A 144179-nucleotide genomic window follows, 5' to 3' on the forward strand; every position below is an offset into this window, starting at 1 on the left:
ACAGGCTTCTTGCATTGTGCAAGTGCTATGTTTACTGAGTTGCGTAAAGTTAATGGACATAAATTTTCTATTTTGCTGTTAGAAAGGCTTAAGCCTAAAGAAAAGCACTTTCACTTCAGTGTATTGTATCCTATTAAAGCTCTCTCACAAAATACCTTGTATAGAATCAAACTAGATACTAGACAATCCGGTGGCAATTCCTGCTTATCTGCTCGGGCTAAAACATTTTAAGTCCAAACTCAGTGATTCCGATCCACTTTCATTTAATCAACACTGAACAGATATTAAAGCCGAAAAACGGATATAGAAGAAAATGCGATTAAAGTAAGCGTTTGAGAATTTGTTATCGTGAGTGCTATCTGTCAGGTACGTGAGTGATAATTTAAAATCGCCTTGAACTGGGCTTCTCACGATATCATAAATGAAGAACCACCAGATTGATTTGAGGCTTAATTTTGGCATAAAAGAGAAATGGATTGAATGGCGCTTTGGCATGTTTTGTTGAGAATTATTCTTAAACTTAAAGACTGACACTCATTGCATTGGTAGAAAGAAGCCTGGGTTTTGGGCTTTGAAAGACACTATTTGACCAAAAGACCTTTGAGATAGAAAGTCACGGACGAAGTTTAATTTTATCGCATATCGAAATTTTAATTTGTTTACAAATGGATCCTTTTACACAATGAGTTATCGTATGTAATCTCCCGATATGAAACCTAATCTTTTGAGCTTTTACAGCGAAATACTTTATTTTGACTCATTTTGAAGGGAAAAAATCTGCACAAGCCCCGAGGCTACATGTAATAGCAACTACAAAAGAAAAACAATTTTCAGAACGTGGCCTGACTGTCAAAATCAAACACATATGCTCCTCCACAGTAACCCGCAGGCAAGCCCAACCAACCAATTATTGGTATCACACAAAATATTTCACCAATAAACTTTAGATCACACATCAGAAGGACAGGAGTCCTTTCTTCAATCCTCCTTGGTTAAATTATACGAAAGATGCTTTAATTTGCGTAACATAGGCATTCAGTGAGACTCGCATCCGCCCGTAAAAATTAAACGAGTCAGTCATGTTTCCTTTTTCTTTGAAGTTTACACACAGCCGGCTGTAAAATGTGAAAAACCTTTTTAACACGGAAACGGAGAAAGGTATCAGGTGGCCGTCCACATCGTTGATAGATATCAGGTGGTCCACATCATTGATTTATGCTAAAATTCAACCAGCCAACTACGTAATAAAACCGACAGATCAAGCAGAAGTTACCCAAGTACCCTGTACATCACATCACAGGACTACCCAGACAACTAATCTAGTCCTACTTTACATCTTTACTTCGAATAAATGAAGAATTCTACATTGCGTGAAATTATCTTCCATACCTGATTTCCGTGTGCCTTCAAAGCACTTTGTATTAGTTTATCGACAGGTGAAGAAATTACTCTAATTTGGGTTCTTATCTTAAGCGTAATGTCACGCAGCTATTTCAAGCTTGATCCTTTTGTTACTCACGTTGAATTTTACGTGTAGTTTGCCTATATTAAAAGACATTCCGGAATATACATCTCGAAACAACAAAAATTGTGAAAATACAGAGAGACCACTTTGTGAAACTACTGAAAGCCCTTTAATTGAAATTTACTTATTTGATCCCTCTGACGGAAGCTATCCTTTTTTGTCGGAAACATTGCAACACTGCAAGCAACTCTTAGACTCAAGGCCAAGGTTCCTCTAACAAGTCTTATACCAAAAATCTCTGCAGCGCACGCTCTGTTTGGATTAATATTTTTACTATTTTCACCAATCATACAACTCAAGAGGAATTGTGAGTCGGGTAAACCAGCTTGAGCTCATCTAAGAAGCAAAAAGGATGAAAACACTGCGTTCACTTTCCATAGAAACAGTCTACAAATGATTGGGAATTCGCCAAGAGAGTACTGAAACTAGTGTGGAACAATTTAAGTACAAATGCTCACAGTGACTAATAGAAACTCTGCTCCTGCAATTTATCCAGAATTTGTTGTACCTTAGCAGTTCCAGTTTTTAACCGGCTCTCACTCATGCTAAATGACGCGCAGAAGTTTCCTTTGGAACTTCTTATAAACAATATCTTTATATGATTTCAGACGGAGTGTAAAAACAAGAAAACACCATTCACCATTTCTCAAGAAGGAAGAACGAGAACAAAGTTTGTATTGTATGACAACTTTGGCTTACAAACTAAATAAACTGCGAAGCCGTGAACGAAGAGCATCCTTGATTGAACATTGGATCTGACAGGAGATCTAATCAACCAAACTTGAAAAGTAAAACGATGAGAATTCAAAGACTACTGTAGGACTGTCACAACATGGTATATTTAAAACAATATTTCTGCTGGCCGCAAACCAGCCTTCTTCAGGTTTTGATGTGTTAAGTTATAAAAATGAAAACAAAAACCTGGTCAAAACTTAGTTCACAAAACAGAAGAGATCAGAATTTGGTAGAGTATGAACCTTCTAAGAGAGTTTGCTAAAGCGACATCTCGTTTCCCTTCCGTTTTGCTTTGTTTCGCTTTTCTTCGTATTTCCCTTTGTTTATTTCTCTTTTCAGACTAGTTTTTAGAGCAAAACCTGATTACATCTAAGCATACAAAACAGTGCAGATCAGAATTTGATAGAGAGTGTCTCAATGGGGTGAGTCGTTAGGCGTAAAACGAACCAAACAATTCGCTTTTAGGTGTAACTATTTGTTTGATAATTTCAATTCCCATTGCCATTGGCATGATTTGGTCTATTGAACTGATTTTCGATGCACAGCGGGAATCAGGCTTGTCACGAATGAAAGACTGTTTGCAGTTTATACTTTAAAAGGAAATTGTCACTGTTTCAGTAATTCATGGTTAAAATAGTTTCAGACCATCCACAAGTGACAGCCTTACGTCTATTCAAGATTATTCTGAAAAGTTCATGGCAGGGAGCCAATCAAATCATTCGTTTGTTTGATCGATTGATGCAATGACTTTTAATAATTCTTAATTGGAAAATGTAAGCAATGAATAATAAAATAAAATTTAAACAAAAGAAAATATCTTTACCTGTGCGAAAAAGATTAAGAAATAGGAAAGATGAGGTCACTTATTAGTTTTAGTTGCCGCGGCAACCAAAATTGACAGCGTTTACAAAATCCACTTTGCATGTATTTCCTTATTTCAAATCTAGGTATGATTTATCTCCAAGCAAAATGCTTCTAATATTTCCGTAGTCGTAGCGTGGTTTACTACCTTGACTAGTGTTTCTATCAGTGATGTTGAACAAGAAAGAATAAAATTAATCAACAATGACCACATCAAAATACGATTGCTTACTACCAATGGTTCTAGCAAATTCCTAACAGAAGTTATTGCAATTTGGTGTTCGAATTGATAGTCTTATGTTTCCGTCACACTAGCTATTTTTACTCCCGAGCCTCACTTCTGGAACGGCAAATTTTATTAATTTTTTTTTTTTTTTTATCATGAAAGAATTCAAAGATGAAAAGAATACCCACATCGAAACAATACAGGTAAAGGCAAAATAATTATTCCGCTGTAAACGATGCCTGGAGGTAAATTTTTAGAAACTGATCGAAACGTGCAAAAGGCCTATTTCATCAGTCCAGCATCAAGAATGAATTTTCGGTTACTACAAGAGTGTTCACAACTTAACGGCTACCACAACAGTGTTCACAACTCAACTACGTTTCACTCTTCACATAAAAATATAATTAAAAAGCAATAAAAGTTCCTTTATTAGTATATATCCACACATATGTTCAGGTAAATTGTACCTCGATCAGGATAATGAGTATTTTTCTTTACACAGTTTTCTCCGCAGTTATAGCAATAAGACTCACTTTCAGACAAGATAAATCCAAACTGCGGGTTTAAATTATTTGTATTCTATTCTGACATAAAGACGCAGCCATGACCCAAAATTATTTCAAAGAATGATAGAACGGACGATAAACTTGCATACTGAGACAGTTTGCAGACTTCAATATTAAGCATTTAATGAAAATGTACCATTGCTCTGGGCATGTCTTGGTGTCTACCTGATAATAGGCTTCTGAATGCAAACTTTGTAAACAGATATCCCAGAAACCAAGGCCGCCGGTAGCAACAAATTGAATCGAATTGCAACATTGTTTAGTTCAATAATTTCCATAAGGATTCCTACGTCAAATCTACAAATGTAGTTATTTTAAGACGCGTAGGTGGAGGTTTTATCACAGCGTCAGAAAAGCAAACAAACTGGTCTTAAAATCAAATGAAGGCAAAAAAAGTAGCTAAACCAAAAATAAATACGGGATAATTTTAGTTCAGAATGTTCTAGTTCTGATTATCTGGTTGAGATGTGTTATAAACACTTTATATATTGATTACTATCCGTGAGATTGACCAAAATATTAAAAAACAAAACAGTGGAAAGGTAGTCTATCACGCTTAAATATTTTGGTTATTAAGTTTACTATAAAATTGACATTTTTCTATTTTACTTGAATTTAGCATATTTTTATTTGGAGCTTGTACACAACTAAACAAACCAGGCAATAATGACGAAATATTTCGTTAAAAATGTAGTACTGTTACTTCAGAAGTTTCTAGTAAAAGTAAAAACGATATGTTTAATTTATAAATCAATCTCGGGAAATGCGGTTACCGTGGGAAAAAATAATTGATTGGAACTTCTAAAGATACCTTTTATTTTTCCGCTAAAACATTATGGACAAACAGTCGTAGATTTTGGGGAAAATTTGCTGAAATTTTGCTTATCTTTGTTGTGATTCCAAATCAAAACACAAAAAATCTAATTCTAAGAATCGAAAAAGTAATAGAGAGCAAATGAACTCCTTTTACGAGGCAACTAACCCTAAATTGAATAGCCAAAGATTTCATCATTTTGTATGATGATAAAATCAAGTGAAACTAAATATACATTTCATGGTACATACGTTAAACTGTAAGTCTACCAGGTTTCTTACGCTCTTTGTATATCAATTACGTACTCTCGGTTAACTGAAGTACTTTTAAAACGATACAGAACAGCCAGACGCATAATTCAATTCAATTCTACGTTACAGATAAAACGACAAAGATGTCTATATTAATTGTAAAACTGTCCACAGATTATCGATGGCCGTCACCGGAAAATTTATATACAATGAAATACTGGTTCAACTATGGCCTCCTGCAGATTTTACATAAGGTGTGCATCGATCAGGATGTCACTTCTCCATATAAATCTGCGTCTCGCTGTTTAGCCATTCACTCGGTGTGGAAAGCAGTGAATGTGTAGCAAGAAAACAGAAATTTATCTCAAAGCGAGGAATTTAAAAGGTTTCTATAAAAGCGGAATTTCGTCTGATATTAAATGTTCCGAACTGATTCGTGCTATCGAACGAGGCTGCTGCTTTACATTTCAAATTTATTGTTATTGTTTTCAATTTTCCGATGTTGTTTTGTGTCGGGACTTGCGCAATGCCCTCAAAATAGAACAGGTATGAAAGAAAATATGACCGTTCTAACCAGCTGAATCAAAACAAATGGAGAGTAAAACGGCCGCAAGCGGGAATTTCACTATTCCTTTTCCTAAAAACTTTGAACTAATTTCATTAAATCCAGAATCAAAATCAATTTGCAATAAAAGCTACTGGAACAGCTTGAGAAGCATTTTAATTGGCACTTATTGCCGCACTCGATCTACTTATCAGTTTCGATACAAAATGTCTACTCGTCGTTTAACATGTGGTTTGCTTTTCACGAACTCCACTTTTGTCATCACAGCTGTTACAGAAAACGACGGTCCTAAAAGAGCACTTATGAGTTTTTGTGGCCCCTTGTATCAAGTTCTTTTTGTGGCGTGTGAGCATTCGCTACCTTTAAGGGTAGATTTACAAATGTCTGTAAGTAGAGACAAATCAACTTTAACAGCAAAAACACAACCAAACCTTTCGGAGACATTTCGTGCTGCGAGCTCCTCACCACGAGAAGGACAAGCCAAAGAAGCCAAATAAGATGCATGGTTACTTCCTCTCGTAACCCGCAATTAAGGGTGCGTTCTCACCCATGTCTCTTTGACAGGCTCCGCACATCTCACACAAAGACATAGTCGGGTAACTGAATCCGGTTGATTTTAGTGGGTTGGAACTAACACGCAAAGACGAAGCGCCCTGGAGAGCGATACCTAACGACTTTTGCAACTTCTGCGATCGTGTTGTACAAATTTATAGATACACTTATGCTAATCCTTTTCCAGCATATTAAATGGTCACTATCATGCTGTGACGAAAGCAGACAAATCAATGAGCTTACTGTTGTGAACAGTCATCAACAGTGTTAATCATTGGCCCATGAAATACAACAATAACTTTTTAAAATAAATTATTAGGGATGTTGTATCGTTGTATCAAAATCGTAATAGAACAAGAATCGATTCCGTAAACCTTAATCTGAATCAACAATAAGACTTCAAAAACTGATCCAAATCAAATAATTTTATCGCATGCGGGCTTTCTTAAGGACAAGTTGAGGGAAAATGTTAAATTTTAATGTCTTTGTTTAGAGGAATGATTGAAACGACAAAATATTTATCGCTCCTGATGTGTACCTAATTCCTGTTCGTACAAAAAGTGGAATATTCCAGTGTGCCAAGGCATAGTTAACTGACTGGACCCTTCAATTCTCCAACTTTCGGGCTAAGTATTTTTAATTGCATTTGCGTCAAAACTCTTTTCTTCTAACTTTTTTCTTCTAGGTTATTACGTCGGTGTTTTCTGTAATTAAATTTGAATTGATTAGCCTAGGAAAAGGTTTCGACGAACAGGAAAACAAGAGAAGTTTGGGAATTGTGAGTTAAACTCATTTGTGTTGTTGCAGTTGCTGAAAGAAAGAAAAACTTAAACTAGGTGCAAGTTTTGATCCAACACAGTTTAAGATCCCTGCTGTTTCGTCGATACGCACTGCTAAATATTTGATTTGCTCCTTAATAGAAATCATATTATTTTTATTCTCAACTTGGGCGATAGACTTCTTGTAGTCAATTCCGCATAGATTTTATCTGGGAAAACTAAGAGATCAACGGTGTCCTTACTGTCGACAAGATACATAATATATCAAAAACATATCATTCCCTTCCCTAAAGCGACGAGGTAGATATCATCTCTAGGAAAAAAAAAACAATATTCACAACTGAATGGATTGAGGAACGTTTAATTAGCTACAGTTATTAATTTATTACTTGAATAGATAATGACGGAAAACCACACGCAGCCGGAAAAAAATAGTATTCAGCCAAGTGGAGGCCAGATGTAACCTACAATCTTGATTCGTAAACCAAATATAAAAACAGATCGAATACCTCTACAATCTGAGAGAGAAACCGCAAACAGTCACTGGTATTTTTTTGGGATCGCCAGGGTAAATTCCAACACGAGACACAAACACAGTGAAACCTACAACAGCACAAAACGTAAACTCACAAACGACGACATCGTTACTGCAAACATCTGAAAGGGACCTGCCAATTTCCAATAACAACGCGCTAATGTCAGCAAAGGCTTCCCACCAATGTGTCCCGGGTTCGATTCCCGGACCCGGCGACATATGTGGGTTGAGTTTGTTGTTGCTTCTCTACTCTTCTCCGAGAAGTTTTTCTCCGGGGACTCCGGTTTTCCCCTCTCCTCAAAAACCAACAGTTCCAATTCGATCCTGGAATGCACGGGCATTTCCGAACGAGTTCTTGTGAACATTGGTGCTCCGTGGGTAAACAAATTACATACTACACACATATTTACATACTGAATAAGGACGCCCAATTTTCACCAAAAAATCCGATTTTGCAACGTGACCTCCTATTTATGTCAGGGATCGAAGGGTGACACCCAAAACAGTTTGACAAGCCATGCAGAATCCACGCTGACAGACCGTCGTTTCCTATTACTTTTTCCTTTGGCCAGCATTTATAATTTATTGTTATTGTGACTTCACTCTAGCGTATGAAGAATGTGACTCGCTGGTATCATTCTTAAACACTTAATGCACAGTGTTACAATTAAAAAAAAGGAAAATGACTCAAGTTTGTGTTTCAAGGCAAGAATATTATGACATAGGATAGTATAGAATGTGAAGTACAATCAGAGCATACCTGGCACACGCAGCTTTCTATTAGGGGAACTTTTACTGCCGATTGAATAACAGCAACTATCAACTGCCATTATTATTATTCTAAAACATCCCATTCGCTTTTCTTCGGATCAAAAGGTAATATAAACACTTCCCCCAAAAGAAACAGAAGGAAGTTAAGACTCTGAGAACAAGGTCGATCCTTTGTTTGAAATCCTACAGGGTGAATTTCAAAAAGGAAAAAAAACCATTGATAAGTTCTTTACTTTGACCCAGGAGGAAATATTCGTGTTACTTTGATGGTTTATATAAATAAAATTGTAATCTGTATAGTCGTGGTCTACCAACAAAGATAGGTCTTCATTCTGAAACTATAATAAAGCTTCCCGCTGAAACGCTCAAACTCATATGGAGCAGCTTTGTCATGATCCATGAGAAAGTACACATGTTGATTCTCGTGGGAATTCTCAAAACAGAGCGATTCTAAAGCTAGTATACAAATATATCACCGGCATTTTGAGACATGTTCCTGAAAAGGAGCCTCACCTAAATATTTAATCAATCCTGAGTATAAGAAATGAGCTTTTTTTCCTGAAAGTGTAGTCAATTTTATCAGCAACAAGAATTCTACTGACTGTATAATTTTAGACCAACGGCAAAACAAGAAATAATAAGACAATGCAAACAATATTTGAAAACAAAGTTGTTTCGTTCCCTAAGTTGTTATGTCTACCATTTGTTCAATAGTTTTCAGTTGGTTTAGTAGTGTTCCAATGTTAAAGAAAGCTACAATGGGGTATAAAAATTCCTCCAAATAATGCTTATAAAGCCAACCACCTACCGAAAGCACAATTTTGTCGTAGTTCAAGGCGGGTTTTTTTTTACCTTCAGTTTCATCTTAAATTAAGAGTGTTGTATTTAGGAACAAAAATAGCACACAAATTGAATGATGGTTTTTTCAATCAATTTCAACCTTGTCTAATTCACTAAATCCGCCCTCATATACATCTTCTTAGCTATTTCCTTTCCATTTTCCAGCAATTATTTTGCGGTTTAACTCCATCTAAAGCCGCCTTTCACGCGGTTAAATTTCTGCCTTCGGGGCGCAGGAGCTCTGCTTTTAATGCAAGATCACTCGGATCCTGGTGTAGTCTGAATTTCAGCCGCCTCCTCCGCTCGCTAAGTCACTCGGGGAGAGAGACGTCTGAAAGCACTGGGTCATAATGCTGTCCGGTGTCATTTGCACCCTTCGTGTCAGCTGCCGCAGAGCATTAGAGATTAGTTCTGTTTGGGAGGAATGTTACTCTGATGTAATGTTGTTGATATAGAAAGGACAGCTACGAAATACAAAAAAGGCAGATAATGGACGTACCATGACCATTGTACTGGTCATTAAGCTTTTTGTTCGGCGCGCTTCTCGTTGCCGTTGCCGCCGTGCGTTTGCCTACGCTCCCTAATGAGACCACACGTTCTCTGTGAAATGTTGACTTTGTACAACTGCATCACCCATAAAGTTTAAAATACAATCTATATCAGGGAAAAATTTCTTTCAAATTTTATCATACCATGTCATTTAAACATTCGCGGTTGGCATTTTCCATCAGAGAATAATCTGTGGCGCTCATGCTAATGGGCCAATTATTGTAGAAAAAGAATCGTCTGTTTCTCTTCTCCGGGGGATATGCTCTGCTCCTTCATCGCAAATTAGCCCTAGCACTTCAATTTTTACCGGGTGGTATTGACAAATCACCGGTACAAGTAAAGTAGCCTCATGCCAGAGTGCTTCGTCCCAGAAAACAGCGCCTAGTCATACAAAGTTGTCAAATAAAGCTACGATACATGATAAAGCCAGTATTTATGGACGCACCAAGCAGAAGATACGAATTTCATTGGCAAAAGGAATCAAAAATCACCTTCCAGCTGTTTACCTAATTTTCCAAGAGTGTGCCAAAATGCAATTCCACCACCTTTCAATATCAATAAGCAATAATAAATACAAAAATAAAACACTTAAGAAACACTAATTTTGTTGCTGTATTAAGCAAACAAGCAACACCAAGTAAAGTGTTTTACACCTATAAATGTGTTTTACTTCTTCTCAAGATTAGTTATGAGAAGAGTTAGACGAACATTTAGGGCGCTGAGTGTGCTAAAAATATTACGCAATGAATTTGTCATGTTTACTTACTTAGACGACATTTAATAACAATAAACTGGCACGGAAGATAATAGCTTCACGCAGGTGGTCGATACACCTGGAGGTAAGTAATAATATCCCACTTTGTCTCAGCCATTTTTAAGCTTCCCTTTAACATTGTCACCAGGTAATAGCAACGTGACCGGAAACCTAGTTAAACACACTAACGATTGTGCACCACCTGTTCGAGTCCCTGACCGATCGAGAGCCACATCAGTCTTCCTGCGGTCCCCTTGTGTTTCGAAATTCCCATTTCAACTGATTATGCATTTCTCTGATGAATGAGGCCAGCAAGAAATGTTAATGAGTGACAGGAAACTTCAAACATGTCACAAGGAGACTCTAATATTCCACAACAACCCCTTATTACCAAGATCCTAAATTAATACATTTGTATTGTTTTTGTACTTCTCCTTTTCTTTTCACAAACCAAGCTACAAATATGGTATTCACAAAATGTAAATTTTTGTAAACCAAAGTCAAGGTGCGTAGACGAAAAAAAATATCTTCAACGTAAGAATGGAGTGGGATAATTCCAAACACTAATTGGACGTTTTTCCCTTCGAAAAAAAAAACTATAATAAACAGAAAGCACACTACTGCCAATTACGAATGAGGAAAAATTAGTTAAATACGTCGGTGACTTATCGTTAGAAGGAAAGAAAACAAGAGCGTCCTGTTACACAACAAAAGGTAAGTAGGAACTGTGCCCATGTTTTAAAGCAATTATACCTCTTTCCACTAGTATTACATGTAATTCAAAAGGAAAGCTTAAAAAAATAGGCAGCATATTTTCATTCGTGTATTTGCGAGCATTGGCTGCGATGGTGAAAGGTCGACAGCGCTGCGATAAAGAGCAAGCCATTTCAGTGACGCAAGGTACACAGATCTTTGGCTTGTTGTTGCTGGGTATGGCCGTTTGTATTGCCGTTGGACCCACTACCAACAAACGTGTTAACCTACTTCAGGACTGAAGCCATTGATCAACAAGCGGATGCGCTGATTAATTACTCGTACATGAAATCGTTTTAAACTCAATTGGAAACTAGTCCTAGTTCCTTAGTTCGGTATTGAGAAATTTTCTAAATGAGAATTCATTTTGTGTTTGATTCCAGTCCATGATGGACAGCCGTTCTTTTTTTTACACACACAGGAGACAATTGGTAACGTTTGAATTATCCTAAACTGATCTACCATTGCAAAGTTGCCACCAGGACTGAGTCTGACGGAGCTGTAAAATCAACTTGTCAGAGTTTCTAAAATGCCAGATCGACTTCTTCTTGTAAGATCAAATGTATCAATTGAAATGTAGGTAACATACGGTGTTGCGAAAGCGCGAGCGTTCTACAGACCAAAACAGTACCAATTCTACTATGGCTTAACGACTTTTAAGACTGTCGTTGATAACTTTTCTCTGATATTTTGTGAAAAAATGGAATGGAGCCCTAATGAGGTAACTTTAGTTGGAAACTCAGTTTTGAGCCATTAATTTGTTTTATGGTACGAAATATAACATGACGAAGGTGAAAACGGAATTTTAGGAGACATTTACTTATTATTTGACATTTAATAAGGAATGAGGAATTAAAAAAATGCATCTGCTCTCTGCTTGGCAGGAATTCTCATTATTTATGGCCGAAATGTCATAACATGTCCACAAACATCAGATGAAGTGACGATGTTAATTTGACGCAACTGATCAACATCGCATTACATGCACTTCACGCTCTAAATAAGAAAACAAAATGCTTCTTAGAAAATATAAGACGTCCCAATCCGAGCGAGGTTTACAAAAGTCTCTCAGGTGGAATAGGACGGAGAAGCGCAAACAAAGCGTGCAAAAAAAGAAGCGAAGGAAAAACGGGAGCGAAAACTTTCATAGTGTGCTATAGAAGCCGCAAAATGAATACGAGAGAGATTATTTATTACTCCCATACCGAAAGCAGCTTGGCCATGGTTTGCGCAATCCATTTCAAAACACTCATTGGGAAAGTGCTTGTGCTTAAGCAGGTTTCACTCGTGAGAATTGATTTGGAGTCCTTTGATCGGTTGAAGAGTCATTGACGGGAGACGTGAAATATCAGGATATAAATTGACGCTTTCTATTTGGATATTACTCTTGGGATTTTTGAAGTAACAGTGTCGTAATGCAGTGTGAAAAAATTTCTAGTTCTGCAAATAAAACTAGTTTTACCATTTGCATTCTAGCCGAACGTGAAATTTTCTGGAAAATCACAAGTTCTAAAACTTGCACAAAGGAGGGAAACGGAGAGGTTTGGCCCTACAAATGTATTTGTGAAGAAATCAACATTCTTTAACTTATGCCAAAGTTTGATTAAGATTCAGCCATAACATTAGCAGGCAAGAATGAAGCGTATGTTCAACAAAAATCTTCTCAACTCTTCAACCTCTCAACCCTGTTTCCAACGGAAAAGAAAATATCCCGCAAAAAATGTTATGGTTCTATTTTGCCCTTGGTAAAAATGCGGTATTTTCGTTTGTTTTATTTTCATTATCATATTAAAACTACCACATTGTATCAAGAGTAGAAGTGAGCCACAACTTAGACAATAAAAACAGTCAAAAATAGATACATACATGTATGGTCTTTCACAGTCTCCTCAGAGGTGTCTGTTCCTCTTTATAGCCTAGGGGACTTTGGCACGAGAAAAAGGTGGTTCAGGCGACATGATTTGATTGGATAGTCTATTTCTCTACTTATTCAACGCTGCTTTCATTCCCAAAAAAAATCCACTGGTTGATTCCTTACCAAAACCGTTCGATTACAGCATCTACAGACCTTAAAAGGAGGGGGATTGCACTGCCTTTAGGAGAGAAAATTCAGTAAATATCTGCCCTAGCGAAACGTATGAATGCTACGAAAAGCCAGAATCTTGCCTCTGTTTTCTAAATGTGTTGCAGCCCAAGGCTACTGGATTTTAACCTCCGGCTGGTGGATATTATCCTTTATTTTTGAACTTATTAGACAAGTTGGAAGATGAACTTATCCACATACACTCCAAAGGCACTAGAGCGTACACAAAACAGTTTCAACATCTGGGAAATCTATTTTCTTGATGAATAAATGAGACCAGCAAAAAATGTTCATGAGTGACATGAAACTTCAAACATGTCACAAGGATATTCTTATATTTTCCACAGCAACTCCTTATTACTAAAGTCATAAATTAATATATTTGCATTGCTTTTGTACTTTTCTTTTTTTTTTTTTTTCTTTTGACAAACCAAGCCGTAAATATGGTATTCATAAGCTGTAAATTGTTCGTAAACCAAAGACAAGGTGTGCAGACGAGAAAAAAAACCTTAACGTAAGAATGGATGGGGTTAAGTCAAAACACTAATTGGAATGTTTTTGGCTAAGGAGAAAAAAATAAGATAGCCAAAAATATTGCGCATGTCAATTAAAAAGGAATAATTAGTTACATACGTCAGAGGCTTATCGTTAAAAGACAAAGAAATCAAGAGCTTTCTGTTGCACAGCAAAAGGTAAGTGGAAACCGTCTATGTTTATTAAATCAAGATTATACCAGCACGAGCTAGATAGCCAAATAATCTTCTTGGTTTCAACTCTGTTTCCAATTTTAAAAAAAATTTCCGCAAAAAAGTTGTGGTTCTATTTTATCCTTTGTACAATCTGGTGTTTTCCTTTCTGGAAATATTCGAATCTCTTTATGACATCTTTGAAGTTTTCTATTGTTCAAGTTTTAGTTTTTGTAGTATATTTGTTGAGGGGACCCTCTGTCGCATGAACCAGGTATCCTCAATATACATTTCTTCTAATTTCATGCTGTTTAACATTCATTAGCATACTTTACCATAGACCGAAACATAACATTGTATCACAACATAAACAGTTAAAACAGCCAAGAAAGGACAGATGCGGTCGTTCATTATCTCTCCAGAGTTATCTGACCCTCTTAGCCTCGGGGACTTTGGCACGACATGATTTGATTGGGTAGTTGATTTCTCAACTAATTCAACGATTATTTTCATTCCCGAAAATATCCACTGATTGATTTGTAACTAAAACCGTTGGATTACAGCATCTGCAGACCTTCAGGAGGGAGGGAGGGGGGAGGGTAACACTGGTTTGCGGAGAGAATTTTTCTATAACTAAACATATATGAATGCTACTTAAAGCACTCATTTAGAATCTCGAAATCTCGGCTAGTGAAGATAATATTTCATTTTATTAAACAAGTTGGAAGACGAACTTATGCCAACATACTACAAAGACACTCGAGCATAAATACAATATCTTCAATATCTGGAAAACCTATTTTCCTGTACGCTGTTTATGGATTTGTCTGACGTGTTAAATCGATGAAAAACGCATATTTCGAATATTTCAGTTTTATGTATCGTTGGGATGTTCTGCTAGTTCCGCAAATCGATTTTTAGGACAGTCTGAATGACAAACACTAATAATAAAGCAATAAAAGTCTTACAATTATTGAGTAAAAACAATTTTACTCACTATGAAGATCTTTTTTGGTGAAAAATTTATGCTTCTCAAAATCCTTCCTGGAGAACGCGGCGACAGTCAAAATCAAAATGTGGTACATAGCTAAACTAAACTAAATAAGGCCTTTAATGGTAACAATTGCTTTATGACGACGAAGATCTGTTGCTTTAATTGGAGGACTGGGTGTTTCGTGAAATCGTCTCGCAGCATGAAGTCTGGGTTTTGCCGAAAACACCCTTTCTAACTGTAAGAAATTAAAAGCAAACTTCGTTTCATCGTGGTCCTCATAATGATTAGGAACGTTATGGGAAAATAACTGAAGGACTCTTACGACAAAGTTTTTCTCAATTATATTTAAGGAGGACCTTCGTTTGTGATCGAAAAGCATCGAAGGACCGGCGGAAATTGTCGTTAACTACCGTAAACGTTCATGAATAGTCGGAAACGCAAAACAATCCATAGTAAGAATTCGGTAGACCCTCAAGAAATCATCCATTCTATGAGCTCTTTACACAGTTTGAAGCAGAAAACGCGTATTAAGCTTCAATATGCTCTTAGAAGTCGCTGTGCGATATGGACAATCAACGGCATGGCACCTGCCACAAATTGTTTTTCTTGTTATCTTTTTTTATAATTACTAAAAAAGCCTGGAGGATGAATCATTTCGCACTTAAAAATTCTACTTCTGTGAAGAAGTCTTAATGTTGTCTTAAATATACTTTTTCCTGCTAATTAAAGAAAATAACATCGTTTTCTATTAATCATGTGACCAGAAATGTTGATAAATTTTCAGTAATGGCAAAATGAAACATTTGACAAAATCAGTTTTCTCTCATTAATTAATAAGACTAACAACATTACTTGCATTTATTAGATGATTGACGCCACAAGCGGGTAAGATAAATCAAATCCCCCATGTAGTGATTGGCTATCCGAGCACGCAAGATGCTCGGGATGGCCCGCTGTATCCCGCATGTTAAGAAAGACCGGAAATCGCATTGTTGTGTGAGGCTATACCGTTCATAATCTACGCTTCCGGTGCTTCCTTCCAGTTTTGTCGTTGAAATGTAAACGTTCCCACGAAATCCAACGAAAAAGAAAAAGATGGTAAGTATACCCTACGATTTACCCAAGGTATTTCTGCAGTCTATCAGTCTAATCTATGACAGAATGCACAAATGTTCAAGTAGATTCACGTAAACGTTTGCCATGGCCTGACAAGCGCTGCAGTTGATAGGCTCTTACTTAGAAAGAACACTTGTAAAACCAACAGAGATTATATGACTGGTTGGCCAAAAAAGTCTGATTGGTTGGTATTAAACTATGTATACCAGTAGGATTTCAAACTGTATAGGAATACCTGTCAGCAGAAAACAGACAGGAGATTTCGTTTGCAACTTTTGATAATTGAACCTGTTAAATACTTTGGGATGCAGACGTTATTAGGAGAAAATTGTCGCCAGAGCAGACAGATCTTGCTATTTTACCTCCTTACCACTCCGAGTGCCAAATCATGTCAAATACAGAAAGTTTACTACTTTGGTAGGTGTTATTCTCCGCTCGCTCTCTATTTTACGATTTATGGAAATGAAAATCCATAAAGAGTAACGCTTTTTACAACGCACGCCACTAGCCTGCTATGGGAGTTTCGGGTACAATGTAAGCAGGGTCTTTTGTTTGAATTTTCATAGAAAACATTTTGCGCAATGGCTTTTAACGTATCTTGATTTTTTTTTTTTTTTCTTTTGTGCAACATTGCATTATCATCGACCCTTGGTCAGATGTTGTCATCCGAATGGTTTGGCCGACTAGAGTCAGGCATTAATGAGGTATATTGTAATGTTACAAGAGGTTCAGGTCTGTGTCAGTCCTAGGCAGTTAGAGCCAGAAGGAACATCACTGCCAATGCTTGAGTCAGGTTTCTGTAGCATGAAGTGACTAGGGGTACTGCTAAGTATTCCCCCTGCAGCAATTTATCGCGTCCCTCAAGGTTGGAAGAAAACTTAGTTGAATGTGAAGAAAGTGATTACGTCATATTTTCGCTGAGATTCGAGGTATTTGAAAAAACGAGGACACATTGTGTGTGCAAAGTAAAACTAAGACGAAAGCAGTGACAGAACATCTTAAAATATCTACTTTTATCAAATCAGACATGTAACCACCGTCACGGTTATAATTTCTTTAGTTTAAGATTACATCATTAACGAGTAAAAAAAATGTTTAGAATGATTTTCAAGGCAATGACATCTCCTGCCTGATTCAAGTTTGCGTGGACACACCACTAATCAACGCCACGCACCATATACTTTAATCGGTAACATACACTGCTTTGAAAGCTTTTTACGTATTCCCAGAAGAGGTTTGTTTAATGTCGACTTCCTCTAAAAGGTCCTAAAAGCATGGCCTGAAATGTCAGTCATCTTATTCACGCCGTCAAATATTTGTCACTCTCGTTAACTCGTGTAATTGGTATATAAGCATTTGGCTAGCTTTTCAGCTTTTAGTTATTTGTAATGTTTGCACATTAGCATCAATTTTGAGCCACAGACCTGTCTATCCTTCTATGTAATCAATGACAAGACAATTAAATTGTGTTTCATTGAATATATTTATACAATATTATAGATATTGTATTTTAAATTTGGTTTCAACCAATAATGGAGGGATTTTATGACCTCCATCGAATGTGTGGTGCACTTAATTTCAGTTAGAAAATAACCCAGTGTGTTCGAGGTTAACAAAACACTATCTTACATTCTGACACAGCAAACACTTCAGTAACTCAAAAACGTTCGACACGATTCCAACGTTTCGGAATTCTCGTTTATACAGATATATATTTTGAAACTATGATAAGCCAACCAGTTATGCCCACTTGGGAATATCGCCTACTCGAGGCCAAGGTATTACTGTCATACTGTGCTACACGTGAGAGTAGAGTTACCGCAACTAGCATTTGTTTTATCTTCCTGAACTGGTATATTAGACACGCAGGGAAAATCCTTCAACCGAATCATCACAGAAGAGGAAAAATTTCCTAAATTGCGTATAAAGAAAAAACGGGATTGAAATAGCGTGAGATCCGGAATGCAATCTAAAAGAGAAAATTGACGTTATTCATTAAAAGACTCACGGAATTGCTCGTGATGTATGGGTCTTTTTGTTTACTTTCAATTTTTGTAGGCTGCATGATTTGTCACCGAAAGGTAGCTTGCCAACTGAAGTCAGTTTTTACCTTGCAGTTTTCAAAACCTAAGCACAGACAAGAAATAGAAGAGTTTGACTGGAACTGACAAATTATCCAAAAATATGCGAGGTAAGGACCAGTGATCATATCTTTTTTTGTTATCTACGCAAGTATTGACTGAATCAGGTTCGTAACCAAAAGTGTTTTTAACGCTTCCTCAACATGAGGAATTAAAAAACCCGTAAACGCAAAGGTAAATAAGCTAGAATGTGTTGGGACCTGTAGTCGCAACTAAGCCAATATCTAAAACGACTTTAAATTGGCTCTGTACCTTCCTAGCAGTAAGGTGAGCATCAAGACAAATAACACTCTGCTTTCATGAAATGGTTCTAGGAAACACGAAACCCGAGAAAAAATGCTGTTACAACCTGAAAAGCATATTTAATCTGATGCTTGTCTGTGACATGATAATTTTATATTTTTAATTTATTTTTTCTTTTTAAAACTGTAGTTACTAATTTAGTTTCACTCTTTGCTTCGGCTGGTGAAAAACAATTATTTCAAATTAAATACTACATACATATACAAATAAAATTCATTCACAACAACCATTTTAACTAAACGTATTTACGGCAGGTATATATTCCACTAATTACCGTAGAGGTGTTTCCGCCACATATTTAATCGCGTTGGGCCCCATTTCAAACAGGTGGCTACCTTGCTCACGCATTTTTAAATGAACTCCTTCAGCCTCCATGCATGAACATTTATATCCTAGTGATTCACCTAAGCGTCTTCCCGTGTATTATATTTTCACATTGACACAACGCTCGTAAGCGATACAGTGCTATACCATTCGCTTTATCTCGACATTACCATAGAGCTGAGCGATTGTCATGTGGCCAAGAAAACCACTGGTGGAAATTACAAAGATATATATGCTAATTTACGAGATCTTTCAAAAATACTGCAAAGCATAATTACTGAGCCCAAATAGCAAGACAATAGCGAGTTTTTCGACAAAAGCTGGTCTTTAAAAATACTGTTTAAAAACTTGTGATCTTTATAAAAAATAATTGCAACGGGGTGCGACAGCAAAAGTTACTCTGGAGTCCACGTTCCGACGCGGTTTAATCTCATTCGTACTTCTGGCCCTGACGAACGACATCAAACTGGTGCAAATTGCTTCCATGCCGACAGAGAAGAAAATATACGTTCCCAAACAAAGACAAATCGATCTGGTTTTATTAAAATGATTATTTTTAAGATCGTCACGACATGTTTCAGATAAAACTGCATCCATCTTCAGTTCAAGAACCAGAACCCGCTAATGTATGTGATGTAAATACAAGGATACAGTAGGGTATAAAACGAAGTTAATTACAAAGTGACAAGAAATGTAGAACATATGGCTAATTACAACGTAACCAAAAAAAACTCTAAGGAAATATACCAATTACGGGGTGACGATAAAAGTAATTTAAACTGAGTGAAAACTTAATAGTCAGTGAAAGATTGACTTAAGTACGAATGTGAATATGAAGCACCACCGGATTTTAAGCTTGAAGGGCGTGAAAGCGTGTTTAGATGAAAAACAATGTTGAAAACATAAAGATCGACTGCTTTCCCAGCTTTTAACATGATGACAACTATGGGAGTTTTTGTCAGTGGAAATTGGTGTTCCCAGATTAGTTTAGAGAGATGCCGGTTAGTCTCGACGACATAGTGGCATCACACCCTGCACAAGAAAACACGAGCTCGCAGTGACTCAGGTATACTGTGATTTCCTTATCTGCTATGCCGACGAGAATAATCGGCATCTCACAACACAAATCTTACATTTTAATGCTATAATAAGATAAGTGCAAAACTAGATTTTTAGTTAATAATTGATAAATAGACACGAAAATCGACTACCCCCAACCTGAAGAGCTTTTCGTGCTTGAGTTAGTCTACGTTTTTCCTTTTTTTCTTACCCATTTTTATTCCTCGTTTAACTTTCATCCAGTTTCTTACAAACGTAGCCAGACTCCTGGTTCCTACGATCGTCTCAGGCTCCTACGATAGTCATAATTGACACAGACCTACATGTATCCACTCACCGGGCCTTACATCACTACCACAGTCCAACAAAGTGAACGAAAGGAGTATTGCGTTTTTCAACTTCACCTATTGAACATAATTTGACCCCATGGAACCTGAATGATGCTACTGCTTAATGATTTGCTGGTGAAAAACTTAATGAATACGTCATTACTGAGGGACACCGGTCACATCTGCTTTACCCCGGATCCCCAAATTGGACTTGGGGTCGGAACATAACAAAGTACAGACACCAGGGTACTTTTTGCCGAGTGAGGTCCCTTCGTGTGAGCTATCCATTTAAGTCAAAACATCTTCCCTTCGAGACAAAAAAAATTGGTCCTTGAAACAAACGGGCTTAATTGGAGGTAACTACAACTTCAAAACGAAAAAAAATGTTCCATCTGGAGTTGTGTAATGTTTTCGTTTTAAAAATTCGTTCCATTGTATTGTGATCGTCTTGCAGCCTGTTCATGGCAATTTTGATAAAACCCTTATGTGCAATTTTTGTGGATAAAAACATTTTTTTTTAAGTTGAAGTACTGAACACCGAGGTTTTATAAATACCGCAAATTGACACTTGTCTCTTCTATTTGGACTTATTCTGGGAAATATTCCAGACAAATCAACAGCAAGCCGCTAAGGCTTATGAAAAACTAGTGATTTGCATGTTGGAAAAGATAACAACTGCAATAAAATAATTAGTCGATATTCGCTGAGAAAGCGTATCTTTTTTATGCTGAGTGTCAAATTTCAGTCAGTTTTGAACTTACAGCTTTCAAGACCTGTAAACGAGCAAGCCCAGAGTTAGTGGTCTTAACTGGAATTTACACTTTCTCCAAAGCTAAAACAAGTAAGGATTGCGTTTATAATTTTTCTCATTATCTTGACTATGAGTAATCTGCAAACGTTCCTTGTGTGTCTACACAGGGTGCCATCCACTTCAAGCCTGTAATTCTTAAGAAAAATGTCTTTTAGAGTATTTAACAATATGAATGAAAAACACGGCATCTCACGACAGTATATTGACAAGCACAATCCAGTATATTTCCGAAAGTGCCTTGGAAAACAAAATAAAATTAAGAATTACCAAGTTCACCTCCACGACAGAAAATCGCTTCCAAAAAACCAGTACGTGCGTACCACTTTCTACGATTCGTATATTTAAGAGGAAATTCCCATTGTGAACGTGTTAACTGGTCAATAATGAATATAAGTCTATAGATTACAGTTATATAAAACTAAGTATTTTTTGAAGGCGAGAAACGACTTTGCTTAAACACTGTATTGCGCCAGAGTTAAAACAGCTGGCTGATTGAAGGCAGTTTTGCATTCGAAAATTAACACTTCTTTCAGCCTTGTGGCAGAACCTAAAGTGAGGAGCACGTACTCCCAAAAAGCATTTAACCAGTCTCGAGCAGTATTACGAAGCGTTTGTTCTCTTATCACCCATATGATATGGAAACTTCGGTGAATTAAGAGTTTTCTTGCACCTAATATCTGTCTGAATTGATATCGATTTCACGGAAGCAGACACTATCGAATTTATAACTGAAAATCTCTATTGAAGTTCACCGCAAAGCCGGATTCAATATATCTACTAATATAATATTATTATTATTAGTCTTTTTCAGTCAGCTTTTCCGGTGATATTTGAAAGTATGCACTAGATAACGTGACATACAGATATAAAGTCTTGCTGATCGTTTTAATATCTTTCTTTGGAGCGGATTTAATAAACTTTACTCTCCGTACAGATGTGGTATGCAATAAAACGCTTTGTGTATGGTAAATGAATGAAATGATATTAACCATCTTGAAGTATAAAACAAAAAAGCAACATAAATAAGGAATAAGCCTTTTCATAAGCTTTCGCAACTTGTCTTTGCCAAAACTACAAATCCCGTGAAATGTTACCTTCAAACATGATTCATGCAGTCTGTCGCAAGTAAATTACTTCTGTATCAACATACACCAGACTATTTTCGATTTTTTGGAATGGGACTGGAATTTAATCAAATGGAGCTCTGTGCGCGATGAGTCTTCATAGTCAAACTACCCAACTTAATTCCGAAATATTTTTAGCACGCTGGTAGAAAGTATCCTTAACATATGTTTATTTTTCAAGGGTCCTTGACAACAAGTAGGTAGATACTTATAACACTACCAGTCGCCTTGAAAGCTGGCCAACAACACAAAGTAATAACCCTTGCAAAACAAGCTCGACCGTGTCTTAAGTCAATATAAGTAATATAAACTTCAGGCTCATTTCCAATATACTGTTATTAAATTTCCTCGCATAATTATGCATCTGTATTCAACTGAAACGTTGCTAAAATGACTGCCAGGCGCCAGGCCTGTTTTAAACAAAGTTTTCCCAGCGAGTCACTCTCGCATAGTGCTTTTTTCAGACTGAAAAGGGATTACTTGGTCTATCACTGACGCATGCAACATGCAATAAATGCAGGTGAGAACGTTTGAAGGACTCATTTGAGCACAATCAAGTGCAGAATGAAAAAGCTATTTTTTCCACTTAGCAATCAACATTTGGCCACTAGAAGGGCTTGCGCTTTTTTCCGCAATTTTGAAGAGTGCAAACATTTCGCGAATACACTGTTCTTTTCTGTCCACACTAAAACGCAAAGCCGGCGTTTTCAAATTCCTCCGGTTTGAAGAACGTTTTTGAAAAGCTCTGCCGTTTTCGTGACGGATTAGTGTGGGCCTAACTATAGAAATAAAGCTACGTTTTCAAATTTATCAGGCGTAGTGTGGACGCGGCCGAAGTCTAGGAAAACACATGTTGGGCTTTACACGTGCACACCATGTCACGTTTATTGAAACGAGTTGGCATCAAATGCTCAAGCAAATACTTTATTCAGTGTTGTTTTTGGACGAGATGTAGTTCTTTATAACTGTAAATTAATAATAAACAGTAAGCCATACAGGGAGTGGTGAGACGTTCCTGTGATTAACTTACACGAATCAGAAAAATCAATCGCTAAAATCACTAAACAGCTCGTTTTCTACTATCAAGAAAAGCGATTTTCATTAAAATGAGATTATAGCCCAGCACAGTCTTACCTAACTAAAAAATACTTCAAAGCAGCACGTAAAAATTACAACAAAAGACAATTCTTTATGACAAGTGCACTCTCTTATTATTAAAAAGTTGCAATAAACTTGCACTGTATTAGCATAAGTTATACATTTTTAGTAGAAATTGATAAAAAAAATAAAAGTGGTATGATGAAAAACAAAGTCATTAAAGTCCGGATGTGAGTTCCCGGATGTACTTGATTAACAGTTGTTGAATTATAACAAGATAGAAGAATAAATTACTTGTTAAGTTTCTAAGTTTTTACAGGCGAGCAAAGTTGCAATAAGAATGACTGAAATTAAAAATTGGATTTTTTTTTTAATTGTTGTTGTCAAGAAAAAATTGGTTTCTACCAGTCCTGCAGGAAACCCTTTTTTGCACGGACTTTTTACACAGACGAACTAGCAAAGAGGTTGATTGCAAGCCGCGGTAAACGCATACTTTGTTCAAATACACAATTATATTAAATGTAATATAAAGAACGTTGGTAATATATGCCTGTACATAAGTCTGTACACCTTAATATTATTGATTGAATCAAATTGTGCATACGAACCCTCACATGTTTCTAAAAATAGTGAAAAATTCGTTTTTACCCGATTGCAGAAAACACAAATTGTAAGACTTGAAAAATGACTTCATCTTAGTTGTTAACTCTTTACTGAGTATTGACTATGACGAGATCGTGCTGGATATAACAGCACATTATTAATTAGGTTATAGACTTACAGGGAAATAAGAGGGCAGGCAGTAGATAACGTTATTTAAATGTTAAAATTCGAATTACCACGCATGTGGATATGTAAATCAGAATCCAGAAAAGTCTAGAATCACTTAATTACAGGAAAGTTGGATCAATTTGAGAGAAGTGCAACTTTCTAATTAAAACAAACTTCATTTCAGAGAGACACTCCTCTACAGTTATTGTAAATCCAATTTAGTGGCTTTTTCAAGCTTTTCGGCTTGAATTAGCCGAATCTTTGTTACCACTATCAATTTTCCTTCGCCGATGATAATGAGTGTTGTCCGTATTGTTAATACCAGTGAACTGTAACGCGGAAATGAATAAAGTCTTGCCAATTGTTGATCATGATTATGCCCACATCTGCCCGGAACAAACAAGGAGCCCGAAATTAAAGACTACTTTTCGCCGATAGGAAATACATCTTCATTAGACAGACTAGCTTCGACAAGGTTAATTGAACGAAGCTAGCAAGATCGCAAATTATGTTCCTCGCGATCACGTTTGAATAAAAAGGTCCGTAGCTATAGCTTTTTTAATAATCCACCCAACTGGAGCATTTGACTCGGCTCCCATGACTTTGCTGACGATAATCCCACAGATTGCAAGTCGTCTGACGGTCATCAAATAAGGTATGAAATACAACTTAAGAAAACGAATAACACAAAAAAATCTAATGGTAACTTGAAGCAAGCGTTTAACACGATTTTCGTGCAAAAAGTTTAATATATTTTAGAGTGAGATCATTTTTCGCGCAAACGTGGCGCGTTTTTTGTGAGTTTCAGCATCTTCATTACTGCTGTAAATTAAGGGTGTTTTGTTGGTATGCTTTCGTATGTTTGATATCGGACTCACAAGTTAGACATCCAGAGTGTATGTCTGGAACTAAATTGTAAAATCTCATGATCACATTGGACACAACCCTCGGGCAAATTTGTAGTCAGTGGTGTGTTGCTCGTATATCAGAGCATCGCAAATTAAGACAATTTCTGTTTCGCTTAAGAACAAAATACGCAAATATCACTTGCCTATATTATCACTTGCCTAAATTGTAAATCGATGCAAGGCGAGTACCAAAGAAAAATTCAACTCGCATGTCCCCATATGCCAAAGGAGAAACGAGTTTGTTTGTCTAAAAACACGCACAATTTTAACGGATGCTTATAAGTCTGTCACCTTTTCTCAAGGACCCTTATTTAAAGTAAAATATCGCAACTAAACTGAATAATTAATCTTAAGAGACGGTCGCGTCGGAGCGTAGAACTAGCTTGGACCTCCTATTGTGTCCATCTCCACGTGTAAATCGAGGGATTCTGGGTTCAACAAGAGTGACCGTTCTTAATTTTCAACAACTACAAAGCACTTAAACCATCTCCACAAGAGAGTTATAACATCAACTCGTAAGAGAAGTTTTTCATCCAATCAGCGTTCACGTAATGGGAATGTGCGTGTAATCGCAGCATTAGCTGTAACATTATAAGCTGTCACCGTGTCCACTCACATCAAAATTGCTTGAAATAGCTTAAGATGGCGAGATAAATGTATACGGCACTCACCATTTGGCACAAAGGCTAATTCATTTGAATGATGTGAGTCTTCACCATCGAGAGCCTCGTCGTCTTTGTTGTTTGTGAATTACGGCCAGTAGTAAGTATTGATATGTCCTAATTAGAGCACTTTTTGTAGTTCATGCGAGGTGAAGAACGTTCTGCCTCTCACGAGACAAGAATTATTAAAGCCTCTCTTTACTAGGATCATACGTTTTTCACAAAATTTTTGATCAGTAGGTTTAATTTTCCAAAAACAAAATTTCTTCTCGAGCGCCAGGTTAAGAGGCGATGTTCGTATTCGAAAAGGGTGTCGAATTAAGCAGGTGTCCAGCATTTAAATGTTAATCTCAGGTTGCTAACCATAGGCGCTCCTTGAATAAGTATCGTTTGTGCTGTAGGCTAGCTCCAAATAGCGAAGGTTCCCGAATACACTGCATCCTTAAAATCCATGTTTGCGGTAAGTGTATTACCTCTGTAAAAATGTATTACTATTAATTTCCAGTTTTTTTTTTGTTGTTGTTGTTTTTTTTCGTTCATTGTTGAGTTTGTGGTTTAAAACACTCGCCATTCTAGTCAAAAAATACGTTTTTGTCATTGAAATAAAATTAACTTTGTACTAACACTAAAATGTAAATTATAATTCGTCCGGGTGAAGATCGAACTAATTTTCTCTTTTAGAATGCCTGTGTACATGCATTTACTATATTTTTAGTTGGTTGTTAAGTAGAAGAAAAACGGAAAAGAAAGGAGAGAAGAAATGAAAAAGAAGCCAATTTTTTTCTCGCTGCTTTTAATCAATATGCTGTGTTGTTAACAGGGCAATGGCACTATTTTATTCCAACCATGTTTCATAGACAAATATTCATGGCCAAATATTAGTCATTCTACTTAAAAGTTGGCGAGTAATTCAGCTGGCCACGAAAGTATATTCCGAATATTCTGGATATCATTATGCTGTTTTTATCCAACAGTTAAAATCGACTTAGAAAGCCGAACTCTATTAAAAAAAACCGCAAGCCAAAAATAAGCATATCAGCTTACGTCAGAACACGTGAAGTGTACGCTACACGTTTTTAAGTCTTATGGATCTGAGGATAAGTATACTGCCCATAAACCATATTACCAGTATGTATTACTAGAAATTTCTTATTCTGTAATTGATTGTTTGAAAACAAGATGATTTTAATCGATTTAATCAACGCATGTACAGTTATATAAATATATCCGTAAACATGGGATAACCATTTATACGCTGGCTTCCATCCTGACCACTTAACTCCGTTATAAGCTGTCATTTTACCCTTACAAATGTACGATGAAAGACTACTTCGCAAAAAGCAAGCAGAAAAGTAAGTACCTGACTTGCCAAGTGATACTAAATAATATCACAAGTAAACGTTAAAAAGTTATACTTTTTGATACAAATTGAACGACTATGGCAGATTTCTCAGTAGCGAAACAGAGCTAAGGCAGAAATATTGTGTTGAATAAATAAGAAGCTGAAAACTAAAAAAACACAAAGAAAGGTAAGAGGGCATAGAGCGCTACTGATTATAGGATTATAATAATTAAAATTTCAAAAAGGTTTTTGCTAGTGAATGAAAGAAAATTGAAGGATTTGGACCCTAACAGATGTAAAATTGGCGAAGAATTCACAAAAAAAAATTATTAAGTTGAAATACAAAAGGGAGACATAAACAAAGTGATGACATCTCTTCTAATAACACATATTTCGGCCTTCAAGCAACAGCAATGCAACAGTAAATTCCGGAAAAAAATTTCCAATGAGAACTTAATAAAGAAATAATAACAACACCCAATAAATTCGAAATGAAACAGATAACAACGCTAAAAGGGAGACCTTTGCTATTCGCAAGCTTTAAAAACCCAAAAACAAAATTGTTAGGCATTCAAGCCGCAGACGATACAAGAATGCTACAGATTCAAAAGACCTCAACAAACTTCTTACGCATATACAGTAGTAAAAATACTATATGTTTACCAGCAAAAGCTTTATTTTTTAAAATATCGTTGAAATTAAGGTCTTCAGGTGTTTTACATCAAAGAAGAGAGTAAAAAATAGAGTAGAGATCTAATAACTAACCCTAGATAGCATAAAAGACTTTCATAAGACAACTAGAACCAAACCTGACATAAAACTTCTTCAATATTTTAACATTTTTTAACTAAATTTTTTATATATATATATATACATATATAGCCCACAATGTAAACTACTGGGTTACCAATAATTGTGTCAGCTATTAAAGTGTTTTATTTATTTATTAAAACCTTATTCTAATCCTCACAAAATTATATGAGGGCTTGTTAACATCGCCAAAATATTCCTACTTTTTAAAAAGAAAATATAGCCTATAGGTCTAAGAATATTAAAAAGAACAAGAAGTTCCGAAATTAATTGGATTTTTTTCAGTGCAGCATACACGAATAAAACCATTAAAATGCCGAAATGTAAATCTACTACGTGCTTAATGAAATAAACGTAGATTTCAGAAAAAAAAAAAACAAGATGATAACACAAGACACAATTGTGCGACTAATTGCCCAGGGCTAATTGCGTTTCCCTTCGGGCTGGTAAGTAGGTATGGTATACTTAAACTTCAGCAGCCCATTAAGAAACAACATGCCACGACTCTTGTTCTAATCTGGTGTTAGTGACAACTGGAACAGCGAACGTGACTAAAAATTTGCTTGACTTTTTGTTTTCCCTGTTTGATTTTCTGCAAGCAAAGAAGGCATCTTGGTTTCGCAATTTCATCATATTTCCCGAAGGGCAGGCCCAACATTTCGATTTTTAGACGCAAATTGCTTACAGTTGAGCACCTTAACAAAAGACAAAAACATATTAGGAAACATCTTTGCTTTATGATACCACTTCATCAATACCGTTCAGCTTCACAGGGAAACATCAGAGGCTGATTGCACGTGAAGATAATAAACATTTATTATAAACAAAACAAGCACCTCGGCTTGCATTTACCCCGATCATGACCCAATTTAATTATTTAAGAGTTGACATAACTCTTTTGCTCGTAGAAAACTAAACTTAAAAGTTTGCAGTGCTCTTAAGAATCGTTGGTGTCGTGATCTACCTGATCTCAAACGATTTCTCATTGAAATAACTGCACGCAAAACTACGAGTAACAAAAGATCCTGGGCTCACTGAGGGAATATCGTCATGCAAAAATAGTGCATCAAGCATTAAAAGTTTATAAAGAAACAGTCATAAAACACAAAACAGTTCAGTAACAATAATTTTCAAAAAGGAAATAACAGTTTCACATTTACAAAGTGTGTTTCGACAACTGAAGATAACATATGAACGTCGAGACACGTTTTGCATAGTAAAAAAATGCTGATTCCTTTTTGAAAATGATAGAGAAATAAAATTAGTTGCCTGACCTTCAAATATGACAATGATCAATTCTGCCATAGAAATGATCACTTGAAAAACAGAAACAGATGACGAAAGATTTGAGCCTTTTCAACTATTTTCTTTCTAAATATGCTACCAGAAGATATTACAAGATACTCAGCGGATTACTTAACGAAAACACCAATGTACAAACTTATCTAAGGAAGCAATTCAAAGGTGCACGACACGAGATTCCTCCAATTAATTTTCATGTTCTGTTGCACACCCAAGCGGCAACCTTTCAAAAGGGTATATTTCTAAATTAAACCTGCGACTAGGAAAAAAGCGGCTGCATTGCTGGAAAAGGAGGTTTAATATTTTTTTGCGATTTCCAGCTCCTCATTTTAAATTAACTCGTTGCTAAAAAGACACCTGCTCAAGATTTTAGTAAATTGTTCCCTCTGATTATCCATCACTGACCACGATGCCACAATCAACAAAATTTTCTGTGCAATAGTAAAACTGGAAAATGGGAGGCATACTTGAGGGTAGTTTTTATGTACTCTGTTCGACAAAATGATCTTTCATCAGACTTAACAATTTGATTTTCACTTTAAAGATGAATGAGGACGTAGCACAAATTCTAATAAGTAATAAGTTAGTATATTTTCTACCCGCGTTATTAATTCACATAGTCTTAACTCAACGTTTTAATGGACACATAACTTTGACACTTCCATACCTTTTCAACGTAAAAGAAATTACACATTCAACCAAGGTAATGTGAGAAAAAATCCCTCAGACTGTTCAGGGCCTTTGTTTCACAAAATAAAATATTGATTGAAAACACTTTCTTTGTGCATACGAAATTACAAGGTGCTCTTTTTGTCGAAACTACGGAAATGTGGAAACGAGGAATGCTTTAACCAATACTTCAGTTTGTAGTATCGTATAAAAAAAAACATAAGGGTTGGTACGTGACCTTCGTACAAGCGCTTCCTAATTACATGAGGACATGACGGTTACAAATTTGCCTTCGACGAAAGGCACCTAAGATTACACTACGTCCCACGAAGCGAATACTAAATCGTTTTCCAGACAAAAAATGAGCTAAAATTGACTATTTCCTCTCCTTAAAATGTGAAAATTAAATGATGTCGAGATAATATTTTCTACAACAAATTTTTGGAATGGACGGAAAAATGACCTTTCTGGTAAACCTCAAGCTGATAGAGTGTGTTTCATTTTGCCGCTTGTTTCTAAATAAGAACTAAAAAACGACATTTCAGTAATAATGTCGTTTGAACTCTTAAAATATTCATTAAATACGAAGACAACTCTACGTGACCTCAAAGGATTTCCCATCGAAATAACTGCACGCAAAACTTTGCGTAACAAAAGATCCTGGGCTCGTGGAGGGAAATCATTGAATCTTCTCTAATATGAATCGAATTCTCTCGCAGGAATCGTCTTGGGGAGCGCACGGTTTCGAAAATGCTCGATGCTTACGCCGGCGGATTGATAACAGATTTCATTCAGTTGTTGACATCACGGAAAACAAACAATTTATTCATCCTTATCAGAATAAATATCTGCCCTCGAATCTATTAAAACGGGCGACGTAGGCAGGTGTCGCTGGCAAAGTGACCATAAATTACTTTTTCAAAACGGCATAATGGTAAACTGCGGAACATTGCAAGCAACGCCTGATAACATTCACACTCAAGTGGAAACAACGAGCGAGCAAGACGGAGTATCGATAAAGGTATGGAAATTTATGTACACGCGTGAAGTGCAAACCTAACCCTTAACAAAACCGAGCCAAAGAGGAAGGATTTATAACTCCGGTAAGCCTTGGCCTTAATTATAACAATAATTTCGCTATCTGTAACAACAAAGCACATTGCTCCCGGCTAGCCGCCCTCGTTGAAGGTTAAACTCAGAAACGAATCTAAGCAAGCAATCTTTTTTTTTCGTTTATTAGCGTTTTGCGAAATCGTTCTGGGCGTGTTTCATAAACAAGGGACATTTAACTCACCCGATGTTGAACATAGGGCTGTTTCTGGGCGAGAAGAACCCAGAGGCAAAATCATTTGACGTTGGATTGACCGCTTTCGCAACAGAAGCGCGATCAGAATCAAGTGACTTAGGCAATACTTGTAAGAGAAACTATCTTGCACTTTCAAAAAGAACTACTATAAGCAAGCTAAATCACTGCCTCGCACATCAGAGCATATCATGATCTTCCTTAGTGGATAATACTCAAATTATCAACGGGGAGTCCTGAAAACCAAGAACAAGAATCTTTCCGCGGAAATCTTTAGATTCCCACATAGATTTCGTCTCCTGCAACGTTTTGCAACAATACGTTTGAAAATTTAATACGTTTTAGTAGTTTTGTTGCTGACGAGGACAATGTGATCATATACACTGACGAGTAATGAAATATCACCCGGCTTTACTTCCTTGGAAATAACGCGCACGCAAGGTAAAAAACGCACAAATTAGGTTTTGAATATCAGGATTGGCGTTTGCAAAAATTGCATTTTACAGCGAATGCTGAATCATTCAATTTGTAATGAATAAGTACCGGCTAAGGATTTCCACTCGACCCCGACTCTCACAAGAAAAACACAAAACCAAATCTGTGTTCGGAAAATCAAGATTGTTTCTATAAATGCTCTCTATGAAAAATTATGTGAGTGGGCAAAAGACATACTCCAATTATGCAGAGCTCTGTTTACCACTGGTCAAGTCATTCTTGTCATGGTATACAGCCTTAAAAGCATGGCAGGGTAAGAACTGTTGATCAATGCTAGTTGGCGGCACACATAGAAAAACACTGAGCGAAAAAAAAGAATTGTTTTGTAAGAAAAGGCAACACCCCTCAATACGCGAAAAAATGTTTTCACTAATGCAATAAAACAAGTCTGTTTCGTTCTTTTAGTTTTGACAGCAAGGTAAGGCTGAGTACTTTTGATCAATGATGATAAAAAAGAATTGCTCTGTGAGAAAAGCTAACACGTTTAATTTGCAAAATACAGTGTCTGACGTAAACGAATACACACAAACTTTGACAATGAATTTTCTACTCATTTTCAAAACGCTTTGTGTAATATCGTGTGTTTGATTCGACAAGTGCATGGAAAAAACATTTTACTCTGTAAGTGTTTTCAAACATTAGGTGCAGTTAAAAAAAAAAAAGGAAATATTTTTAAAAAGCAAAATAATTTCAACCAGGTAGTCATTTGACCGACAATTGGTTCGCAGAAGATCGATCATCGCCGGCTTGGGTCGAAAATCGTCATTTTTGTCACAGATAAGTGCTGAATAAGTGCTGAATAAGTGAGGAAGACATATCTACCGGTAGGTAATTTCCGTAAAAAGAGATAATGAAAATAAGATCGTTGTCATTAGAGTTGCATTTTTTAATATCGTGTAGTGTCGTTTTGGAATAAAGAAAAAGAAGTGAACATCTTTGGCGTCATGTCCAACTGAAAGAAATCTAATTTGATTTTTAACCAGCTAATAATTATGAGCTTTCATACTGCTAGTTGTCTACGAAATAATAACCCAGTTTGAGTTGACCCTTGTCAAAAACACTGCAAGCACCAAGCTATGTTATGTCTTCCGGTCCTGTCAGAGTTTTACATTGGTGAAATCTAAAACCAGCAGGAAAATCAAAAAGCAATCTGAATTTGAAGTGGGAACGCTTAATAGTGGCAAATACCGAGTAATATCACGTTTTGCAGTGAACCGGTTAACAGTTCTTCTTAATCGCCTTGGCTTTATTTGTTTAGCTGAGGGTTGCTTTTCATTTGAGTACTGGTAACCGCTTACTATCCTTTGAGTAAATGCCCTGATATTTGTGTTCATGTATGAAATGTCTCTGTTCTTATGAGAACAGTTGTTTTCGAGAGTGAAGCCTGAGGAAAACTGAGGTTATAGGAAGAGTTAATGCACAAAGAAAATATCCGAACATAGTTTCCAAGTTAAACGAGAATTATCGTCTTTATTGTCCTTCAAATACTTTTTTCCATATGGCCACATTGTTTGAGAAATCTCGGCCACGCTATGAAACGTCAAAGTATTTTAGCTCGCGTTCAAAGAAATCTTAACTTAGAGGATATCCCAGAGTATACCTCTCTCTAAGTGTGTTTTCATGCTACGTCTTAATAACTTAATGCCTCTTAGGTTTTCCGTGGGCTGAAGACAACCTTGTTAAGCGTAAACAGAATGACCCCAAATAACAGAATTGACTTGTCTGGTACATCTATTGCATTTCTACTTCCTTTTTGGTTCATGCATGAAATACGTTTGCCAGCCCTTACTAAATATGGTAAATGGACGATAGGCGTATTTACAATATGATTATAGCAGTCAATATTACTTGAGACGACTGAAAGCATTGAATATTTTAGCACCTTCCTGTCAAAACGAACAAAACGCCATAATTAACTAAGTAATATATTAAGTTAAATGAATCATTAAATGGAAGCTGCGTCACAACATGAAAAAAACTGAATTAGCACAAATTAATGACACGAAACGATTTACCAAAAATTTTGAAAACTGACTCAATTTCGCCCGGAAAATGGAAATCTATTTTCAAAATAAATCATTCAGGCCGACTTTATTCAGTAAGACGTGTTACTTTATATTTAGTGGACGCTTGTCCTTTCAATAGAGGATTGAAGCTGTTAAATCAGAAAAATGAATCTTTGAGAAGCCAACACTCAAAATTTCGCGACAGGGTTGTCAAAAATCACCTTTATCAGTGAAGTTCTCTTTACGGAGCACTTTCTTTCTCTGCGTCCGCGTAGCTATGACCTACCACTTCCGTGAACTTGCGATCAGATCTAATTTGGGATTCATCATCTGGTCCATTTAGAAAAAAGTGATGAGGTAATACCATAGTAAGATAATGAGAAATTTAATGAAATAATTATTCCATTCCCAAGGCTTGGTAAATGGGACGTGATTATAACCAACTCGCCACTACGCGCTGGGCTTGTTATTTCTAATCGCTTATACAACGCGCGACATGGTGGCTATGTATATCATTAATGTTTAAAAGCCGCCATTTATCATGACTTTGTAACAAAAAAGATAGATAAATTCTGAGTTTTGCCTTAAGAAATAGAATGAGATTTTGGATTGTACGTGTCTTTGTACGAGAAATGTAATTCAAAGTATTAGAATTGTGTGGCAAATTACAACGATCAAATGAGATATTTCATTAATTTTTTACGTCACAGCCGCTGGAGCGGCTGAATTACGAATTACTTTACAATAAAAAAAGAATTATATTATACAAGGAAAAATATGCAAACTATTTGTGATTAAAAATATGGCTCATAATAAAAGTGTTCCTAAACCTATGTGTCTTACAAATCGGTAATTAGAGAGAGAGAGTGAGATAAGAATGGGAGTTTTAAGAAAGTTCGTCACCAGACGAACTTTCACTAGGCAGGTAAGCGGATGATAAAGTAAATCAGTAAGATCGAAAGGTCAGTAAGCTGCTTCAAGCTTCGTAACATTCCCTATTAATATTGTAAATTTTAGAGGTGAAAGCTTTAAAACAAAATTGCACAGAATCTTTCGATAGGGAGATATCTGCGGAGTCAACGAAACGACTGATATTCGTTGTACGAATGCCATTTGACAAGCTTCGAGATACTAGAAGAAAATCCGTGATCAGTTGATTTTGATTCAAAAGAAAAAGCATTTAAACTAGCGTATCCGGAATCACAGGGAGAAAACGTTGTACAGCTTGCTGTGTATTAATGTTAAAACCACCATGGGGTAAAATGGACCCGGGAGATGTGCAAAATAGAGTAATTACCCTTGAAGCAATTATCATATATAAAGCATCACAATCTGCACAATTTCTTCGAATCTTTGAGGGCAACGCACCTATCTGCCGACTGGACATACCATACCCTTTAATCTTTACAACGTTGCGGAGATGTTGTTTGGGCGAATATCGTGTCAAAACCGAAGCAAAGATTCTAGACAGACAAAATTGGTTCAGAACTTGTAAACGTCTGCAACATTTGAACTCATTATGCATTAGTGAGTGTGGCAATGCAAACGCTCGTGCTTATACTGGTAAAAAAAAACACACACACACACACACACCAGCAGGACGCTGAAGAATTCTAGCACGTACGTCGCTTGAATTGAAGAGAAATTTTAAAAACAATTAGCCTCAGATGTATATCTGCCAAGGGTGCAAATCGGATTCAGATGGAGGTGTTTGACACAGACCTGTGAACTTGGCCCTTACTTCAAAATTAAATCGAGGATGCATAATCGACTGCAATCAATGAACGAACTAAAGCAAAACGAGAGGAGGTATCGTCTTTTGTCTTTCCTCAAATAAAACTAAGACACGAGGTTTAGTAGATGAGCTCTTGAGCTTAGACTTGTGGATTTCAGCACGATAATCTCAATTAATAACGGACTTATACTTGGGGTCATGCCGTTATGTTATGGAGGCATGCCACAGAGTCATGCCACGAAGACATAAAAATAAGCGTATTTGTTTATTCTTCTTCGTTGCATTACACAGAACTTGAGAGTCTCCTCTAATTATAAAAGTTCTCGAGTAGTCGTAAAGAGCGGCGGTGTCCTGAAACACATATCGGGTCATAATTAACAAATAACGATCGGTGCAGTTAAAGAAAACTGTGGGTGATCGGTTAAAATAGAACCATTTTACAAAAGAACCAAGCTTGCTTTAAAAGGTTCATCTCGATATCCTGCCGTCAGCTCAAGACCATTGAGAGAGCCGGTATGTAGCCAGTCATAGCTTCGTATTTTATGAGTAAATTCTAGCAATTATGATCAACTTTTTGTGCAATGCTGAAACTTATTTTAAGTAGCTTGTGCTACCCTGGACTCTTTGACCCGCAGCCAACCACATTTCTAACCATCTACCCGAGTCACGGCGAGTCTTTTCTTTCGATATTACATCGAGTTACTTTAGCACGTTTCAAAAGAAGTAAAGGTGTAATTGTTTGTAGGTGAACCAAATATAAATAACAAGTTAAGGGCATGTAATTCACCTCAAACTCGGGGTGCTGCCGTTTCGAACTTTCTTTTTCACTTTGTAGTTCGAGTCCACAGTAACTCGAAATCTACTGAAGCTGGAAGCGTCCAATGCTGGACAAAGTGAATAAATTTTCTTAGTCCACAAGGTGGTAATGAATTTGTAGACCAAAATTTAAAATCTTAATTAATTACCATCTAAATACTGAAACTGAAATTAAACGAGGTACGACTCAAAGAGAAGCCGACCTAGGAAGAACAATTCAGGTCGGACGCGAAAGAGATTATCGGCATGCTATATTTAGCAGTAATTTTAACAGGTATTGATGGACAGTGATCTTGTCAACGCAGTGTTTTCTTTACATAGCAATGTTTTAACATGGAGCGAAAGTGAAATTTGAAGCCAAAATATCTCGTTCAGTCCTGAATGTGACGTTTTCACCTAGGCATTTTCACAGATGTTTAATACTAACAAACTGAAAGAGCGAAATTCAAACTTAGAAGGCACTGAGCGTTTTAGAGAAAAGAAAACACTGACACACAAAACACATGATCAACGTAGCATTCAGTTTCTCTTAGAACCAAATTTTTAGGTTGCACTTCATCTAACAAAACAATACTGACAAACAGGAGAAAGCCACACTCCTATTTCTAAATACTGTTGCGTTCATGTGGAGGACAGTTTACATAAAAAGAACTTTTAACAATGAAATTTAAAACGAAGCGGATGTACAATATTTATTTGTAATCCCAAGGTATTTTTATTCTAATTTCAATTTGCAACTTTGCAATTACAGAAAACCATTTTGCGAAGCTATTAAAGGAAAAAAGCAAAGAATGAATTAGAATACAATTGAAAACACTGTATTTTGAACTGGTCAGCTGGCAATGGCTTTATATTTTGTTCGATCAATTCTAGTCTATAGAAACTTCAAAAGGGTACTTGTGGATCTAGCAATCCACGGCGGCGAAAGGTTTCTGAGGAACTGATATAGAGTTACTATTCCATGTCGCCAATGTGCTCTTCAGTTAAGAAATAGCCTGCGGCTCGTGTTCCCACATCATTTCTCGTTCTCCCAAACTTTCACTCGTGTTTCTATGACTCGATAGAAGCACGGTACATGTTTTCTATTTCTTTTAGAAAATAACGCGACGAAAAAAAGGAAAACATCTTGTTAACTTTGATTGTCAGAGTGCAAATTCTCTTTGCTCGCGCCATCATTACGTCAACAGCTCGTCCTAGTTCTGTGTTTCCCTCGAATTATAGAAACACGATTTTTAGTTTCTTAGGACTGTTTTCTAACATATTTTAACATAAATTTCTTACTGGGCATTTCAACGTGAAAGATCCTATTTCTATATGACAGATAAAAAAAGAAAAACAGGAAAAAAATTAAATTGAAGTGTCTCCTACAATTCCCACCTTTTTACAAATGAAGGTTTGGTTTGCACGAAGATGTCTTTTCGATTAGGATTTGCTTTCGTCATAAAATTGTCTAATTAATTTTCTAGAGGTACAAACAGCATCTTTAGAATAACATATTATAATTACCTTTGTCCTAAAGGAGTGTATTCCATATTTTTGCAAAAAAAAATTAGAAGTAGCTCGAGTAGCTATTTAAGTACTGGTATTTCAAAAGAGCGAGGTTATTAACCGCGTCCGTTTGCTTTACTTGAAAAATTCTAGTCGAGAATCACAGAACGTTTGGTCTTGTTATGGGACACCACAAACAAAATATGAGACGTGCTCATAATTGGCAAAGCCATTGACTTCATTTACATAAACATAGGTTGAAGTAAGAACAGCAGAAATTTCCCAAAAAAAGGCATTTCATTTCAGGAAACATGTTTATCTTCGCACTTACTGATTTTGTTAAGTGAGGATTTAGTCGGGTTATTTTTCTCGATTGTTTGCTACAGTGTTGAGTTACAGGGACCAAACCTTAAATATATGAATATATTTATCAAACATCTCATATTCATAACAAAATGGAGGATTTAAGAACAATATAGAGTACCTTCTCGATGAAAAAAAAATGATTTAAGCTTTAATCTGTTCCGCAAAAGGCTCTCTGTTTCCCCACAACTTACTTTTAGTCCAACTAAATGTTAAAGCAAATTGTAACTATTATTTTGGAGGGAGGAGGGGGCGGGGGCGGGAAAAGGCAGCTAGCTTGTGTTATGCCAAATTTTTGCATTTTCTCTACTTCTACTACGGCCACTTCTTCGAGACATCATTTTTCATGGCGTATCGATTTTTTTAGTTGATTGCTCTGCTTTCAAACTAACATGAAATCTTTCATCTAGGTTTTGTCTTAAAATCAAGAGTATTTTCTATGTGAACGAGTTGTCAAAACGTGATCTGTCGCCATCTCATATCAAACCACTTTTTACACGTCTTCCTAATACACGGCCAACAATCCATCACTTCTGTCATCGCGGCTAAAAAATAATAAGAAAACAACTGATATTCGGTTTAATTAGACTGAGTACACCCGATGTGGAGTTACCACGATACCTCAGGTCTTATAAAGGTATGCTGTCAATTTTCACCAGTAAGTTGTTTTACATACATCGTCTTCTGTAAAGGCTAAAAAAACTCACTTCCTAAAGCTCATAAGCATATGCCAATGTTTCAGTGTTGCCTTGAAAACAGACTTCAAAACATGTACACTCTTAAAGGCACTTTCACTGCACTCCAACGAAGTTGACATAAAGCAATGTTTGGATATGTGCCGGGGATTTTTGGATGTTCAAGGCTGAGTACATTCAATGACACTCGGTTACTTCAATATCCACTCGCAGGGAGGTCTGATAATGAAAATTTCGTTTTGGTCCATAGATAAGAGAGTATTGATGTAGGCTGGAAAGATCTCCATTCTATCACGTAGTGGCAATACACTTTCATGAAGGTAAGTAGACAAGGCTTCCTCATTGCATGTATTACCAACAAATTATTTTTGTTATTCCACGCTATAGGCCACTTGCAGACCATCCAACATTTTAAACACTAGTTCATTTGTTCATGTTTTTAAAGTGGTCGCCATGTTAAATTAAACGTCAGATACTCAAGCAAGGCTTATACTAGGCCTATGACTTCAGTTACAAGGCTGGAATCGCCAGTTTTGGGACATATGATTCTGAGTTTGTCCAACGTAAAAGTGAAAAAGAGCAACTTGCAAAATGTAAGCTACTTAAAATTCAACAAAGCCAGACGTTGACAAAAACGAATTGGCTTTACTCAAAATATAAGAACAGAAATATAGAAAAATGAAAACAGAATCTGGTTATTCTCAAAAAAAAAAATATGTCCTGAAAATAACGTATATTGTAGCTTTGCGTCAATAAAAGGTAAAAATTGTGCTTCTTTGCATTTATCTCGACAAGTTTAATTAAAATAAAAACAGCCCCTGGTTGTTTGCACAACTTTTCTTTTATTAAATTTGAAACCTTTCAACCCAAACTCAACATATTTCAGTCTCGTAATTAATTACCTTTCACTCCGTTTAGTTTTAGCTCAGTTTCGAGCAATTTGCTAGAACGTGCATCAAAAAATATACAGAGTTGATGATTTGATTCATTTTAAGCGGTTGTCTCTCTGACAACGTGTTTCATTACTTAAAGAAACTAACCGTCATTTATGTTGGGAAATAATGGATAAGAAAAAAAAGAAGACACAAATTACTTGAACGAATCCTTAAGCATGTTCTGGAAAAGTCTTGAAAATATATTTTATAATTCGTCTATAATTCACCATTACAATAAGCTCTTCTCCGTACGACAATTAAGTCCGTTAACACCAGCAGCTGGCAGTGCAAGGCACGTGCAATTCTTGAGTAATTTTCATTCGGTAGTTTCGATAACTGTGACTAGTATTTCGCAATGTCATTCAAACTGCTGCCAACAAAGCACAGGAGAGTGACACACATCAATTTCGGCTCTACAGTTAACACCTGACCAACGACATGTACGTACAAAGAGCGCATGAAAAGTACGTCGGTTCCACATGAAATGCTTCATTCGAAATGTAAATTGGCACTGGCACATCCACGGCCGAGTGGCTTCGTCCACTGTTTCCAAATCGGATTAAAACTTTCCAATTCCTTACTGTGTTGTCCATTAGCTCGAAACAAGCTTATGTTTTACATACATTGATCTACTTGCATGTAAATCAGATACCACAAGCTTTAAGAAATAGCCAATTTTTTTAGTCTTTAGACGTGAAAATAACAATTGTGTGCGCATCGATATGTATATGGGTCATCTTGGAAAGTAAGATGTGATTGCAAATTTTGAACTCGAAAGCTGGGCATTCTGACCAATTAATAAATTCCTCCCATGCATAAGATACGTCAATCAGTCAAATTTGTTCAAATGTTGACGACATAAGCGTTGATATTTTAGGCGGCAGGATTTTAACCACTTAGATGACAATACTAAATTTATGCCAAGACCACTCTACAGTTGAACAAGGGACATACAATTGTTTAAAGTATTGAAAAATGTCTCATTTGAGTACAATTCTTTTACTCCGTTTTCACGTTGACGAAGAGCTTCAAGCACATTCAGCGTGGCTTCACTCGAGTGTGTTGATTCGTGGGCTGAAATTTAATGACCCTACTAAAACGAAGAGATAGGATTAAATTGCGCAACAGATAAATCAATAAATTCCCTATCAACCATTTTGTTAGCACTTTTTCGAACAAGGGCAAAATTAGGCGATTTACTCGGCACAAACATTTTGACATGTTTTGATTTTTCCCCTATAAATTAAGGAACTTGTTCAATGCAAAAGATGGTATAAAGCCAGTACACCCAGGTCACTGCCATCTCGTGTACTAAGCATACAAGTTTTCTTGCGCAGGAAGTGATGGCTGTTATATCCAACAGCACCTTTCCACTGACAAAAATTCTCACATTCTTTATCATCTCAAAAGCCCAAAAGCTTCGAGCTTCTTGTTCTGAAGATTGTTTTCCCATCCTACAATTAGACACCTCCTCCCACCCTCTCTCAATTCCAGCTAAAAATCAAGGGGGTGCTTTATATTCATAAGGAAAAACCCTCACTCAATTAGCAAATTCTGATATCAATCACTAACTATTTAGTCTTAAAGACTGATGCGCAGCCAGGATGAGACATAATCAAATTAAGATAAAACGTTCGCTGCCTAAAAAATTTCAAAAAAGAGCATGAGCTTTCGGCACACCTCTGCTACCAAGCATGTTGACAATAATTGTAAGCCGATTCCAAATCAGTATAGTATCCTTTTTAAACAATAGTCACCTAATTTACACATTTTTACTTCGCTTTTGTTCTTCTTCTTATTTTTATCTCGCCTTTTCTTGTATATATTTTATCATTTTGCATTCCATTTTTTATCCGTCGAAGGCTGCAGATTGACAGCCGAAAGCTCATGTTCTTTTTTGAAAGTTTTTAGCCAGCGAACGTTTTCATCTTAATTTTGATTGTTTAGTCTTGTTTGTCAATCAGTAAAAAAATTATCGTCACCCCTTAATGAGATATATTTTCCATTTTTCTTTTTACTTTGTCGTTAAATATATTTTAGTCAGATTCTACATATATTGTCACGTTGTAATTAACTACACTATTGCATCCTTCTTGCGACTATCTTGAAAATCATCTCCTGCCTTCTGGTTATACGGAAAGTTTTATTTGTATTTTATTAGTACAGCGCAAGGAAAGACAACACCCTGGATATCATGGCGTTCTCCCTCATTATTGTTTCTGTAAGCCTAGCATTCACCGTCGCTGTATCACCGAAGGCAACCACAAAATCTGGTGAAACACCGTCCGAAGGTAGGCTCTTTAGAAAACCAACGGTCTAGTCAGACGTTCAGTCATTAGAGCCGGCGCTTCTCACTTTTAATTCGATGGCGAAACACCTGCATGCGACTATCAAAGAGGAAAGTTTACTCCACGTATGTGGCACCGTTTATTATACCGCACAAGGTGGTTGTAACTTTCACATTATTGAATAAAACTCTAGAGTGCAGCCATTGAAAAGAAGCCACTGAGCAGTACTTACATGCAGTACTCTTTATTAAGGTGGTTCTAACTTGCAAGTCTTGCGGATGAAAACCTAGTGTGCGCCTCAAATGAAAGCTATTGAGCAGTGTTTTCATACGGTATGTTTATCACGCTGCACAGGGTGGTTCTAACTTTTGTGTCTGTGAATAAAACCCTGATGTGTGATTATTCAAATGAAAGCTGTTGAGCAGTGCTTTCATGTGGTGCTGTTTATTATACTGTACCAGGTGGTTCTAACTTTTACGTCTGTGAATGAAACCCTGGTGTGATTCACCTGACCATTCAAATGAAAGCTACAGAGCAGTACTTTCATGTGTTATTGACTATTTTACTGTGCAACGTGGTTCGAAATTCCCATTTTCTGACTATTAGTCTCTCTGATAGAATCAAATCCTTACATACTTTGGGCAATAATGACGCTGATTTAACCCAATTTTCCCAATAAAGCTTTATAGAATGCATTTAACTAACAGTAAGGAAAAATAGTAATGAATTTGGATGTGCTTGAATTGCAGCTAAATGTAACCTGCCTCTTGGGATTTCATCGGGAAAGTTCACCAGGGACATCTTTACGCTCTCGGTGCATAGTCCAGACACTCATCCCAGCAAGGCAAAACTGAACAGCTCTGGCGGCTACAGGGCTAAAACAGAAGACCCTATCAGGTTCAAGTTTGTGTGGCTAGAATTCGACAATGAGACAATAGTAACAGGGATCGCAACCCAAGGATTTGGCGATCCGGAGATCAAAGAGTGGGTCACTGAGTACTCGATCAAATTCACTCGCCAAAAGAGCGGAGACGAAGAGGCTGAGGATTTCATCTTTGGCAGAGATGGATCGCCTAAGGTAATTTTTTTGCAATAGCAAAGTGAAGGAATAACACGGCTGAAATTCCCAGTTACTGAAATCCTCTCAGAAACAGTATCTTTGATCGGGAATGGACATACGTAGTTTTATAAACAGCACCTTTCAGGAACGTTCAGGAAAACAAGAAAAGAAACCGGAGACAACATTCCCATCTTGAAAAGTTTAGCCCAAATTTTTCAAGTTCGTAGTTTGTGATCCGTGTTAATCTCCTCCATCCTTAACCATCCTTGTTTGTATATGGTTTTCTATTCCCTCGCGAGTGTTTCTCTATCTTACTAAACTATTATCTAATTTAAAGGTAACTTTGTAAGTGGCTAAAATAACTCAAAATACTGACTGAGCTCCTTCAAGTGTAAGTGAACAAGAAAAAAGTATTGCTTAATCCCACAAAAATACTACTTTCATAGTAATGACAAATTCGAATATGACAGCGTCTCCTGCGCCAACATACCAGTAGCTCTTTAAGGCCCGTCCACGCTACGCCGGAGAAATTTGAAAATTAAACGGCGTTTTCGCTTTGAAAACGCATCAAATGTTTTTCGTACACACTACGCCGGATAAATTTTTAAAACGCAAAAATCACCGGTCATTTTGGATTTGTGTTTGAGGAAAATCGGGCAGGGAAATCAAATGATTATCGTGACGTCATCGGTTTGAAAAAGTTCTGTTTTCAAACTGCTTTCCGTCCACACCAAAGCACAAAGCCGGCGCTTTCAAATTCCTCCGGTTTGAAGAGCGTTTTCGAAAAGCTCCGTTGTCGAGACGGATTGGTGTGGACGGTCGGTCTAGCCATAGAAATAAAGCTGCCTTTTCAAATTTCTCCGGCGTGGTGTGGCTGGGGCCTAAGTGAAATTCATAACTGTTGCATCTCACGCTTTGAATCTCTAGCGGTTTCAAGGGAACACCGACTCGAATACAATTGTCAGACACAACTTTGAAGCTGAAAACGTGAAGATGGTCTACATAATGCCGCAAGCATACCACAACAACGTCGCCTTCAGATTTGAACTGTATGGATGCACAATGAGTAAGTTGAATTAAACTCAGAGAGTGACCAATGTCGTATTCAATGACAAAACGAGAATAATAGCAAAGCCCTTGACTGGAGTGCGGAGTAAAACGGTTTTCAATTGGGTGTCGTAAAACCAGACCCAAAGTAGTCACTCTGGCCAATCAGAAAGAACACGGAAACTACACTGAACCAATCAAAGCTCGAAGCAAATACATGCAGCTGACGCGAAGCGCTGGAAAACCCGTGGAGCAAGTCACGATTGGTTTTGGTTTTACTTCTGATTAATTAACTTAAAGGCGCGAATTTTTTGAGTCAATCTGTTTACATGTACTTAGTAATGCAGAACCAAACGCTCCATTTTTATTGATGCACCGCTAAATCCTCTCATAAAAAGAAACCTATGGGCATCAATTCCGTGGTCTCAGTTCATCGGGCTCCTTCATAAGGGTTAACCGATCTACTTATAGTTGAGAAATGGGCTGAGATTTTAACTGATGGCTAAGAAATTGTCGAAAAATCTAACCGATAACCTAGACAGCACATCATCAAGACCCTTTTTCATCGTGCTAGCACACACGAGACAGTGCACGAAAGGTAAAAAAAGGGTTAGAACTACTGGAGGAAAAGTGTTAAAACTCTCAGAAAGTCAGCAGCCTGAGCGGGAGTAGTCTTCAGTCAAGTCATGTTTAAGTGTTCGTCAGTCGCTGGTGTTATAAGTTTGATCACTGAAGCTGATTGGTCAGTGTTGACTCTTAGACTTATCACACCATAGACTGACAAACACTTTCCACTTGACTCTGAAGACTACTTCCACTCAGGTTGTCGAAACGTCACCGAGTCACTAACAACAGTTCTCTTCAGAACTACCCTCATCCAGACGCGTGCGATAATTCTATAGGAACTACTGATAATCCTAGGTTCAAACCATTTACTATGTTATCTTATGCTTGTTTGTTTGCTTGTTTGTTTGTTTGTTCATCCATAGAAAGGTCCGTGGTGTTACACTTCCGGTGGACAAATCAAAGCTGCACGTTGGATATGCTGATCGACAAAAAATCCGAAGGGTTTAAAAACATTGAAGCGAAACTTGCGAACGAGGTAGAACCGTAGTTTTTGTCACTCCACCTCTTCGACTATCTTACTATATGCACTTTCTCACAGGGTATTTTGTAATTGCTTATTATTCCAAAGAGCTTAAAGGAGCGCTTCTTCACTTAACAAACTATTTGCAGTTCATGATTTCACGTACGTCCTTCACCCTGCTTCACTTGTTCGGCTTGGTACATAGTAGCAGTAGTACCTGATCAGACTAAAGTTGGTAACTGGCAAAGTAAACATGTCTTAGCAGGCGAACAAATTGCCGGATGAACGAAATAATAAAATGGTTGCTCAGCTACCGCCCAAATGATTGTTATGAACACAAAAGGAAATAGCCCAATTTCGATATATTGGTTGTTTACCATTCACTCGGCAAAAATTCCGGAAATGTTGGTCAGAATGTGAATGGTAAGACGATTCTGGCTCGACCGACTGGCAAATTAATTTCCGAAGTATGCGGACTTGAAAGTTAAGGTAGTCCAAAACTTCCAACCGAAATATCCGAATTGAAAATATGCTTCCCACTGGCAATTCTTCACCGCTATCTTGCAATTATGATCAGCTCACTTACCATCGGGAAGTTTTGCTTACCGTTTGCACAACCATTGACGAGCCGGTTTCTTTGCGTAAATGGTGAAGAACCATTATTTCGTGCCTCAGGCTGAAACCATCTGCTCGTTAAATGCTTTGGTGTTAATATTTTGAAATTTCTTGCAGGCACAACAAATAAGCAAGCTTCCTGGAGTGCAAGTTGTTAAACTTGAGCAACTGAGGTATTGATCAATAATTTCAAACTGTTTCATTGATTTTTAAAAGCTTCATGTTGCTGCGCCACGCCGAAGCCCGTTTTGGTGTTGCACAAATCCAAATCAAAGTAAGCATCAAAATACTATGAAAAAAGATGCTTATTATTTAATATTATTAATGACTCTGACAGCATTCTATCACGAATGCCGTTCTCTTATTGGCTATGCTAACCACTATCTATTAATGCAGACACTGAGAACCCAGCAGTGTACGGTTGTTAACAAAATGGCGGATGCTTCTTTGCGTTTTCGAAGGCCCTGGTGAAGAGTATTTAGATAAAGTTTTGAAACGCTATTAGATTTATACTAAAACAATTAAATTATCAGGTCTCCAATTCTAGGCGTGATAGTTGACACGGGGAGCGCCTTCGTCAACAATTACGCGATAGAAATCTCAAGCTCATAATCTAATGATTTATTCCCTATCATCATAGGCCTGCAGTGCATGCATAGCTCTTTATTATCTAACTTTCTGCATGCATTGCAGGCCTATAATGATTGAGAATATCATTGTTAAAGTTTGAGACCCTACTAGATCGATGAGACCTGTCCGTGCAACCATTCAAGTGAAAGCTACTGAGACTAGTAGACTAGACTAGTACTCTACAAAATGAAATGATTTGGGAAAATGGAGACAGGAAAGTTCATGTATGCTGTCTCCTCATTTTGTGGAGGCAGCGTGGCGCCAGATTGGAAACCCGTAGGTCCCGGGTTCAAATCCCGTTCTGACTGTTAGCTGATGTTGTTCTCGTTAGCCCCGAGTTTAACTTCTCGGCTACGTTTGTAAATAGCCAACTGGTCTGCCTCTCGTCAGTTGGGATTCTTAACCTAGCTATGTTTATTTGAATATTTATTTATCATTGTTTGATTACATTGTCCTGAAAAGCCTGAATGGGGAGTGGCCAATCAAAGAATTTTTTTTATGTTTTATGCAAGGTAGGGTAGCATCTCAAGATCCTCATTTGTACCTGTTTTTATTTAGACCTGGAAGTCTGATTGTTGAGTTCAAAGTTGGAGTGCAAGATTCACAAGCCAAGCTGATGATTGCAAAGGCCAAAAAACTGCTCAAAACCTCCACTAAATTTGACCATAGCTACTTTGCGGCAAAAGATCCTCAAGGTTTGCTTTGTTCACTTCTTCAGTCCCCAAAATAATCTCCAAAACACCATATTCAAATAAATATTCAGATTTGTGTTATTTAACTATTGTTTCCTAAAAAATGTGAGTAAAATGAGTTCATTAAACAGTATTGGCAGGGGAAGAAATTGTGATCAGATTTGGCCTATGGCACCAGGAAAACAATATAAGTTTTTGAGCAAGAAGCACAAATATAAAGAAAGGCACTGAGAAAAAATGGTTGGTTAAAATTTTTGGCAGCCCCTTTGCTCCTGCCCAAACTCCAAATCAGCCTGTGTGATATTTCCTGTAAACAATGGCCAAGTTCTAACCCAATGGAATAAAAGTGACATGTACAGGTAGCCTCCTAAACAGATATGCAATATACTTTACTAATGTAATTGCAAATATTAAAAAAAAACAAGTCTTAATTAATCAAATCCAGTTAATGACACTAACATTTGAACTAAGTAAATGGCCTAGATCATTGAGTCTCTTCGTAGCTCAATAGTTAGAGTGCCCTACTGGTATATGAAATGTCATGGGCTCGAATTCCACTGGGGCTGAATTTTTTCTGTCCCACACTCAACACATACAGCACATTTATCCTTTACAGTTGCATTTGTGTTGTCAAGTAATAGTAAAGGAATTTGTTTAAACTGCCTGTCAAATCAACCATTTAGGTCATTTTTACAAGTGGTAAATTATAACCAAGGACTCCAGTTAGAGAGAGGGCTTTCATCAAGTTTTGATTCATGCACCATCATGCATGCTCAGCCATAACAGGTGCGACAGGTTACAGCCCTTATTGATAGCCCTGAGAGATGTGTCCATGTATTAGACAAGGTTGTTTATAATGGTTTTAAAACTGATTACCTTTCTCTACTCAACAGGCAAATCATGCAAAATACCAAACATTTCATTGGGAAGCCTTTCTCGCAACCCCACGTCTACTCAAACAATCCACCGTTCATCTTCCTACACAGTAAAAGCAAATATTAGCAGTCAGATTGAAGGAAAGGCCCACATTACATGGAAAATGGCAAAATTACGCAACTCAAACAAGGGAGAATTGGGCAGAAAAAGTACATTCAAATCTACAAGAATTGCCAAGGAAGATGTTTATCTCATAAATACAACAGTTATACAGAAAGAAATTTTAAATCACACCCTTGAGTATGGTGTCTACTATATAGAATTGATGGCAGTAATGAAAAATGCAATAGATTGTATAAACTACGATTATGGATTTCTGCGAATCAAGGAGTCACCTCTTCAAGCATTCATATCTACAGACCCTCCTCTGGATAGTATTCTTAAAGGGTACCACAGAGATCTTCAGCTGGATGCCTCAAGCTCTTTTGACCCAGATGTTCCAAAGGCTAACAAGAGTGGCATGAGTTATACATGGCTCTGTGCAAGAAAGGGTGAGCGCTTTGGAAACATTGCGTTGCTCCCAATTGTCACGCCACAAGTAGATAGCAAAGATTCGGATGGGAGAGGCGGGTGTTATGGTACAGGCCCTGGAAAGCTGAAATATACAGGGCCCAATGCAGTGTTGTCCCTGGATCAAATGGAGCCCAAAAGTTATCTGATCAAACTGATTTTGGGAAAAGACGAGCGAGAGGAAAATGTTTCATTCGAGTTTGAACTGAAATCTTCAAATGGCTTTGTTCTAGACATAAGGTAAGTTTAAGTTGATCACTACATATTTCGCACTTCAATTAGCTGTGTATTCACCAACAGCCTATGTCAATTCGGTTATCTGATGATCATTTTGAGTTATGTCATTTAAGCCTAAATAGAAAGCAGCCAGCCCCTCCTTGTTTAGCTAGTCAAATGCAAAAGCTCGAGAAACCTTGTAAGAAAACATACGTTAATATCTTAACCTGTATTGAACTTTTTATGATAATAAGTTCAAATTCGACCTATTAGTACCAGAAAATTTCCCCATTCGGTTAAAAAACACGAACCATGGAAAGAGTTCGATTCGCTTTAGAGAATGGAAACCTACCTGTTCAGATTTTCGAAACATACTGATGCATCGATTTATAAAATCCTTTTCTAGAATATTACCCTATTGAGCCTACCTTGTGATGATGCTAGTGAAATAATTGATGATGATACAATTGAAGTAATTATGATTATGCTACTAAAATAACCGGTAGGAAAAGGAAAGTGACAGTGAGATGTCTAAAATGGCGTTGTTTACGTTAAGTCCGCCATGTTGTGGGTCCCATGTGTAGGCCCCACCCAGCCCTCCCCCAGCCTCCAAACATTGCTCGCTTTGTGTAAAATACTTAGAGTGTCATCACTCACCTTTTTCCCTACAGATGCAAAAGAAATTGCAAACAGAAAGTAAATCCCTCCGAAAAAATGGTTTTCGAAGGTACCTGTAACGGTGAGGCCTGTAAGCAAGTCAAAACAAAATTTCGTTGGTTGCTTTATCGAAAGAGGGATGATGGAACATTCCAGTCAGTCGATATAAGAAAAAACGAAGACCTGGCTCATCTGGAAATCCATGGAAATGAGTTAGCAGAAGGCGCTTCGTATATACTAGAACTTCACGGAAATTTAACTGAAAAAATCAAAAGTGCTCAAACTCACAGTTTCATCACAAATGAGTCTCCCAGTGGAGGAAATTGTACCGTTGATAAATCTGAAGGGATAGTTTTGGCGACGAATTTTACATTTTCGTGTTCTGGTTGGCTAGACAAAGACAAGGACCTCATTTATCAGTTTGGCTACAAGTCCAGTAGCGGGGCTTATGAAATTCTTCAGCAGAGCTCCAAGAGATTTTTGAAGACCAATAAACTTCCACTCGGTGACTCGAAAAAGGAAAATATCGTTCAAGTGGACATTTACGTCAAGGATAAATGGGGAGGATTTGGTGTCCAAAGTGTTGAAGTCAAGGTGAGCTTGGTTTCTTGTGGCGGCAACCGTTTCAAAGACGTCACGCAAGACCCCTCGTAGGTGTTACGTGACGGCTGTACGTCAAGCAATACCTCTCCTAGGTGTTACGTGACGACTGTACAGGAAATCCCAACACGTTGCTAGGGTTTTACACATTACGCCGGCATTATCTTGAGCATAATATTGAGGCAAAAGAATCGAGAATTATGCCGGAACAAGAGTGATGCCGGGCCTTAGGCGGTTTTTTTTTTCCATCTACTTCAAAAGCCAGTTCGTAATAGTCAAGCCAGAGCAATGGAGATTGACAATGAGGCATCGCTCGCGCTTCATGCAATATTATCTGTTTTTATGCGAGAATAATAGAGCATAATAGTGACTCCTTTTGAGCTTAATAGCGAGACTCTTTGAGCATCGAGCATTACCATAATAGTGGAAAATTTGAGCATAATGTGAAAACCCTACAGGTTGCAACGTATTTGGAACAGGTGGGATCGATAGATAGCGCAAAATATTAGCCAACACCTCAAGCGGCGGAAGGCATGTATCAGATGACAAGGGAATGCATGTAACAGGTGGAAACTGCGAGGGAAGGCAAACATGCTATCTGATAGGCTGCTCATCAGGGGCCTTCTCTACAGAAGTCACCGGGACCTCGTCGATCTCTGAAAAGTTTCCAAATCCGCCTTTATGTAAATTTTGTTTAATAGCAATATTATTCGTCTCTTGTGTCATGGTGTGTATTTGTCTATTAGATTGCTCAGTGGCTAAAGCAGTTGTGATCGCTACGGTTTCTATCGACTTTGGCTGTAAGCTCGGGGTTTCGCTCCCCGGCGAAGGGGGGGACTCCCATGTGAAAACGTCGGGAGTGGAAATCATGGATTTTAGTCTCATTTAGGGTGTTCAGAAAACAAAGACACTACTTTTAGCCGTCGAGATACCTTTTAAAATTGCACTCGAAGAAGCAATTAAAATTGCTGTCATTTCCCTTTAAAGCGACATCTTTTAAGCCTGGTTCACACTTGTGGGATAGGCATAACACTAGTGAAATAAGTAGGTTCCCACTTGTGAGATAAACGTAACACTAGTGAAATGAGCACAAGCATAAGCACAAAAAAAAAGAAAAAAGTTCTTTTTTCTTGTGCTCGCGCTTATGCTTATTTCACTAGTCCTAAGCGTATCTCACAAGTGGGAACCAGACTTTAGGAGTCAAATAAAGCCCGGGCTACTTACAGATTGGTCTCCTTCAAGGGTTGAATTCAAATTTTTGTCATCTTTTCACATGGAGTACCCCCGGGGAGGCTTCGCCCCCCGAACTCGCAGTGTAACTGTCACCCAATAAACGGCAAACGAGGGAAATCATTTAACCACTGACAAGGAAGTGAAAAAGTGTGATGAACCAAATCGTAGCGTCGCACCTCATACTGCAAACTGCAAAAGAAAAATGAACAAAAATCTGAAAGCCGTTTCAGAAAAGAAAAGTTCTCTGAAAACGTGCTCTGTTTCTTCCAAAGGTTCTCCCGAGCCACACAATAAACGCGACCACTCTGTACCAATACACGGTGGGAAATGAAAGCGAGATTGCCAAGCTGTTAAAAAATAAAGATGGAGGCAAGAACGCCATGCGATTAGCAAACACTTTGTTATCTGTGATGTCTGAAACTTCAGAGGAGGAACTGAAAACCGAGGAAAAAATGAAGGTAAAAATTGTAGGATTTCTACAACGAGCAATTATCTACCGAAGGTATAGTCTGCCATTGTTTCCGACTTCTTGAGACACCTTAAGTGGCCAGATTCGGTAAGCGACGGCTGTGTTTGCAAGATAAGACATATATAAGACATAGTTTAAACCTTAGTTACATAAGCCGTTTTAAATTTTTGTATTTAAGCACAATTTATGCTTTTTGTAGATCTTTGTTTTAGTTTTTTAGCTTCTTTTTATGTAAAGTACTTTTGAATATTTCATAGTATTAGCGCTATACAAATGTATAATTATTATTGGTCGCACACTTACTATGGTAACGGAGCGTCCCATAGACTTGTTAAGCAGAGTCTTCATTACGCACCATCTAGTTTACAGGTGCGCCAAGAAAACAAAATAACAAAGTAAAAATGTACATTTGGGGAAAAAAATACTAAACTGAACTTAGATTACATAACTACTGTACAATATCTAAAAATGTATACGGATCATAAAATGGCGTTTTTTTGCGTGTTTTCCTCTTAACTAAGTTCATGCTGTAAATAAAAGGACTATTGCTTGAAGCGCAGAGAGGGAAAAAACAAGGTGTAACGAGAGGACTGCGTTGTTTGTTTTTTATTTATTTGTCTGTTTATTTGCTTGTTTGTTTGTTTCGCGACGGTAACTGTACCCCTGCGTCTTGTTTAGTTCAAGGACGAGATGATCAAACATTCATCAAAGGTTAAAGTTGATGACCTTCAGGGACTGATTCTCGTGACCTCTGTAGTGGCCAGTGCGACTGATAAAAGCGAAGAGCTCTCAGAAGAATCCCAGGTAAATGAGATGAGATGAGACTTTATTGAACACTCCCCTGAAGGGCTTTTCCGTGATCAATACCTGCTAAACGAATAAAGTAACCTCGTTCCTTTGGACACGGAACGACGTAAAAAATTCACTGCGACAATAGCAATAAGTGCTTTGAGGTACTGAAAAGCCGGGACATCTTGCCTAAAAATGGTTTGCCGTGTTAATGGATCTCAAAAGATACTCAGTGAATTGATTGCGCTTTGATTGATCAGTGTGAGACCGGGGGCGGGGGGCGACTCCCATACAAAAATGCAAGGCGAGAGTGCTCGTCGGAAATACCTCTAGGAGGTACCAAGATCCTGTTTTGTGAGCGTAGCTTGAAATTGTTTCACCCCTGAGAGGCACCAATTCTAAATCAACACTTAAACTGACGCCGACTTTCTTCGGCTCAGTACCCTAAACGATACCACAAAAGCTGCCGCCGTGGAACTTTTGAGGCTAAACACCCTAAAGAGATAAAACTGCTTTTAACTCCTAAAAGGTACGACGGTGTGGGAGTTCTCATCGGGATGCGAGAAGGAATCCGTATGCACTTGTCTAGTGTTCTGAAAAAGTTTCAGGTTCTTTCTTAACCCAACAATTCACTCGGTCCAGTCAACCATTCCCTGAAAGGACGGGTAGTTTGATTATCCACCGAAAAATCTGAACTAGCATCAACATAGCACTTGGCAATCAGTAGGGAGAATTAATTGTTTAACCATGAAACTGAACAGATACTTGTATGAATTCCCCTTCCACAGTGGACCTCCGTCGACGTTCTGGAAAACATGGCAAACAAGTTTCAAAACCTCACCGACAAGACAAGCGAAAAAGATCCAAATGGTATGAAAAAGGCGGGAAATAATTTACTACTTGGAATTGGGAATGTGCTCGATGCGTCTTTTGCAAAACCTGAGACTCCAGAACTGGGTAAAACTGAGCAAGAGAAAACGGTGGAAGAAGAAAAAGTTAACGTGACAAAGGTTTGTAGCTTTTGTTAGTATTCTTTCATTTTTTAGATAGATATGAATAAAGGGTTTATTTGCTAAGATGCGTTTCAATAGGGCGTAGAGGATTCAAATTCACCGTACAGGGCCAGTTTTCACCGACACCGGCAAAATCAATCTTGTGGGAATGAAAAATGAACACAGCAGGACCGTCAATGAGCTAAGCATCATTTCATGTTATTTAACTGTCCTAAGAGATTCAATTACCGCGACAGCGCGTGCAGACGCAGATAACAATGGCCCAGTATTAGTCTAGGTCTGCTCACGTGTTCATTTATTTTGCATTGTTCTTGTTTCTTTTTGTTTGGTAATTTTACAGTTATGCCATCTTTACAAAAAATAGATCTTTTAGAAGGCTTCTCTGGGGGCAAAATTGACATACAATAAAGTAGCCGGTAGCTACTGACCAATCCGAGCGCCCAGAGCCTCTTAACATAGTTGGTGTTTGTTTTTGAATTCAACAGACAAAAGTCCTGGCCCAAAAAGCATGGACCCTGATCAGCAAGGTCGGGGACAGCATGTTATCGTCGCAAGAGGTTGGTGACGAGCCTCTTGAAATGGAGACCAAGGCAATATCCATGAGGTTAGACAGACAGCTTCCAAGTGCAATCAGCGACAAACCCGCCAAAATAAATGGCAGCAAAGTGACATTCCCACCCCCTGAGAAGTTGTTGGGCTCAAAGGCAATGGGCATGGCGCACGTGGACACACAGGTAGCAATAAGACAGTAGTAATTTGTGAAGTATGATCGTCTGAGTAAGGTTGTCCTGAAATTATGTCTGTCGCTGGTTCGTACAACATTCCTTTCAGTACCACTGTCGAACAGAATGTTTAGGGAAGATGAAAACGTAAAGACGGACAGACAGACAGACAGACAGACTGACTGACTGACAGACACACAGACAGACAGTAAGACAGACAGACAGACAAACAGACTGAGGGAGTGACTGGCTGACTGACAAACAGACAGACAGACAGACAGACAGACAAAAACTGATAGATGGACAAACAGACAACGTGACAATATTTTTACTCGGGGTCAGAGGAGTCATCTGTTACGTGACGTAAAGAGGATGCAATCTCAACCTTAAATTTAGGAATTGTAAACGTGTGTAAGTCTCGTTAAGAAAAAGGTTTAAGAAAAAAGAAACAATGCAAAGCCGAATTAAATGTGAGAAGCTGCAGCGAGTCTGCTTTAAACAGTATTCAATGATTAGCTTCGTTCAGGATCGATGAGGTGAGCAAAGACTCTGGGAACGATTTTATAATTGTTGAACCACAAAGCCGCAATGTACTAAGAGATTTAATATTTCCTAGATGCTTTCTATGAAACATAACCCCTTCTCGTGGGACAAAAGCGCCAGTCGTGTGAAGTCAGCCGTAATCAGCATTGACTTGAAGGACGAGAAAGGAGAGCTATTAGACGTGTCGGGTCTGTCTCAAGAGATCGAGCTTAACATCAAATCCGACCGACCACAGGACGACCAAAGTCCCGTGAGCTCGTTCGTAAAACCGAGTATCAATGGCAGCATGACATATCACCGAGTAGTGATTTCCTCAGACGAAATGACGCTAAGCGTGAAAATTGTTCCGTCCAATGGAACAAGGCAACAAGTATACTTTCGCCATCTTAAGCGGCCAACGATTGAGACCTACGATTTCATGGCTGAAGTCCCGGATTTTTCGTCTTGCAAAAAGCGCGCGAAAAAATTTGAAGATGCTTCGCACACCGCAATGTATGATGGATACTTCAACTGCACCAAGGATCCACATTTGTTAACGCTTTCTAGTGACGTCACGGGCCATATTGGCTTGCATTATATCGGAATTCGATTGCCTGGCTCGAGCAAGGATTCCGGGAAAAAGACACGAAGACGAAGATCCTGCTCAGAAAACGGAAGACAGAAAAGGTCTGAAATATGCGTGGAATTTAAGGATCCCCCAACCACCCCTCCCCCAACACCAAGGATGGATATCCCTGTTTTTGATCCCAGCACTGATGTGAACTACACTTTGTCCATCTCCATGGGAGCCTGTTTGTATTGGTCAGAGAGTAAAGAGAAATGGACATCTGAGGGTTGTAGGGTAAGTGACCTTATCGTTGGGACTACGCTTTGTGGTTGGTTGGAAAAATACTACTACCATCTGGTTTAACAAATAAGAGCAACCACGTTGTTTTCTTAGCCAATCAGATGCCAAAACTTACTTTGCGTTGTTTTCTTGATTTAAGGTTGGCCCAGATTCAGCCAATGGCTCTATCCAGTGCCTCTGCACCCATCTCTCCGCGTTTGGAGGCGACTTCTTAGTCGCTCCGAATCCCATCGACTTTGATCAAGTGTGGGACGCCTTCAGTAACATCTTGGAGACCAAGAACTTTGTGGTCCTTGCCACTGTGTGTGCGATGCTCGGTTTATACATAATCGCGGTGGTTTTTGCTCGAAGAGCGGACAGAAGTGACAAGCAAAAGGTTAGTAATTATTATTATTAGTGGTAGTAATTTTAGGATAAACGAGTCTGTTGGGTTCCGACCTAGGAGTGGATGGCACGGTGAGCTAACGTCTAGAGAAGAGGTGACAATTCTCTTAAGAAAATCAGAGGGGATTAAAGGCCTTCCGAACAGATAATTTACCGAACGGGCATGCCGATCCACGATATCAACTGACTTTTTCGATCCCTGACTTGGGATTGAGAGGACGAAGCCTTTGATCTGTTGGCGATCCAAAAATAGCGCTGTGTATGTTGATGACTGCAATTCAATCGATGAAGCTTTGACTCCTCTACATACGCCCAAAATTTCAAGTCGAAGTGAAATCACCTTTACTGCCGACTTATCCTAACATCTCTTTAAGCCGGTCCAAGAATAATTACAATGTGATGTTTATCAACTTGAAGGTGGTAAAGGTAAATTAATCGCTGTGACGAATTTGGGCAAAGCCTAAGTCGAATCTATATTCATGGGGGGACATGGGTGCTCATCATACCTTTTAGGAGTTAAAAACGCGGTTTTGGTACATCTTAATGCGTTTAGCCTCAAAAGGTCCACAGCAGAGGCTTTCGCGGTACCTTTTAGGGTATTGAGCCGAAAAAATATGACAGGAGATAATGTCTTGTTTTAGAATCGGCACCTCTTAGGGGTGAAAAACATTTCAAGCCACGCCCACAAAACAGGATCTTGGTACCTCTTAGGGGGTTCTTTTCAAACTTTCCTACGAGCACCCATGTTCTTTTTATATGGGAGTTCCCCCGGGCCTATGTTTCGCGTGTTCGCCCTTCGTCGGGGCAAGATCAACCAATGCCAAAGAACTATCACCCTTGCGTTGAGGTCGACTGACGTTGTAGGGTGGAATAAGACCAAGTGAAAGTTCGTAGTTGAGGGAAGAGAGGCTTTTCTTAAATGAAACTTAAGTCAATAATTAACTTCGATATTAATTCATTGTGTTATTAAATTTTAGGTGACACAAGTGATTCCGTTGGGAGATGCGAACACCAGTAACCATTGCTACGAGCTGTCGATCTACACTGGCTTGTGGCGACGATGCGGTACGTCGGCTAATGTCGCCATAGTGATTTACGGAGATGATCGAGACACTGACGTCATTCCTCTGAACTGCAGCACCATGTGCAACAAGAAGCTCTTTGCTCGAGGAAGCGTCAACACCTTCATTTTGTCGCTAAAGGAGTCGTTGGGCGACCTATCGCACATCAAAATCTGGCATGACAATTCTGGCGACAACCCCCAATGGTTCATCAGCAAAATCGTCATACGGGATCCCAAGACCGACACCACGTGGTACTTTGTGTGCAACCGCTGGCTGGCAGCCGAGAGGGAGGATGGTAAGATCGAGCGCGTCCTATATGTGTCGTCACACGCAGAAATCAACAGTTTTAGAAACAAGTTTTACAGCAGAGCGTCCACGGGGCTTGGTGACGGGCATATCTGGCTTTCAGTGGTTACTAGACCTCCAACGAGTCCGTTCACGCGCGTCCAACGTGTGTCGTGTTGCTTGTCCGTATTGATGTCAGTAATGGTCACTAACGCGATGTTTTATCAATTCGGTGCCGAGGACACCAGTGGCTCTTTTCAGCTCGGTCCTCTGGTGCTGAGCTGGCAACAGATCATTATCGGTATGCAAAGTGCTGTGCTAGTGGTTCCGGTAAACGTGTTGATCGTGTTCATATTCCGTAACAGCAGATCCAAACGCGAGGTCACGCAAGCTTATAACACAAACAGTGACAGCCTCACGCAAGAGCAAGAAGTGTCACGCAAATCAGGCTACGTTCTGCCTCGGTTCTTTGTGTATGTTGGCTGGGCTCTGTGTATTTTGACCTCGCTGACTTCAGCTGCCTTCACCGTTTTCTACAGCATGATGTGGGGCACTGAAGTGTCCAATAAATGGCTCACCTCCATTCTGGTCTCCTTCACTCAAGACGTGTTATTTATTCAGCCAATCAAAGTGGTAATCGTGGCTTCACTGTTAGCGTTTATCATCAAAAAGGCGCCAGAGGATGACAGTGTTAAAGGCCAACTCAAGTCTGTGGCGCATTCTAAAGTAAAGGTAAGTAAGAGTCATTGCACTGTTTTTTTCCTGTACTTCAGACGCCCCCGGAATGGGTATTTTGAGCTCAAGAATCACTCCGTTTAATGCGCGACATACCGTTTCTCAATAGTTTCGAAAGCCCTCAAATGTTTCTCGCTTAAGTTTGACGCGTCGTCGCAGCTGATTTCCGTTTTGTAAACGGTCGATGCCATCATTGGTAACCAAGCCTTTCAGAATGGACGATGCCATATCTGCTTTAGTTTAGGCCTGGACAAGATAGAAACTGGTTATAATTTGTTGATAGAGCAAAACGCACTCGGTTTGCCTGCGGTTAGCTTTTATTTGATGGTTGGGGCAACTCTATCATTAATATTTAAGAAAGTCACGTTTTATTAAATTTTGTGGAGATTTGGCGGTACAACCAGGTAGTGTAGTGATGTAAGAGGAATGTTAGGAAAAAGGTTCCAGGTTCGATACTGTGTGGTTACTTACAAATTTTTTTTTCTTTAATTTAGTAGAGAAAAATTCGTTGACAGTTGAAAAAATTTCTAAGTGTCACGAAAACGGCATCGACCGTTTACGAAACGGACAACTACGTCGTCGCAGCACTTATTGTTTCCCGCCATGACACGCCGCATTTGTCACAGGTTGCAAACGTTTCCAGCCAAAATCTTTCTCGTATCTTACTGATTCTTCCCTGTATTCACTCTCGTCTGAAGCGTACAACAGCTTTGTTACGTTGCTTTTTATATATGTTAGGGTGAATCTCACAAGCCACTCAAACCAGACAAACAACAACTGGAGCGTTTTAGAGAGTATCGCTTGAGAGTCCTGATCATGGCACGAATACTCGTCGAGCTCGCATTCTACCTTCTCTTTGCCTGGGCACTAATGGTTATATGCTACGGCAGGAGAGATACCGGGCACTACTGGATGACAAATGGCATTGACGAACTGTTGCCCAAATTTCACAAGGTAACAGTGTAAAATTGGAAATTTCCACATCACTAGTTCCACAGAAAAGTGGCCAGAAGCCTGGGTATTTAAACCTATTGAAGAAGCTCCTATTAGTATTTTCTTACTTATTTTTTCCTTACCTAACTACCTACCTACCTAACAACCTACAAACCTACAAACCTACTCACTTGCTTACCAATCTAACTCCCTGCTTACTTACTAAGTTAATGAGTCAGTCAATTGATAGATTGGCGAGCTGGTACAAGAAATCTAGAACAACTTCTTACTAGCTATTTTCTATCAGATTCACAACGCTGATACATTCTGGGCCTGGACAAAGAGATACCTGGTTCCTGCCATGTATGAAGTTAAGTGGTACAATGGACAAGCATTTGAGTATAAAGATGGATTCATATCGGACTTGTCGGGCTACCTGGTCGGCATGCCTCGCCTCAGACAACTCAGAGTTAAAGCAGGTGAAAATAATTGACTTAAATAAGCCATAAAACACACCGTAGATGACATAACGTCAAAAACGTTTGACTCCTACTTTTTTACTCTTTTAAATATGTCCTTTAAGCCTTGTAAAAATTAGTTGTTTACGTTCTTGTTCTGGAATTCCTCTCTTTCGTGTAATTTTCATTCATTTTTTTTCTCCAGGTCCATGCCCAATTGCACCTCGATTTCCTGAGTTTAGAACAACATTGCGCCCCTGCCTTCCGCCTTACAGCATGACTGACGAAGACCAGACACGCTATAGCATGCCGAAATGGCGCCAAATTCCAGCCAACGAAACGGCGCTATTGTCAGAATTCGCGCTGCGCGAGATGTGCCCGAGACCTTGGCGTTATAAGAAGTCGGACGAGCTTCACAACCTTCCTCAACAGGGCTTGAGGGGGCTCTATGGCGGAGGAGGCTTCGTGGCTGATCTAGGCTACACAAAGTCATCAGCATTAAGGGTCATACACAACCTGCAGAACAACTCCTGGATTGACGAGAGAACGCGGGCCGTGTTTGTCGAGTTTATGATTTTTGACTCGTCGACAGATCTCTTTAGCGCTGCATCGTACATCTTTGAGGCTCTGCCCCTGGGCGGGGCTACCACATTCAAGAGAATCAACACGATGTCATTGTACGGAGCCAGGTCAACTGGGACGCGTTCTATAAGCGCGGTTTGCGAGCTGATAGTCCTACTAATGGTCTTCTACTTCATTGTAGCCGAAGCAATTAAAATCTGGAAGGAAAAGTGTAAATACTTCAAGTCTGCGTGGGCCTATGTGGAAATGGCGCAAATTCTAGCGGCAACAGCCACAGTCGTGTTATCGATCTTTCGAAGGTATCACACAACAAAGCTAGTGAACAGAATTCACAAAAACCCCTTTGAAACATCAAGCTTTCACTACGCAGTGCTGTGGTCAGATCTTGAAAACGCGCTTATGGCCATTCTGGTGTTTATTTTAACCGTAAAAGTCCTTAAGATCCTCAAGTTCAACGAACACATTTCTAGCTTAGCAGCAAGCATGGCACGTTGCCGAACAAAAATCATCTCTTACTCGGCGGTTTTCATGGTGGCATTCTTGGCTTTCATGCAGATTGCGCTTCTCGTCTTCGGAAGCACCACGAAGGCGTACTCGAGCGTCTCCGAAGTCTTCCGAACACAGTTCGGAATGTTCATCGGGGGAGATACGAACTATCACGAGCTTAAGGACGCCAATCGGATTATTGGACCCATCTACTTCCTTCTGTTTATGACAACCATGGCATGCATATTAATAAATATGTTTCTGGCCATCTTGAACGAGTCTTACAGAGAGGTGAGAATTTATCCAGATCGTGACACAGAGGAGTACAAAATGTTGGAAGTGTTTGTCGATTACGCCAAGAATGCAATGGGTAAAAGGCTAGACTCGTGGAGAAACGCCAAATTCTTTCCTAAGAGAAACAGCTACAGCGTTGAGACTCAACAAGAAAAATCCAAAACAGAACTTGAAGAAACCCACAAGTACACAGCAGTGTCGTGGAGTACCTACGATTTAATCTGCCAGAAACATCTGGACAACAACGACGCAGCTATCGAGACGTCGTTTTTCAAAGACATTCGAAGGCACTTAAGAAATATCAGCAACGAACTGAGGGAAATTTCTGTCGTGCATCGCTCGGGGAAATACAAAGTCCACGATGTGCAGAAGAATTTTGAAAACGAGGCAGAAAGAGCCTGCACCGACTTACGGACACCTTGTAAAGGACTCGGCTTGGAGAAAATCTCCAGCAAATGTAGTTTATTTAGTTTGAGCGAAAGCACGATGTACCTAGACAGACGGAAGGGCCGAGATTCCATCAGAAGGTTGCTCAACAACGATGACAACTCAGACGAGGAAGATGGCGATTGGGATGACCAGACATCTTATGCGGAGTCCATGGGAACTTTTTTCGGGAACTCTCGATCTGGGAACGTTTATGACCCAGAAAGAGAACCTTTCAATGAGTCAGACGATTGGTCTTTGGATCGAGAAAGCTATATCTAGAGTTGAAAGGGCGAGAGATCGATTGTACATACATACAGCATACATTAGTTCATAGGACACTTCCTCCAAGCGGACAGAAGATCGCGATCGACTCTGTTGATAGTTAATTAATTATATTTGATTGTATTTCAATAGAACCCTACTATTCGAACCAAACTGCAGTGCTGCTGTTTAGGGGTGAACGGTCGTTAATTTCATTCAAGCACTAAAATTATTGTCAGCCAACGTGAGAAGAGATACCGACATGACTGGTTCGGTGTTTCGGCGAATCATAAATTTTCACAAGTATTTTTGGAGAAAGTTTGACGAGGAATATTTTTGAGAGGATCTATGGTTAGGTTGGAGAGGGGGAGGGAGGGAGGAAGATTTGTGAGCACGGCTATTTAAAGAGGGGGATGTTGACTGTTGGTTCGATTTAAACTTCTCGGTCTCTTTTGTTCTCACGCACCTTTCGCTCCCCCCTCCCCCCTGTGGGAGGGGTGGAGCGGAAAGAAGCCACTTTTGCCCTTGCACGAGGGACTCCTCAACTATTCTCCGCCATAAAACGCCAACATTTATGCAAATCATACTCGAACATTCGCAAGTCGTGTATACAATAAAACTTAACATTCACAGCTATTCCAGCTTGTCACTCATAAGCAGCCCAAAGGGCTATGAGAAAGCGCGCTCTGATTGGTTCCCTGTTAATAGGCTATCGACTCATATCCTATGGATAAAAACTTGGCGAGAAAAAAATAATCAACACAGCGTTTCTCATAATCCACGGGCTGCCTGTGTGATAACACAATTATTCCCTTCTATCCTTTTTCATATAATTGGTTATTACGTACTCTAGTTTTGTGCAATAACTGCCGAGTATTCTTGAACATGTTAATATTTTTGTATATTTTTCTTTGACGCTACCAACTTTTTAAAAGAATATATCGATTCTGCTTTTCTTCACTGAAAACGAAAACAGTGAGAAAAGATTAATAGTTTTCGATGTTTGTTTTGTAATAGTGCCCTGAAAATGTGCTGAACGTCATAGAAATTTGATTTATATACAGTTGAATAGTTAATTATTTCACAGGGGAAACAGAAACACGGTAAAATACCAAACTAGTGAATGGCCGTTTTCGCGGGTTTTGACTGGATTATAAAAGTGAGCTAGTTTACTTTACAGAATTGAATACCGTAAACTGCCGCTTATAAGCGCCTCCCCCCCCCCCCCACCCCCCGATATAAGACCCCTCTCTAACTTTCCTTGTTTTAACTTCATTTTAATATTATGTGTTAAATCTTAATTGCTAAAGCTCCTTTTCAAATGCTCTTTTCATTCCGGTTATTAGCCCCCTCAAATATAAGCCTCTCCGTTTATAAGCCCATTTAAAAACCCTTACGAAGTTGTATAAGCCCAGAGCTTATAAGCGGCAGTATAAAGAGAGTGTTCAATTGACTTTTTGGATATGTTATAAAACGATTTTCCTGAAATAGTCTCGGTTGACGGTAAGATTTGACGATATAAACCTCTAAAGAACAGGAAGGTCAGCAAGCCAAGATAAAGTTGAAAGCATGAGGCCAAGATATTTTAGAGATTTGTAAACACACAATAAAGGACTGTACATTGAAAAAAAAAAGATATTTTGTATCCTCCACACAACTCATTGCAGAATTTAATCTGAGCCAAAAACAGAAATCACTTGCTGCACACCAGTCATTCGCGAGTTCGTTCATCTGAGCTGAATAATTACTCGAGAAACCATGCAAATATTGCATCTCGATTCATATTTGGTTCTCTTTTCATGATCCTCCGGCACTTAAATACCGGTATGCCCATAACAAAGGAGAAAGCTGACAAAACCGTGTATAAACACGTTGGGGGGGGGGGGGTACTCATTAACTCTTTGGGTGGGGGTGTGCCTATAGTACACTGAAACCCTTCCCCTGTACTAGACCATTATCAGTTTGATTTTGAAACCCTATTCAAGACTAGGCACCAAAAACTCCTACCCCAACCCAGGTGTCCAGAAAAGTACGTCAAGGCTACCTTAACGGTTTCATTGAATTTAAAGCACGAAGTAAAGTTCCTTCGTAGCATGTGTGCGTACTAACGAGAGTCCATCATGTGCAAAGAGGTCGGTCTCTCTCCGTCTCCCCCCATTCCTTCCAAGAGATAGTTAGGCCTGTGGTACCCATCTTGCCTAGTCGAGAAGGGAATTGTTTTGAGCAAAAGCAGGGCAGTCTTCGCTCCCTCGTGTTCCACCCACATTAGATTCCAATCCCCGTCTACCAGCTGCTTTCATTACCAGTGAGTACCAGAATTTCCTTCTCCAAGCATCAACAAGACAATTAACTTTCCGTTAAACTTTACAAACACGTTCATGCGCACAACATCAGTCAAATAGAAAGCATATTTATTTTATAAGGTTTATTGTAACCTCAATGGCAAGTTGTTGTCTTTTTTCTTACTCACAGTATGACCATTTCTCTTCGCCACTTAAATAAAATACATCAAAAGACACCTTAGTTCGCTATCAATATGTTATCACCTTTGTGCGGAGATGCGCCTAAATGAATTAACTATGTCTAGTTATTTGAGCGAACAGAGTAATTTTTACGCTTTCGTGCGCGCTTGAGGTAAGCACGGCACGCGCGATCACAGGTGATCGCGTGCGAAAACGCGCGATTTGGAGAAGTGCGAGTCAGCCAAAACCCATACTTCACAAGCGCGCGAAAACTCATCGAAAAAAAATTAACTTTGTTGCTCAGACTATTCTGATTTTATCTTTGTAACTTGAATTCTGAGCCGCGCTTTGCTCAACATTTCTTTCTTGTTTTCTTAAATTCGATAAAAAGAGAAAACAACCGGGACCAGGGTACTCGTTCAGAGCTTCCTAAATTCAATAAATAACGGTTAATATAGACTTTTAAAGAATTTCCTCGCATGTCAGAGAGACAGAGGTACTGACAACAGATCTACTCTTTTCCTGTTAACAGCCAGGGCTCCAAAAACTGCTTCTTGCCAAATCTCCGAAGACGTGTTCGCAGTTTCCGGATTTTTGTTGTCAAATCCGAAAACAGCACGAACACTCAAGGCCGCGACAGCTGTTACGTCAACTTCCAATACGCCGCTGATGAACAACGCGGGCCCAATAATTCTCGTAGGAGTCATTTCAAATACAATATTCTCGCTCTCCCGTCTGTCAACGTTACAAGGACATTCGTTTCACTTTTTCAGGGGACTCTTCCACGAATTGTATTATTCCATTACTTTTCCTTGTCCAATCCAATGATTTTAACGAATCCTATTACGCGTAATCATATACATTTCCAAACGAAGACGCTGCAAGAGAAAAGCAACAGAAAAATGTTAAGGAAGTTGTGTGCACTAGGGTGTGTAACGGCCAGTTAGGGGAAAAAAATTTGCCTTACTTACCAGCAATCATCTCCGCCCGCGCTGATCAGATAGCGGTCATCGCACGTAAATCGCACGTTAGTCACGTGAGCAGAGTGGCCTACGTATCGCTTGAAGGGAGCCTGGAGACAAAACGAAACATGCCGGACATGTCGTATTTCGTATCGATACTAGCAATAAAAAGAGCTTAACTCGTAAATTAAACATCTACAGAATAATAACCTAGAATTGGTTCATTTGATAGGAGGCCTTCATTAGACCATATTCGTATTCCCGGTATTAGACTGGAACTAGCTTGCTATAGAGGCTCATGCGGGGAATATCACTAAAAAGAAATTAATGTCATTTGCATTTGAAAAGACTCCTCGCATTAGCCTCAGTTGCAAGCTAGTTCCAGTCCAATACCGAGAATACGAACATGGTCTATTCGAAAGAAAGGTGCTAAATCAAATCATCAATGAATCTTACGTTTCAAGAATTTTACCTACGTATTACAGTGGACAAGAGTCGAGAATAAACTTACAAACTTCTCCGTGACCGGGAACTCGAACAACTTTACAAAACCAAAGTCATCACCAGTAGCGAGCGAGAGACCGCTGGACGAAAGATTGGCGCAGTTGACATCTGCTTTGTCAGCGTTTCGCGGCCACACGCCAATCACTTCATTACCTAGAACACTGAAATGTCCGCAACAAATTAAAAGTGATTAAAAGTAATATTCCCCTTGAAAGACACTGAAAATAAAAGAAAAGAAGAAAGCATTGATGAAACCTTTTGGACAGGCACTCTTGGACTCGTCACGCAATCTTTCCGGAGAGGACATTGCGTGACGAGTCCAAAGAGTGTCCAAAGCTAGAGAATAAAACCACTTACCTAGTCCAAGACGCCCACGTGATTCTGTTGATTTCTTTCCTGTTTTTCAAAGGGTTTCCACCAGGAACAGTAAACACCAGCCGGTCATAAGCACCCGTGGACACCTTAACAAATAAAGAAAAGTTCATAATATCGCTTTAAAAAAGACGAATTGAGTTTCCTGTGCTTTAACAATAGCTAACACAAACTATGGCTCCTGGAGGTTTTGCTTACTTGAATGAATCTGCCATCCGCAGAGAAATCCATCTGAGTGACAAATGAAGGGATTCCTTTGCAGTAACCAACACGTGTTAGCGGGCGTCCATCGCGGAGCTCATAGAAATCGACACAGTTATCGTCTGATCCAACGGCTAAGTACTTACCATCTGGACTGAATCTGAAACATTTACAAAAACTACGTTTGCCGATTTTGAAGCAGGCGCAAAAAGATGATGAGCGGAAGTCGAGGAATTGAATGGTAGATTTTTGCAGAGAACACATAACGTCCTAACGACGGTTTGCAAACAGGCTTTAGAACCCACTGTCCTCTGTTTCCAAAGTTGAAACTAACGAGGACGCTAGTGTGAAATCAAATCGTGTCTAGATTATTAGGCGCATTCTCGCATTTTCGGTGAGCCCAGATTATTTAGGGCGCAGAGCTTAAAATCTGGAAGTCCTTGGTTCAAGTTCCTCACTCTGCCACTAGCTGACTTGTTCTCGGTAGTCAAGAGTTAAACTCCACGGCCTTGCGTATTAAATAGCTAACTGGCCAAGCTACCATAAGTCGTCTAAGTTGAGATTCATAACTAGTATACTGCTCAACTTTTAATCTTTGATCGTTGATTTACAACGTCCGCAAGAAGTATCAAGTGCTAAATTCACCAACAGTTAAAGGAAGTGTTATCTTGATACAGCGACTTGCTCACCTGACATCCTGGATAGCTTGGTGTCGATCACGCTTCTGCGCCACCATCTTCAGGTCAGCGGTTTTAAGAACAACAAAGGCGCCATTTTTGAGACCGACAGCAAGCAGTTCACCATCTGGAGAGAAGGCAGCTGACCGAGCGGCCACGCCAAGAGGGGCCATCTTAACCATTGTCTACAAAAAAAGAGAGAGAAGGAATCGAAATGGAGATCCGCATTTGGCTTAAGATGCAACCCGTAAACCGACAACTTGGTAGCCTCCCACGCAGACGATTTTAGGGCTCGTCACGCAATCTTCCTTCTACCATCATTGCGTGGGGGAGGAAGATTGCGTAACGAGCCCTAGAAAGCTAACAGCTTGTGAAAAAGACGCATTCAGTCACGACAAGTACACACGCTAGAACACATCACCGGCCAATCGTGTTTATCATAACAAAAATCGTGTTTACCTTACTAGCCACGTCCCACAGTCTGACAGTCTGGTCATCACTAGCTGTCACAAACACTTCTCTCTCTGGGTGACAGTCTAAACCCCAGATCTCGCCCTCACCATGGCCACGGACGATGGTCTGGAACCAAAAGAGAGACGAAACAACTTAAGTGACGAGGGCTGGGCGACAATTTTGCCTAAATTCTCATCATCGGCTATCATTAGCGCGCGCTCAAACGCAAATTGTTAATTTTCAGTCATCTGCCTTTGAAACGAGAGCAAACCTCCCACAACTCATGAAAGTTTGTCTAGATTCAAACACGGTCAAAACACAAAGCAGAAGAACTGACAACAGAAATAAATGAAAACTCTTACCTGAGACGAGGCAGTCTTTTCAGTGATCTCAATTATTTCACTGTCCTTGGTACCTACAAGGATTTTACCCTAAAATGAAAAAAAATTACCGTCATTCTCCAACATTGGAGATTTTCGTGTAGTGCACAACCCAAACAAGAGCACAACGTCGTAATATACGCGCGATAAAATTCTTGTCCCGTGTGAGGGAAGTCTGAGATTCGACGGACAGAAAATTTCCATTTACGATAATTCAAACCTTCCCTTCTCGTTTCAAGAAATCACATTTACAGCTGTTTAACATTTAAAAGGCGACGGTTGAGTCTACCATCACCATAAAGTTTGAAACGAAGATTGATCCTCTTGTTTAGGTTTCCAGTATTTGCATGACCTCGTATACTTTCGCTTTTGCTCCGATCGTTAGCATATAGAATGCTATAGACTGCTCGACTAACCTTGCCTCTACAAACTGATCGCACAACACTGGGGCCTGGCCCCAAACTTAAAGAACGGCAACGCTTCATCTCTTGGTCCCAGAGTTTGATAGCCACACCCTCCTTGGTATTACTGAAAAGACAGAAATATTAACATTAGAACCTTTTCCTCGACAGACGTCAACAAAGTTAAATAATCCCAATAATAACTATTTGAGAGGAACGTTTATGAGACGAACGCATCAGGATTCTAGTGTAGTTAGCGATGGCCAGTATTCAAGTGGGACCGAGGTGATCGCTTTTACGTTTGGCGTAGATTCCTCTGATAGGTTGCAAGAATCCCACGTCAACTAGAAATTCCTTCGCAACGTTTCACCTTTTCTATTGCACTTCACGAGTTAAAATTCATTGCCTCTCATTCAATCTTTCACTTAAAAGACATACTCTAAAATAACTGGAAAACCTGAAGTTTCACTAACAAACCCAACGAAACAGTTCAGTGCTATAGATTTAAGTAATATAACAAACCTTAAAGAGGATGTTTGACCACATTTCCAAACACCGAGAGGAGAGTTAAAAATACGACGCGCAGCGGAGTATTTTTAACGAACTTCGGGGTGTTAGGAAATGTGGTCAAACACTGTCTTGAGTGTTTGATATATCTTCTCAATCGAAACTAAAACTAAGGAGACAATTGAGAATTAAAATCGTAAAAATCTATGCTCATTAGGATCAGATATCCAAACACCGTCACGGTCATGATTTCCTTTGTTAAAACTTGATGAATTATTAATGAGTTTAAGAAGTTCACATTACTAACGCTTTTTCCTTTCCTCCTGTGACAATGAGTCCATCCCTGAGAGTTGTGTGCATGGTGAACACTGGCCCACTGTGCGCCCGGCTCACTACCCGCACTAACTTGTGACTTGACCACACAAACACATCGCCATTCATGGCTCCAGTAAATGTCAGATTATCCTGCCGAGATAGAGAAGAAATAGGAAAAATGACTTCATTTCTCGGTCACTGGTGAATAAGTTGTTCAGCAAATGAAACTGTGAATGATTATTTAACCACATAACACGCACAAGCTCTCAAGGAAACGTTATTAAAAACACGTGCGTCCAAATCGAATTGGAATTTGGTGGAAAAGTCAGGATATAACTGCGGACCTTTTCGTTTAGTACCTCGCAATAATCTATACCAGTTCAGTTCGGTCTTTTGAAAGTGTATCACAAAACTGTCCATAATGAGGAAATGTAACATTTCTCAGTCTCAGTACTATGGCCTTTTGTCGGCAATGCCATGTCAGTGGAAGACTACAAGTAATTATCATTATGTAATCAAAAACAAGAAATGTTGTTGTTACTAAACTTCACGTATTTGTATAGGTAATCACACGGTTTCGAGTTCAATTTAGAATTAATTTGCACGAGTGTGTTTTTCAAAAGGCTGAAATTGAACGGGCCGCTTCGGCGCGTGCAATTTCACCTTTTTGAAAAACTCACAAGTGCAAATTAATACCAAATTGAACGAGAAAAACTGTATGAAGATCTTTCTTGAAGCCATATTTTCTCATTCATTCATTCACTTTTTTCAAAGTTTCCGCACAAAATTTTCTTCATCATTCCACGTGACATCATTGGCTTAGAAAATTTGCTGTTGTCTTTCAGCCAATCATAATCCAGAATTAGGATGTGTAATTTGCACTGGTGTTACACTTTTTCCACTGATGTTACACTTAAACTGCACTGCTCTCAGCCAATCAGAATCGAGTAATTTTTTCATGTATATTATTATACTTGTAATTGGCGAAATCAAGTGCAAAACACTAATTACACAGTTATACTAACTTATGGTCAAAATGTTTCTGCTACTACCTAAGAGAAAAGACTATGAGTGCGGTATGGCAAACAAGAAGGTCAAAAAGTAGATTTCCTTCGATTTCAAGTTGGGCAAAATGATCTTTTACAGCTCAATACCTCAAAGCTCTCCTCTATAAAACGGCTAAGATGGCATTTTTGTCCCGATTATGTACTGATCCATACATTTAACTTTTACAGCAAGCCTTTTAAAATGGTCTTACTACAACGGCCTGTCCGTTGCAGAGAAGTTTAACCGTATTTTCTTACCGCTCCAAACGCCACCGATAGCATTGTCTGCATGCGGAGCTGGGAGTCGTCGCCCTCCCCCTGTAGGGCTGCCGTTATCACCCCCCGTTTTCCAACCAGTTGTCCTCCAGCCAAACTCCAAAACTTGACGTGTTTTACTCCACATGTGACAAACTGGCTGTCAGAGTCTGGTCTGAAGTCCGCTACAAAAATCCTCTCTGTGTGACCATGAGAACTGGCAAGTTTGCTGCCTAAAATACGTAAAAAGAGATGTATACAATTAGACAACATTTTTAAAAATTCATGCAAAAAGAAAAAAAAAACAGAAACAAAAAACAAAGTAAAAGTGTAAAATTTTAAACGAATTAAGCGTCACGCCGGCTGGCAGAAATTGATTTCAGTCCAACAATTCCCAGTACAAGAAGTAACTTGTCGACTGATTTCCGACTTCCTTCAAAATGAATAACCGATTTTTGCATTGAATTGTTTCAATTATGGCCAGCTCAAGATAGAATGTATGCGGTTAAAGATTCAGTTGCAGGATTTTCGGGAAGTTAACATTACGTAATTTAAAAACATTTGGATAAACACTTTTTCTAGCTTTTGAGTTTCCGAGAAGTAAGTCGTTAGAAAATTAACATCATAATTTCCTGACATGTGTACCTACCGAGAAAATGGTGTCCAAGATCCTTACATGGTTGATTTAGTAGTGCTCATGCATTTTTTTGAACTATTCAAGTTTCTCTAGAAAGTTTTACCGATACTGCACTCGTTTCCCCAGCAAATCGAGTGTCTAAACGATTTGATTTTATTGGTCAATGTGTGATGAATGCGCTATTTACCTTCAGCCCATTTCCACACCGCAATGCTATGTGCAGCGTCAATGCCTACAGTTACAAGAAGCTTGCCATTACAGCTAAAGTTCACGGCACACACGCCTTTGGTGTGGAATCCTTGTATGACGGATAACGTCTCCTTGGACATGGCATCCCACACGTGAACACAAGGCTCTGTACCGATCTGACCAGTAGCTACAATGTTCTGCAGAACACAAAACAACTGAATGAAGAGGAAATCTGACTCCAACCCTTTCTGAACTTTATTACTATGAGAGAATCTTTGTTTACAATATTTGCCTAATTATCAAAAGCGATACAGTTTCTGATGGAGCTACAAAAACATCATTTCTGAAAATTAAAAGGGCACAGCACGATAAACAGTCCTAAGGAATTTGAGCCCGATGTAAAGAATACTTTTTGTGCGACGCGGGAAATTTTGCAGTTTTTTAAAACTAATTTCTCCTCGAATATTACACCCAAAGAGCCAAAACGTTCACCAATTACTAAGTTTCACAAGTTCTTTAAATTGCTGAAGTCAATTCGTGTCTGGCGTGATGCCTTCTCTGCGCAAAGTAGTATGTCAATGAAGAAAAATGTAAACAAAGACGTCACCAAAAATTCTCCTTTATGGCCAAGCTTCTGTGGAGACAAAGTGATCGTACTTGAAGTCTCTGGTCCACAGTAATAAAAAGAAATGTTAAAGAATTGACGCACCTTAAACTTAGGGTGTTGGTTGACAGCCAAGCATATGATATCGTCGGTGTGTTCAAGATAGAATGACTGTACTCCATTAGCTGTGCTCAGAACAATTCCCGCCCCGGCAGCGTGGTACACAATGTCTCCCTCAGGGAGGTAGTGTAAGTTGTTCCTGGTGTCAAATCCTCGATAGCCGTGAATGAATTCCAAACTGAGTTCCTGTGGATTGGAAATAAAACGATTTGCATTAGAACAATAGTTAGAGCTAATATGGGACTGACTGGTTACAATATTTGCCTCATCAACATCAGCGCTTTAGTTTGTGGTTGAGCTACAACTATACCAGGTCTGAATAAAAACTGAAATTCTAAAAAGAATTCGCGCTTTTGCCACCCAGAAGTTAGCCAGTTTCTGAAAGCTAACATCTAATTCAATATTACACCAAAAGGACTCGCACTTTCATCAATACTAAGTTTAAAACACTCGTATGTGGCAAGATCTAGAAGTTTTCTCTATGCAATTTGTACTTTCTCGAATTTTTTTTCCCTAAAATGACTAAGTGAAGCTGGGAATATAATTTTGTTGTCAATAAATCAATTTGTATAACCTGGATTTGTTGATTTCTTCTTTTCTTTCCCGAGTCCCTCTGCCGATCAAGCTGTCTGACTTTAGGAGGAGCTTTAGAGCCACGACTAACAGCAGGTCTATCACCAAAAAAAAAAAAAAGAAAACATAATATTATTATTAAGAATCAAAAGAAATATGCAGTAATCTTGGCGAAAATGAGTCCAGCGTTAAACGAGAGTACTCAAACTGGTAAATCACTTGTCAAGTCAAAATAAAATTAAACTTAACCGTGGAGGTGTTTGAAAACGTGTTCTCAGAGCATTGGTTTTTGAGATTTTATTTCTGCGTCAGTTTTCGTCTTCGTTTAAGTTTTGATTGAGACGATACCTGAACCACTCCAGCCAGTGTTCTACTGTCACATTCCAAATAAATTCCTCGAATTAGATTACGCTGTGCATCGTAATTTCAACTCTTTTCTTGACGTTTGGAAATGTGACGAGATACTGTCTCTCGTGTTTCACATTTTACTTCAAGCTCGACGAGGGTTTTCTCTCGTTTGTGAGGCAGATGATGTAAACTCTCGCGTACTCTCAACTTTGCGCTGACAAGTAAAACAGGTCCTACAAAACAGTTGACTACAATGCAAAGTATGACAACCAACCTATGTTCCTCGTCATCTTGCTTCTCTCTAAGATGTGGTTTTACGCCTTTTGTAGTTCGAATCGGATTTGCATAAATCTTATCCTCGTATGTCAGATTCTTTTCTTTCTGCACGTCACTGTCGTAGCCTCCCTCTTCCTCCGAGTCTGTGTCCGAATCATCACTGTCGCCACCAGTGTCTTCTCTTTCACGGCCCCGAGCATGTGACCACACCATGACTGACGTGTCGGCTCCTCCCACTGAAATCAAGCGGCTGTCGTCATTTGTCCAGCGGACATTTGTGACATGCGCAGAATGGCCGACATATTTCTTAAACTTGGCATTCTTGCCCTGGACAAGAAATTTAAATTGAGGCATTCTGTGATAACAATTAATTTAAGTGTCATCCTGATGAAAGAACACTCGTGTTCACATTAAAAGGAAGTACTGAAATGAAAATTGAAGGTCACTGGTGCCTAACAACTGGTTATCCAACTTGTGTTTTCTGAATGCCGAAAACTTCCTGCTTATAAGCCCCCCGATTATAGACCCATCTGCCTGTAAACAAAACATTTATTAATACTTCCGATTATAAGCCCCTCAGGATATATCCCCTCTAGTTTAAAATGAAGTGAATTCGATTTACTATGATGCTTTAACGCTTAGTTAAAAACCAGCAAACGTAAGACGTACTTCGATCAACACTGCTGTAGCTCTCATTTCGAAAAAGGCTTTCTCAGTTCGCTTATAAGCCACCCCCCTCCCCCCATCCCCCAGATATAAGCCCTTCCGTTTATAAGCCAATTCAAAACCCACTACGAAGTTGTATAAGCCCAGGACTTATAAGCGGCAGTTTACGGGGTATGTTTGAAACGCCTGCTATGCCACTTACCTGGACTGGGTACTCAAACATCTTCACAAATCCAAAGTCATCTCCGGTGGCTAGGATCTTCTTATCCTTGGTCAAATCAACCGCGTTCACATCAGTAATGTCTGAGTGTGGCGGCCAGATTCCCGTGCAGTCTTCACCAAGAACACCGGTCCATGTGAACCAGTCAATCTCTTTAGCTTTATTGGTGGCTATTGTTTGACGCGTACCGCGGGGCGCTTCAAAGAACAGCCGCTCCTTCGCTCCAGAGTTGGTTTGAAGAAGCTTTCCTGCAGTAAACGGTATGAAACACATATGTGAAGACTAAAGACCCGACCACACTTACCCGTTTTCGTATGAAAACGCACACGTTTTGATGTGTTCTCGCCTTTCGTCCAGACCAAAACGCTCGAAAACGCTAATGAAAACGGAGGCTTTCGAAAACCGTTACAAAAGTGAAGCCTTTTGAAAACACATCGTTTTGAAAACGCTCCGTTCCTAGTGTGGAGTAGGTGAAAACAAGGGCTTTTGAAAACGATGCCGAAAAAAGTGTCATATACTGTTAATCTGATCAGCGTTTTCGGTCGTTTTAGTGCAGACGATAAGAGACGAAATCGCATTAGCCTGGTAACGGCCTAAACCATCCGGTATCCCAGAAAAGCGTGTCTAGAATATCAATTACGATCACTCACTACACATAGTGTGTGACCGTTCAGCAAATTCAACTAAAAGCTACTGAGCTGTACTTTCATGTGGCGCAGTATGCCGTGCAAGGTGGTTCTAACTTTTAAGTCTGTGGATGAAACCCTAGTGTGTGACCATTCAAATGAAAGTTATTGAGCATTGCTTTCATGTCGTACTATACGTTTTTCCATTTCTTAAAGGGAAAATACTTAATTTACAAATTTTTATGCTCTCGATAGATCTAGGGTAAGATATCTAACAAAGTGAAGCACAGGGATTTCAAATTTAAAATCGAGATACTGACAATCTATACCAGCATGGCCGCATTTCAAATGTTTATAAGGGGAAATCTCTTTGCACCCTGATCGCGGGACTACTTTAGTTGAACACACACACTTCTTCCGCTCACTTGTAGATGAATAATTAACAAACGAGTGTCACAGGCGTAAAGAGAAATAATAAATTAATCAGTAACTTACCTTTGGAGTCCCAGTCCACATGTGTGATGTAACTCGAACTTCCTTTACAGATTCCCACTCGTTTGCTACTCAGTACATTGTAAATGTCCACAAAATTATCATGTGAAGCAACAGCCAGATATTTTCCTTGACCTGTTAGGAGAAATGATTAACAACTTACAAGGAAGTCGAGCAAAATCATAAGCCAGACTGCATGACATTACCACTTTCTTCTTTTCCGTAAAATCTTTTCTTTTGCTTTACTGTAATTTACTTCCACGATCAACTACAAACGGCACGAAACAACCCAAACAACCGTGAACGATTTCGTCCCATCTCTGTAAACAGCTTTTAAAATGCGTTTATAAATTAGTGCTTACCAGGTGAAAACTTGATGTCTGATATTTCCTCTTTCCTGTGATGAAAGCCAACAATGTCGTCCAGCGTTGTAGAATCAACAACTTGAAAACTACCTGTGAGGCAAGACAAGAACATATGCCAGTGTTTGAAAATCCCCTCTTGGCCTCACAACCCAAGAACATACAGCCTCCTGTTTGGTATCCATATGGTATCTATATGGATTGCTGGTGCTACCTCTTCTTCCAGCAACAAGCCAGGAGCAACAAGAATAGGGGTGATACTCTATTTGCCTCAAAGATTATTTCCAGTCCGTACTGCGCAGTCTCATCACCCTAATGTTTGTAAGTCTCACTCGATGGAATGCTAATCCATGTTATTCTTTACCAACCGCTTACCTTAACTTTCTGGTATTTTCATTTCTCTTGTCTATAAACAGTTTCTTTGATTCTAGTAATTCAGACAGAACAAAGCATAAACCTTCGCATCCACGAAACTTGAAATTTTCTTCATATAACATGCTGCGAAATGTTACCTTTTGAGACCTCAAACCCTCGAGGGTGCACACTGCGGGCTGTAAAACATCTTTTCTTGCTCATGTAATAAAACGTTATTCTATTACAGAAGCTTTAAGGGCAACAATTTTCTTTACAGTTTAGTCCACAGTCACTCTCACCATCTTTAAAACCAATAGCCAGCGCCCTTCCATCAGGTGAGTATGTCACACTCCGCGCAGATTTCGCCATTTTACGAACATTCTTCATTCGGTGGGTCGCTAGATCCCAGACCCTCACAGTCATGTCATCGCTGACAGTCGCACAGATCTGTTCCGTCGGGTGGGAGGCCAGGCCCCACAGTTCACCTTCCAGGTGACCCTGAAAACGAAACATGAACATTTAATAGACCGCTAAATTGACATCTGTAAGGTAACAAGTAAGATATCCATAATGTAAGGCCCCATCCACACTACACTGGAGAAATTTTAAAACGGTGTTTCACTCCGAAAACGCATCAAATGTTTTCCGTCCACATTACGCCGGAGGAATTTGAAAATACAACAATCACCGGTCAATTTGGATTTATGTCTGAGGAAAACTCGGGTAAGGAAATCACATTATTATCGTGATGTCACGGTTCTCGAAAAGCACCGTTTTTCAAAATGTTTTCCGTTCAAACTAATACGTAAACTAAAGCCGGCGTTTTTAAAATTTCTCTGGTTTGAAGAGCGCATTCGAAAAGCTCCGCTTTCGGTCGGAATTAGTGTGGACGGTAGGCCTAACCGTAAAAATAAAGCTGCGTTTCTCCGGCGTGGTGTGGACGCTTCCTAAGATAAAATTAAAAAGTTCATGCTAATCTGAATAAAGAACATCAGGTACATACAGTCATTGAAGTACCTGGATTAGAACAGTGATGGGTCCACTCTTATCTATTTCCATGATCTGAAATTCAATTTAACAACAAAAAAAATGATTTAGCATTACATAATCTAACTTTCAAAACTAGTCACCCAACAGCGTTTTATCCACAGAAAGTTAGAACCAGCTGCCTACAGAAAGGACGTTCTTAAAACACAAAACTGTGCTACTCGGTGACAAGACCATGTTGTAATGTCCAAATGGAGCAATTTTAGTCTAATTTTCAACCAAGTATCATAAAACCAAAATTCCACGCAAACACATGTAGCTGACGAGAAGCGCGGTAAAACGTGTGCGAATGTGTCACGATTGGTTTTGGTTTTACTTCTGATTGGATGAAAAAGTGGCGCGAGTTGTTTAAGCCAATCGCGGAGCGTAGAAGTGCAAAACCAACGAAAATGCGAATTACTTTGGATGCTCAAGTGAAAATCGCTATAAAAAGGCCTCACATTACTTCTTTTACCAAAAATAAGCTTAAGTGTATACCTCGCCATGTTTAGTGCCAACTAAAATTTTGCCCTGTCCCAGTGTTATTGCGCGGATCGGAGGAGCATCTTCCAACAGAATTGAGGACGGTGGACCAGGGCTCAGGGTAGTCCGGGCGACCCTGTAATTCTTTAGACAGCGAGAAAAATTCTCATCCCAAAGAGCAACTATTCCATCTTTACCACCAGTCACAAAACCCTGACAATAGAAATAAATCATGGGGTGAACAGTGAGATAAGCTGTGTGACATCAAAAGAACGACTATGATGTAAAGAAACATTTGTCTGCATAATATTGAACATTTTACAAAGGGTGTGGTAACTGTGCATAAGGCCAGGACAAGTAAGTAGTATTGCCTGGTAAAAGTTTCAATGGTACCAGAAAGTCTCCATACTTGAACCGTTCTTCATCACTAGTGATTCACTTGGTTTTAATACCAGTCTCTCTACAGTTCATTTTCTTGTGGAATTATTTAATGAGCCCTAAGGCCATAAGGGAATGTAACTAATGCATTAATTTATTTGTGCCTGTAAATTAACGATGCTTAACCTCATATGTTGTTCAATCATTTTTGTTGTTGTTGTTGTTTCGTCTTTTTTCTTTACTCTCCCTCTCTCACTGAGGGTTCCTGTAGAAACCTTCAGACCTCTCTTGCCACGTAATAAAGAGCTGACTCTTATCTAGCTGCACCATGCGAATGATGTCAGGAGTTAATTCAGCAATCAACATGGTCTGTGTTGCATCGGTTTCATGTACTAAACACCTACGTTTTCAGTGCTACATGTTGCTTGTTACCTTTTCAAGGACTTGCATAGCAAATACAGGCCCTTCATGTGCTTGTACTGCATTCTTCAGAGTGTTTCCTTGCCAGATGTACACTTTTCCACTGGCTCCTCCTGAGAACACCAGATCAGGGCCCTTCCCATAGGTCACACACATCATTGTCTCTGCCTTTCCCGCACTACCGAATGTTCCTCGCTTGGATGTGAAGCCTCCACCTGTCTGTGTCCAGAATTTGATGTGTTTCATTCCTGCCGTCACGAGAAGGTCAGGGTTCTGAGGATTCCATTTTATAACAAATATCTTGTCCTTGTGACCCCTATGGTGAAAGTTAAAGGGACACAGTCAACTGGCGCACATGCGCATTAGATACCATTTCATAGCTAATTTGCATATCACAGAGACACGATCCATACTGTTTTTAATCAAATATGCTAAAAATAACGTCATAGGATGAGCAAAGGCACACTCAAAAACAGGTTTTTCAGTTTATGATTGCAAATCAAGCAAAACACTGCAAACATTAAAGCCGATTTCTAAATGTACTTTGATTTCAGGTTGAGGTGAACTTTTTTCAAAGTGAGAAAACTAGTGTCCGAGTCAGCGCGGTCCAAAAGCTGACTGTGTCACTTAAAGGTAAGATAAAGTCAATGTCAACACAGTGGCCCACACAGCCAAAGTCTATCCTGGTTTCTGTAGCATTAAGTGACCAGTAGTATTTCAATCCCCCCCTGGATGGGATACAAGTCCACCACAAGGTTACCTTTGCCAGTTAAATCATTCATACACCTGGGTGGACAGAGGCACTGTGAGAGTTAAGTGTCTTGTTCAAGAACACAATACAATGACCTTGTTTAGGACTTGAACTGGGATTGCAGTGCAGTGCGCAAAACATTAGTCCACTGCACCTCCACACAAAATGTAGCTGGAATTTGCAAAAACTGAAAACAGCTCCTGTCATTTATAATAGGTACAATTATGGTAAGTGCTGACAAGATAGGAACACGTCAAGTAATAATGAAGTAACTGGCAGTTAAATTCTGTTACCTAGTGGTCGCAAGCTTTTCTCCTTTCCTCCAGTCCCACACCACAATGACATGGTTATCATCAAGCCCAACACTGGCAAGCTTCTTTCCATCACCTTACAAAGAAATTACACAGTAGAGCCCCAATAAATTGTGTCCTTTCCCAGTAAATGCTGATTGACGTTTTAACAGATGTAAGTTCCTGTTAACCAATTACAGTTTTGTTCTATACATAGGGTGGTTTTCAATTACGTGTCGTAAGACCAAACCAATTACTTACCAATTAGACTACTCAGCCGATCTCAAACCTTAGTAAAACCAAAACCAAAGTAACTGCCTGATTACTGTCGACACTCAATTACAAACCGCTCTAGTAAGAGAGAAAAATTAATAGTGACTCTATCACCTTGAAGAGGGCGGTGGCTTCGACACATGTTTCAATGTGCGGCTTGTTTACGGTATTTTTCTTAATCTGACCATCATTGGATTATTCCCATCCTTTTAGCGTATCAAACCAGAAGAAAAATTGATTGTGGTTTTAAAACAAATTCTTCGAAAAGTGGTACCTCTTTAAAGGAGCTATGTCATGGGTTTTGCATCTTGAAAAGTTTAGCTTAATTTTTCAAGTTCGACGTTTGCAATCCGTGTTAATCTTCTCCATCCTTAACCATCCTTCATGGATCTATTTGTTATCTCGTTGTTTTTCTATGTCAGGTTTCCCTCAATTTAAAGGTAATTTTGTAGGTGTCCCACATAGTTCGCAATGCCATCACCGAACTCCTTTAAGCTGAAAATGAATTCAAATCAAGCCCACAACAATAAGAATTTGGTAATTTTTGGAATTAAGCTTCTTTCAAAATGTTCATGATCATTCAAATCAATTTAAAGCTAGTGCCACTGGGAGTTATTCTACACCACTCTATCCAGGTCTGCAACAATGGCAGAAAATAAGGTACCTGAAAAATCTACAGCACAAACACCCCTCTCATGTTGCCCCTTGAGGATAGCTAAGGTCTCCATCTTCACTGCATCCCATACATGAACAGCAGGATCCCGTCCCACCTGTCAGAAGGAAAGGTACAATCTTAGCCTCTTTTGAAGCAGACTTTCTTGTTCCAAAATATTAATGAGGTTTCAGTATTTCTTTATCATATTAAGATCATCAATTGTTTTGTACGAACACGAAGTTATATAAGTCCTTGCGGGTTTATGTAAGGTCCTTAGGGACACATACCTCTATAAAAGGGATCACGCGGTTCGAATCTCGCAGAGGGAACGTTATTTCATTAAGAGACGCTAAGTTGGTACAGAGAAAGAGTCATAACTTAAACGCATGGTTTACGGACGGGAAAGGATTACAAGAATTGGATGCAGAATTATAACATATTTTCAGTTTGTATTAGTTCAAGGTCAGTTACGATAATTACGGCACAGAGCCTCAAAGTAATTGTAATTTGTTTCTTTCAGTTTGACTATATACTTCTAGACAGAAGTAGTGTAAAAATAAATCCTAATAATTCCCAGCTGTTGAGGTCTGATTCAAGTGCAAACCATCAATCATCTTCAAAAAAAACTTCAATCCCAAGTTTGAAACAATTATTGTCCTGAGCTAAAAATTACTTGTAAGTCAGAAGGTCTGTTCTACCTGCCCTGTGGCAACAACATCTCTGACTGGGTGAATACACAAACAAAGGATGTCATCTGTGTGCGCATTGTAAAACCTCTGCTTGTGATGCTCACGATTGTACACAATGCCTACAGCAGCCACATGGTACACAATCTCACCACCCTGAGTGTAAAAGAGATTGTTCCGACAGTCGTACCCACGGTAGCTGATGAGAAGAAAGAAAGACAGAAAGAAAAATGTTATTTTATGGGCCAGGTAGAAAACCAAGGGAAGCTGTGAGGGCCAACAAATTATGCCTATAGCAAAATTCCTTGATTAGTACTCTGGACATTTCTCATAACACCCTTGCAGTTGATACCTGAGAGTGATCAGGTTTAACCAATTTCTCCTTACAAAATAAAAATACTATTGAGTAGACAGGTGACGAGAATAAAGATCTGCATCAGTTGGTAAGGTAAATGTCAGTGAGGTAGATTCTGCATATTTGGGCCAAATGGTGTTGCATCACAAGTTCCAGCTGAGGATAAAATACCCATCACCATGTATTCCAGGTTGGATAGCATCAAGCAACTCCTCCCTAGATGGTATGTCAGTCCATCCCATCTATAGTAATCCACCTCCCCAGCATTAATTTCACCATTATATCTATTTATACACCACAACGGAGAGAGAGACTGTGAGACTAAAGTGCTTTTCCCAAGAACAAAACTCAATGACCCCAGGTAAAATGACAAAAAAAGAAACTTCTGACAATTGCAGGACAAATTAGTGAGAAATTAATATTCTGGCAGCATGATAAAGAGGCTCATGGGGTGCCATGGGAATTCTGGGACTATTCAGGTTTTGGCAGGAGATTTAGGTCATTCTAAGTTGGTCAGTCTTCATGTTATCCCACTTTGTTTAATTAAGCTTTTGTTTTAATGAACAGCTTGTATGACTAATCATTGCAAAATGCTGTTGACGAGCTTACTGATTTTGTACCCTTTCCTCGAGGTCTCGTGCTGCTTCATTAGATGAGGAATACGTTTCCACATATTTTCTCGACACATCTAAAGGGTGGTTTTTTAGTAGCTTTCCAGTCTGGCATACCACAGGTTCTAATTTTTAGAACCAATAGTTGTGATTTGCAAGGATACAGATTATGTTATTACACCTGTGGATGGAATAGATCTGCATCAGATGACTGACTGACTTATCCTCAATAAACTTTTCACACTGAATATCTTGTGTCAGTGTAGTCAGAATAGTGCATCGCCAGCCTGTTCTTGTTAAAGTAGTAACACACGCAAACACCTTACCCAAACACAAACTCTAATCTCAAGCCCTCACTGGGAGGTTTTTGACGTGGAACATTGTCTTCCTTCTCTTGTTCATCTTTTGATAGTTTCATTCTCTCCTTCAGTGCTGGTAAATCTTCACGATACAATGTCCTTCCATAATCAATTTGACGTTCCTAGAGAAGCAACATTCTGACACATTAGAACTGGCATAAGACCAGCTTAAATAATTAAATCCCATTAAACAATTATTGCAGGCCAAAGTCGAAATTCAAGGATGAATTTACTGCAAAATTTGTGCTATTACCCACAATTAAAATCTTAACAATTTCATAGGAAAATGGCAAAGTTGAATGTGTGTTTATTTTTCAGTCACTTTTCATTCATTGCCAAGGAATTGAAATTTTCATATCAAATTTCCAAATTTAAGGATTTTCAAGGACTTTATCTGCAAGTCAGGGTGTGCACAAACTGTGATGTCAGCGAGCTAAACTTTTCACAATGTCAAAGAAGGGCATAAAATAGGAGTCGTCTACAATGCCTTTGGGCTATACCAACAAGTTGATTCTCTTTGAAGCGAGTTTGGATGACCAAATTTGAAAAACCCATCACTGGTACACACTTACATTCTCAATATCACTATCAAGTTCATCGGCATCTGATGCTTCAGAGTCACTGTCGTCACTGTTGGACTCCAGGTATGCTCCACCATCAACATCATCATCATCGTCACGGGAACCATCAGGCAAGTAACGCCACTGAAAGATTGCGTGATCACCTCCACCAACACTAATCACTCTCATCATGTCATGAGAAAATCTGACATTTGTGACATGTGCTGAGTGTCCAACATACTTTCTGAATTTAGCACCTGTAAGAGAATTGAATGGACACTACGAATTATTTACATCAATGCAGCAGCCCTGATCTAGGCCCAGTATTTCCCTTGTAGGGAAAAGAACATGATGATCGATGAACCCTGGTCAATGTACTGAAAACGCCAACTGATCAAGACTGATTTTAATCCACCTTGAAATACAACATGCTTCGACACATCCACTATAGCCAAGAAGCATAAAGGTAGTAACACTGAAATATGGATTAGCTTCATGAACATCATTGATCAAGGGCTGAATATTTAGACAGCATTAAGAGTTGTAATGCATGAAGTTTGATAAAGTAGATCCAGGTTCAACAGTGCCGATGCATGACTCCACTTTCTGTAGCAAAAGGCAACTTCAATTGTAGAAGTACAGATATTTTTCTGATTGCAATGCTAATCCTTTGTTTGTCTTTTAGCCCAGGCCTTCTAAAGATCAACTGTCTGGATACCACTAACAACAGATTTCAGTTCAAGAGTCATCATTTAGAGATAAGGTCAAGTTGCCTCAAAATTAAAAATTAAAAACCTTCTAATCAGGGGTTTTATTAAGGGCCCGGCACCAAGCAAATTGACCGGCTGTGAGGACAATTTTGCCCGCCTGGTTTCACCATCTGGTGAAAATTTTTTTTTTTTGCAAAGAAGTTCAGTTATAATAGTTTTGCCCGCCTGTGAAAACCAGTTACAATTGCCACCCTGCTGAAAACATTAATGAAACCTCTGCTTCTAATTCATGGAGAAGAAAAAACACTGACAGTGAGAGTTACTTGCCAAAATGTCAGAAATGGAGAAACTGTTAATAATGATACAATTTAGCACCCTCCTTTCAATAAGTGCCCCCTTCCAATAAGCAAATCCCTGGAGCTACCAAAAGTAAATTAGCACTCTGGGCACTAAATCGAATCATTACTAACAGTACAATAATGTATTAATAATTATGAATTGCTCCAGCTCGGGCTTCACTGATCCTTCACTTCTCACCAGTATCCCAGCATGTTAATAAGAAGATAAAAAAAATTATCACGAATTGCCCAACCCAGACTTCACAAGTACTCCACTTCACAACTCACCTTTTCTGAGACAAGGAAATCTAAAGAGCTTCACAAGGCCAAAGTCATCGCCAGTAACTAAAACTTCATTCTGGAAGCTTGCATCACAAGCATTGACGTCATTTGTATCTGTGTACTTCTCCCAGATTCCATTCACCTCCACACCCAGGACACCGGTCCATGTGGCCCAATGGATTGCCTTGACCTCTTCTTTGTTTGCAATGCGCTTTCCACCTAACAAAATAAATACAACATAACACAATCTACGTAATCAAAAAGAGCACTTCATCAACAAAAAATCACCTTGCTTAAGTGACCACAAAGATATCTCTTGACTTGTAAATTTTTGGAATCGTGTGTACTACGGGCATCCATGGTCGATTGTCAATCGGTACCCTCCATCGACTCTTGATTAAAACTCCATCAACACCTCAAACAATCAATCAATCAGTTGACAGTCAGTTGAGTGTCTAAGTACTAATTTTTGCAGACATTCTATCGAGTGAAAGTGAAGAATGATCATCACAGTAAATTTTCCAATTTAAGCAATTGGAAAGAAGAAGCCTGAAAAAAATCAGGGCTTCAACAGGATTCGAACCCATGACCTCCGCGATACCGGTGTGATGCTCTACCAACTGAGCTATGAAGCCAAACATTGGGAGCGAGGCCACTTAATTGAGTTCATATCTTCCCGTGAGGAGTGAAATGATGTGAAGTTTATATGAAATAATTCATATATGAACTGCGGTTGTAGATGAAAGTGAAGAATGATCATCACAGTAAATTTTCTAATTTAAGCAATTGGAAAGAAGAAGCCTGAAAAAAAAATCAGGGCTTCAACGGGATTCTTCACTTTCATCTACAACTGTAGTTCATATATGAATTATTTCATATAAACTTCACATTCTATCGAGTGTCAATCAATACATACGAGTCTGTTGACTCTCTACCAACTATTAACCAACTGTTAATGGAGTGTCTATCAAAATGTCAGTTGAGTGCCAATCAAGTTTCAGTCAGATGTTGATCGAGATGTTGATGCAGGGTTGATTGAGGGAATCGATTGACACTTGACAGCACATGCATATAGGACACATAGTCCAATTTTTGTATTTGTCTTTCAGACAAAACAGGGTCCAAAAATTAACTTTTTTCGGCAGGCGCAACCTGGAGACTGAAATTTTGTTTTTTCAGTCGCCATATGGAAAAATGTGGTCGCCAAAAAGTGTCAATAAAATTTTTCCTTCACAGCAAAACACAAACTAAAATTTTTGGCCACCACGGGCTTGCCAGCAAAATATTTGCAATCGATGGAATCAGGAATCAAGCCAGTGCTGAAATGATCTTTTTGACCACTTTGGCAGATCTACATTTCCACCTTTTGACGCCCAGAGAATATCTAAATCTTCATCTAATTTCTTTGCTGATGTTCCGTCTCCACTTTGTAATAAATTACAGAAAGATTTCAGAACATCTTTGGACATAAATTCATGGCGAAAGAATGCATGGGGCCTCTTGCGCCCGGAATATGTATGTTATGGGAAATCGCTGAAAAAACATGGCGGCAAAGTTTCGCACTTATCATAGCTGTAAAACGTTGTGGTAGATTTATAATAACAGGAAAATCGGTTTTATACTTCAAAAGCAGCGATAAGGTAAAAAGGAAGTGACCAATTGGTGGGCAGCTTTGAATTTTATTTTAATCGATTTGGCTGAAAATCAAAGTTATTGTTTGTGTAATTACCGTGGCATGAAATAGTTAATCGCCCACTGGCGATCAGTTGTGAAATTCTGGTCGCCAGTGCAAAATTTTTAGTCACATTGGCAACCAGGAAAGCGCAATTTTGGACCCTGCAAAAGGAATTCTAGGAGTGGACATCATGTGAATACAAATCAAAATCAATCTCTTTGTTCAAATATTAAATATGTGCATCAAAATACAGGCTGTGGTAAAAGAATTGGCTTATTAAAGTAGCATCAGATTTAAGCTTTTCATAGTCTCAGTTACCTTGATGAGCTATGAGGAAGGACTGAAAGGATTAAAACTTTACCAGCCTTGTTTTGAATGATCTCTAGTTGGCTCATTGTGAACTATCTGGTTGTCATTAAACTTATACAACTCCCCAAACAACCGCGTAAGCAGCATGTCAGATGATCACAGAATTCCAACATGATGCACCAGTACTTACTTGGCATCTTGAAGAACAATCTCTCACTCGCACCAGAGTTTGTTTGTAAATATTTACTATCCATAGACCAATCTAAATGAGTGATAAAACTAGAGCTGCCCTTGCATTCTCCAACTTTCTTGTAACGTTGCGTCACAGAATATATGTCCACAAAGTTGTCATTGGATCCAACTGCAAGATGTTGTCCATCTGGTGAGAACTTTAATTCATGGATTACCTCTTTGCGGTCTTTTATGTGGGTAACTTCAGATAGATCCCTTAAGAATGAAAAGAAAACAATTACATGTACATCATTAACTATCATCACTAGAGGCTTGGAGACCTGGGAAGGGTCAAAGAGTCTAAAGGGAGGGAAGAGGTACAGACATTATTTTGCACTTCCCCACTCCCTTGGCCCCTCTCATTACTGCTGCAGTCCTTCTAGCATCACCACCCTGGTCCCTACACACCCCATTGGTCTCCTACTCAACTCAACCTAACTGGCCAGTTTACAGTACTTTTTTCACTATACAAGGAAATCTGATGTTCATAATTTCAGTAAAAATTGATCTTAAGAATGTTCAGCCCATAAAACAGCACTACATGAGGCATTAGCTTGTACTCAAGATCTCATTTGTTAACAACAACATTTGTTTATACCAAAAAAAGGAAAGAAGAATACAATAATTTCAAGCTACGCTTATAAGCCTAATAAAATGAATTTATTTGCCGCCAAATAAAAGTGTTTATGACTCCTACCCACTTTTATTAATTATTAAATGTAACTATCACAGTTTAACAACTAAGGTAAGCTAGGGAGGAATGGCAGTGAGCAGGGTTCAACCGGAGGGGGATGGAGTGTAATTTGTGCAACGTAACAAAAGGATTGAGTAATAGTCACGAGAATATCTGATGACCTAACTAACAATAGATTGATTATTTGGCAATAGTCACGAGTTGAGACGGAAAAGTACATAGCCTCGTTTCCATTGAGACCTATAAGATGATGCGTGTTCCTCGAGTTCGTCCTCTTTGTCTCCAGACCTAACACTCTGCGAGTTCAACCCTCCTCCTCCCTTCCTCCACCTCGTATATTTTTTATTTCTTTGTATTGGGTATTTTATTGTGGGCCTGCCGTTTTTCTCGTGCCCTCACCTTTGCTAGAGCTTTACGAACGAAATAATCGTTCCTAATTAGTTTTATTTAACTATGTATAATTTAATCAATAAAGCGGCCACCTCGTGTGGCCAAAATTTATCCCAACACTGGATCTGGATTACATTTTGGGGGGGCGCTCTTTGCAAACAAAGCTCGGCTGTTGACCAAATAATTGACTATAGTTTTTTCATCAAGTTGTATTTAATTGCATCTGGGAAAGGAGACATAAATGTTATTAGCTGCCTACAACAAACATAAGGCTGATAAAAATTAGGCAGCTATCTGTGGGATACAATTAGGCAAGGATAGATAGCTCTGTCCACTGTGTACAAACCACAACCCTCAGAGACATAATTATAATAATGTATGACCACACAATGTGTTAGCTTAAAACTAATCATGTTAACCACTGACAAGCCATTTATCCTACAGATAACATTGTCCACCTTTTGACCAACCTGAGCATTGTGTCTCTGTTGCTAATTAAACAGCACACGTCATGTAGGCAGCCAGATCTTCAGCAAGTTAAGTTTTTTATAGATTAAACTTCCAAAGCAGACATTGTCAATTTAGCTACAGTATACCTGGCTTTTAAAACCATGAAGGATCCATCTCCAAGTCCCACTGCCAAATGACTACCATCAGCACTGAAACCCAAAGAACGGGCCTTCTGATCCAGGTCAGTTCTTGCTAGGAGCGTCATATCTGACATACTCCATAACCTGCAAAATTGAATTTATTGGCCAAACAATCAGTCTTCTTGATATCAATGGAAATTAGCCAATGATGAATCAACAGGAACTTGAATACCTGACACTTCTGTCATCACTGCCTGTGGCAAACATTGCCTTCTTTGGGTGCACAGCCAACGCCCAGAGTTCCCCTTCAGCATGGCCCTTCCAAAGTAAGACAACGTCAGTAACAGAGCCTTAATTCTACAGCTTTAAAGATGGCAGATGTAATTCCCCAAGACTGGAGTACAGTTTTACTGCAGCTCAGCCTTACCCTGTTCTTCCCATTGTAAGGTGCTGCTTCAGATACATCCTCTCACAAATTTCACGAGAAAAAACAAATTCATTCCCTATCAACTTGTCTGCAATATGCCTAACATTCTTACGAGTCGTTTCTCAGGTATCTCTTGCGTATATTTCTAGCCAAGGACAGCCAACAGAAAAACTGTACTAATAATTATTCTTGCTCTGCATTTAATTTAAAGAGATTTACTTCTTGAGACAAACTATTTTCTCCTGAAAAAGAAACCCAACTTACAATACAAATGTAAATGAGTAAATTATATAATTTCTGTTACATACATACCTGAACAATGGTTTTAGGTTTGTCCTTGTCTGTTGCTAAGACCTCAAATACCTCACCAGCATTTGTACCAACCAGGATTTTCTCACCCATCCAGAATGCACTTCGCACAGACAGACCTGCAAAGTAACACAAACTTCAATATTTTAATTACTTTTTATAATTAGAATTCCATGAAGGCTGCACCTACCTTAAGCAAGATTAATGAGCTGCTTTTGGTATATTTACAGCTGGGAACAGATTGAGGTCCACAATCAATATAATTTGACATTCATTTGTAGATGTAAGAGAGTTCAACACTACATAATTGTGTATTGTTCTCTGTTGTTAGAATTGATGTATAAAGACTGACCTCACATTAGATTACCTTCATAACCAACTGGAGTGTTAATCATATCCAGTTTGGTGATAGGTTTAAAACCATTGTCCCAAAGAATAACTGTTCCATCTTTGGATCCTGTGGCGTACCCGTCATTGTTACCATGCATTGTGAATATTGCTCCCTGCAATGACAGCAATTAATAATCATGGAGATCAACATAAAAATTCTCAATACTAGTTTCATACAATTCACATAGCAGCAACTGAGAGAATCTGGTAATTCAGTATACAGTGGAACCCAATTTTACGATCGTTGATTTAACAATATTCTCGATTTATCAATCAACATTCTGTGTCCCGGCAAAAGTTACTGAACAGTAGATTGTATGAAGCAGAATCCTGATTTAACAATATTTGGTTCAACCATATTCCTGGTATAGAGATGGAAATCTAGCAACCCAAGCATAAAGTTTTTCCCGTCACAATGATATACCATAAATCCTTGAGTTAGCGCACCCCCCCCCTCCTCAAATAAGCGCCCCTTTGAATAAGCGCCCCTCCTATCAGCCCAAATTTAAAATAAGCACCCCCCTTGAATAAGTTCCCCCTCCCTCCCCCCCATTATGTGGACGAGTAATGAGACAACAAAGGATGTATAGTTTTCCTCGTGTAGCATTAGATTTGTACTAACGGTACCACAATTGAAACTTTAGGATCAGCTTTTTATGTCGATAAACAGCTTATATGGTTGCTCATGCACAGATGATGTATTTAAAAAAATGATCATGTCAGGTCATGATTTGGGAAAAATTAAATAAGCATCCACCCCCCCCCCCCCCCAAAAAAAAAAATAGGCGCTCCCCATCTTCTCCTAAATTTGAAATAAGCGCCCTGGGCACTAATTCGTCAATTTACGGTATACCTCTATATAAATTATATTAAAAAAAAATTTACACCCAACATTTTCAAAACTTATATACACGGCAAAAACTGTGGATGCATTGACATGACGTTAAGATTCGGTTGTTGCATTTATGATTCATTTGCCCATTGCAATTACTGTAAATAAAATATATACTATGCACGTATCATGTTGCAGAAACTTATTGATATTAATAACTGCACAATAGAACAATTTCGATATATTAAAATTCAGCCTAAAACAATAGACCTCAGCACGAAGCTCTGGGGAATAAATACAGAGTTTGTGGGGTTTATTCCCCAGAGCCTCGTGTAGAAGTCTATTGTGTTAGGCTGAATTTTAACATATCGAAATTGGTCTATTATTGACCATATCCCAATATAATATTATTAGTTGCTTTGCCAAATCAAGAGTTCGTTTACAATGATATCGCGATTAAACAATACAATTTTTCTGTCCCCTTGCCATTAATCGTAGAATTGGGTTCCACTGTAAATCGCAATCAAATAAACTTCTGGAAGAAATTAAAGGACTTGCGCAATATAAGCATTAATTTAACCAGCTTACAGTGTGTGCATTTGGAATTGTTCCTGACAGGTTGTGCCCTTTCCATTTGTAAATTTCTCCACTCAGGGTTCCAGAGTATGTCACATCATTGGGACCAAAGGCTAAGCACAGATTGGTTTGAATTTCTCCAGCTTTACCAAAAACTCCTGTAAAGTAAACATTTTTGATACATTTTAGATTAATTGATCCACCAGGGAACCAACTTTAAAATGGCACAGCATTGAATACATGTATATATATTTAATATTTATTCTAACGACCTTTCTTAGGATTGAGTGCATTCCCGCGCAAGGTCCAAAACTTGATATGTTTCACTCCACAGCTAACCAGCAAATTCTCTTGATGAGGATTGAACTGAATGTCAAAGATCTGTAAATAGACAGCAATTAAAGAAATAGACAGCAACTACAGAAATCACACAGATTGAGACAGAAAATCGATGGAACTCTTCCTATGACAAACAAAGTTTTTTTCTCACACAAACTACCATACATTAATATTCATTTTATTGCATTATGATAATTTTTTAACTAACTCGATCAGTATGTCCTCTCACTGTGGCCAGCACACGTCCCTTCCTCCAGTCCCACACGGCTATAAGATGATAGTCCTCCAAACCAACTGAGACAAGAAGCTGTACAAACAACATGAGAAGACATAATACTAGAATTAATAAATGGTAAAACATCAGCAACGAAATCTCCATACATCTACATGCGCACCCCACTCCTTTCCGGTTTATATGTAACAAAAATGTTTGACATGCAGCAAGCAGTGCAGTCATATGTAGAAATTTTCTCTTGGTGGTTTAAGAAAATACTAAGATGGCTCACTGTCAAGCCTTTCCAGCTGATCTGGCCTGGGCAGCTCCAAAGTTACCCCAAAGTTTTTATTTCAAATTTCAGCCAGATTTCAGCCAGTGGAATTAATTGGCAGCCGGCCCTTAGTGAAATCCCTGAGGGAGGTAGACTCTTTAGACTTTTAACATGCACTGTTGCAAATAAAATTTTCTGTGCTGTTTGAAGGGTGATATTTGGCAACACTTAATTTCCATGAGTTTAGAAAATTTGTCTTTCATTATACACATGTCAGGGACTTTCTCTATAGTATTCATAAAATCAATTTTTGCAATTTTAAAAACATTGTGCAAGGGAAAAGTTTGATTTTGCAGAACTTTTGTGTAATAAACTAATCTACTAATTTTGGAACCAGAGAAAAAACATAGTGGAAAATTTTAAAATAGCTCTTTTGGTACTTTCATGAAAAAATGGTGAATTAGTTAAGCCATTCGCATAACACTTAAAAAATTTACAAATATATGAACAACTGAGGTGCCCTCTGCTATAAGCCTGCTGGTGGTTTTTGGAGGTCTCCTCGCTGTTATTATCATCATCATCATCATCATCATTATTATTATTATTATTACTATTATTATTAGTTTGTTATTATTTTTATTACTATTTACAGAGTGGCAAATAAAAAAATGATGATGATGTTTCACATACCGTGCCAGTATTGTTGAATGCTAAGCAGGTCACTCCCCTCTGGTGGGTGTCCTTCAAAATGGACACTGTCTGACATGCTTTTGTGTCCCAGACGCAGATGTATGGATCCTTTCCAACTTGCCCAGTGGCCACTAATTGTCTCTCTGGGTGTAATGTTAAACTGTTAACAAGAGAAAAAACATTATACATTACAGGTCCTATTCAAAAGCCAACACCATCAGTCACAAAAGCAAACATTGTCACCATCTGGGAGAAAACATTTAAGTGTTTTGTTGCACATCTACACGTAACCCTACTGACGGGATATCAGAACAACTCAAAGTTCAGTCCCCTGGAAGATTTTTAGAGACCACTGGACCATTCAGAATGAAAATCCTGAGTGTTCCACTGTGCATCATTTGCACCAGTTTCAAGCCTTTCAGCTTTCAAGACCCAGTGCCCCAACCTCAATGGTGATGGCATATTCTTTGGGGAAACTTCAAATGGAGCACATTCTTGCTGAACAGAAATTCAGGTGAAATTGCCTGTTGTTTGTAGAATTCACCCACAAAATAACAAGTTTGCTACAGGGTGTGGAGAACAAGGCTACAAGTGACTCGAAACTTAATGACAGCCCCACTTATCTCTTAGGTTTCAGGTAGGTTGTTTGCAATGCTGTGCCAACAGGACTCGGAGTTTAGTAGCCATCGATCCCCTTGCCCAGGCTTCTTTGAGTTGATCTTTTGCTTAGCAATGCCTACCCACTCTCCTTTTAGATCAAAATATCTCAAGGGCCGGGAGATAAATGAGTGCATAAAGTAAAAAAAAATTGCTATTAATTCATTATCAATGGATATCAGCAAATTTAATGCTAAGGGTAACCCTGGGATAGACTAGCATCCCATCCAGGAACCGATGGCGTCATGAAACTAAGATAAGCTCCAGTGAATAGACGCAGACTTTATCTTTCCCTTACATTACTATTTGCTATGACTTAAATGGATTATCACTATCAAAATTCAGGATTATGTGTACGAACTGCATCCATGATCGACTGTCGATCGATACCCTCGGTCAATACCCTAGGTTGATATATTGATCGGAACTCAATCAACGTCCCAATCAATACTTGAGCCACACTCAATTGACAGTTGATCAACAATCCATGGATAATTGGCCAAGTGTTGACCGAACCATATGCATTGATCAAAAATTAGTCAACGTTGACTGACTGTTGACCAAGATGTCGATCGAGAGTCAACCGAGGTGTCAATTGAGGGTCGATCAGGGGTATTGATCGAGGGTATCAGTCGACACTCCACCATGGATGCCATTAGTACACATGATCCAAAATTTATAGATTATTAATCTGTAAATTATGACATAACAGGAAATAACATGGTAGGAACATACCTCATTGAGCAGCAATTACTAATTACTTGTTGCTCAATGAGGTCTGTTCCTACCATGTTATTTCCTGTTATGTCATAATTTAACAACTGGTAAGAGCCCTATAGACAAGGTATCAAACATCACTGCTTCAAAGTGATCAGTGATTTTCTTTCTTTTTTTAATTGAACTCTCTGGGCTCTGGCTGCTACATATTACACAAAAATACCTAAAAATAAGTAGATATGCATGGAATTTATAACATTTGCATGTTTTTGAATCAATAGTCAAAACAAATCTAGGTTCCTTAACAGCCTGGTTACTGAGTATTCTCACAGCATTACACGGTGCAAAGAAAACAATTTTCAGGCTCGCCCTACAGGCAAGCTCTAACTATGACGTATCAGCCAAAAAAATCATTCTCACTATCTCCCAAAACGTTCATCTCTTACAGTACTGCAAGCTGTAATTTGAATTTCCTCAAAAAATTTTTCCAAGAAACTTTATTTGCCCATTGAGCAAGTGACAGACAGAATACACTAGCCAGACTGGAAAGGCTATAAGACAAGAATTTTTAGAGCCTGTACAGTGTATTCATTATTTTTTAAAAACCTTAAAAAAAGTAAAAGATGTGCCTACACTTTAAAGACTTCCTCTAAAACTCAATAATTATTTATTTACCATCTAGCATTATTTTCAAATGTGACTGATTGATCTCAAATCTTTTCATGATAAATTTATTTTCTTACTAAGTAAGAAACAATATGGAATAACATTCTCCCTCACTGCCTAAATTATTTAAGCTTATGTTCGCCAATCCATTAAAGAAAATCTAGACATACGCATGATTGGATGATGAACATTTCAACTGACAAAATGTATGCGTAATGAAAGTCAGATGAGAGCAAGTCCTAGATTTACATAAACGTTTTGAATTATAAAATAATTTGTCTGGCGAATGAAAGTTAAATATTGAAGTTTTATTGATTTTTGTAGATAATCAAAATAAAATGGGTGTGACTGATAGCTCGTCAGGAAAGTTTGCATATGTAAGCGTAAGTTTTCACAGAAATTGGTTGCCGAAGGCTGAATAATAGCGGAGCACAGCTGAATGTAAGCTTACAACAAAGTCTATTCAAAACAAGTACAATCGTACGCAACATGCAAATTTTAAAAATCAAACCGGGAATAATTCGCTTCTTCGCTCCATCAGTCAAGCAAAACACGAGTGTAAGCCAAAGAGCTTTCTAAGCTTCTGTCAAATTAACAAGTACCTCCTTTTTCAAAGAAACCAAGACCTAAATTTCTGCTCAACCTACCAGCTGACAAAGGGAGGTGTGAAATGACAAGAATCTTGTACAATTCTTCGATCTCGACATTTTAGAAAGCAAACTTCGATCTATTCAATGGGTTCGCGCGGCAACAACAGTCAACACATCGACACACAAATATATTGACCGATTTTCGATGTCCGCAAATATTCCGAGTAACTAAGGTTTTCGTCACCTAGTCTATCAAAAATACCTCGCAGTAGTCCCTCAGACAGTCCAAAGCTACAAACCTTATAATGTCATCGTTATGGCCAAGAAAAAATCTCTGCGAGTTTTCCCTCGTGTTGTAAACCACACCAACACCGGCGACAAAATACACGATTTCTTTCGCGGCCGTATAGTAAAGATTGTTCCGACATTGGTGACCACGGTAGCCATAGACCCATTCTAGCTTTAGCGACGACGTTGGAGCCGTTCTATCCGTCATTTTAGAAAAAGGCAGCAAAGCATGACCCTCTCCGTTCACAACCAAACAACCCGCCAAAACATTGCTCCGGACTTCCTTTTCGCGTTACGGTCGCCTTTTCTAGAACAGGGAACTAACAGGTAATTTGATTGGCTAATTTAAATCTAAAACAGGATTTGATTGGATCTTTGTTTGCGACTGATAACTAACGTGACTCCAGTCAACTTCTGTTACGATATTATTTTTAGTCACTGGAGCAAGTCACTTGATATTTCTCAGTATTTTTCAGAGGGTAGAGAAACAAAAATTTGACGTTTTCGATCCAACCTTTTCCTTAAACAAAAGACTTATCAGCATCTCTAAAACTATACCCTCTGGCACAAATTTCGGTATTGGAAAGTTCTGGCAATGCCAATAGTTTTTTCGCGCTAAGAAAGAAAAGAAATCAACCTGCGGACAAAAGCCTGCTCTGAAACAGAAAGCTGTAAATATTTGCTATGATACACAATCATGAAAACAAAAAAGTGCTTCTTCCTGCAGAAACCAGCTCAACTGAGCTATGAGCAAAAAATTGTAATATTCGTGCATATATTTTTAACTATTCTTTTAGTTGTTTTTTTTTCTTCAAACCAAGTTTCTGACTCCGAGGGGTGGGGTGTTGTCTCAAAAGTGGGAAAATTAATTACTGCGCTAGATGCCGCACATTAATTGATTAAAAATGGGCTAGACACGGGAGGGCAGGACATTAAATAGACCTTCATATTTGTATAATTGCTCATATATCCCTTCAGGCAACATGGAGGAAAGGTCTCACAAGGTGGGGATGATGACAAACCAGTATGCATGTAAAAATCTTTAAAATAATTCCAAAATTAGATTTACCATACCGAAAAGGACAAAATTATGCGTGCTTTAGATGAATGATAACTTGATATCTATTTAATAAATTATCTCCAAAACTGACATCACATACCCAGATGTTGTTTGACAAATTTCTGAACTCCATTTTAACATGAATTAACCCAAAACCCCTGCATGACCTGAAATAACATTTTTGAACCTTTTCTACAACCTTAAATTACAAGTTTCTTATCTGCTGTTTATCACTGTTTTAAAACTGCCATAAAAAGAACAAGAAGCTAAACCAATAAAGCAAGATGTTTTGCACCTTGTGCTTGCTTAAGCATGTTAAACTTATGATATTTTAAACTAAATAGAAGGGTACACAGAGGCAAATTGCATCAAGTATTTCAAATGTACTCTTATGTTCTCAAGTGTATGTGTTACGTTTGTATAAGGAAATGTGACCAACAAGAAACAGCCATCTTCTACAACATTTTCTTCTGTGTATTGCAATGTAAACGTAATGAAATGCAATGACACATCATAGCTGTTTACCTAACACTATGTAAAAAACAACCAATTTATTAATTAAAAGATATATATAGTGATGTTCACTAGAGAAAAAAAAAGGCAAAAACAGTCATTGGATTTGACAAATGTGGTAGTGTGCTGGGGCTATACACAATCTTACAGAAGGGGGTTCACGATACAGACTGCTGAAGGCAGTCCCCGGTGAGGGCAAATGTTTGGTCAAAAGGTTGGGTCTTTAAAAATCTCTCTCCTCCGAGAGGCCTCATTTATGCATTTTGACTATGTAGGCTGGCAGTTCAGAGGATAGGGAAAAGGTAAAGAAGGTTCTCGGATATACCTTGCATAGAGCCACACCTGTGCCATTCCCCCAGAGAGCCTCTATAGGGGAGAGAGGCTAGGGTCTGATGCATCCTTGGAAACCCAGGAGCAGATGGTCAGGTCAGGAGGAACTCGCACGGGCAAAAGCGGAGCAAACCAAAAGTGTAAACATTTCATTTCTTTCAGACTCGACTATCTGCCCATGGGTTTCTGAGGATGCATCCAGCATACCTTAAGGAAAATTATACTTGATTCATTGAAAACCAGCCTTATCAAAGAGTACAAACCACACCAGATTCGAAGTACCCCAAAAATTACAATGTTCTTTAATTAAATACACTCATTTAACTGCAAATTATGTGCTTCATGTAGTTTATTCAAAGTAAAATACTAACTATATGATATGGTTACCACTATTCTGTGGGTAATGGAAAAATACACACTCAGAAATGCACAATTTTAGGAACATATTTTTTGCCAATTCACTGCACAGGAATTGAACCTATCAACAATCTTGAAAATGCTTAAAATCAGGTCTAACAGCAACATTCGGGACACAAATTTTAACTTGCAGTGTAACAATACAAAATGATGGCAAAATCAGCATTTTACAAGTATCTTACAAAACACTACCTTTAATAAATTAAGATATATAAGAACAGACCAAACCTATGAATACTGGTTTTCTCCTACTGAAAGTGAAGGGAAAAACCTGTCCATAACTTATGTAATCAATTACCAGCATTTAAGCTCAATAGCTTGGGAATTACTAGCAAGCTAAACTACCATATATTGCAGTGCTAATCACTTTAAATACCAGTAAAATAATACCAAGAACTATTATGATATAACAATTGAAGCAAAATGTATCATCCTAAAGAATAAATACGGAGAATTTAATAACTAATTTCTCCTTTTCTACAAAACATACTGTATAACAACAGAAGCACTCTGGTGACAAGACTATTGGCCAAGAGATATTTCTTTCATATTTCACATAATATATCAAATACTAAAGACAGTGTTTGACCACATTTCCAAACACCAAGAAGAGCGTTGAAAATATGACACCTAGTGGAGCATTTTTGACGAACTTCGAGGTGTTTGGAAATGTGGCTAAACACTGTCTTGAGTGCTTGATATATCTTCCCAATTGAAACTAACACTAAGGAGAAAATGGAGAATTAAAATCGTAAAAAATTTATGCTAATTAAGATCAGATATCCAAACACCATCACAGCCATGATTTCTTTTCTTTAAACTTGATGAATTATTAATGAGTTTGAGAAAAATATATAGAATCAAGTACCATCTATCAATATAAGAATGTCTAGCATGGAGTATTAAGAACAAACGAGTCAACAAACAATTTAAGTAACAGTTAAAAAGCTGCTAACCTCCCAAAAAATAATATTAATTTTCCCTTCTTCCTTCTAGGTGACAAGAACATGTTGTCAACAAGAATAGAGACTGTCATTGACCTCAGGCACTAAAACTAAATAATCTAAAAAAGTTTACATGACACAATTAAAGATAGCCAGGGTCTAGAAAGAATTAAAACTGCTGCAAAAACTTATTACACATATAATTAGAGCAGTTCATTTGGGTGTTGAATAGTAACTGACCACGCCACATACTACGCCACATGATTAGCTTAAAAAACTCACACCACTTTTTCATCCAATTGGAAGTAAAACCAAGACCAATCGTGGCACGCTTAAATGCATGTTTTTGTATGCTTCACATCAGAAACATGTAATTACTTTGTGTTTTGATTGGTTCGCTGTATTGTCTGTGTCTCAAGTGATTGGCTAGAGTGATTACTTTGGTTTTGGTTTTACAACACCAAATTGAACACCACTCTTGACTATTCTAATAAATAAACAAGATCTATAGATCTTGTAACCCAGGGTTGCAACAGCAGAAATGAAACCTCCTCTTGGCCAAACCCCAACATTGCCATAAAACAGATCTAACAAAGGCTAGACTTAAATAAACAGCCCTGGATGGTCAGCAACCAGACTAGCAATCATTAAATATGACAAACATTACATACCATATATTGTTTTCTACATATTTCTCTCTCAACTGAAACAATAGATACAGCAAAGACATCTTTGACCTCATTACAATTTCTCATTGGGTACCAAATGAACACTTTTTAGTGTCCCCAAACACTTCAAATAGGTTGTCTCTAAGAACCCTTTAACACATGTGGCCCATTTAAATGTGACCAAATTTAAGGTAACCCTACCTAGCCCAAGTGGCCATATTTTAGACATATCATACAGTACATCTTAATTTAAATTTACAAAGCACTATTGAACAAACTAGTTGCAACTTTGACTAAACTAACTGACCATCAAGGAAATAATTTTGTCTTCCATTTCCATTCCACACATGTATATCTTGATGCACTATCTGTCTGTGACAATAACTCACACAATAATTATCTTGGCATGCAGTACTTCTCAGATAAAATGAATAAATTACCGTCGCTTGCATCTAAGCATGAACATGTGACGCCGAAACATGCTCTAATTGGGTGTCAAATGTGGCATGATTGGTCATCACACATTTGAAGTTTAGCAGGCCGTAACACGAACTTTCACATTCTGAAAGACTCTAAAAGTCTTGCTCCCGCCAATATTTCATGGTTATACTAGAAGTAAAACCACTTTTGCAAAAGGCTTATGCATACCGTATTTACTTGAATAAGTGCCACGGCGCTTATTTAATTTTTCATGTCTCCGGTGTGGCACTTATTCGAGGGCGGCGCTTATTCGAAGGCGGCACTTATTTAAAGGGCTCATACCAAAAACACAAAATATTTTGATTGTACAATTTAATTTACTTCATGAGTATTTTTCATGGCTTACAGGCTTGAAGTTAACCTAAGTTTTGGCTTTCATAACAGGCTCATGAATACTTTTCTGCAGGTTTTCAACAATGTTTCACTCTATGTCAATGTCCTGACTGTTGCTGAAATACTCAAATAAGCGCCACACCACAGCTGCAGCACTTATTCGAGGGCAGCGTTCATTAACTTTTCGACCCCATGTGCGGTGCTTAATTGAGGGCGGTGCTTATTTGGGGACGGCGCTTATTCAAGTAAATACGGTATTGACATAGGTCAGGGTCAATTTCTCTGAAGAGGTCTTCGATGTCCAATCTTTCTGCCATTTCATGTGCTGAATTTTGAGCACGAAAGTTTGTGCCACAGTCTGCTAAACTTCAAATGTTTGATGACCAATCATGCCACGTTTGACACCCAATTAGAGCATGTTTCAGCATGACATGTTCACCCTTAGATGCAAGTGACAGTATAATACTATTTTGTCTTCCCATATAAACCAGCCATTTTTAACAGGGTTGCACTGAGATTTGACTGAAGTGACTTTCAAGTATATAGTTTAAGGGTTGCAATACCTCAACGTGCCTGGTATGGTTACCTGCATTGAATAAACAAAGTAAAGTGTAATTAAGGGTACTTTCCATAATGCCAGAACAACTAGTCAGAGATGGGACTAACCAAGGAAGAATAGAACATTTTCCAATCAAACTGGGATAACTGACTCCATTTCCCCACATAACTGAAATCTACTGAAGAGAAGTAGGGCAAAGAACCGGTTTGTCAAAATAAAACAGCAAATTTCAGTTCAACCAGTCTGACCAAGCAAAGTGGACCACCTTCAGAGGTGATCCCAAATAGTCTGGTCAAGCCAAAACAGACCTTTCCATTTGATTTCCAGCTGAAAGTTGTCGAGTTTTTTGGCATAATGGGAAGTACCCTATCACATAGCATCACACAGGGGATGTTAAAGCTTCAAATTGATTGACACATTCCCAGGGGGCCTCCAATATAAAAAGATCAGGGATGCTTGTCATCTCACTTAGGGGTATAAAATCGAGAATTCTGTCCTCGCTTGGGGTGCACTTAAAGAAGTAATAATAAAAAAGGGCTCTTATTTCTGTTTTTAGGTTCAATTTTCACCGGTCTCTAGAGTCCAGTCTACTACCGTGGGCTAATTTCGTGAACAGCAGCTGGTAATCAAGGCTATTTCATTTTAAGTGGTATCTTTTAGGGGTCAAAAAAAAAGCTTGAGCCATGCCAAGATTGGTCTCTTTAGGGGTTTAATTCAAATTTGCCGACAAGCATACCGCACCTTTTTATATCTATGGAAGTCCCCTTGCCCAAGGACACATTATGGTCAGGTTTTTAATTTATGGGTCTACCTGGTAAGTCTGCTGTCCTGTGTTGTCATTAAAACATCTAGATAAGTATTAGAAATGTCAAAGCCAAACATTATTTATTGAGATCAACCTCTTTCATGTTGAAACTGGAGGGCAAGGATCTGTGTTGCACTCCTTCGTCTCTCCCGCAGGTCCTTCGCAGTCTTTACCTCCATGAGCAGGGGCTGGCTGCGAGCAAGTTCGGTTCCTCGCCTGAACCCCGGAACCACAAGACACACTGCAACTCCCAAACTCAGACCATGCCGAAAACGCTCCATTCACCGGGCAGGGTTGTGTGTTGCACTCTTCAACTTGATCCAGAGCGCCTTCGCAGTTCTTGCCTCCGTGAGATGGCGGCGGATTCGTACATGTCCTAGTTCTTCTCTTTATCCCCGATCCGCAAGTTTTATCACAATCTTCAAAACTTCCCCACTCGGAGAAAGCCCCGTCTACAGGACACGGCTTAACGTTGCAAGGCTGCGTTTCTTCGCTTGTACCTTCGCAGGGTTTGCCTCCGAACTGCGGCAGGGGATTTGTGCAAGTTCTCGTTCGTTTTTTAACGCCGTCGGTGCCACAAGGTTTGCTGCAGACGCCGTATTCACCCCAATCTGCGAATCCTCCATCTATAGGGCATTCTTTGATTTTACACTTCTCCTCTTCCTGTGGTTCTCCAAGGCCTAGTTGAAGGCACGTTTTACCGAACCGTCCGGCTATGGGATTTGTGCAAGTCCTGGTCCTGATGCGAATTCCTTCGCCGCAGTCGCTGGAACAAGCCCCCCAACCATTCCAAATTGTGTATCCTCCATTTAATGAAGCCCTCTTTGCGATGAAGAACAACGGAATGACTAAAGTACAGACTACAACTACAATCAATGGTAACTTTGACCGACCTAAAACCATGTTCAGTTCACATTGAGCTTATTTAATATTTCTTGGGGCTCTTTTACCAGTTTCTCTTTGGATGACGCCAAGTTGCACTGAACCTTCACGCTCTTCGGTCATCTGTAAATGACAGTCGTAAATTACGTTATGTACCTTAACTGAAATGTGCCTTTATTCACCTCAGTCACTAGGCAACAAGCGTTAGCTTGAGCTCGTAGACCCTTCTCATAAATGACTGCCAATTATAAATTATTTTGTAAGTATTAAAATTAGCCTGACTAACCTCGTTTTTGAGTTGATAATTCAAAAGAAATTTTACTCCCAAACGAGTTTAGTGAGGCTAATTTAAATGCATACAAAATAATTTTAAATTGGCAGCCATTTATGAAAAGGGTCTATGGGCTCCTGGCGTTAGAAATTGCAGTCACTGTGTTTTTATGAGAATAGTTTCCTCAAAAATTGAATAGTGAAAAATTTATGAATAGCAAGGCCAAGATACTAGATGGTACCTTTTAGGGTTTAAAAAGCGATTTTGCTACCTCTTAGGGTGTTAAGACTCAAAAGGTCCACGGGAACTTTCGCAGAACCTCTTAGGGTATTGAACAGAAAACATATGACAGGAGATTATGTGTTGTGTACATGTTTTAGAATTGGTACCGTCTAAGGGGGGGAAAACATTTCAAGCCATGCCCACAAAAAAGGAGTTTGATACTTCTTAGGGGTTCCTTTGGAAATTTTCGACGATCACACACGTCTGTTTTAGATCGGAGTGCCTCCTCCCCCCCCCCCCCCCCCGCCCGGGAAGAAAGTTTCCAGTGGCGTTATTAATTTTCCTGTTTTCCATCATACTTTCCGCGAACTTGTACGCGACTTACTCAACGTCCAGACGCTCTTTTGATTCGTCGCGCAATCTTGAACCCAATGAACAGAAGTCTACATTGACTCTTTTGTGATCCGTCTTTTGTTGCTCTATAAACAGCAACCTCATTCCTGGACGTTTTCCCTTAAAGTTAATTTGTCCACAACATGAGGCTATATATTTTTCTACAAAAATAGGGAGTTGCTATCCACCCCCTAGGTTTACCACTGTAAGTAGCCCTGTTAAAAGAGTCTTTTTTTTCTTTCACGGGGGGACCTCCAGGATTTCAATCAACGGATATCTCGAGAACAGACATCCATAAGGAGAAAGAGGAAAGAAACAGCGGAAACAAACATAACAAATAGATTACGCATGGTATATTCAACTTGACGTTTCGTATGTTGCAACACACATCTTCAGAAGTGACGGTTAGGTAGGTAGGTAGGTAAGTAAAACTTTATTTATGCAGGGTGGCCTATTCAGCACAGTAGCTGGTATCCAGAGGGGCCCTGCTAAATACAATTTCTAAAAATATAAAATGTCTAATAGTTTAAAATAGTTATAAAAATAGAGTTAAAAAAAAACTAATGTCTAGTAGTTGAAATAGTTATATAAAAAGAGTTTAAAAAATTGAAACGAGTTACAAGCATGAACTGTTAGGGAAAAAAATAGATATCATAAATTAGATGCTATAAATAAAATGGGCTTTAACAAGATTTTTAAAAGAGGAGAGTGATACAGCTTGTTGGATTTTACAAGGTAGTGAATTAAAAAGGGCTGTGCCAGAAAATCTAAAAGTACGTTTGCTGTTATGAGAAAATTCGCCGTTGCACAGGCATTTCTTTATTATTTGGAAAATTACAGAAAAAAAAACCTAACAGTAGCCTCTTTTCAGTTAACAGCTAGAAATCTAAAGTTATTGTTCTACTTTGTACTTTGCCGACTCTTTGTACACCTGAGCGTGTGCAACGCTGTTCCACTAACTTTCATTTAGAAGACAAGTAGTTCGTTATCGGGTCATTTGAGTTTCTTTTATTATTACAATCTACTTTCCGTTCCCCCAGAAACTAGCCAGCTGAACTACTTTTCTCTAATGAAGTTTTATTAGTTTTCTCGGAGGTTAGCCAGCTGAACTACTTTTCACTAATGGAGTTTTTAATGCTTTCTATTCATAGGATAATTTTTCTTGCTGTCGGTAACACCAATTCAGAATTTCAAATTTAGGTATCTCACTTTTAATTTCCTAAGTTGGTCTATCTTAATCTCAGCCTGTGTAATTCTAATCCTAGCACTCTATTTTTAATTTTGGAAGCCTCGTGCTGTTGATTAGAATTCGCTATCTTAATTAAGTACTTTCCGCTCGTATTGTATACTTGAAGTTACATTAGCATATTGTAAACACTTGACGTGTAAAGGGATGATATATAAGCAAGTACGTTTGTAAAGAGTGTTCGATTTTTACAGCGGCTACTCCGCCGAGTATGTCAGTTTCACCCGCGACGTTAGAGTGCAGAATAAACTACTGTTGGACCAAGTTATGTCTCTTCCTTGACGTCCGTAGTGAAGACCATTGAAGTAGATCCTCGTGTACCAGGAAATCGTGACGAATTTCCGTTCCCGCAGCCAAGCAGTGCTCTCCAGAGTTAGATTCCCCCAGTTGTCAATTCAAGTGTCCGTTCAGTCCGAAAATTTACAGTGTTGCAGGAAAAACCTATCGTCACAGTAGCTTACCGAGAAAACTTATCGTCACAACATGCTAATCGACGAGTGCAGTAAACATTGAGGCAAATCGTTTATGTGTATCACAAATAATAGAGGCCCCAACAAGGAACCCTGAGGAACACCGAGGTCGAGAGGAAGGCTGGATGATAACTCCTTTCCATATTGAACTCGCTGCGAGCGGGTGGTGAGATAGTTTCTGAACCAGCCGAGACTGTGCCCTCTAACTCCATAGTGCTCTAGCTTGTGAAGGAGACATTTGTGGTCAACAAGATCGAAAGCCTTTTTTAAGTCAATAAGGGCAGCGCCAGTCAACTGTTGTTTGTCCATGTGTTCTAATATATGATCAACCAAGTGGACAACCGCGGTTTCGGTAGAATGCTTCTTACGGAAGCCGGATTGATATACCGATAGAACTTTGTTAACCTCAAAAAATGCTAACAGTTGAACTTGGACCGCACGTTCCATGACCTTGGAAACGAGGGGGAGAACTGAAATCGGACGATAGTTGTTCTCGTCATCCTTTTTTCCTCCCTTAAAAATGGGAGTTACTTTAGCCTCCTTCCACTGAGATGGGATTTCGCCAGACGAAATTGTGAGGTTTATGAGATAAGTGATTGGCTTGGCTATTACAGAGGATGCGTCTTTGAGGAGTTTTGCGGGGATTTTGTCAAGCCCGGTAGCTTTGGATGATTTTAGCTTTGACAGCTCATGGCGCACGAAACTGGCGCTAACTTCTTGCAGAGTAAAGTCATTGTTAACTCTGGGGGCTAAAATTCTTGGCAAGGTATGGTCTCTGAAGACGCTGCATAGATTCTTTGCAATTGATGAAAAGAACTTGTTAAAGTTCGTTGCCGACATTGTTTCTGATCCTCCGGACCCAGATTTCTTTTGTTTAGGTAAGATCTTGTTTAGTGTTCGCCACATTTCTTTAGAGCTTTGATCATTTGAGAGCTGGCTGGAGTAATAACAACATTTTTCTTTACGCATTTTTGTGTTCACAGCATTACGTCATCTTTTGTAGTTGCTCCAGTGAAGCTCTTTGTTTGTTGACATCGCTTTTTTGTGTTGATGATCACGCTGGTGCATGAGGTCTTTTATTTCTGGCGTTAGCCATGGCACGGATCTTCCGCGGACACGGCGCGTGACAACGGGCGCGTGTTCATCGGCCGCTGTGAGAAATAGGTCTTTGAATGACTGCCACGCATCATTAGGAGTTTGGTCAAGTTCTAAGATATCCCATGGGATGCTGTTTAGATCCTCGCAAAACAAAGCGGGGTCGTAATGTTTATAATTCCTGGCCTCAACAATCAACGGTTACAAAATATGACAGATTTTAAAAAGAATAAAACTAAAGCGAGGTATTGGTAACTACCTAGACAACAACGAACAAAAGAAACTACATCAGGTGTGAATTAATAAAGAAACAGTTTTTCACTACGGACGTTTTCATTTAAAACGGGTTTCAAGTCCCGTATTAACAATGTTTCCCTGATTTTACACTGTAAATCACATAGCACACTTGCTTGGATCTCGAAATGGTCCCATTTGAAGTTGTAACCGGTAGAAGTTGAATGAAAGACATCCACAAAAAAAAGAAAATTTCACCGTAATTTTTCCGCTTAGTACACAAGATCTTTATTAGCCTTCTACTCACTACGCTTATAATCCGATACATTGATTTTAGACGAAATTTAGCTCTCACTGAGACGAAATTTCCTCTTAGACGAAATTTACGACGTAGACGAAATTTATCACTTAGACGTAATTTACCTCTTAGACGAAATTTAGCTCTTAGGGCCTCTTCATATGAGCCCGGTAACCGGGACGAATTTTGTTGTCTGTTCATATGGGAAATTTCGGCCCAGTCGATCGGGATGAAATCCAAGAAACACAACCAAAATGGTGAACCATAAACTTGTATCGTTCGTGGCTGTCGTAGCTTTGTGGACTCTTGTAACTTTGCTAATAAAGCTAATTTGCATACCCCTAATGTGGAAATACATACAAGACAAAAATTATGCATTTTGGCCGCTATGTTGCGAAAGCAAAGCTATTTTGTCTAAAAAGTTTCGTCCCGGTTACCTGGGCTGGAGTGTTCATATGGAAAATTTTTCATCCCGGTTACCGAGATCTTCGGTAACCGGGCCAGCCCGGTTTCTCATATGAACACATCAAAATATTTACGGAGGAAGGAGTGGCGAGGCGAGAAAACCGAGCCAGCCCGGTTGACCGGGCTCATATGACGAGGCCCTTAGACGAAATTTACGACCTAGACTAAGTTTCAGTTACCACTTAGACGAAACTTACGTGTTAGACGAAATTTACCTCTTAGACGAAATTTACGAGCTAGATATGGCAAGCCAATTGTAGCAATATTCAATACCTAACTTCAATTTCAATTCAATGAAATTCAATTTCAACTCAATGAAATTGAATTTCAGTTCAATGAAAATTCAATGAAAATTCAATGAAAATTCAATTTCAGTTCAATGAAAATTCAATATCAATTCAGTGAAAATTCAATTTCAATTCAATGAAAATTCAGTTTCAATTCAATGAAAATTCAGTTTCAATTCAATGAAAATTCAATTTCAATTCAATAAAAATTCAATTTCAATTCAATGAAAATTCAGTTTCAATTCAATGAAAGTTCAATTTCAATGCAACGAAATTCATTCAATGAAGAAATTAAATCACGATTCAAAGAAAGTATATATAGTTACTCATATTATATTTTATTTTGGTTTTGTCTCCGAAGTAAAAAAACTTCCTTAATGGCACAGAGAGCTTTTCGCCGGCAAAATCTACTTATACTAGGAGGGATGGTCAAGGAAAGAGCGACAAACAAGTCTAAGACAGAGTTTATTTCCGACAGGCAACGTAATATAACATACATAGAAGTCGGTCACAGCTTGAGACCTGCATATTGCGTGACGGCCGTTCATTCGTGTGTTGATTTTAATCGCCGCACTATCGGAGGTTTAGAAAGCGCCTGTCTCGTTTAAAATAACGTGCATTTCGAGGATCTTTGGCGCGTGAATTCGGTTTTGTATGTCGTTATCACTGCGGACTCGGATCAGACAGTCCGTTATGAATTTCGACTATTTTCAGAGACGTATTCTGTTTATATCAAGCTAAAGAACGCTCAATTTATTGTCTTTATTGAGACAAAACTTCGTAAGAAGATGAATGGGTTTTGAGCAGAATTGTGGATGATTTCACTTGCATCACTTTTACGCTTTCAGTGAACACTAGGGATTTGTGACAGCGTTCGGGGTAGTTCGGGACGGGGGATGGGGAATTTTGTTGACTGACGATATTTCAATGTCCGGGAACTTTCAAAACCTTTGTCATAGAAGAAGGTATGTTATTAAATCACTATGCATGATAGAAGTTGAATAATTATTATTGTTGAATAAAAATAATTGTGGTTGAAGCTGAACAAATGTTGTTGTTGAATGAAGATGATTTTGGGAGAAGCTGAATAATTATTTTTGTTGAATGAAAATCGTTTGGGTTGAAGTTGAACAAATATTGTTGTTGACTGAAATTATTTTTGGTTGAAGTTGAACAAATATTTTTGTTGAATGAAAAGAATTTTGGTTGAAGTTGAAAGAAAATGCGCATTGTTGAATATAAATATAAAATGTTGAATATAAATATATGTTGTTGAACATAAATATAAGTTGCTGAATATGAAGGTGCAAGTTGTTGAATTTTGCAACATTTGGCTGACCATAATTTACCTCTGACAGGAAATGTACGACTTAGACGAAATTTACCTCTCAGACGAAATTTACGTCGTAGTCAAAAATTACGTCTTAGAAGAAATTTACGACGTAGACAAAATTTACGACTGAGACGAAATTTACGGCTTAGATGTAATTTACCTGTTAGAAGAAATGAACGACTTAGACAAAATCTACTACTTAGACGAAATTTACCTCTCAGACGTCGTAAATTTCGTCTAAGAGGTAAATTTCGTCTAGGTTCGTAAATTTCGTAAATTTCGTCACTACGTGAAATGAAAATATACTGATATCAATAAACGTTCCGTCTTTTAGATGCTGTTTAATTAATCGGTTTATGACAACATCAGCTGTGAACATTTGAAATCACAGTGATTGACAATGACCTTTTCCCAATACATGTCATGATCCTATCGGTTGTTCAGTTAGCAACTTATGTAACCATGGAAACGAAAACTCGGCAGAAAATAAAAAGGCACTGGCTAAAATTAGATTATATTATGAGTTCTGTATTTGAAAAGATGATTTTAAGTACTCTGATTGCACATGTGAAGACAATTCGGTATAAGGCTAATCTGAATAGGTCTTCTTAAGGGAGTGGAATAATTATTAAAGCTCAAATTGATTTTTCGTTACTGAAAACATTTTTTGAAGGTGTGAACCAGATCTCGCTTCGTTTATTCTTCCAGAATACTTTTACAAATGACATCCCACGAAAACTTGGCCACTGCTACAGCCCTAAGCTGGGCGGACACCTCACGTCGTTTGGTGTGATCGCGGAAGCCGTTGGGATACAGGTAGCTGAGAGCCCTCTCCACCTTGTTGGGCAGCTGCTCTATCAAGTAAGCACCGTCAGCTACACCATGTACGCCACCGGGACGTATCCCCACGCGCATTATGCTTGCCAACTCCGGATCAATCTCTTGGACAGTATTTATAACATCTGAGATTCCCGTATGGTCATGACACAGGGGCAAGACACCAGCAGACATAGCTTCTACTGAGACCATCCCAAAGGCTTCAAGGGCTTTCGATAGCATGACACTGATGCTGCACAAAGGAAGTATCTCTTTCAATTGGGGGTGCTCCAACAGGCCGGTCATCATCACTCTTCCCGGAGGAATCTGGCGGAAGTACTTCTCCGCTTCTAGTGGAAGGTCCACAAAGTTCCCTGCCTCCGCGTATGCCTTGAACGCTTCAAAGTTGCCCTGAACCATCGCCGCTAACATTCCCTCCAAGTGTTCGCGGTTGCCCCCATACCCTATCAGCAACAGGCGCGCCCTGGGAAATCTCTCGACGATGCTCGCAAAAGCCACAAGCAATTCTCCGACCCCTTTGGTTTCTTGGAACTTGCCAAAAAAGCAAATGATAGCTTCGTCTTCTTCCACTGGAATCCAGCGCTCGCAGAGGTCAGCATCGGCGGCTCGGAGGTCGTAAGATTCTACAACCTTCTCCAATGACTTGTTCAAGTCAGGCGTTTTGTGATCCGGAAGTTTGATATTTTCAGCTCGTCTACCACCAGGCTTTCGTTTGATAAACTCTTTCACGCTTGCCAAAAACGCCTCTTGCCTCTCGCTGATAGCCCCGCCGAGTTGGAAGACTTCAGGGTCCATACCCGGGGGAATAATCACCGTCTTTTTAAGCAGCCCCATCTCTTCTTTCTCCGCTTCAAATGTTTCCTGCACGAAGCCCACCATGTACTTTGCCCCAACAATAAGTTTGCGGCAGTGCTTGATTCCTTCCAGAGCGTAGCGTCTAAGCTCTGAACGATTTTTGACGCTGAAGATAAGGGAGCTACCGTGGATTTTGACGTCAAAAGGAATCTCAGTTCCTTCCGTGGCACGTTTCGTTATCACGGGACCAAGGATCGCATGATTCGCCAGAATACGGTCGACACCTTGAGCGATCACCTTCTTCAAACCATCGGCCGTCCCCTTGATGTTGGCTTCGATCTCGTCCAGAGAGCAGTTAACCATAGTCTTCACTTCGTATCCTTCGTAGAGATCGTACCAATAGACAAGTAACAGCCCATTGATGTCCGGTACCACAACTCGGATGGTACCCGCTTGCGGGGCGGAAGCCGGAATCTGGTCGTTTCCAACGATAAACTCGTCGACAAAATCAAGGCGATCGGCGAAGGGATCCTGGCAGAGAACGGTCACGGCATGGCCCTGCCGCTTCCACGATTTTGCAATGTTGGCTGTGTAGACATTCGAGCCTGCTCCGCCGAGTAAATAGCCATGTACTAACACCAAATGCATTTTCACTTCGTCTCAATCGAAGTAGCTTCTAAATGATTGCGTGACGTCGACGAAGAGCCTGAAATAGACCAATTTCGATATATTAAAATTCAGCCTAACACAATGGACCTCAGCACGAGGCTCTGGTAAATAAACCCCACAAACTTTGCAGTTATTCCCCAGAGCCTCGTACTGGGGTCTATTGTTTTAGGCTGAATTTTAATATAGCGAAATTGGTCTATTGAAAGTGACACGTTGAAAGAAATGCTATATTTGACATATTTACATTATGAGTAAAGCTTCAATTCATATTTCTATTATATAGCGCACTTCTTGTAGACATGGGGAATAGAGTGCTTTTAAAATTTCACCACCTTTGTTTCAGTTAGCGAGCAGAGGAACTAATTTGCAACAGCACCAAGTTGATGAATAAAAACGGAAAACTTGTCGCTGCGGATCGAGCTGCCTATTATTAGACCACTTTAGCTTGGGCGGTTTGTTTTCCCGTTGCAGACCACGTGATGATACTCTTGAGAATTCTTGCTTCCAGATTTTTAAATAGTCGGGAGTATATCAACACAGACGGCCCAGATGTTGAATACGATTAAAATATGTATTTTGATGTCTCTGGGTTCCTAGAGGTGGTTTAGGGCCAGTTAAGCGAGTTTCACTTTCTGGCGGTTTACGTTTCTCTTTAGGGGAAGCAAACCGCCAGAAAGTTGAGCTCGCCAAAATGGCTCCAAACCACCTCCAGGAACCCAGAGACATCAAAATAAGGCAATGTAAACATCAGGTAAGCCATTTTATTCTAATTATTTTCTACACGTAGCATTTAGAGTGATGTTCGAAGCATTCTCATACATTGTCTTATAAACGGCTAAAATTGTAACGCCATCGCCATCAACATAATGTCACGTATTTCAATCGTATTCACCATCTGGGCCGCCTGTGTTGATATACTCCCGACTATTTAAAAATCTGGAAGCAAGAATTCTCAAGAGTATCATCACGTGGTCTGCAACGGGTAAACAAACCGCCCAAGTTAAAGAGGTCTATTTATCAACCGATTTCTGTTAATTTGACCGCGGACAAACCTAAATTTGCATATTAGCTTGTAATAGTGCAGTGTCATTAGTTGCCGTTTTGATGTTCGGCTGGCATCACTTTACGGGAAAATCGCAACATTTAGTGCTCAATACTACATTCTTTGATGGATAAATGAGGTCAAGGCGATTATTTTATTACTCATCTGCTCGAAAGTACAAGGCGAAAAACTTATATATGTATATCAAATTGATGGATAGAAATTTATTAGAAAGGAGGACCTCCATCACGACCCTTGCGCTTCAACACAACCGCAAAACCGAGTGACGGTACTCACTGAAATACTCGATATTTCCCCCAATAAAAACTGCGCACCACATCAAGATGGTGACAATGAAAAGGGTAAAGCCCTAGATAGGAAATAGATTATCGTACATTACCTTTAGTTGGCGCAGAAGACAAGTTCATGAAAGAACAACTGTTTTGTGGCTAGTAGTGCGTTACACCAAGAGAAATTAGGGAGCTTAAGCAAACCACGACGACGACGGCAACGAGAATGTCACTAAACAAAAGGTTTAACGAGCAAAACAATAGCTGTGCACGTGCGTTATAAATCTTTGTACATTTCATTGCCGTCCTCTACAAAACAACAACGTGAAATGACCAAGTTCTGCATCGTCTACGGAACGTGGACGACAGCGGCTAATTTTTCGTATTTCCATTTGGAATTGAACGCCGTCGTTGCATATTTAGCTCAAGCACGTTTTTAGAGCTATTGGCGTACGGAACAGATCTAGACAATCGCGAATTTCGCTTGTAAATTATAAATTCATTTTTCACTAGGCGTCGTCCTCGGTGTCGTCGTCGTCGTTGCTTAAGCTCCCTATTTTCTCTTGGTTACACCCCGGGGTACACGCGAGCACCTCAGTACTGGTAAAAAAAAATTTTCACACCGAATTTCACCATTTCGTTGCTCAAAATAACTGCCTATTGAATCTTAACAAAAGATAGGGAGGACAAATTTCTGCATGAATATTTTGGTGAAATTGAATCGTATATTATCGGTTTCAGCTTAGCAACGGCAACTAATCGACCCCAGGCCCTCTTGTTTCGAGGTACAACTATAGATAATGAACTGGCCCAGGCCAGGGTTGTCTAATACACAGAATCTGATACGGTCCGAAAAAACAACTTTTCGATCGGTACAGTTTGACAGACGGTAAAAAGACTGTTTTCGATCCGTAAGCGGTCGGAAAACTGCATCTCATTATATTAAGGGGCCTTAGAAAATAAATCACGCCTTGCCAGAATCGAGGGGATGACACGGCTGTGGCACTATCCCTCGATTGATATTTTCTTTCGCTAAATTTAAACGCGCAATATTGTTGCTCACGCTTAAAGAACGAGGAATACATGTATATCTGGCTTGTTTGATTTGTTGTGGCAGAATCCCTTGATCGATATTTTCTCTCGCTTCAAATGAGATGCATTTTACGGACTGTATTCGGACCGAAAACTGCGTTTACGATCCGTACAAACCGTATGGATTGACAAACCGTTGCCGGACGCCTTTGCTTAAACAACATGTGATTTATACCCAAGACCCCCGGACGCGATGCAATTTTCCGATCGCATACGAACCGAAACCTGCGTTTACGATCTGTACAAACCGTACCTTGACTAGCCTGCGAACGCAGACGTATTTCTGGCTGTCACTTGGTTCCGCCGAAAAATAACGTCTGCGAACCCGAGCCAGAAAACGATTTCTGTGACGTAGGAATTCTAAGCCAATCACAGTTTAGCTCAAATAACCCCAGAACTACTGCGCGAGGTATTCGCTGCGAGGAGCGCTCGAGTTTCATTCTATCATGGAATCTGATTGGCCAAGGAGAAACAAAAGTCATTACGTCATAGAAATCGTTTACTGGCTCGGGTTCACAGACGTCATTTTTCGGCGGAACCAAGTGACAGCTGGAAATACGTCTGCGTTCGTAGGCTATACCTTTACGGATCAACAAACCGCATGTGACCCCTTCGCTCAAATAACACGTGATTTATATTCAAGTCCCCCTAATGGGATACAATTTTCCGATCGTATACAGACCCAAACCTGCCTTTTTATTACGATCTGTCAAACTATGCGGATGGTAGAGTAGCTTAAAGTTGAAGTTTCGAACCGTATCAGTTTGTGTATATTGGACATGACCGGCCTAGGTTGCTCGAAAGGTGGATAACGCCATCCAACGGATTAATCGCTATTACGATGACACTATTAACACTTATCCACTGGATAATGACTTATTGAATAGTGTTATCCAGCCTTCGAAAAACCGGGGCCTGATCGTCAACTAACGGTCCAGAACTTAGGCCTCTCTTTGATCGCGCGGTCGAGATACTCCAAGAATGCGTCAAGATTGCGCTTTACAGCAAAGATAAGCATCATCAACTGCAAAATTTGTTTCAACGCAAAGAGCTACGTTTGAAAGGTTACTTATAGGGCTTGAGTCGAGGGATCCATGGTAAAGAGCGAAGGTTTTAAGATTCCCTGCAACGTCATCTAAACTCTTTCTTCTAACCAAGTTGCACCGCCCGAAGGTTTGTAAGTATTCCGCATATGGCGACCTGATTTCTGAAATTTCTGATAATGGTCCTGAACTCATGGATTGAGTGATTCTACGCGATCCATTCAACCAAAATTTCCGGAAATTTCGGTCTAAAACTGAATGGATCGGTTCGGTCCAACCGGAAAAGTTTCGAAAAAATCGGTCTACCTTTCGAGGTGGACCACTTTTCTGGGTTGGACCGGCCCGATCGACAATGTACCGTTCAATTTGACCATTCCCACACATTCTCGATCCCAGTACCTCGCTGTTCGGTATTTTCCATGGACAACATGGACGAAAACACTTATCATTGCAGCTGTTATGGATTGTTAACGTAACAGCGGATCTATCGGTGTTGCCCATACATCCACGTGCGGTTACAACAGGTCCATAGCTGCTAAGCAAGCCAAGTGTATGTTTTGGCTGTTAACGGCTCTTGAAGACGATTTATTTTCCGAGAGAATTTGGAATGTTCTTTTCGTCATTCGAAAGTGGTGTTTGAACTCATACCGAGGAAATATCTGGGAACGGTCTGTTCAAAATAACCCGTTATACTGGTTAAAGTACTAAGCATGAAACAGCTCACACAACATCATTGATATCACCGTCGAAATCATCATCTAACTGAATACGAGCAACAGTGATCCAACATCCTCCATTTAAATGAGCGCGAAACTCGTTTTGCGAGTGGAATGGAACGAGACTGTTCGGACCCATTGCGATCCATTCGACACCAAAATATTTTCGAACCTCGGCCCGGAAATTTTGGCTGAATGGATCGCGCCCACAATACTCTCCAATATTTCCATTTTAAGCGTGAAAAGTGGGCGGGGCGAATACCACACCTGTTCTCATTGTAAGGCTGTCCCTGTATTAAAATGAACTGCAAACTCATTATTCCACCGATTTTTGTGTGGAATCTGCTGTTTCTTCGGATGAGAAATCTACTGAAAACTAGCTTTGAATGTTTCCATCTCTGAATTCACATTTTTGTTTTTTTGGCGTTAGTAAACCAAGGTTGGAAATTCACTGTGGTATTGAAACAGGATTGGACATTGTCACTTTCAGCTGTCATCCTGAAAAGCACGTGTGATTTTTCTCTTAATTCTAGGAATTGTGAACAATCAACATTGAAATCCAGGTACGTGACCCCGAGCTTCCAAGTAACGTATTTTCTTAGAAAAAGTGCAAATTAATTATGTGTAAACTAGCTTAAGATATTGTGACTAGCATTCCCTAGATACCCCCTCTAGGCTACCTGGATGCAAATGCAAACCCCGCATTTATTGACATGGTTGGGATGTCATTTGAAGAATTTCTCAGAAACGAGCTCTATTGTGTGTCTTAATCACGTTCATTTCTCAGTAATCATGGTCGTCACGTTTGGTCTTATCTTCACGATTTGGTAACAAATTTTCTCTACCTACCACCTAGTGTCTTATCCCAAAGCAGCGCCAAAATTTGCCCTCTGCAAAGGCCTCTTTCCCAAATTTTCAGTCATTTTGCCTTTCTCTCAGAAAGAACTGCTGGTACCACAGCCGATCCAGAAAATGTCGGATTCGAGACCCGAATTGGTAAAAAATTTCGTTGTCTCCAAGGGTCCCGGCCAATTTTTTCCAGGTGCAAATCCGAGCGCTCCCCTCCCCGAAGAAATCTGCACGCTGAAACATGATTGGGTTGCTGCAACTTCGATCCAGTTGCTTTCGGTTTTGCTACTCGGCGAAGAGGAAGCGCGCCAGTAACGCCTGACAGATTTTACATCTTCACCCTCTAGGAACCACGGTTTTCTAGGAAAGAGAACTAATTCCGGGAATGAAATTCTACTTTATAATACGTTGTTTTATAGATTCGACGACTTACACGAGTCTGCCATCAATGCTGAGACGTGAAATGCTCAGAGAATTAAAGAATGGGTGTTAATGGCGGACCCGGAGTTTGGAGACGGCTGAAAGAAGCGTACAACAGAAATTGGCCGTGGTCTCGATCGACTTCCTCAAGAGATGGAATTGGCACAGTGATTTTCGCTTCAACCAGCGAAGTATTGACGTTCGTTTACCGTCCTAACTTGAGCGTCAGGGTAAGTTGCATTTTTACTTTTCATAAAACGAAAGTGGTGAATTTTAAGGTGTCGTTCGGTCGATGTTTAGCCGTATCCATGAGTATCTATCAAATTTATTAGAACCCATAAATTCGTCTACTTAACTATGTGTACATGCAAATAGTTCATGTTGACGTTATTTCTGAGAATTGAAAGATCTATTGCCTTCGACAACACCGCATTGCGGTTTGGTTTTTAGCGCTTTCGAAATTATTGGAAGATGTCTTGGTCGAAGTTCTTTTATTTTAAACTAGTGGAGAAATGGATTAGTGTGTTAGGGTTTGTGGTTTTAGGTCCTCACAGGGTTTTATCTGCAGTAATTAGCTTTAGCTTTCCGTTTTCTAGCATTATTAATTAATCATGAAAGGCGGTAGAGACATAATTCGTATGTTAAAAACCATACTTTTTCTTGAAGAAAGATTTGTTTTGACAAACAGTACAAGGCTAGCTTAACTATCAACTGTTTATCGATAGCAATAAAGGAAACTCCAGTCACTATTGGAATTGTTTTACCTATCATTTTTATCCATCGCCTGATCTTTCCAGCAGTATATATAACAACAGATTTTGCTTGAAAAATGTAACAAAACGTTAAGACTAAATATTTGCCATATTGCCATACATATGGATCAGTCATTATAATTATTTTGATGTTTTAGTGCTGTTAATGTTTATTTTCTCAAACCCCAAGGTATTTTAGTTAGCTTCATAACTTGAAACTTTTCTTGAAAGATCAGTGATAAGATTACTTCATGGAACAACATGGATGTGCAGTTCTGGAAACTCTCTAATGCTTCTAATGAACAGAATGTTTGCTTTAAACAACTTAGTCTCTCTGCCAAAGTAATCCTTTGTTGAAGATAAATAGATTGTTCCCCTCTGTGTAAGGGCTGCTGGCCATTAAATACAAAACCATATTTTGTTCTGTTTTTTACATGCATGTGTTTGTATGTGCATTTAGTGTGGTGAGCCAGTTGTTGCATAAAAGTGAAATCTAAGTTTTATTCTTGATATCCAACTCCAGTGAAATCTTCTAGCTTCTTTGACACCAAAATACTCAAGATGTTTGCAGTCAATGACTTAAGTGAATAAGAGGTCATGTTTTGATGGCCTTAAACAATAGGTTTGCATCATTAATTAATTCCCGGAAATATAAATAATGGCTTTGTTTTGGTTCCGAGAAATACTAATGGGACCACTGATAATTGCTGTCCCCTATAGTATACAGTTGTAGCAGGGAACATCTGTATACACATAGTATAAAGGGGACTGTACTGAGTAAATGTTTATCTAGAAAACTATTATAGCTTATTAGCATGGGTAATTTTCTTAGAAAAACTAATAATAAGTGTAAACTGTAATCACATGACTGAAATGTGTCAATAAAAAAGGGTGTGGGTTCTTTACAATTCCTAGAAATGGAAAGAGTTTTAAAACTTAACAGAAAGGGAGTTCAGACCAAAAAGATCTGTACTGAAAAGATATGTATTAGTCTTGAAACAATTTTTAAAATTTGATTTTTCAGTTGTAATTGAGACTACATTGACATGATTGTGGAGCACTTGCATGTTACAATTTACAGTATTACTACTGGAATTCATTTAAACATGCTTTTAGTTTGTGCTTTTAGAAAATTTTTTGAGAAAACTTTATTACCAAAAAACGAAAACAAACCTTCTATTTCTCTGTTTAGATTATGTGTTCTTCATACACAGAGGATGGTGACAAGAGTTATCCTGCAATAGAACAGCATTTCCCCAGGCAGGATAATGTTTGCAGTAGACTATATCCAAATAGTCTGCTTAGTCAAAACTTTGCCTCTTTCATGCAGACAAGTTTAAAGCTTGGATCCTGTAAATAATTGTTAATAATCAAATAATTTCTAAAATGTAAATTTATGTGTTGGGTGGTATCTGTCCTTACAGGACATCTGCACTGAAGCAGCTGTGAAAGTCGACATCTCTCCAGTTGCCTTGGACTTCTTCACCTTGGTAACTGAAGATGGCAGGGGTTTTCTCAACCCAAACAAGGTGCTCAGCGAATCAGAGTGCAGTCAAGTGTACTTCTTCAAACTGTGCATTAAAGCTTGTCATGGAATTGAGCTTAAAGATTTTGACAAGAAAGCATTTGAATATTACTTCCATCAGGTTTGTTTACAAAATTATATCAAACACAAAGGACCATGTTTGAGCACATCTCCAAACATTGAGAAGAGAGTTGAATATACAATACTTGGCTTTGTAATTTTGTAGAACTTCAATGTATTTTGAAATGTGAACGATCTGTGTCTTTCGTGTTTGATATACTGTATCGTCTCAATCAAAACTTGAACAAAGGAGAAAAAATGATGGAGAAGAATTATCATAAATTTTATGCTAACTAAGATGAGATATCCAAACACCGTCACAGTGATGATTCCTTCATTTAACCTTGTTGAACGATTAATGAATTTTTTATCTCTAGCAACAGATGCGACATTTCGGTGACTTCATTGTTTATTGAATCAAAGACTTTCTTTTATTATTCATTCAACAAAAGATCTCCAAAGGTGCCACTTGGAAACTGAGTTTTTTGCATGTGTTATTTCTTGAAAACAAAAGCACAAATCAACAAAAACAATGATGGAATGATGTTTTTCATGTTACATGTAAAACAAGTCAGCCTGCCAAAAATAATATTAGCTCAATCCTGCAAAAATCAGCCCAAAAAGGGATATATGCCCTTTTTGCACAAAATCCTTCAATTCTTTAAAGGGGCTTCCACATAGCAATGGCCACAAGAGGCTAATTCTTTCACTGTTTTGTGCTTGCACCAAATTCAAACTTAGGTTCCAATATTTATGGAATGTCCATTTACTGTCTGACATTAAGAACATGACTTGTCGTACATTGTAACATGTCCAAACAATGGAGGAGATTGTTGTTGTTTTTTTATCTCCTTTCAGTGTCGTCAAGACTTCTTGTCAGGAAGTATAGGTGAATTCAGCATTGGGAACCAAAACTACTTGGCCCAACTTTTCCTTTATGAAATCATTTACCTGGCACGTAGACAAGCTGCACATGTATCCACCAAAGATGTTATTGAAAACCCGTAAGTACCTTAAAATAACTAAAAATGAATTTGGAATTTGCATGCACATCCTTTATTAGAGTGTCTGGTTGTTCTAGCACCAAGGACACTAATTGGTGACACAGACACAATTAAATATCATTAACAATTAGTTAAAAAATTAAAACTTAAAAACTTTAAGATTCATAACTTACAGCATTTTTCCTAAAACTACCTAAAATAGAAAATTATTCACAATATATTTTTTACACAGAAGTGAGAACTGGGTTGAACATAATTTAATACTGACATTCTCTCACACATCCCTCCAACACAACTGACATATCCTTTTTTCTGATGTATCCTTTAATTAATTAAAAGGTTATTTAATTAAATTAATCTGTGGGAGGTGTGGCAGTGGCCTCATGTTGGTGCAGCTCAATACCAGATGGAGCGGTCTGGGTTGGAGCCCTGGCTGGAGACATTGTGTTGTGTTCTTGGGCAAAACATTTTACATTTTGTTCTCTTACAGTGCCTCTCTCAACCCAGGTGTTTTAATTTAATGCTTGGGTTAACCCCACGATAGGGGAGCATATCAACCAGGGAAGAGCGGAAATACTCCTAGTGGTTTCATTCTACAGAAACCGAAGATAAGCACCAGCCTGATTGGTCACTTGACTCATATGCAATCCGGACTTCATCTTATAAAATAATAATAATCTTTTGTTTGTTTTAAAAGTTGAAAATTCATCTGAATTAATGGTGACAAATTTGTGATTTTGCTTTTAATGAAAACTCAAATGTTAATTTTAGAGTATCTTATTTGTATGAATTCAAAATGAAGACTGAGTCAACCTTTTAGAGCAGATATTGAGATAATATGTTTAAATGAAATAATTTTTCAAATAATTAATTTTTTACTGTATACTTTTCTGTTGTGAAAGTCTAGCAGTTTCTAACCTGAGGGCTTACTAGATCATTTACCATTCTCTCATTTCGCAAATTTTTAGGGGCCGTTATCGTATTAAGAAGTTACTCCAGAGAGGAATATTTGCAGAGTACCCTCTAGATGAGACAAAGTCATTTCTAAAAGTGAATGTAGCCCAATATGAGGTTTTCACAGATAATCAGGTCAAATCTGAGTACATCAGTACCTTGGAAAGAGCTGAAGACTTTTTTGTGCACAAGTTTTCTTTTGAAAAGGTTTGAATGCAAAGTTTGTATTATCTTATTGTGTAGTTCCTGAAAATATCCTTACCTCTCCTACTGAAGGGGATTTTTCAAGAGCCTCCACACCTCTGGAAATTCCAATTAAGTTTGATACATTTCTTTAAATGTTTTGGTCTTAGAGAACCCCCCACCCCCCAGGGGGTGGGGGTTCTCTAAGAAACCTGGAGGTGCTCTAAGAAGGTAATCTCTGTGGAGGTGCAGTGGCCTCATGGTTATTGCGCTTGACTCCGGATTGAGTGGTCCAGGGTTTGAGCCCTGGCCCGGGACATTGCGTTATGTTCTTGGACAAGATACTTTACTCTCACAGTGCCGTTTTCCACCCAGGTGTATAAATGGGTACCAGGGAACGTAGTGCTGGGGGTAATACACCCTGTGATGGACTAGCATCCCATCCAAGGGGGAGTAGAAATACTCCTAGCCACTTCATGCTACAGAAATCAGGATAAGCTCTGGCCTAATGGGCCACTTGGCTTGTGTGCAGACTTTACCTTTTACTTAAGTTACCACCCCCTAGGGTGAAGTCTACCCTCCCCCCAGAAGGGTATGGATATTTTCTGGAACTGCACATTAGCCAAATTTAAGGGTTGCACAGGGATAATATTAGCCTTTTGGCTTAGTGGTATGAATCAGTTACGTGAATGCATGTACCTGAAAGGCTATATAAATATTCTCCTAGAGCGGTCTAGACCAGCCTTGGTAAATAGGGATTTTATGCATAACTATTAAATGTGGTTGAGTGAGAGAATACCACAAACTTTTATTATTGAATTTAAACATTATTTTATTAATGAACAGCTGGGAAGTATTACATTTTAGTTTTCTCAACACAGGTTTACCAAATTGTTTTTAGTCCTCTCAGCTGTCTTAGGCGTGTAATAAATAGAGATTTTATGGAACATGTGTGAGGTCTCAAAAGGAAAAATAATGAACAGGCTCAGTTCAGTTTTTCTTACATGCAAACAAGGAGGTATGTTCACAAATTTTCCAAATAAAAGGGATTAAAGCAAACAATAGAATCTGTGACCAGCATACTCCAAACAACTTTCAATCAAGTTTATTCATGATTTGTTTTCATTGGATAACTTAATTTATTATAATGCATCAAATATTTTAACTCACGTGCAATTGGTCTAAATGTGTCACACAACTGAATAGGCCCCAGCTAAAACTGGGGAATATCCTTAAAGTGATATTCCCCAATTTTCAAAACTGCGTGTGTTGCAAAAAATATTTGAAGGATAATAATCACAATTACACTCTCGGAAAACTGTTTGCTTCTTGGAACAGATGATGTCTGTGGACAACTATCCAAACATATTTTCATGCCAGATGGAGGCTATTGTTTATTTAAACAACGCTTAAGGTGCACAAATGGGTTCTTTTTACACCTTTTGGCATAATTATAAACACTTTATTTATCTGTTTCAAAAGTCACATTGAGAACAGTGTTTATTACCTCAAATGCTGACTTTGGTAGGAAAGAAAATGCTAATAGATGCTGCGTTTTTTAAACTAGGTTTATGGCCAAGTGAGCAGAAAGTTTGAGGTTCTTGTCAGTGCCGAATTTGGAATCAAGAAGAGGAGATTAGACATTGAGAACAGTGTAAGTTTCATGTACTGCAGAAAGTGATAACAAATATATACACCTGTAGTATGATTTATTATATAATTTAGTTGTATCTAGTAATTTTCAAGCAAGTGTCGAAAAACAAAAACCAAAGTAATAACTCTGGCTGATCAAAAACAACACAGAGAATACAGTAAACAAATCAAAACTCAAAGTAATATGTGTAGCTTGTGCAAAGCATGGGAAAATGACCTTGAGCATGTCACGATTAGCTTTGGTTTTACTTCTGATTGGATGAAAAAGTGGCGGAACTGAAACTTTTAAGCCAGTTGCGTTGAGTAGTTCATGCAAAACTAATAACTTTTCGACACTCAAATAAAAACCGCTCTATGCTAATGATAGCAATAATCAATGGTTGATTATTTTTAGCATAAGATTGTGATGATTTGTTGCATTAATATTTATTTCTAATATTTCTTCTTTTTATTCTAACTGTAGCTTCCTGAGGTTATAGTGGAAAAATTCTCCGACATAGAAGGATTAGAATATGACCGCATGAGGAATGTTGTCAGAATTTTACGAAAAGAATTTAAAACAGAGGTATGATACATCGTGTTAATTATTTATTAAATACCAGTGAAATACCATGCAAGTAAGCTTTTGGGCAAAAACATGACATCCTCACACATGACAATAACAGGTTATGTTCACACCTGAAAAGATCACCTTTGCTATGGATACATACCGTATGCATATTAAATTTTCACCTTTCTTAGCAAAAGTGAAATGATTTTGGTATTTCATTGGTGTGTATATTAACAAAAATAGAACATTAAATGGCTGTTTGGGGATACAAAACTTCTTTTCTCATGTTGAAAAATATTTTTCTTGTTTGCTGTGCTCACTCGTAAAATATTTGTTAACACCTGAAGATAAATTTTGTATCTCAGTACAGCTCTCCTCTATTTAGCTTTTAAACCTGTTTTTGGACTATTACATCTACTGTTCATTTGAATTGTAAAACTGACAGAGAGTTTTGTAGTGTATGGAAGAAGCTAATGGAAGGGATTTTAAGTGTCAATACCTTTTAGTAGCTTCGCAATACCTGTTATTGCAGTTATCAGTGGTTTGATGTGCAAATGGGGTGTGAAGATCAATTCTACTTTGCACTGACCCTTTCACCTCGTTTATATGTCTTTTTAAACATGAGAATAGTTGACCTCAAATTCAACTGCAATCACAGCTCTTGTATGCAGCAAGAAACAAAAAGACTAGTGGGGTGTGTAGGAAAGGGGGTGTAAGATAGATAGATAGATAGTAAGGACACTTAATTTAACCACAGTATAGCTTAATTGTTCACGAATTTATGCAAGAATTTTAATTTGTAACTGGTATTTCCATTAGCTAGCCCCACTATTTACAGTCTGATGGATTAAACTTAGCTAAAGGGAAAAATAGCACTCTAGTAAACTTATTAATAATTAATATATGCACGTAGAGGAGGCCTGCAATGGACTGGCATCAGCTGATGACTGTAGTTGTTTTGCTTAATACCTCTAGTATTTAAGAATAGACTTGACATTGAGACAAACTCCAATAAGAAATCGATCAATTTCAGTTTTAAGTGGACAAAAATCTTGTACCAGAGTAATTTTAAGTAACTATATTTTACAGTCCTTTTTGCATTTTCTAAAAGCTAAAGAATAAAAACGGTTGCCTGAAATAACACCAAAAACAATTTCCCATGGGAACTCGAGAAACTAAATTTCAAAAATCAGAGAAATTGTGCAGCCACAGGCAAAATTTCATCATCAGTTTGATTCACCATTACTTTCAAGTGTTTCATATGAACTTGAAAATGTGTTTTCGCCATCTGGTGTTATTAGATATGATTTCTTTTGAGAAGACATATAAAACTGTCACACAGAAGTTTGCAATACAATGTAAATAATCTTGGTACAAAGTTTTTGTCCTCTTGTTACTCAAACTTCTGGGAGATTCCCTCTTAAACCTGAAGAACTTTGCCAATTTTATTGGACCCTTCTCTGTGATCTCTCATCTTGGAGAGACCTTAGCACTCTATGCAAGCACTGTACTTTGGGGATATATTATATGATATCTGCTTTGTGGTTTGCAGGAACTGACAGCCAGCTCTACACAAGATGCAGATTCCCTTTTGACATTGATTGAGGGATATTATAGACTGGTGGTTAACCAGTACAAGCAGCTCAATGTACGAGGTAGGTATGATGAATTAACATCTCCTTATCTCCCTTATAACTATGACTTTTTAATATTTAATATACAGATTTAGCCAAGCCTAAAAGCAGAGCTCCTGCTTACAATTATATTAAGTTGACCTGGCTTGATCCTGTGATCCAATTGAAAACCATTACCTGGGTAGCAGTCAACACAGGTCAGCAGATACCTTGTTTTGACAGGTGTCAATTGACCATAACATGGATGTCTAAAATCAAAGATGTTCACTGTAAACCAAGGCTGCATTCCTTGGTCAATCAATTTTTTGAGTATGGCCGCCATGCTGCACAACGTCATCATCACAGAGCACACGTGCCCGCAATCCATGCCATTAGCCATGCTGACCCTTTAATGGACCGCAGGAGCTCCACTATGGATATTATTTGGAATTAAGAATTGGGCTCTGCCAGTAGTAATTTGTATCTTTTTTGTCAGGTTCAAAGAGTGCAGTTGCCATACCATGTCATGGGCCTATCTTGTAAGTGTTTTGGATGCTTTTCAAGACAAACATTTTACTATAATATTAATTGTAATAATGATATTATTAATAAGAGTTTTAAGGCCGGATAAAAATTCTCTTTTTGGGCCTAGTGGCCAGTGAGTAACACCTATTCTATTGTGCAGTTGCAAACAATGTTCATACACCACAGAGGCAATTGGAAATTCCAGAAGGGGTGGTGAGGGGGTCAAAGACCCAGAAAATTCCAGAGGGTAGGGGTTTGGACGGTCAATGTAAATTCCAGTTGTCCTTCAGTTCAATATAGATTGAAGTGTCGATCTAGCAGCTTCTCACAACTTCTTCCATACCTACTAAGTAGCTTAGTAAGTAGATTATCTCTCACGGTCCTTAATTGTGTTCCTACAGACGTAACAAGGCGGAGTATCTCTTAAAGAAAGGACCCAGAGAGAATGGTTCATTTATGCTTCGAAGGAAAAGAAATAACCATTGGAACCATGTGCTGTCAGTGTATGTGGCAGACAAAGTCATGAACTATGATATTATCTGGGATGACAACACTTCCCCTGGGTTTTTTTACCTGAAGGATGCAAAGAGAGCATTTTCAGACTTATTAGGACTGGTTGAACACTACAAGCAGTCTGCGGTAAAACTATTGTTTAAATAAATAGTAAAAGTTATGTATCAAACATCACCTGCCATGCAAGGGTATGTGAGAGGAAGCTCAGCATTTCTTCACAAAATGTAAGGCCGCCTTCTTGATTGTTTGAAGCAGAGGAAGGTTAGAGGGAGAAAAAAATTCTACCAAGGGGTTGGGTGATAGGCATGCAAGAGGAATAAAGGGGAGGGGAACTGGGCATCTAATCAAGGGGTATTTCTCACTTCAAAGGCCTTTAACAGCCTTTTTCTGGCCTTAGCAGCTCTAAAGTTTACTGAAGTCTATCTTTTTGAGTGAAATTACAACCAGATTAAGGTTCTCTTTCAGCCAATGAAATTAACTAGCAGCCAGCACTCAGAGATGCCAACCTAAAAACATTAAAATCCAGGATATTGGCAATTTTTCCTTCTCGGACCTAACAGATGTAGAACTACACCAATTCAACCAAAAAAGAGCATCAAATATTTCAACCCCCCCCCCCCCCCCCACTGAAAATGCCAAAATGGCCAAATAAGAGTGAGAAAGGTACTTTAAGTGCTGTCTTTTAACTCTGAGAGATTGGGAGATTTAGTCTGTATGTGTATCTCAGAGACTCCCAGGTTATCATGGAGAGTTGGCATAGATGGGCCTTGAGCAACATTCCTATTGTTGCTTTGATATGCTGAACCTGGTATGTTATCTAACTGCATTTCTGGTACCAGGTAGAAATGCAGGCAAATCAAAGGAGGAATTGACAGAGTTATGTGTTGTATTTAATCTTAGGATGGACTACCTGTCTGCTTAAAAGAGATACTCAAACCAAAAACAGAAGGTAATAAAATTCACAGCAATTAGTTAGTTGTAAATATGGGTTATTGACCAAGCGTGAGGTCATGTATATGGACCGAGATAAAGTCAAGGTCCATAAACATACAATAAAGAACGACGCCAACCGTCTTGACAGAACAACTTGGTCAATAAAGGATTTATTATATGGAGAAACAACACAATTTTGTTGCAGGATACAGCGGGAAATCCTGAGCGGCCGGGCAATTTAGCGCCATCTTCCCTGCTTTGGTGGCCAATCACAACACAGAATTCGGTTCATCTTGCCAGCTCACAGAGCTAGTCATATAATAAAATGGGTTCTCCTCTAAGTTACTAAGAAAACATACCAACTAAATGACTAGCAAATTCCCCATCGATTGCGTATATTACTGATAAATAAATGAATTATTAATGAAAGTAACTACTACTCAAATAAGTCAACTCCAAACACTTTGCTCTCACAGTGCCTCTTTTCCCTTAAGTGTAGGGGCAACTTTAATCCTAGGGGTAACCATGCAATGGACTAGCATCCCATCTGGGGGTGTAGAAATGCTCCTAGTTACATTTACCAGTGAACGTTACAGGACCCTATTCAGCCTCCGCCATTTTTTATGCCATCGAAATTATTGATATTGCATGGTGAAGCAAACTCTTATTGCTTTACAGTAAGTTGTGTTCCTGAAAGTATGTCTAATTATCTTTTGTAGTTTCATGGCGATTTCCTTCATTTCTACATGCTCCGAATAAAACATATTAAACAAAACAAATGTGTGGCTGACTAGGGCCCTTTAAGTGCCAGCATGATGGGTCACTAGGCTAGAATGGAAACTTTTCATCTTAAATGACAACCCCTGCTTATTTATTCTAGGTTTAGCTGCATTGTTGGATCGACAGGCCTTGGTACCTGCAGTACCCGAAGTCCACCTCATCAATGATGCCAACCAAATTGACAATTTGATACTTGAGCCTGGAAATTCATTATCAGAAAGGGTATTGAAACATCACTGTTACCTGACATTTAGCTTTAACAACAAATTACTTTCACTAAAAGCTCTTAATAGGGACATTTTCAAATTGAGTGTCATAAAACCAAAACCAAATTGAATGTAATCACTCTTGCCAATCACAAAGGACACAGATAATCCAGTGATGAACCAATCAAAACATGACGTAAATACGTGTAGCTGGTGTGACGAGAGGGAAAACATGTGCAAACGAGTCACAATTGGTTTTGGTTTTTAACTTCTGATTGGATGAACAAGTGGCACAAGTTTTTAAGCCGATGGACTTTTCTACCGATGTCACGAAAAATTGACAAATATTTTTCCTATTTTTCGAATAAATAAAAAACCACCTTCATACTTCAATATTTATCATGCCGAATTTAGTAAATCTGCAAAGTTTTATAAGAAATGGTTGCAAACTTATAAAACTATGGAACCCTAAAACTTACGAGGAAATGATTTTATTCCACGGGACAAACATTGCCCCCCTGGCACACATTTCTATGTAAAAATTGGAAAGTTACGGGTCCCAATTTGCTGGATAGCAAGCTTTTCCATGCAGCCTACAAATCGTTTAAATTTTCAAACCTTGGCAAACCTCAGGGGCCTCAATTTCATCGCATTCTTACAATCACTCATTTGTTATATGACAAGGAAAATTAACAATGCGCGGGTGATAATTTGCACTGCAATGCAAGTTAAAAATTAACTATGAAGTGGCTTGCTCCTAACCAATCACAATTCAGTAGTTTTCTCAATCTTATGATTAGACATCATGTGATTACCATTTTAACTGAAGAACATTTAATTCCTAGGGTGAGTTTGGTGAAGTCAGGAAGGGATCCTTTTGTGCATCTGCTGAAGAACAGCTCTGCGTCGTCTCTAGGGCATTGGTGAAGCCTATTGGAAGAGAAGTAAGTCTTGTTCAACATTTTTGTATCTTGTTTCGTGGAGTGATCTGTTTTCTTGATGGCAGTGTTGCACTGTTTTGCACTGAGTAATCCGTACAGACCAGGCCAAGTAATTTTGTCACTCAAAATAACCTTTGTACTCTGGTAGCGTTAAATTATATTTTAATTAATAAGTGACCAGAGATTCATGAGATATGAGGAAGCCAAAACATGACCAGTTACTTTCATACGCTACAGTGACCGTACATCTCTATCAATTACTTCAACCTGATGAATTACTTTAAAACTCATTAGAAAGCTGTTTTTTTTTTTTGGTAATGTACCATTATTAAGCTTCAAATATTTTGATAGGGTTTTCCAACTTCAGCATTCAAAATAATCCTAGTCAAAGTGAAAATATACAAACTATTCCACTAGTGTGAACTTTCCAATATCATTTGGTAGTCAAAATTATGATAAAAACGTTCGCTGGCTAAAAAATGTTCAAAAGGAACATGCGCTTTCGGCTGTCAATCTACAGCCTTCGACGGATAAAAATGGAATGCAAAATGATAAAATATATGCAAGAAAAGGCAAGATAAAAATACTAATAAGGTACAGTGAAAAACATTGTTTTGATTTGTCAGTGTTCTCAATGATTATCTTCTTTTTGGTTGCAGAAAACCAGTCGCTACAAGGAAGCAATGGGAACCTTTTCGGAGCTTCAGAATCCTTACTTGACACAATTTTATGGCATTACTGAGACAGAAAAAGCCTTGATCTTTGTGTTCGAGTTCGCAGCAGAAGGTCCTCTAGACCAGTACATCAAGAATGAAAGGTAACGTTTTCCTTGACATGTGATGCCTGCTCATAAAGTTTGCTTTAGAACAACACACAGTATCTAACAATGATTCCATGAGCGTGCATTGGATTAATGAGATGATGGATAGCCAACGAGTTGTGCATTGCCTAATTGGCTTTGAACAATCTCACATCCAACAAGCGCGAGTGGAATAATTGTCTTATTAAAAACTCCCCCAAAATATAGAAAACTAAACTAAAATAAAAATGCCCCCAAAAGTCACACGTGCGCTTACCATATTTGCAGAGCATGGTATAATGGCTCATATACCATGATGGCTAAGCCAAAACTCATGAATTGCATTATCCAATGATCCAGTTTTTTAATTAATGTAATTGGCCAATCAGAAGAGTTTTTGACGTGGTCCTTATGATAGCAAACCTTTTGCACTCCATTTGGTCTAGATGTTGTTGTTGTTAATGCTGTGTTGTTATCGGACAAGAATACTTGTTTTCCAAATCTTTGAAGGGGCTGACTATTTTTTTTTTTTTACCAATGCTGCTTTTCTAGTACAAAGGAAAATGGGATAACCAAAGGGACGGTCATTTCGTATGCTGCACAGATTGCAGAAGGAATGATGTTCCTACACAGCAAGGTAAGTCAGAAGCCAGTGAAAACTGATAACATATCTAGTAGGAAAATGTATAATAAGAGCCTCCACAGACTAGACATTTAGTTGTTGACAACTGTTTCTTATCGGTAACTAAATGTTATCGAGAACTAAAAAACGCAGTGTGTGAGATGAGTTGTCGGCAATTAAACGTTAAATTTTTAGTTAAGAAAAATAAGCCAATAATTACTAGAAGAAATAATAGTCTAAGAATAGTTTAGTTTAGAATTGAGACTTTTTCAAACCAACAAAGTAATTAATTATAGAAATTATTTTAAAAACGTATTATGTCTTATAAGTACTAAACAGCAGATGGTGTTCCATGTTCTCTAACAAAATAATGCACGCTTGAGGTCTAGATAAACTTTTGGACGCATATAGGCTGAACGCGAATACGCTCAGCAGTTTTTTTAGACCTCTAGAGTGTATTACATGTATTCAAGGCTAAAACAACATCTGTGAAAATGACAGTTGTACTGCACCCTGTTGGTTTTACAGATACACCGACGAGAAAATAACACAAATTCTATGAAGCCGTTACGTATCTCAAGGAGTGTCGCATATAAAAGTTCGCTACATAAAGTTAACTCTGAGTTTAAAAGCTTCCTAAAAATTTTATACTGTACTGTAAATATTTCGGATGCTTAAAAACTTCGGACGGTCTTCTTTTCTGACCCTTTTTGTGTCCGAAATTAAAATCGTCCGAAAGTTTTTTTCGAGTAATGTGGCATAAAAAAGCGAAAATATTTACGTCTGAAAATGGGCAGTAATTGCGATGACAACACAACATCCAGAAGATACGTGCTCTATAATTTGCAGCAGTGCATATAAAAAAATTCAAGATGCACCCTAAACAACAGAGCAGGTATACAGAAGCTATATTCTAAACTTAAATAAAAACTCAGCCATGATAACTTACTTACATTTCTATAATATGTTTATTGTGGTTTGGATTTCAGAACGTTGTTCATGGCCGTCTGAATGCACACAATGTGCTTGTCGCCAATGAAGAATGTATCAAGATCAGTGACTTTGGTCTGTTGTACCTTGTACAGAATGGGCAGAGCTTCTTCCACTCTACCAGAAGAGGATTTGGGTGGGTAACAAAAGCTGTATGGAGTATAGATTTTTGGGCGCTCTCATTTGACCAAAAATTCCGATTTGCATTTCCGGAAATTTCCTGTGGCGAATGGAACAACATTTTCCTCGCGAGCTGTACTCAAATTATGGAAAATTTCTCACCGGGAATTTCTGCTCCATCTGATTTTCCCCGCGGAATTTCTGGAATTTTCAACGGAATGGTTCACATTTCGGAAATTTTTAAACAGTCATCGGATTTATTGTAAAGTTTGGGCCCGTATGCACAAGGCATATTTTTGTTTATTTTGTGAAAAAATCTGTCATCAGTTCCGTGAAACAAATGCACACAGTGATTTTTTTTTTTTACTACCAAATTTTGCAAGCCTTACCAAACTTAAAAGGCGCCGGCATCCTGCTTCGGAGCAGGACGAATTTTCGTCAGGCGTGACAACTGACGGAGTTTTCAATTTACCCGGCATGGCCTGAAGGAAAACATCAATTAAGTAAATTTGATCTCACTTTGATCTCTCTTTAATCTTTGACCTCGTCATGTGATTGACACTTTGTGGTCAACAGATAATTATTTTACTGTGTTTGAGTGCGTCCACGATTACCAAATCGAAAATTTGACGGAGGCAACTTTTGTCGAGATTTTTAGCAAAACCAAACAAATTTTGTCAGCATAGTGCCTACGGGCCCTTTCCAAGGAATGTTTGGTTGAATGGAAATCACCCCTTATCTGATCTTGAAGTTGATTTTCACTGAAGTTGTCAAAACTTCAGTTATCAGGAACAGTCCTTTTTAGATTTCTGTCACTTAATGATGACCGCATTAGATGAAGATGGAATTCCAAAGTTTGCAACGTGTAAGTCAACTGACAGAGGTATTTTTCAGTTGAGAGCAAAACGTGTTTTCATTATAAGGGGGCACATTTTTAAGTCTCTCTTTTTCTTGAACAGTGGCTGGATCCAAAGGATTTCCTAATATGTCCAACACGAAAGACTGTGTTTGACCACATATCCAAAGACCGAGAAGAGAATTGAAAATATGACGCGTAGCGGAGTATTTTTGACGAACTTCGAGGTGTTTGGAAATGTGGTCAAACATTGTCTTGAGTGTTTGATGTATCTTCTCAATCGAAACTAAAACTGAGGAGAAAACAGAGAATAAAATCGTAAAAATCTATGCCAACTAAGATCAGATATCCAAACCACAGTCACAGGAATGACTTCCTTTGTTTAAACTTGATGAATTATTAATGAGTTTGAAAATATTATGTCAAAGTGCATCTTACCGAAAGCATAGTTAAGTTAGGAAGGCAGGTAAACCTCAGAGAACGAGACAAAGAGGCTAAGAGTTTTGTTGGAAGGTCCTTGACCTTGTACATCTTTTGTTTTATGCTCATTGACTATGCATGAATTACATAATCGCAATGCTTCTATTGGTTAGTGTTACCACACGTAACTACCTTTTGTGTTTTGCCAAGTTTTGTGCAGGGTCAAGCCCCAAAATAGCAAACAAAAAGTAAGTTAACATACAGCAAAGAACTTTGCCAAGTTTCCCAACCATTTCCTTCAATTAACTATGACTTAAGTTAAAATATATATTTTTTTTATTTAACGTGACTTGAATAGCTACTGCTGGTTCTCGCCCCAGTCCCTGCACGATCAAACGTTCACTATAGAGAGTGACATTTGGACATTCGGAGTAACACTCTGGGAAATTTTTGCTATGAAAAAGCCTTTCCACTGCTCTCTCGCAGAAGAAGTGCTGTCAGAGAACGAGGTAAGTACCTCCTCTGGCTTTTGTTTGAGGGCATTTGTGAGGTTTGAATTTGCTATCATGTAATAGGCGGAGATATCAATGCAGAACGAAATCGGCGTGAATGTAGACAGACGACTGACAGACAGACAGACAGACAGAAAGACAGACAGACAGACAATATTAAAATGTAAAGCTAAGAATAGTGTGTCAACATTTTGTACCGTCAAGTTACAGTCAGCATGGTTTGAAGTCTTGATCTTCACTAAATGTTAAGGTAACGTTGGAGCCTTATATATACAGTTAAGTAGGTACACATTTCTCAGTTTTTGTTCCCCTTTTGTGTATTGAACTTTAATACTGGTTTACGGTTTGTAGACTTGTAGTTGGATTAGTAAGCTGCAGTTTAAGTTGTTCGTAGAGGTGCCATGTTCTGTTCTCAATAGTGTCTTCACGAGCATTGTTCAACAGTTTTGCCGACATGCAGTAAAATTACAGTGGCTCAGTGGTTGGGTCATCTTGCAACTCTCGTAAGGTCTCACACAAATGGCTCAATACCCTTTGAGAAGACAGTAGAACAAACAACAGAAACAATGCCCCCTAGCCCCAAAACAGTAACGGCTGCTGCAATGACGACAAATAGAATTACAAGCTTACGAGAGCTGCCACACTTCTACAGTGCTTATCAATAGTAGTGCGAACCGGGTATGTGTTACTGGTCGGAAACAAAATCGCTTTCAATTGCTGCTTACCCTGAATTACCAGTCTCCAAATCCCACAACAATGATTGTTTGATTAATAGATAGAATCATTTCTTTTACAGATTATTAACCGGTATTTGAAAGGGCAGTATCTCAATCCAGAAAGGTTAGTGAAGTCCTTTTGTGACTGTATCGTCAAACCAGCCTTTGTCGTCTGTATCAGGGAAACATTGATTGAGCTCTACTGCTTGTTACGTAGAACTGGTTTTCCCATGAGGGAATTATAATTTTTGGTCTTTCGCAATATAAAGCCCTAAGGCCCGCCATTTTCGTAATTGTTATACAACGCATTAACCAACCATTTTGACAACGTTGAAACAGATTCTTACAATTTTTTTAAGACCTTTTTATTTTAATAGAACTGGTTATTCAGCAATAATTGAGGAGAACAGTTTCGTTCATTCATTGGTTTTTGACACCACATTTGTGCTCGCCTCATTATACCTGTGATTTAAACCTTTGTTTTTCAGACCAAACTGTCCACCCAATGTTGGAAAGCTGATAAAACGGTGTTGTGAGCCAGAACCAAAGGTTGGCCTGTTCATATTGTTGCTGTTAGTGTTATTGATATAATAAATATGATCAACACAGTCATTCGCATTTTGTGTAGTACTGGGTTATATGTCATTCACTCAGTTGACACTGAGAAGCGCCAAGATTTTTTCCGTTTAAATTAAAAAGAATCATTGAAAAGTAAATTCCAAATCTGCTGCTTGAACAGCATAAGTATACAAGGCAGGGGCCGATTTACGGAAGGGGCCGAGGGGGCCATGGCCCCTCTTTTTTTCATGTATTTTCAAAGCATTTTTGTCAACAACAACACCAGTCCGTCTAACCGTCTTTTGAGTGGTTTTATTCGATCAGGCTTTCTAGACTTGCATTCTGTATTCGACCTCTCTTTCTGAATTTTCTGGATCTGTCCCTGCAAGGTATTTGTAAGTGTGAGTTCATCTTCATCATACTTCTACCTTGGGCACCTAGACGTTGGTTTTAAGTAATTAAGACAATCAGCATAACACAATTGTTTCCTCAACATTTTCAGGACAGAATGTCTTTCCAGGAATTGGTAACAGAGCTACGATCACCTGAATTAGGTGAGTGTGATCAACACCCACTATTCTGTTGTGTGCTGTAAGTGAAAGTCGCAGATTTCAATGCTATGATCAAGAGTACTACCACATTGTAAAGCTGTGGTCCTAACTGACTAACTGGATGTTTCGTATTGGCCACTTAACGAGTCCATAGGTGTCCTTGCAACCATTGAATAAAATTTTAATTATTGAAGGCGAATTGTCTCTTTATGGGAAGAGCTACTTTTTGAATTCAGTATGTTTGGGATTATTCCTTCAAAATAACGTTTTTATGCAAATCAAAAGCATGAAATGTAACCATAGAGGGCGATGTTTTAGGTTGTTAGTTTGTGTCACCCTCCTTCAGAATTAGAAGATGTGAGGCAGAGCAATTCACCCCTCTCCAAAAATGGTTTACAGATAAAACGGCGGAAACGGTTGAAAAACAACTCAGATTGGAATTAAATAAAACTTTTTATATACAGAAAAATGATCTGTGCCGTGAAGGTTGCAGACAAATAACTTCTATCATTCAGTTTCAAAATTTTACCAGAGTATCTTAGAATTAACTGCAGCACTTTAGCCGTTTTGACGGTCACATCCAAGAATGTTTTATATTCCACTGGTTCCTCAAATTTGGGATTGGCGATTGGTGTTTAGGATTGGTGTTAGCATTCCCACGAATTGTTCTGCTTTTCTACAGATGGACTAATATTATTGACAAGTTTGATTTTTCTTTGTCAGTTTCTGATGACGAAGCACAGGACCTTCTCCTCCCCCCTGAAATCACACAACTGGAAGATTGGGAGATTCCATTACCAACTCAACAGAGTAACCTGGAATTAGAACCTATTCCCAATGACTCTCAGGTATACCTATATATTTTCTGCTGAACAATATTCATGATCAGTAATCAAATGATTTACTTTGCACCTTATTTAATATGAAAACCTACAACATTGCACACCATTTAGCAACTCTAGCTTGCACGCCAACTCTGTGTGGATTTAACGTGTCTTTTCTCATGTTGATAGTCTTCCATCCGCTGTGGAGACACAACCTGAGCTTCTTCCTGTGTGTTCTTGTGATGACGTTGGTCATCATGATGAGAAGGGATTGAGCAGAATTTTAATATCTTCTGATCAGAATCCTCACTTCTCTTTGCAACGTGCACACCAGCTCTGTGCGGATGTTATTTATCTTTCAATGGCTTTCGGTTCGTTAGCAAAACCTGTCACTTGTGCATTCACTCGGTTATGCAGTAAATATCGTTTAGATTTGCTTTTAAAAACAAATTAGATTTGATTCCATCGGTTTGTTTATTATTGAATATTGGCTTATGTCAAAAGAGTATTTAGTTTTTTATTTATACTACACACAGTCATTTGTGCTAGCCTTACGTTGTAATCAGTGCTTGTGATTGGCAGATTAAAGGTAAACTTAAAGACGGGTATTGATTTATCGTCCTTCTACTCTTTTTCCTTTCCTACTTGTAGGCCTCTAATGGTGACTACTCTTGCTTACCTGAGAATGTGGTCCATGATGAAGTTTCTGCTAATGAAGATCGCAGCCATAATCTTCCAGGCATTTCACTGGTCACCAGCATTTCCTTGTTTGACAATACTACACCCAAAAAGCAAAGCCTCTCAAAGACATTTTCTCATCCTGGTTTAGTGTATGCATATGACGCTGAAAGTACTCTGCCGTCCAAGGAACCATTCAGTTTCCTTCCTGTAAGGAAACCAAGTATCACGAGAGTCAGCTCTTGTCCTCCCTCGATCCAAGCAGGCAGTGATAATAACAATGAAGGGCCAGAACTTACAGAAAGACAGCAGGAAGAAAGAAATGTCCCATGTCCCCATCCAAGTGCAGAAGTGAACGTGCCTTTACTAAACCAACAGGAATTGCTGGTGTTCGCTACCGGCATAGAAGATCCTGAGACAGTGAGTTCTGAAGAGCCAGTTGAAAGTGATGGTAGTAGCAATGAAGACAGTGGTACAGATGATAGTGGCGCTGAGGCTATGGCAATGAGGTCCCTGGCTAAACACTTGCAAAACACATCCATTCTTCAGACTAGTGTCGATAGTCTCCCACCAGATGTGGAGACACAACCTGACCTGCTTTCTGTGTGTTCTGATGATGACGCTGGTGATCAGCATGGAGAGGGGATTAAGAAAGTATCAGAATCTGGGTCATCTGCATACATCACTCTGGCATCAATAATTTCCACCCAGAGCTCTCCGCCTGTACATCACACAGAAGAGAAACCAGAGAAATCAAGAGCTGGGTCATATGTGACACTTTCCACTTCAACAAATGAAAGCATGCCACGAAATCAAATCAAAGGTTCAAGCATTCTACAGAGGTCGTCAGGAGCTAGCAGTACAGTTGACAACCCTTTTGTCCCTGTTCAATCAATGCAGCCTCCTGTGAGTACTGCAGCAGCTACAGGTTACAGTGCTACAAAGGGCAACGGTCCGAATGCTGAGAATCAAACACCACGCAGCTCAGACCTGTCCCCCTACCAAAACCAACCAAACCCGAAAGAAACATCACAATTCAAAAGCGAGGGATTTGCTTGTGTTTCTTGCAAATCACCAGATGAACTGTTGGGTTCACTCTCTAAGGACAGCATCCAGAAAGGGTTGGGATCTCGTGCTCTAACAGATCTCTTGTCTGATATTGACGATGATTCCTTTAAAGAAGAGCCATCCCCACTGATTACTGATCTACAGGAAGAAAGTGAAGATGATTATGGTGACTTTCAAGCTGAGTTGAGCCTTGGTATGTTTTTTCTTCCAGAAAGCAATGTTGACTTGGAGCTCAACAAGTTGGCAGAGCAGCCATCCTTTTCTCTAGAAGAGGAACGTAACCATTTCAATTCACAGCCTTGCACAGATATGGAGCTAGACAGTGTAAAGGAATCTACGAGCAACGTCACAAATAACAAACTTCACGAGCTCGATCGAAAAGAGGACAGTACCTTATCAGAAGAGAGCCAGTTAAGCCTGGGTAAATTGGCCCATCCAATGAGCAATGTCGGCTTAGAGCTCAGCAATTTGTCCGATCAGTCACTCTTTGCCCTAGAAGGGGAACACGCCAATTGCAAAATACAGCCTCATGCAGATAGAGAGATGGACAGTGCAAGTGTGTCTGGGGACTACATCAGTAATCGAGAGCTTCTTCAACACAATCCAGAAGAGAACAGCACTTTCTCAGAAGAGAGCCAAGTAGTTGACAGCTCGCCAGGTTTCAATCCCTACCAATTTTTGGCCGTCAAAGAATCAACCAATCATACTGACGTAACGGACCAATTGTTCCATTTCATGCCAGAGCTGACAAATAATGAAGACTGTGGGGAGGAGGGTGACCCAGACAACGAAGATGCTGATGAGACCAGTGACACTGAACTTGGTTCATCATGTGGGTCTGTGGGGCATTCCCCTGATAAGATTAAAGTCTTAAATTGCGCAACCTTGGTGTTTGATCAAGGGCAAGAGGAACTCGCAATGAAGAAATTTTCCTTGAATAATCTCTCAAAGGAAACACTGAAATCAACCGGGTTTCCTGTTTTCAAAGAGGACCACTTCCTGGGCCAAGAAATTAATTCCCTGTGTTCAAATCAACTGGATGATGCACGCAATGAAGATGGTTGTTCTCTTAATGGCGACCAGGAAGGGGAATGTGGTGTCCAAGGAAACATTTGGGTAGACCCCGGTTGCAGGGAAATAGGTGATGTTAAAGGTAAATCCAGTTCGAGTGATTTGTGAAATCCTTGACAAAAGTCCATAAAATGTCTTCTTAGATGTGGTTGGATGTATCTTACCCCTGAGCCCCATAGGACATGTGTGAGAATTTTCGTACTTGTATCACGTTAATGTACCCATGACCTTTTCTTTAAACTTTCCAAAGGTGTTCAGGGAGGATATGCCCATTTAAACAAAGCGCGATTTTAAAATCATTTGCCGCCATTTTGGCTCATTATTCGCCTCAGTGTTCTCACAGTGCTCCGTAACAATGGAGCTGTGACGTAGATGACGGGGCACGTGAATTAATAGGCTGCAGGAAAACGAAATAAAAAATATCGAAGAGATGACTTACTAGGACAAGGTCTGAACACTCACTTCTTCCTTTATTTTGTTAATACGACACACGTTGAGAATAGGCCATTTCTGGGCTAACTTTTGCCTCTGTTTTAAAACGAGTCCTCGAGGAAACGAATTTTCATAAGAATAGTTTCGCACGAAGACTTCTTTTGACACAGGTAAAAGGCAACTCAGATAGGCGCTATTAATGCGGATTCATTAATCTGCCCCATGCAAGCCCGTCGGCCATCTCAGTCAGCTGCGTGGAGGGACAGCAAAGAAAAACGCACGTTCTGTTGAAATTGCAATATTTTTTCCCCCATAGTTTTTTTGTGTGTAGATTTATGCAAGAAATTAAAAAAATGAAGCTACTGTCCCTCGGTGAGATACCTATATGATTCACTTCTGAAGCAATTGTCTACCTTTGTCAAACAGTAGTCGTTTTGTCAAATAAGCGGCTTGAAACACTTATAGGGAGCAGCGATGGGGCAGGAATGGCGCAGTGGTGACAGCACTCGCCTCCCACCGATGTGGCCTGGGTTCAATTCTGGCCCGGTGGCATATGTGGGTTGAGTTTGTTGTTGCTTTGCCTTTCTCCGAGGGTTTTTCTATGGGCTTTCTGGCTTTCCTTCCTCCACAAAAACCAACATCTCCAAATTCCATTTCGACCAGGATAGAGGACCCGCGTGAAAACCAGCTAGGGCTGATGTGGCTTCCTCTCTAAATATTGTAATTTATTTAAAGCTGCCAACCTTGGATTCATTTTATGCACCAGTTATTGCATTTAGCTCACATTACGTGATGTATTTCAGCTTGGCAGGGTCTCGCAAAAGAGCTTTTGTAAAGCTAATCTAGTCAAATGCCATTCCACAGAAATTACGGGGTCGACAGCTGGAACCTCAGATGGAAATTACATTGACAAAGAAGCGCAGCTTGTGGGGAACATGGATAATCACCGTGTCGGTGTATCATTGCTCAGACAGGCTCCTGATAAAGCTACAGAGGGAGAAGAAGATGAACCCATGGCATCCCTCAGTCGCTCTTCATCATCAGAGGGAATCTGGCCATCTCCTGATGCTGTGCAGAGGGGTTACCAACAGAGGAAATCAACAATTGGTATCCCATTCTTTACTAATTTAACAGTCAATATGACCTATGGAAAAACAGTTCACTTTAATAGAATGCCTTCATATTCAGGAGTACGAATAGGCAGCGACGAATTACCGGTGCAATAAGACTGAACGCTAATAATACGTGTTTGGATACAACTTTCTTTCTCGAGATGTAGTACTCAGCAGCAAGACCTGGAACGCCCAGCAAGTTTCAAAAATTAGCATGTTGATTGCTGACAAGTTCATAACAAAATTTGGTTCTAGTTAGAATTATTGTCATGTAGACAAACTACAGTCTTGATTATAGCGCGGTTTTCATTTGAGTGTCGAAAAGTTTGTTTTCCACTTCCAACGCTACACGAATGGCTTTAAAAACTTGCGTAATCCAATCGGGAATAAAACCAAAACCAATCATGACTCGCTCGCTCACGTTTTCCTGCTCTTTGCGTCGGCTACATGTAATTACTTCAAGTTTTTGATTGGTTCACGGTATTGTCTGTGTCCTTTGTGATTGGCTAGAGTGATTACTTTGGTTCTGGTTGTACGCCACTCAATTGAAAAGCACTCTAAGCCTAGACATGAGGAAAAATTAGATAATATTAACAATATTTGTAAGAAAGATTCCCTAAAAACGGAATCCAAGTCAATCTTATAGAACATCTCTTACATCATGCAATCCACTATACTTTGCTGTCATTAGCCATCCTCATTAATCGGTGGACTTGAACTTTTGAAATCATTGTTTAGAGGGTGATCATGCCCTTGTCAAGTGAAGTTTTCTTAAAATGTCATCACCATTATCTTCTTCACACCAGATTCATGCTCTTCTGCGGGAGAGGAACAACCTACTTTGGACATGAGCAAGATTCCTCAGCAGCTTCAAATTCGTTATGAGCAATTGCAAATACATAGAAAACTTGGCCAGGTAAGAAATTTTGACAGACAAATCATCACTGATGCTGGACGAATAACTAATTTTCAATGTCTCATTGGCTCTTTGATGCTATCTTTTGCAGGGGCAGTTTGGTGAAGTAAATCAAGCAACAATTGTTTCTACAGGCCCGTGCCCAAAGGTATTGTCATCAATAGATTGTTAATCGGTGATGTAAGAACTAATCATGGTGAGCAACTGCATTTTGTTGTGATGCAAGGTGCTCAGCAAAAATCCTTGTTACAAATTATGGGAGTGTGACAATTATTCTGTTCTTATTAGGGTAGTAAGAATCTCATTTTCCCTTGGGATAATCAAAGGTTGCATTGATGATTGCTATCCATGCAGGATAGCTAAACATGCAGGCCTGCACGACAAAGAGAGTAGAGGACTTTCTTACATTTGAATATTTTGTGACTCAATTGATAGTACCACTGTTATATTTGTAAATTACTGTACTTTAGATAATTTAAGATTGTAAAATGTACTCGTTAATTCAGTTGTTTTACTGCAAGAGAGTTTTAATAAACTACTTTACATATCATTAAAAAGGCCACTAACTCACTATCAGTTGAAAGCTTACTAGAACATGTTTTGTAGTGGGAAGATTACTTACAAGAATTCTTTTCCTGTAGAGAGAGGAAGTGGCTGTGAAAGTGTTGAAGGACAACGCATCACCAGAGGATTCCAGTGACTTCATCAATGAGGTTCAAAACATGATTGAGTTGGAATCAAAGCAGCATTGTCGATACATTATTAAACTGCGTGGGGTTGCGAAAAGTATGTTAAATTTTACTTGTAGAGTTGCCCTAGATGAACGTTCTTAACAATGTACATAATAACTTTATGATTTGTATATCTCTAGCGAACGGTTTTCGTTGGCTAAATTGCTAACTCTCGCTTGCTCTGGGCGGGGGACCCTGGGAGTGAGGTTGAGTAAGACCATGGCACGTCTCAGCCACCTGGAAGTATCACTGCTTCGCACATCAATAATAAACGAATACATAACCAATCTGAACATGCTTTGTGTGACTCAAATTCTATAAGTAAAAATAGCCAGCTATTTGCCACCCCCTGTGCTGTGGCAGACTACCCAATAAATGTGCTTATTGATAAAGATTTCGTTAACAATCTGGGCTTATGATACCAAGAAAATTCACTAAATGCAACTGTTGGACTTACAAATCAGAGGTATTATATAGCAATTATAGGTATACTGTACTTACAGTGTGCAAACTTGATTACGAGCCTTGTAAAACCTGTAGTATTTTACTTAAATGAAAATAATTGATCCTTATGATCTTGCCATCTTTTAGATCCAAATGGAAAACTTATGTTGGTAACAGAACTTGCACCGTTGGGGTCTCTGCAAGCTTATTTACCTAGAAACAAGGCAGGTTTAGTTATCTAACGTCATACCTGAGTAGTATAGTAGGCACCGTTTTGTCTAGTTTTTGTGGATGTAATAAACCTTATTAAGTGGAATTCATGAACCGGGACACGGGATTTTTTCTAATTATATAGTTTCTAAGAAAAATGATTGTTTTTGTTAGGACAGCACTCCAGAGCGTTGTTTGGGAAACCATAAATAGCGGCCACAGTGGATAATTTATGCAATAAGATTAAATTGAGAACACTTGCTCTATGATTTTTAATTACAGGAAAAAAGAATTCGTAGTGATGCCTCTATTGCGCGATACTTCAAACCGAGAGATAGACCTAGGACATGACGTCAACCCATTACTTTTGAGATTTTTGAACCATGAGGTTAATTCAGAAAAAGTGGAAAACTCGATGTGTACTACACATGTCTACATGTTGTTTTCTTCCATGTTTGATGGGACGATAAGATGCTGGTCTGCTTATAGACGTACCCACGTTTGATCTTTCAATTCTTGTTAGTAAAAGTACTTGGTGATTTTCTTTTTTAGATATACATTTTCGTCAAATTGTGAAAAGCCATTTCAACTAGTTTTAAGATAAATTCCGTGAAATGTATTCAGAGGTACATCGAGCGAATGAAAATATTACCAGCCTTTTTTGATCCCATCTGTCATTTACAATATTTGTTCCCTGCGATGTCAGTCTAATTTGCGCGCCATGACTTTTTTCAGGACATTTTGCAAATACCACAACTTCTTGAGTTTTGCATGCAGATCTGCAAAGGAATGCGATACCTGGTAAGTCTTGCTGAAGACTTGGTTTGCATTTCAAAGGAGTTCCAAGCTCAAACGTTTAGATATTAGAATTTATGCATGCTTTTAACATTGATCAAGGTTTATAAATGTTAGCGGCTCTCATAGCATTGAGATGCACAGTAGCCAGATGGCTACCGTACTGGACTCTGATTTTAGGGACTGGGTGTGGCCTCTGGGTCATTGCATTGTGTCCTTGGGCAAGAACGTTTTCTCCCAGTACCTCTCTCCAGGTGTTTCAATATGTACTGGCAAATTCAATACTTGAGGTGATTCTGAGATGGATTAGCTTCCTATCCAGGGGGAAAAAAGTGGTACTACACTCTCTGTTGCTTGATGTTAAACGAACTACGTCACTGTTTGCGCATCTTAAAAAGTTTTGCAAGTTCGTCTTTTAGAATCCGTGTCAATCTTTCTCCATCTTTAACCATCCTTGTTTATGTTTTTCGATCTTAGCAAACTATTATTTCCAGGTTTCCTTTAAAATTTGAAGGTAATTTGGCACATTGCCAAAGTAACTCAAACACCACGATGGAGCTTCTTTTAATAAACTGTGATGAGCTCCAATGTCTCTACCAGGAACACTTTGGCCCGATGCAGAATTGACCTTGTTGTAGATTAGATTAAAGGAGTAATTATTTTGCTCTAATTTTCTGCTTTAAGGAACAACAATCATTACTGCATAAAGACCTCGCTGCAAGGAACATCCTCGTAATGAGGGAGGACCTTGTAAAGATTAGCGACTTTGGCTTGTCAAGGTTACAGGATTACTACAAACTTCAGGAGTACAGTAAAATACCTGTGAAGTGGTATTTATCTATCCCATGCTTTTATTTTTCTTTATGAAAACATTGTGTCTAAGCTATTTTGCAACGTGCGGAGGCGCTGTTGGCCTCATGGTTAGTGCACTCGCCTCCGGATCGAGCGGTCCGGGTTCGAGACCTGGCCGGGGACATTGTGTTGTGTTCTTGGGCAAGACACTTTACTTTCAAAGTCTCTCTCTCCACCCAGGTTTATAAATCGATACCGGTGAACTTAATGATGGTGGGTACCACTGCGATGAAACTAGCATCCCATCCAGGGGGGAGTAGAAATACTCCTCGGCGCTTCATGCAACTAAATTAAGAATTACCTATTTACCCTTTATTTTACCTATTTTGTAACATATAACTGGTGGTGCAAGGCTAGCGCAGAAGTGAGAGCGCTCTCCTCCCACCAATGTGGCTTGGGTTTGAATCCTACACACGGCCTCATATGTTTGTGGAGTTTATTCTTCTTTTTTATCCTTGCTGGAAGGGGTTTTTCCGAGTTCTCCAGTTTCCCTCGTTCTACAAAAAGCAACATTTCTAAATTCCAATTCGATTGCGAATCCTATGGCCATGGGTTTGGCAGTCGTAAGTGCGTTATGCACCACCCTCGTTGAACGAAGTTGATTTAGTTCATATGCATTTTAATTGGTATACAAAGTGTGATGTCTAAACACTTTACCGACGAAATCGAATGTAGATGTAGAAGTGCGCAAAGTTTAATCACCAGCTATGTATCCTTTCTTTGTTTTCTTTTGTTTTTAAACTTCATTCTATTTTAATTGCAGCTGAGCGCAATTTTTATCCCTCATTTAAACCCGTCTGTTTTACATTCACAATGTTTAGCCATTAATTGTATTCAAATGTTCAGTATATGAAAATTTGCGCTTGAGCAATAGAGCACTTTTTCTGTGTTGACATAGCCTCATCTAAGCTCTAGCAATTTAAAACAATAGAATTCACATTAGCCGCCGTATCGCCGAAACTAGGGAACTTAAGCAAACCACGACGACGACGCCAACGGGAACGTCGCCAAACAAAAGGTTTAATGAGCAAAACAATAGATGTGCACGTGCGTTTTAAATCTCTGTACATTTCTTTGCCGTTCTCTGCAAGACAACAACTTAAAATGACCAAGTTCTGCGTCGTCCGAGGAACGCGAACGACGACGGCTAATTTTTCGTATTTCCATTTGGAATTGAACGCTGTCATGGCATATCTAGCCTGAGCACGTTTTTAGAGCCACTGGCGTACTTAACAGTTCTAGACAATTGCGAATGTCGCTGGTAAAATATAAATTCATTTTTGGCTTGTCGTCGTCCTCGGCATCG

General features: G+C 38.8%; 5 protein-coding genes across 7 annotated transcripts in view; 2 read left to right on the forward strand and 3 right to left on the reverse strand.

The window, feature by feature from the left end:
- The first annotated feature begins 18011 nt into the window (after positions 1–18011).
- On the forward strand, positions 18012–63184 carry LOC145483851 (polycystin-1-like protein 2). 3 transcript variants are annotated; one of them, XM_081462405.1, is made up of 20 exons: positions 18012–18146; positions 38760–38829; positions 41606–41735; positions 42482–42810; positions 43720–43858; positions 44829–44941; positions 45659–45714; positions 46730–46866; positions 47757–48549; positions 49197–49776; positions 51288–51473; positions 52163–52288; positions 53062–53283; positions 53772–54020; positions 54625–55392; positions 55538–55774; positions 56760–57863; positions 58605–58820; positions 59107–59278; positions 59463–63184. In XM_081462405.1, the coding sequence occupies exons 2-20, from the start codon at positions 38824–38826 to the stop codon at positions 61325–61327; spliced, it is 7428 nt and encodes a 2475-aa protein (XP_081318531.1). In that variant the 5' UTR covers positions 18012–18146; positions 38760–38823; the 3' UTR covers positions 61328–63184. The 3 variants fall into 3 exon arrangements, with proteins under 3 accessions (XP_081318531.1, XP_081318530.1, XP_081318529.1); XM_081462404.1 differs by lacking the exon at positions 18012–18146 and adding an exon at positions 26754–26837; XM_081462403.1 differs by lacking the exon at positions 18012–18146 and having other exon boundaries at positions 38090–38829.
- A 519-nt stretch (positions 63185–63703) lies between these two features.
- Positions 63704–94757, reverse strand: LOC145483853 (echinoderm microtubule-associated protein-like 6). The gene is made up of 38 exons (XM_081462406.1): positions 94358–94757; positions 91429–91588; positions 90459–90557; positions 90184–90292; positions 89924–90069; positions 88481–88616; positions 88117–88232; positions 87610–87695; positions 87384–87521; positions 85663–85919; positions 83495–83707; positions 82171–82415; positions 81566–81720; positions 80286–80472; positions 79597–79702; positions 78663–78756; positions 77631–77934; positions 76836–77033; positions 76329–76373; positions 75611–75809; positions 74958–75050; positions 74599–74730; positions 73460–73725; positions 72590–72918; positions 71969–72065; positions 71380–71580; positions 70669–70867; positions 69848–70077; positions 68536–68693; positions 67737–67848; positions 67303–67371; positions 66947–67066; positions 66500–66672; positions 65808–65970; positions 65595–65698; positions 65245–65398; positions 64743–64843; positions 63704–64649 (listed from the first exon to the last, which is right to left on the reverse strand). The coding sequence occupies exons 1-38, from the start codon at positions 94552–94554 to the stop codon at positions 64625–64627; spliced, it is 5916 nt and encodes a 1971-aa protein (XP_081318532.1). The 5' UTR covers positions 94555–94757; the 3' UTR covers positions 63704–64624.
- A 1771-nt stretch (positions 94758–96528) lies between these two features.
- Positions 96529–101790, reverse strand: LOC145483854 (coadhesin-like). Its single transcript, XM_081462407.1, has one exon. It carries the CDS (start codon positions 101356–101358, stop codon positions 100555–100557), a length of 804 nt encoding a protein of 267 aa, XP_081318533.1. The 5' UTR covers positions 101359–101790; the 3' UTR covers positions 96529–100554.
- Positions 101791–107917: 6127 nt separating this feature from the next.
- Positions 107918–110162, reverse strand: LOC145485399 (uncharacterized). The gene has a single exon (XM_081464066.1). It carries the CDS (start codon positions 109929–109931, stop codon positions 108348–108350), a length of 1584 nt encoding a protein of 527 aa, XP_081320192.1. The 5' UTR covers positions 109932–110162; the 3' UTR covers positions 107918–108347.
- Positions 110163–114955: 4793 nt separating this feature from the next.
- The window catches only part of LOC145483855 (uncharacterized), a 30797-nt gene continuing 1573 nt past the window's right edge, over positions 114956–144179 (forward strand). The window contains exons 1-28 of the mRNA XM_081462408.1: positions 114956–115634; positions 117581–117802; positions 118600–118745; positions 119714–119906; positions 121450–121536; positions 121999–122100; positions 123638–123740; positions 124195–124237; positions 124625–124862; positions 125637–125685; positions 126550–126671; positions 127501–127599; positions 128256–128413; positions 128948–129032; positions 130007–130143; positions 131762–131912; positions 132712–132755; positions 133120–133180; positions 133692–133743; positions 134464–134588; positions 135216–137463; positions 138678–138920; positions 139732–139841; positions 139933–139989; positions 140483–140627; positions 141164–141240; positions 141962–142027; positions 142706–142851. Of these exons, the coding sequence (XP_081318534.1) occupies positions 115467–115634; positions 117581–117802; positions 118600–118745; positions 119714–119906; positions 121450–121536; positions 121999–122100; positions 123638–123740; positions 124195–124237; positions 124625–124862; positions 125637–125685; positions 126550–126671; positions 127501–127599; positions 128256–128413; positions 128948–129032; positions 130007–130143; positions 131762–131912; positions 132712–132755; positions 133120–133180; positions 133692–133743; positions 134464–134588; positions 135216–137463; positions 138678–138920; positions 139732–139841; positions 139933–139989; positions 140483–140627; positions 141164–141240; positions 141962–142027; positions 142706–142851 (5477 nt within the window). The 5' untranslated portion in view covers positions 114956–115466. The remainder of the gene's footprint in view (positions 115635–117580; positions 117803–118599; positions 118746–119713; positions 119907–121449; positions 121537–121998; positions 122101–123637; positions 123741–124194; positions 124238–124624; positions 124863–125636; positions 125686–126549; positions 126672–127500; positions 127600–128255; positions 128414–128947; positions 129033–130006; positions 130144–131761; positions 131913–132711; positions 132756–133119; positions 133181–133691; positions 133744–134463; positions 134589–135215; positions 137464–138677; positions 138921–139731; positions 139842–139932; positions 139990–140482; positions 140628–141163; positions 141241–141961; positions 142028–142705; positions 142852–144179) is intronic.

This window comes from Orbicella franksi, chromosome 4 (assembly GCF_964199315.1).
Source record: "Orbicella franksi chromosome 4, jaOrbFran1.1, whole genome shotgun sequence".
In the NCBI taxonomy this organism is placed as follows: Eukaryota; Metazoa; Cnidaria; class Anthozoa; order Scleractinia; family Merulinidae; genus Orbicella; species Orbicella franksi.

Bases quoted from the DNA above. Each gene is read 5' to 3' on its own strand.
- LOC145483854 (XM_081462407.1), bottom strand. From the start codon at position 101,358: ATGGTTTTAGGTCGGTCAAAGTTACCATTGATTGTAGTTGTAGTCTGT.
- LOC145483853 (XM_081462406.1), bottom strand. From the start codon at position 94,554: ATGACGGATAGAACGGCTCCAACGTCGTCGCTAAAGCTAGAATGGGTC. The intron at 70,868-71,379 runs GTGCGTCAATTC...TGTGTTCTGCAG, and splicing joins ACCAACACCCTAAGTTTAAG to AACATTGTAGCTACTGGTCA. The intron at 64,844-65,244 runs GTAAGTTTATTC...TTTTGTCTCCAG, and splicing joins TCCCGGTCACGGAGAAGTTT to GCTCCCTTCAAGCGATACGT.
- LOC145483851 (XM_081462405.1), top strand. The intron at 42,811-43,719 runs GTAATTTTTTTG...TTGAATCTCTAG, and splicing joins GCAGAGATGGATCGCCTAAG to CGGTTTCAAGGGAACACCGA. The intron at 43,859-44,828 runs GTAAGTTGAATT...GTTCATCCATAG, and splicing joins ACTGTATGGATGCACAATGA to AAAGGTCCGTGGTGTTACAC.
- LOC145485399 (XM_081464066.1), bottom strand. From the start codon at position 109,931: ATGCATTTGGTGTTAGTACATGGCTATTTACTCGGCGGAGCAGGCTCG.